Source organism: Dinoponera quadriceps, unplaced genomic scaffold (assembly GCF_001313825.1).
Source record: "Dinoponera quadriceps isolate SergipeBrazil2010 unplaced genomic scaffold, ASM131382v1 scaffold1527, whole genome shotgun sequence".
Lineage (NCBI taxonomy): Eukaryota > Metazoa > Arthropoda > Insecta > Hymenoptera > Formicidae > Dinoponera > Dinoponera quadriceps.
Genome location: NW_014555734.1, coordinates 541,323 through 649,297, shown reverse-complemented (window position 1 = coordinate 649,297; position 107,975 = coordinate 541,323). Strand labels below are relative to the sequence as shown.

The 107,975-nt window shown below is 35.3% G+C and overlaps 17 protein-coding genes across 30 annotated transcripts in view; 4 read left to right on the top strand and 13 right to left on the bottom strand.

The window, feature by feature from the left end:
* Positions 1 to 7,760: 7,760 nt before the first annotated feature.
* LOC106745270 lies at positions 7,761 to 11,150 on the bottom strand. Its single transcript, XM_014620721.1, has 5 exons — positions 10,900 to 11,150; positions 10,160 to 10,498; positions 9,888 to 10,089; positions 7,974 to 8,129; positions 7,761 to 7,808 (listed from the first exon to the last, which is right to left on the bottom strand). Exons 1-5 carry the CDS (start codon positions 11,148 to 11,150, stop codon positions 7,761 to 7,763), a joined length of 996 nt encoding a protein of 331 aa, XP_014476207.1.
* Positions 11,151 to 12,722: 1,572 nt separating this feature from the next.
* Positions 12,723 to 17,228, bottom strand: LOC106745268. Its single transcript, XM_014620720.1, has 5 exons — positions 17,002 to 17,228; positions 15,346 to 15,684; positions 15,076 to 15,277; positions 14,104 to 14,259; positions 12,723 to 13,914 (listed from the first exon to the last, which is right to left on the bottom strand). The coding sequence occupies exons 1-5, from the start codon at positions 17,226 to 17,228 to the stop codon at positions 13,867 to 13,869; spliced, it is 972 nt and encodes a 323-aa protein (XP_014476206.1). The 3' UTR covers positions 12,723 to 13,866.
* A 2,027-nt stretch (positions 17,229 to 19,255) lies between these two features.
* On the bottom strand, positions 19,256 to 22,006 carry LOC106745267. Its single transcript, XM_014620719.1, has 5 exons — positions 21,762 to 22,006; positions 20,350 to 20,691; positions 19,687 to 19,888; positions 19,424 to 19,579; positions 19,256 to 19,312 (listed from the first exon to the last, which is right to left on the bottom strand). The coding sequence occupies exons 1-5, from the start codon at positions 22,004 to 22,006 to the stop codon at positions 19,256 to 19,258; spliced, it is 1,002 nt and encodes a 333-aa protein (XP_014476205.1).
* A 1,076-nt stretch (positions 22,007 to 23,082) lies between these two features.
* LOC106745266 (odorant receptor 4-like) lies at positions 23,083 to 26,559 on the bottom strand. Its single transcript, XM_014620718.1, has 5 exons — positions 26,414 to 26,559; positions 24,342 to 24,677; positions 23,731 to 23,932; positions 23,495 to 23,650; positions 23,083 to 23,130 (listed from the first exon to the last, which is right to left on the bottom strand). The coding sequence occupies exons 1-5, from the start codon at positions 26,557 to 26,559 to the stop codon at positions 23,083 to 23,085; spliced, it is 888 nt and encodes a 295-aa protein (XP_014476204.1).
* Positions 26,560 to 27,664: 1,105 nt separating this feature from the next.
* Positions 27,665 to 31,805, bottom strand: LOC106745272 (odorant receptor 94a-like). Its single transcript, XM_014620723.1, has 5 exons — positions 31,531 to 31,805; positions 29,296 to 29,631; positions 28,065 to 28,260; positions 27,830 to 27,985; positions 27,665 to 27,712 (listed from the first exon to the last, which is right to left on the bottom strand). The coding sequence occupies exons 1-5, from the start codon at positions 31,803 to 31,805 to the stop codon at positions 27,665 to 27,667; spliced, it is 1,011 nt and encodes a 336-aa protein (XP_014476209.1).
* A 2,318-nt stretch (positions 31,806 to 34,123) lies between these two features.
* Positions 34,124 to 37,126, top strand: LOC106745299 (TBC1 domain family member 31). 2 transcript variants are annotated; one of them, XM_014620787.1, is made up of 5 exons: positions 34,124 to 35,888; positions 35,981 to 36,106; positions 36,251 to 36,462; positions 36,529 to 36,737; positions 36,806 to 37,126. In XM_014620787.1, the coding sequence occupies exons 1-5, from the start codon at positions 34,500 to 34,502 to the stop codon at positions 37,054 to 37,056; spliced, it is 2,187 nt and encodes a 728-aa protein (XP_014476273.1). In that variant the 5' UTR covers positions 34,124 to 34,499; the 3' UTR covers positions 37,057 to 37,126. The 2 variants fall into 2 exon arrangements, with proteins under 2 accessions (XP_014476273.1, XP_014476272.1); XM_014620786.1 differs by having other exon boundaries at positions 35,981 to 36,462.
* Positions 37,109 to 38,804, bottom strand: LOC106745300 (adenine phosphoribosyltransferase). The gene is made up of 5 exons (XM_014620788.1): positions 38,570 to 38,804; positions 38,220 to 38,328; positions 37,876 to 38,107; positions 37,692 to 37,770; positions 37,109 to 37,578 (listed from the first exon to the last, which is right to left on the bottom strand). Exons 2-5 carry the CDS (start codon positions 38,300 to 38,302, stop codon positions 37,439 to 37,441), a joined length of 534 nt encoding a protein of 177 aa, XP_014476274.1. The 5' UTR covers positions 38,303 to 38,328; positions 38,570 to 38,804; the 3' UTR covers positions 37,109 to 37,438.
* Positions 38,805 to 39,471: 667 nt separating this feature from the next.
* On the bottom strand, positions 39,472 to 52,189 carry LOC106745298 (leucine-rich repeat-containing protein 15-like). Of its 2 annotated transcripts, XM_014620783.1 has the most exons (6): positions 51,788 to 52,189; positions 51,403 to 51,668; positions 43,521 to 43,944; positions 42,494 to 42,808; positions 42,060 to 42,392; positions 39,472 to 41,288 (listed from the first exon to the last, which is right to left on the bottom strand). In XM_014620783.1, the coding sequence occupies exons 2-6, from the start codon at positions 51,420 to 51,422 to the stop codon at positions 39,918 to 39,920; spliced, it is 2,463 nt and encodes an 820-aa protein (XP_014476269.1). In that variant the 5' UTR covers positions 51,423 to 51,668; positions 51,788 to 52,189; the 3' UTR covers positions 39,472 to 39,917. The 2 variants fall into 2 exon arrangements, with proteins under 2 accessions (XP_014476269.1, XP_014476268.1); XM_014620782.1 differs by having other exon boundaries at positions 51,403 to 52,189.
* A 1,637-nt stretch (positions 52,190 to 53,826) lies between these two features.
* Positions 53,827 to 59,695, bottom strand: LOC106745306. The gene is made up of 8 exons (XM_014620801.1): positions 59,594 to 59,695; positions 59,434 to 59,476; positions 59,173 to 59,300; positions 54,885 to 59,084; positions 54,593 to 54,756; positions 54,312 to 54,516; positions 54,104 to 54,226; positions 53,827 to 54,038 (listed from the first exon to the last, which is right to left on the bottom strand). Coding segments are annotated over exons 1-8 (4,989 nt in total). The 5' UTR covers positions 59,596 to 59,695; the 3' UTR covers positions 53,827 to 53,914.
* A 1,332-nt stretch (positions 59,696 to 61,027) lies between these two features.
* LOC106745305 lies at positions 61,028 to 64,477 on the top strand. 3 transcript variants are annotated; one of them, XM_014620798.1, is made up of 8 exons: positions 61,028 to 61,689; positions 61,766 to 61,886; positions 62,081 to 62,180; positions 62,308 to 62,329; positions 63,227 to 63,268; positions 63,616 to 63,683; positions 63,756 to 63,959; positions 64,109 to 64,438. In XM_014620798.1, the coding sequence occupies exons 1-8, from the start codon at positions 61,347 to 61,349 to the stop codon at positions 64,181 to 64,183; spliced, it is 975 nt and encodes a 324-aa protein (XP_014476284.1). In that variant the 5' UTR covers positions 61,028 to 61,346; the 3' UTR covers positions 64,184 to 64,438. The 3 variants fall into 3 exon arrangements, with proteins under 3 accessions (XP_014476284.1, XP_014476286.1, XP_014476285.1); XM_014620800.1 differs by lacking the exons at positions 62,081 to 62,180; positions 62,308 to 62,329 and having other exon boundaries at positions 61,030 to 61,689; positions 61,766 to 61,891; positions 63,242 to 63,268; positions 64,109 to 64,477; XM_014620799.1 differs by lacking the exons at positions 62,081 to 62,180; positions 62,308 to 62,329 and having other exon boundaries at positions 61,030 to 61,689; positions 61,766 to 61,891.
* A 66-nt stretch (positions 64,478 to 64,543) lies between these two features.
* LOC106745304 (protein CNPPD1) lies at positions 64,544 to 68,477 on the bottom strand. The gene is made up of 5 exons (XM_014620797.1): positions 68,197 to 68,477; positions 67,892 to 67,985; positions 65,999 to 66,201; positions 65,751 to 65,879; positions 64,544 to 65,491 (listed from the first exon to the last, which is right to left on the bottom strand). The coding sequence occupies exons 1-5, from the start codon at positions 68,239 to 68,241 to the stop codon at positions 64,679 to 64,681; spliced, it is 1,284 nt and encodes a 427-aa protein (XP_014476283.1). The 5' UTR covers positions 68,242 to 68,477; the 3' UTR covers positions 64,544 to 64,678.
* A 436-nt stretch (positions 68,478 to 68,913) lies between these two features.
* LOC106745289 (cytosolic non-specific dipeptidase) lies at positions 68,914 to 71,907 on the top strand. The gene is made up of 6 exons (XM_014620765.1): positions 68,914 to 68,994; positions 69,510 to 69,704; positions 69,924 to 70,374; positions 70,444 to 70,872; positions 71,017 to 71,490; positions 71,734 to 71,907. The coding sequence occupies exons 2-6, from the start codon at positions 69,664 to 69,666 to the stop codon at positions 71,776 to 71,778; spliced, it is 1,440 nt and encodes a 479-aa protein (XP_014476251.1). The 5' UTR covers positions 68,914 to 68,994; positions 69,510 to 69,663; the 3' UTR covers positions 71,779 to 71,907.
* Positions 71,908 to 72,086: 179 nt separating this feature from the next.
* LOC106745290 (alpha-L-fucosidase) lies at positions 72,087 to 74,263 on the bottom strand. Its single transcript, XM_014620766.1, has 6 exons — positions 73,758 to 74,263; positions 73,425 to 73,676; positions 72,994 to 73,356; positions 72,662 to 72,880; positions 72,339 to 72,562; positions 72,087 to 72,270 (listed from the first exon to the last, which is right to left on the bottom strand). Exons 1-6 carry the CDS (start codon positions 74,032 to 74,034, stop codon positions 72,178 to 72,180), a joined length of 1,428 nt encoding a protein of 475 aa, XP_014476252.1. The 5' UTR covers positions 74,035 to 74,263; the 3' UTR covers positions 72,087 to 72,177.
* Positions 74,264 to 75,739: 1,476 nt separating this feature from the next.
* LOC106745293 (ubiquitin carboxyl-terminal hydrolase isozyme L3) lies at positions 75,740 to 79,419 on the top strand. The gene is made up of 7 exons (XM_014620778.1): positions 75,740 to 75,918; positions 75,992 to 76,003; positions 76,193 to 76,321; positions 76,431 to 76,570; positions 76,684 to 76,825; positions 76,906 to 76,981; positions 77,057 to 79,419. The coding sequence occupies exons 1-7, from the start codon at positions 75,886 to 75,888 to the stop codon at positions 77,200 to 77,202; spliced, it is 678 nt and encodes a 225-aa protein (XP_014476264.1). The 5' UTR covers positions 75,740 to 75,885; the 3' UTR covers positions 77,203 to 79,419.
* Positions 79,420 to 80,927: 1,508 nt separating this feature from the next.
* LOC106745292 (plancitoxin-1) lies at positions 80,928 to 92,730 on the bottom strand. Of its 10 annotated transcripts, none has more exons than XM_014620768.1 (12): positions 92,647 to 92,730; positions 92,042 to 92,237; positions 91,731 to 91,972; positions 91,233 to 91,623; positions 91,004 to 91,149; positions 89,580 to 89,636; positions 88,763 to 88,940; positions 87,970 to 88,149; positions 86,531 to 86,858; positions 84,502 to 84,604; positions 83,433 to 83,571; positions 80,928 to 81,215 (listed from the first exon to the last, which is right to left on the bottom strand). In XM_014620768.1, exons 5-12 carry the CDS (start codon positions 91,018 to 91,020, stop codon positions 81,111 to 81,113), a joined length of 1,107 nt encoding a protein of 368 aa, XP_014476254.1. In that variant the 5' UTR covers positions 91,021 to 91,149; positions 91,233 to 91,623; positions 91,731 to 91,972; positions 92,042 to 92,237; positions 92,647 to 92,730; the 3' UTR covers positions 80,928 to 81,110. The 10 variants fall into 10 exon arrangements, with proteins under 10 accessions (XP_014476254.1, XP_014476258.1, XP_014476260.1 ...); XM_014620772.1 differs by having other exon boundaries at positions 91,004 to 91,134; XM_014620774.1 differs by having other exon boundaries at positions 91,004 to 91,131.
* A 2,700-nt stretch (positions 92,731 to 95,430) lies between these two features.
* LOC106745271 (putative 3-methyladenine DNA glycosylase) lies at positions 95,431 to 99,383 on the bottom strand. The gene is made up of 5 exons (XM_014620722.1): positions 99,114 to 99,383; positions 98,661 to 98,814; positions 98,369 to 98,569; positions 97,996 to 98,205; positions 95,431 to 96,467 (listed from the first exon to the last, which is right to left on the bottom strand). The coding sequence occupies exons 1-5, from the start codon at positions 99,252 to 99,254 to the stop codon at positions 96,100 to 96,102; spliced, it is 1,074 nt and encodes a 357-aa protein (XP_014476208.1). The 5' UTR covers positions 99,255 to 99,383; the 3' UTR covers positions 95,431 to 96,099.
* A 2,394-nt stretch (positions 99,384 to 101,777) lies between these two features.
* Positions 101,778 to 107,975, bottom strand: part of LOC106745309 (facilitated trehalose transporter Tret1-like) — an 11,627-nt gene continuing 5,429 nt past the window's right edge. Inside the window, exons 3-6 of the mRNA XM_014620803.1 lie at positions 105,974 to 106,153; positions 104,847 to 105,043; positions 103,635 to 103,941; positions 101,778 to 102,662 (exon numbers count right to left, since the gene is read on the bottom strand). Coding sequence (XP_014476289.1) covers positions 102,040 to 102,662; positions 103,635 to 103,941; positions 104,847 to 105,043; positions 105,974 to 106,153 — 1,307 coding nt within the window. The 3' untranslated portion in view covers positions 101,778 to 102,039. The remainder of the gene's footprint in view (positions 102,663 to 103,634; positions 103,942 to 104,846; positions 105,044 to 105,973; positions 106,154 to 107,975) is intronic.

The following is a 107,975-nucleotide window of genomic DNA, read 5'->3' as shown; positions in this document are numbered from 1 at the left end:
TTCAAAAAATTCATTTTTTGTCATAAATTAACATATTTATTCAAAATAAACTCTTCAAGTAAACAACAATGAACATAACTGTAAATATTTAATGTAAATATTGACTTGTTTGTCAGAAAGTAGATACAAACTATCTAAAGCACAATTTCTATTAAATGTATGCGAATCGACTTTTAAATTTAATTTGAATTATTGACTTATCGAATAATTACTTCGACATGAAGATCTCAGAAAAGAAGCTGTATTAAAACTATTTTAGTGGGAGGTCAAATGAACAATTTGACCTGATTTCATTTATCTTCGCATGATTCGAAATGTGGAAAACAACGCAATAAAATGTTAAATAACGAACATAACATTCAAATGTACATATATTCGTGTGATAATATGCCCAAGTTTGAGAAGAGTGAGGAAGTATGTGTAATTTAATGCCAAAAGTAGCTTGAAAATGTTTCGAAATGCTCTGAAGTAGAAATGCGGTATAACAAATACCGGCTATTATGTATTGACATGTTAGTATCACTGCGATAGACAACTAAACAAATGATTCTATAAATAATAGCTAGCATACATCACCAATAGTGGGGAGATATTAAACGGAGCTGTAATATCACCTTCTTTATATTTTACGCACTTTATGTTGTAATGTTACTAACTTTGACATTTTGTTAAACTTTTCTCGAATCATTGTCTCTTTCTGTTCCATTGGTTTAAATGGTTTCTCTGATAGATTACAAACCATATACGCAAAGCTTTTGTGATTTATACTTATCGACATTATCTTCAAATTTGCAATCGTTCCAACAAAAATCAAATATATCGCCTCGGTTACTTCGTTTGTGTCGTTGGCTTGAAATATCAGGTACATAAACAAAGTCGTATTGTATACGAATAACATCCCATTCAAAAAAATTGTGTAAGCATTGTATATAATGCTTTTCATCAGCGATGTCCATGACAGAGGTCGCCAACCTCCGGCGACTGTGAGAACTGATAGTGTAAATTCTATTATGTGCGTCTCGGAACTTTTGCTTACCTCCCTTTTATATAAGTTGTCGTTATTCATATTACTTTTAATTACATATATTTATATGCTGTAGTAGTCAGAGTAAGAGAGAGAGAGAGCGAGAGAGAGATAGTTGTACGAAATGTTTCAAGAGTGTATTCGTAAAAATTAGCCGCCTATATTCTTGCATAATTATTGATCACACTATATTAACTCACGTAGAATTTTTCACCCATTCGTATGAATTATTTAATTCGACTGATTTAATAAGACCTTTATCGCGTATGTGAAACAAATCAGAAAGGGAAGAACTCTTGGATAATTTGGACAAAACAGAAATCTTATGGTGCGAGAAATCCTTGACGACGTTTTATACACTTCTTCACCTGAATTCAGACCAACGACGAATGAACTTTTTAAAATGTTCGCCCCCGATGATGTCGGACGCGAACTTCTTTATTAATAATGAAGAAGACGGAAAGCCGCTATACCCGTAATTTCTTACATTAACGTTTATATATCAAATGAAAAAAGTCAGGATATATAATATAATGGAGAAAGCTCCGAATGTGTCTATACATTTTTATGAGCTTCGGAAGACAATTCATAGCCTCTGTCAGAACTTTTTCTTCGTACATAGCATTATTTGATTATTATTGTAATACGAAACTCCCAACTGTGTTTTTCGTCTGTGAAATAATGCTTTTCTAAATATCTGCTATTATACTCCCAGGAATCTTTATTGCATAATTATTTTATGTAGAGTAATTCTCGCAGGGAAGAGCGCAGTAGAGGATACAATAGCAAGTGCGGAAGGAGGACACACCATATTCTTATTAATATAATATTTCATCGATGTTTTTTTCTATTTCACATTAAATAAAAGCTATTCTATTAAATTCTGTTTGTGGTATAACATCAAACATTACCTCGTCTCATAAAGCGGCGACAGACCAACTTCATAAAATTATCATTACGATGACCCAGCAATAACTCTCGTATACCTCAGTTCAAGATGTAATTACAGTCTTTGTCTACCGTCTACGCTAACTGGTTTCGAATCGTATAATCGTGAGTGCTATCATCACGTATCGATTTCCGTTGTGGTATCGTCGACGTATTCACTACCTTTTACGTATTGCAATGTAAGCAGCGAGTGGGGTCGTGTATTGAAGTACGCAGTGATAATGTCCTAAACAGTTGTATATAGCTATAGATATTGGAAATATATGTAGAGATATTTGTCAAGTGCAGAAATCAAATTTGAAGGATTATAGTCTTAGGGTCATTTACACTAAGCTATGATTAACTCAGTCTTCGATTAAGTCATCCGACAGAGTTGTCAACATAGCAAATGTAACAATAGTTCGTCATTAGAAAGATTGGAAAAGTTGTTTTGTGTTCTTTCTTTATAACCTATACTTGGAATATAAGACTCTATTTGACTTATTCTCAGCACTATGCGTGTAGAAAAAATTTTAGGTTGGGAACGATTAATTGTGTCGACATTGGCTAACAATAAAGTTCTGCTGTTGTCAATACTGCTGGACTCGTCCAAATTAGAGATACTAATTTCTAAATGGAAACCACATTTTGAGTTACTCGCTGATAACAGGTATTTTTCGCGGTATATTAGCACGAAGTACAGGATACACGAAGTAATGATAAATATAGCGATTCGGTTGGAAGTACCGTCCTCACTGAACTCATTTCTCACAGTACTTTTATTTGAAAGAGACAAGGTATTGGACAGTAAGGTTATGACACTTTTTGTTTAATTTTATAATATCTCGTATACAATGGAATAATATATTTTCCGAGAATAACTAAGAAACAAATTCCTTTTTTATACATGGGATGTATTCCGAAACTTATTTAAGAAAAAATGTGTTGCAATCTTTCCATCCAGTTCTATAAACATGCGGACGCACAAAGAGAGTTTTTCTCTTATGCTGCATTCTCAGATATCACGTACGTGCATATACATACTTACGTTTCATAAAAAGATATTCTATACTGGATGTGCGTGCGTGCGTGCATGTGTGTGTGTAGTACCAGGTATGTGCGCAAACGGCGCACATGACCAAAAATCGGTACTCGGTCGCCCTCTTTCCGTGAGAAAGCGCGAGCCCCCGGCTCCCCCTTGGTCAGGCCACGCCTGAGTGACGGGCAAAATTTTGCGTCGTCATAATATATATATATATATATATGTGTGTGTGTGTGTATAGAGAGAGAGAGAGAGAGAGAGAGAGAGAAAATTGTTAAGTGCTGAAATCAATCTTGAGGGATACGAGTCTCAGTAACATAACGCGATCCGTTTTTTTAATTGCAAGTACACGTCAATCGCGTCCGAGACAAATTATATTTCTTTTATATTAATTTTTTTGGTTATATATTATACTCTTTCATATGAATGAATTGTAAGGAGAACACGATGTTTTAAATGTCTAACAGCAATATTATAGTCACTAAATATGACTATAATTATGACTGTCAACAGACGATTACAAATTCAGTGAACAACGTAACTTCCTTATAATTTTTATAATCATAAGTTGCAATGTCATAAACACGCCTCATTTTATTTCACTTACGCTCGCGTTATTGTTCTTCTTTCATTTGCACCAATAAGTTATAAGCGGAATACGATGTTTTAAGCATCTGAAATAACAAAAGTTAAAATAGCTATTATGCAGAATATGCAGAATCAATCTATTAATTTTATCTCGTTTAATTTTAATCGGTTTTTGTCATTTAAGCGTAATCTAGCGAGATATAAATTTAATCTCGTCAATCATCATCAAACTCTATACGAGTATATGTACCAACTGCTACGAAAGAATCCAAGTTCATGGACAAGATATGCGCAGTCGAGATTTCAATGGGCACTTCCGCACTTCCGCCTATTATCAATAGGCTCTTCTTAACCTGATTATTCAACGTCGGCCAATTCATTTGGAATATGCTGTCACTTAGTTGTAGGCTCTGTCAAAGAAATAACTGTAGTGCATCCTATTTATTCTTTAACGTTGGCGATTTAATGCTTCTGGTCTTTAATTATGATCATATTGACTTATATCGCCAAGAGCGAAAAATTACGTGAGAATTATTTCTTCATACAACACAATATATATATATATATATATATATATATATAGTACAAGGATAAGTATTACATTGCTCATGTACAGAGTGTTGACTTACATACAGAGTAGTATGCTAGGTTGCCGCTACAATTGCACGCGTGAGAGAGTTAAAAGGCCCTTCGCGAACTCGGGTTGATCGCACGCATTCTCTCCGCGTGCTCTTACAACAGCAACCCGGCATACCGGCCTGTAAGAAGTTAGCCCCCACTTTTTGAATTTATTTATTTCGACAGTTGTGCTGATTTGTGCTAGGTTTATGCTACATTATGCTCGAATGATAAATTTGTAATATGAAAAATGTACGAGAAAAATGCAGAAAATGATTTTTTTTGCCAGCCCGCATTTTGTACATAGACTGCGAACGCGAAGGGTCGCGATTAAAAATAAAGTAACCTTTAAATTCTTGTGCCAGCGAAACTGAAGTTATGCTGATTTGTGCTATGCTAGTACAAATCAGATATGAAATTTGATCTTGTTTGGTTAACTAATGTGAATGTAAACGTTAAATTTATACTGTTTTGCCCAAAATCGTTTTCATCGTTTTATTTCTTTTATTATTTTTTATCGAAAATGGTCGAAGGTTCGAACCTTTTATTATTATTTTAACACAATGTTAGCACAATTAAAAAAATTGCAATAATCGGAAAGTGGAATGCTGGCAGAAAAATTGTTTTTCTCATTTTTGTTGCGCATTTTTCATATTACAAGTTTATTCGAGCACAATATAGCATAAACCTAGCTCAAATCAGCTATTAAAATAAATAAATTCGAAAAGTTAGGGGCTAACTTCTTACATGCGGTATATGGCTCTGTATGTATAATATACAACATCTTATACAAATGAAATTCATCAAACTGACAAGGAGAGGACACAGTGAGCTCCTCACCGATTTTGATTTCTTTGATACGTGATGAATCTACATCAAATATGAATAGATCCGTGTCCGAACATTTCGTCCAATGCAGCTTGAGAATAGCAGTTTTTAATATTTGAAATTTTAAGCGTTCTGTAGTATATTTTAAAAGGTTAAAAAGAAAATCAGCCAATAAGCAGAGTCGCGTGGCGTAATTGATAGACGCAAGACTAGTAATAGTAGGAAAGAATGCAAAATCGATTAAACTACTATTATCAAGACGTATCGGACAAAACGTTCGAACAGAGGTCCATTTATAAATTCACCATATATAAAGAAATCAAAATCGATGCGGAATTCACTATGTCCTCTCTTTGTAAAATGAAAAATCCTTTATTATTTTGCAAACAAGCAAGATAATTATTGAGATAATAATTAAAGAAAAATATTGATGAATCGCGGAACGCGCTGCAAAATGACGAGCTCTGTAAGATAGTCTGGAGAATCATGTCAAATATATTAGAATCAGATTAAAAGTCACACTTACCTTTACTTTGACTTTGTTTCCAAACTAGCAGTAGATGAATATTTGTGTCAGTATGCAGCATGTGTACATAACTAACGAAACGTGGTTCGTGTTCGACGATGGATTAGTCAATTGATATAAATTAGAACAAATCACCATTGTACTCGCTATAAATTGAAGTCCAATTATTTGATTGAATCTTGTGTTCACCAATCGTGCAAACCTGCAATTAAATTTCCCTTTTTATCTACGATACTTTTCCATTACAAATCCGTAAAATTTCTCGTATCGTATCGAAATCGTACGGCACCCATTCTCTGTATGTTAATCTTCTTTGCCTGAAGTCGGTGAGCAACAATGTTAGAGCGATGAATGAGCACGTTGTCTCAATGAGAATCGCGTAGCGTAACGTGTTATTTCTGAAAGACAGCTGAAAAAATTGTTATGTCCGTGTTATTTCTAAAGTCCACTCCAGATGATATGGCAAACATAAGCAACGTTGGTCTAACATTGCCAATGAATGTAATCAAATTAGATCGGCATAAAAACTTGTATAAAAGCATATTAAAATATTTATGCACACAACATGGCAACTATTATATCGATCAACGAATCACATTGGTGGTTATTTTCCATGTCTTGAAGAGCGGACTTAATGCAAGTTTGGACGGAAATATATGAGATCATTTTATGTTTATTTTTTTCTCATATTTTTCAACAATAGAAAGCGTTGTTTAACTTGATAGTTAACTCGAACATATTGTAAGTTATATCTCGTGGATTCACTTTATAGAATGATCTCTCTAAATTTCTTTTTGTAATTATATAAATTTATCTAGAAAGAGAGATAAAGAGTATATATGTGTCCTGTAAAATTTTTAAATCTTAATATTTTAATATTCCAAAAAAAAATTGACGAAACATCGAACAATACATGTGTATTCCCTCAATTGAGATATTTACTGTATTATTTTCTCGAATTTCTGTTAAATTTCCATTTCATCTCGATCCAACGGTTTAAACGGTTCCTTGGTAAGACTGTTAATTAACGCTGTGACATTTTCATAACTTATCCACATAATAAACATTTTGTAACATCCAGCAGTTATGGTTAACATCATGTTCAAATTATTGGTAAAGTCATCGGGATTGTCGATGATCAGAACTATATCCAGTTATTGAGAAAGTATATATCATACTGATTAGGTATAATCTGTAGATAGTGTAAGCTATGCGTCTGGGCAGGGTAGTCCACGACTGCGATGAGCCTTAGCCAGTAAGTGTAACGCCATTACTTACCTTCTGTTCTTGAAATATATATATATATTAAGTTGGCAAGGATGAAATTTGTAGTTAATAATATTGCCAACTGTAACAGCTTATTATTTGACATTAGCTTAATATATTACCGTTCTGTTTTTTTTTTTGTTGGAAAGTTACATATCTCGCCTGTTTAAAGAAATCATTGTAAGCTATTTGTAAGCTAAAAAATATTAAAACCTTTTTTTAAAAATTAATTTTTTGAAAATGGAACGGTCGGAAATTCGCACTATTATGAAGTATGAGTTTTTACGTGGAACTACGGCATCGCAGACCGCGCGAAACATTAATAGTGTATTTGGTTCTAGTGTCACTACGCAGCAGACAGTATCAAATTGGTTCGCCAAATTTCGTACAGGTAACTTTGACCTCACAAATGAGCCACGCGGTCGCCCAGAATCAAAGGTCAGTAATGACGAACTAAAGGTCACCGTTGAGTCTGACTCATCTCAGAGTGCCTATGAATTATCGTTGAAGTTTGGTGTTAGCAAACAAACAATTTTATCTCAAATCCTTCCTTGGCGCGATTTTTATATCTCCATACTTATTGCGAATATTGATATAGGACTTTTATGTTTACTTGAACTTTGGTAAGGTTGCTCTAGGACATCCTGTATAGGAAGGTGATTAATACTCAGAGATTCACTAATGTAATTTATTCTTTCATATTAGATATTTTTTTACGAGATATATTTAGAAAATAACAAATATATTTCTTGAAAATATCATATTATATATAAATATTATTTCTGATCCACTGATCGATTACGATAGTGAATCTGTACATCATTGTAATGGACTGTTTTCTACAAGTACGTTATTTTCCATTTGAATTCTCAACCGTTATCTTTACGCTTGTTGAATCTTATTTATAAGATTAATATGTTTTGCGAATATATAATTTCCCTTTACATAATTTGAAGTATATTATATATTGAATACGACACCTTAAGGAGCTGCGAAATATATGAGTATGTCTAAATTTTTTTTTAATGGGTTTGATAACATAGTGGCTATTAGCTATGTCGGCAAAATAAAAAAGTATATAGACATTATATATATTATATAAAAATCTATTAGTAAAGTCGGTCGCGGCCATGGAATTTAGATTTATTTCTAACCTTTCCGAAGGATTCGAGGTTCATCGTAAGAATATGTGCACTGGTAAACTCGATAGGTATTAGAGAACGATTCATAATCATTATAAGATTTTCTTTCCTTTTCTTGTCTAACGCCAGCCAATCCATGGCGAAGATTTGATTAGAAAGTTGAACGCTCTATAATAGAAGTTGCAAGACAGACATTAATTGGCGTGATTACAATATAACACTCTTATTTATAATTATTATAGTCAAAAATTATAATGAAAATATTAAACTGAATAATTATAGTTAAAAATTATTTCGTCGATGATGAAAAAAGAAGAATTCTGTCACGTCATTTTATTCTCTTCCGCTCTTCATTCTATTAGGTGTACAAATTAATTCGGTACCCTTTTTCATGAAATTCAAAGTTTATTCACAAAAAACAAGTACATATTTAATGTTAGAAGTAACCTCTATTATTTTCGATGACTTTACTCCATCTTTCGGGCAACTAACGAATGCCTTCGCGGAAGAAACTTGGTGATTTTGACTTGATAAAATCATTGATGCTTTTTCGGACCTCGTTAACTGTTTTAAAGTGCTCATCAGCCAATGATGTTGAAGCGACCGAAATAGGTGGTAGTCCGATGGGACGAGATTTAATGAATAAACCGCGTGAGGGAGAACGTTCCAGCCCAGCAATGTATACGTAACGTCCGTAGTCCTTTCTGCGATATGTGATCGAGCGTTGTGGTCGTGCTGCAAAATTACTTGCCTACTTCCGCTGCCAGTAGCCTCTTTTGCTCCAACGCATTGCTCAAACGGTTGAGTTGTTGATAGTACTTGTTGTTGTTGATAGTACTTCACAGTAACAGTCTGGCCAGGATCCAACAATTCCTAATGCATCACACCCTTCATATCCCACCAGGTATTCAGCAAAAATTTTTTTTTGCATGAATATTGGACTTTGGAGTCGATGTCAACGGTTGACTGGAATCTACTCACGATTTTTTGCGTTTAGGATTATCATATAATACCCATTTCTCATCATCCGTAATGATTTTGTATAAAAAATCTGTTCTTTTGAATCGGGTCAGCAGAAACATTGCCATGTTGAATCTTCACTCCTTGTTTTCCGGGTTCAGATTGTGCGGAACCTACCTTCCTTCTGAATTTTATCGAGTTGATGTAGACGATGAGATGTGTATTGTTTAGTAACTCGGAGTTGTAATGCAAATTTCTGTTGAGTATGAGCGGAGTTTTCAATCAACAGTTGTTTGAGTTCCTCGTCGTTGAATTTTTGTGGTTGACCCGGACATTGTCGATTCGAAAGGTCAAAATCTCCGTTTCGAAACCTCTGGTACCATTTTTTACACGTTTTATGTGTTACAGCGTTTTCACCCAGAGCGGCACAAATCATCTCCGTAGCTTCAGTAGCGTTTTTCTTTCATTGAAATGCGAAAAAAATACAGTACCTTATATCTACTATAGGCTACTTATCGACTGCCATCGTGTTCACTGCTGTTTCGTGAGGTTATATCGCCTGCTTCGGCAAAGCATATAGTATCTTGAGAACTTAGTGGTATACATTTAAAACCCGTAAAACGGCCGGAAATTATTTAGTATTGAAACGGAGTTATAAGGCGTGTAATATAAAGGACATTCAATTAATTTGTATACCTAATATTCTGCATCAATAGAATTTTGTCGTAACAATTCGTTAATACGTTGACTGTGACATTGATTTCAAATGAATATACAAAAAATACATGAATTACCAAAGTTATAGTAAATAAATATTACATAATTTGACGCATGTATCTTTTATTTTGATTCGGTGACTGCACATCCAATTTTTCAAATGCAATTAATTATACTTTATACATGACGTCACGAGACGCGTGCAATACTCAACAACGACCTCATGGTATTCAATGTGTTAATCGATACCTTTAATTTCACTTCGTTCCCGTACCAACAGTAAATGAGAATTTGTATTAGCATACAGATTGTGTACAACGCTAACGGAATATACTTCGGGCTTAATTCCGCTCTCGCCAATCGATACAGATTAGAGCACACCACTAATGTGCTTACTATGAATTGTACGGCGATGATGAACCTGAATTTTTCATTAATGTCGTGGGCGAGCCTACGAGAGAAACATATCGTTAAGACATCGCTGAATTAAAATACGTAAAATTTTTCGTACGAAAACTGACCTGTAGATGCGATTGTGTAGTTGCACGCATTCGCCGACATCGCTTTGCCGGCGCAAAGATTTCTTCAGCCGGCACTCCAAGATTTCAATCTGGCAACAGATGTACAGTAACAATCCGCAGACCATGTTGTCACAGGCAACGTTCACAATAGACGCGGCCGTCAAACTTATCAATTGATGGAAGTACGTGACGCAAAATAAATATATATTAGAGGAGTAGTTGTACGGCAACCACTCCCTGTAAGCTAAATTTCCATTTCGAAATTCTGTCAGCAAGGACGTTACACCCATACTCGCGCACGTCGACTCGATCATGAATGTGTACACCATAGCTTTCTTCCTGCAAAGCGTCTACGACAACTGTTTAAGCTAATAAAGTTAATTTACACTTATTTTAAAAAACAATGAAAAGAGAAGAGAAGGAAACAAAGAAAGAAAAATGTAAGAAAATTAATATAAAGGCTACTAAAAGAAAGAAAAAGAATTCTTGATCCATCCACTGTGATATTTTTATTTTGTTAGTTTTTATTTTTTTCTTGGATTGTGACTATTTGCTCTGAGATGAAACTATAATTAATTTATTTAGATGTTACATATTTGGCTCTTGCTAACTTTTATATTTAATTCTTAGTTTTCCTAGCAGAACCACTTAAAAAATATTATTAAAATAAGGTTGAATTTAACTTACCCTTTATAAAGATATAACAAATATTTATTCCATCAGTGTTTCTTGGTACTTACTGTATTAAATTATTGAATTTCTGCCGAATCTCGATTTCATCCGGTTCCAATGGCCTAAACGGCTTTTCGAGCAATGTATCTGTGAACATCTTAATATTCTGACGATTTAGCAACAGTCCGAGCATCTTACAAAAAGCCATAACCATAGCTAGCATGACGTAAAATGTGTCCGTGAAATCGTCAGGATTGTCGACGTTCAGGACAATGTCCATGAATTGTGGTACCATGAAGGTGAACAGTAGCAAGGTCATGATAATTGTATATATGTTGTACATTGTTCGTTTGTGAAACGTAGACCAGGAATTCGGTAGCCAGCAGCCGGCGATCGTAAGGGTTATTAACGGAAATTGCATGACTCGCATTTTGTCGTCTTCCTGCTCTAACGTCAAACGAAATGCTTATAATATTACATACGTCTTTTTTCTATTCATGTGTAAGATATATTTTTTAATGTCATTTGTGCACATTAAGTTTCGATAAAGGATTAATATTTGCTAAGCCAAAACTCATTAGTTTTTCTAATCATTATTATCTAATCGTGTTTGGATATACGTGGAAATTATGGCTGTTGATTATTCCGCCAACATATCATTTTGCCAGCTTGATATATATATTTTTTCATTATATTATATCCAGACACGAGGGGAACAATTTTCTTTTGTTTTAGAAAAAAAGGAAGAATGTTCGAAAGTAAGGAAAATTGTAATGATTCATAGCTTCTGGAATGGCGGCAAAGTTTTGTAATGAATTACTTTCAAAAGGAAATCTTTTCCATCCTCTCCCCGACACGATAAAGTTGGGTACAGTATAAATTAACTTACTCATGTTGAAAAAACGATCTCTCGTCAATTTCCTATGCTAATAATTAAACACAATTCTGTCAGCGATGCCGAGAAATATCTATAGCTACGCGGCGGGATTTTCTGCTCGTACCGTACCCGTAACTTCCCTCTTTGTGTTCGGCAGCCACATAATTATAGTAACACCGAACTTATAATCAATATCGTCTACGATGAATAATAACATTGTTATGATACGACATATAATATAAAATGATGTCTCATATAGTTACGCTCTTAAAATGGTAACTTTATATTATGCAACGAATATGACTTTACGTTCCGACGAAATGCACTGCAATAATTCAGAAGAGACCTGTGGACAAACAGCGTCTGTCTTTGACCGTCGATAGACCGTGAATTACAGTGTATCGCCATGAAATCTTAATGCGAGTGTATCAAGATGTATAGCAGTTTGTACTTGCAATGAAAGCAATAATGTTGGTTTAACTTCTTCCGCAAGTGCAACAACTATACAGTTATCGCGATATGAAATTCATAATATTGTGCTCTCCAAATAATAATTTTTTCATGCAACGACATATGTGGTTCTCTCCAAATGCAAACTTTATACGATAATACACTCGATCGAAGCGACGAAATAAAAGCAGAAAGCTATAGTCGAATACAGTAGAATCTCTCTCTAATGAAGCACAATTTAAAAACTCAATCTACAATTTGAAGACCCAGTCTCCAATTTAAACAAAAATTCAACGTTTCTTTCTGTAAAAATTATTTTTTTATTATCAGTAAAGTTGTGCTTGTTGTTAATAAATAAATGTTCTAATCTTTTCAGTATGTTGTTGCAATTTCAGTCTTAAAAGATATCTTATTCTACGTACAGGTGTATGTTAGAAAAAATAGTTAGAAACATAGATAGTTTACATATTTTTGAGGCTCCCTTATTTGATTATCATGTTTGTATAATAACAATGATATTTATCAAGATTGTAGCAAAACATATCAAAATTCGGAAAAGTCCTTATTCTACATAATTACCAAAATATCACATATATTATGTGCATTCTGTCAAATAAATACCGGGAAGTATTCATTTCAAAAGCCCGCGTAAAAAATATGAAAACAAATTTTTTGCTGTAAGTTGACACCAATGTACCTAATTGTCACTCAGAGTTTTGGCGCCATCTGTCAACCAGTTTGTTTACAGCTATTAGTTTTGTTAATCGACCTCAAGTGTACTCTGTGATTTTTTAAATGGATAAAAATATCGAACACAGAGTTTGCCTCAAATTTTGTGTCGCCAACGAAATTTCTTGTGCTGATTAATTGAAAATGTTGGAGAAGGCCTGATCTACGGTGAGTCAGCTTTATCGAAAGTACGAGCATACGTGTGGGACAAAGTATTCAAAGAAGACCGAAAGGTTGTTCGAAAATCAAAGTCAATGTTGACTGTTTTCTTTGACTATCGTGGTGTTGTCTATTCGAAATTCCTTGTGAAGGGGCAAACAGTCAATAAACAATATTATCTGAGCGTTATGAGGCGTTTGAGAGAGAATGTTCGCCGGAAAAGGCCAGATTTGTGAAAGAACAATTCTTTTGCACTATAAGTCACGGATTTTGCACCACGATAATACGTCGCCCTACACATCGACTCTTATACGTGAATTTTTGATTAAATACTCAACGAATGTCATCGATCGAGCACAGTATTTGCCAGATATGGCCCCGTGTGACTTTTTCCAAACTAAAATTACCATTTCATGGAAGACGTTTTGAGTCCATTGAAACCATAACACAAAATTTGCAGAAGGAGCTGCAGATCATATCGAAAATTGCTTATAAGAAATGTTTCGACGACTGGATTATTCGCTGGTATAAGTGTATCGCATCAAATGGGGCCTATTTTGAAGGCGACAAAATAAATTGGGATAATTAAATCAATATTTTGTTTTATTGAACAATTTTCGGTATTTACTTGACAGAATGTATATGTAAATATATTATCTATATAATCTATTGATCGTTCATCATAACAGTAAATTTGTACATCATCGTAATGGACTTTTTTCTACAGATATGTTACTTTTAATTTGAGCTCTAAACCATTATCTTTACGCTCATTGAATCTTATAAGATAAACATATTTTGCATAATATGCAATTTTATCTTACGTAAGTTGAAGTACGTTATATATCGAATACGATGCCTTAAGGAGCTGCAAAATATATATATGAGTATGACTAAATTTTTCTTGAACAGATTTGATAACATATGTAGTAGCGATCGGCTTCGTCGGAAAAAAATAATATAATAAAATATAGAAACATATAGAAATTATATATGTCTTGTATAAAAATCTATTGACAAAGTCGATCACTGCCGTAAAATTAGATTTATTTCTAACCTTTCCGAAAGACTCGAGGTTCATCGTAAGAATATGTGCACTGGAAAACTCGATAGGTATCAAAGAACGATTCATAATCATTACCAGATCTTCCTTCGTTTTCTTATCTAACGCCAGCCAATCCATGCCGAAAATCTGATCAGAAAGTTGAACGCTCTGCAATAGAAGTTGCAAGACGAACATTAATCGGCATGATTACAATATAACACACTTATTTATAACTAGAAATTATTATAGTCAAAAATTATAATACAAATGTAACACTGAAAAATTGTAGTCAAAAAATTATAGTAAAAAATGATTTTGAAGATAAAAAAGAAAATTCTGCCATGTCATTTTGTTTTTTTCGACCCCACATTCTGTTTTGTTTTACTAGAATTTCATCATCACGATTCGTTAATACACTAACTGTCGTGTTGATTTCCACAGGATGAAACCCGTTGAATAATTTTTTATATATGATTATGTATACAATATGTCCATATATAAAAATATATAATTATATATGTGATTATATATGATTACATATATGTGTGATTATATTATTATATATAAACATATATAAATCGTTATATATATTTATATATGATCATATACTAACCATCATCATATCCATAATTATATACTAACCGTATAACCCTATACTAACTGTATCGTCACTTCACATATAATTATATATTTTTATATATAGACAAATGTCACATACACATGATGCCTTATACATAATTATATATAATTATATATGAAAAATTTCTTAACAGGATTTACAAAAATTTAATTGATGACTGAATTACCAAAGATAAGGTGAATAAGTGTAATGTAATTTCATATATGTATTTTTTACTTGGATTCAATAGCCACATATATAATTTTTCTAAATACAGTTAATTATACTTTATACGTGACTGATTGAAATGCCATAATGTCATAATCACTGGTGACCGTCATGGCATTCAATGTGTTAAATGATACCTTTAATTTCACTTTGTTCCCGTACCAACAGTAAATGAGAATTTGTATTAACATACAATTTGTGTACAACGCTAATTGAATATACTTCGGATTTAATTCCGCCTTCGCAAGTCGATATAAATTAGAGCACACTACCAGTGTGCTCAATATGAATTGTATGGCGATGGTGATTCTAAATTTTTCATTCATCTCCTGTGCGAGCCTACGAGAGAAAAATATCTTTAAGGCATCGCCGAATTAAAATACGTAATTTTTTATACGAAAACTGACTTGTAGATGCGATTGTGCAGTTGCACGCATTCGCCGAAATCGCTTTGGTTGCGCAAAGATTTCTTCAGCCGGCATTCTAAGATTTCAATCTGACAACAGATGTGCATTAACAATCCGCAGACTATGTTGTCGTAAGCAACGTTCATGAAGGATGATATCGTCAGACTTATTAATTGATGGAAGTACGTGATGTAAAATAGATATGTATCAGAGGTGTAGTCGTATGGCAACCACACCCTGTAGGTTAAATTTCCCTTTCGAAATTTTGTTAACAAGGATGTTAGAGTCATGCTCCCGCACGTCACTTCAACCATCAATAGGTACATTATAGCGTGTTTCCTACAAAACGTTTACGACAGTTGTAACAGTTAATAAAGTTGATTTATTCGATGTTTAAAAAAACAATGAAACCAAAAGAAAGGAAGAAAACAAAAATGATAGGAAATAATTATAAAGGCTAGCGAGAGAGAATATAAGAATTCTCCGACCATTGTGTCCATTTACTTTTTATTTTATTAGCTTTTACTTTTTTTTTGGATCGTGACTATTTGCACATAGATAGAAGAATACGACCTGTCACCGAGCAATGCATAATCGTACTACTTCCCAGGACCAGCAGCTCCCGAGGATGTTTCACTTTTCTGTTATCTCGCGTTACTAAGACACGAAGGAAACATGACCATGTAGTAAGGCTATAACGCGCGTGCCTAGCGATCTCCGACACGCTGTTGTCGGCTGATCAGAGACAATCGCCTCTCGTGAGCGACAACACGGAACACGTGATTCGCACGCATCACAGCTGTGCCGTGTGACTCGCAACACCATTTCTTTGCTTGCGAGGCATAGAAAAAAAAGTTTCTTGTGGAGTATTATAATTGAGGATGAAAAATGGATTTATTTCGACAACCCTCAACGCAGAAAATCATGGGTTGATCCTGGCCAACCATTAACATCTACGCCAAAACGGAATATCCATGGTCACAAAGCCATGCTGTGTATCTGGTGGGATATAGATTATTTTTAAAACCCAAGGAAACGAGCACTGACGAATGTTGCCAACAATAACTGGAGCGTTTGAACGATAATTTAATGGAAAAAAAGCCGTCAGTAGCATCAAATCGGCGCAAGGTGATCCTGCTGCACGATAACGCTCGACCCCACGTTTGCAGTGAAAAAAAAACACTAATGGAATGGGAGGTTCTCCCTCACCCAGCGTATTCTCCGGACCTTGCTCCAAGTAATTATCACTTGTTTCGGTCGATGCAACACGTCTTAGAAAATACACACTTCTGTAATTACGAGGAAGTCCAAAAATGGGTACATAAATGGATAGCATCAAAAGACAGTGTATTCTTTCGACGTAGGATTCAGCTTTTGCCAAAGAGGTGGGAGAAAATAGTAACAACCGAGGGAAAAAATACTTTGATTAAAGTAACCCAACAAATTTTTATAAAATATATGCTTAAAGAATATATATATGCTTAAAGAACGAAAAAATACAGCAGGTTCCAATGCAACCACCTAATATTTAATTTTTTGGGGTTCTTCAATCAGAGCTATATAAAGAATATTATTATTACTTACATAAAGAATATTAATAAAAGGTTTTATTAATAAATATAAATATTTACTCCATCAGTGTTTCCTGGTACTTACTGTATTAAATTATTGAATTTCTGCCGAATCTCGATTTCATCCGGTTCCAGCGGCCTAAACGGCTTTTCCACCAATGCATCTGTGAACATCTTGATATTATGACGATTTAGCAACAGTTCGAACATCTTGCAGAAAGCCAAAATCACAGGTATCATAACGTATAAATTGTCCGTGAAGTCGTCAGAATTGTCGACGGTTAGAATAATGTCCATGAATTGCGGTACCATAGATGCGAACAGTATTAAGATCACAATAATTGTATATATATTATACACTATTCGTTTGTAAAAGGTAGACCAGGAATTCGGTGACCAGCAGCCGACGATTGTAAGGGTTATTAACTGAAATTGCATGACTCGCATTTTGTCGTCTTCTTTAAGGCTTTAACGTCAAACGGAATGCTTATAGTATCACACACGCATCCTTTTATACACGAGACATTTTGTTAAATGTTATATGTGCACATTAAGTCTCAATAAAGCCTTAATATTCAGCAGATCGAAATTCATTTGTCTTTCTAATCGTTCTTTAAGATCGTACTTGAATGTAAGTACCTATAAATTATTACTGTTGATTATTCCGTTAATCTATCATCTTCCCAAGCAGCACGTACGTAGGTAGCTATTTATATTTTTGGCCTTGGTGGTAGTAAGTGTTGCCAGGCGCCATCTGACGTTGTCATTGGAAACTTGACATTGTTGAACATAAGAACACATTGTCATTTGAGCGCGGTTTGTGTTGTTTACAGTGAATTGAAAAATTCATGTCGGGCAAAAAATGGAATTAACTCGTGAATATTTTCGTGCGATTATTTTTCATAACTTTCGACGTGGATTATCAAAACAAGAGTGCATCGATGAACTTAATTCTTTATATAGCGAGAAAGCACCATCCTACAGCATTGTAAAAAACTGGTATAACGAATTCAATTGTGGCCGACGTTCGCTCCAGGATGAATTCCGTGAAGGTCCTCCGAAATCGGTTGTTGTGTCAGAAAATATCGATACTGTGCGTGAACTAATAAAGCAAGATAGTCATGTGACATATTGTGAGATTGAGGCATCTTTGGACATTAGTATGACAAGTACGTATATACGTATATAACATATAATAACATATGCAGACAAAACTCGTAATAAAAAAAATATATAATATATAGAATTAAGAAATAAATATATCGAGTTCTGTCACATGCAAGATACGCGACGCTTTGTCCGTGGTTGTCTTTCCGTCAATAGCATCGTAAAAAACACGATTTCACAAGACTCTGGTAAACCATATAATTTCTATAACCATATAGTGTACGGCTTCCTGATGACAACATTGTTGGTCTAGCTTCCCCTTCGAGCGCAACAGCTACGCAATTATCGCAATACGAAACTCGCAATGTCGCGTCCCCCACATAATGATCCTTTCATGCAGCGGCATATGAGATCGTCTCTAAATGCAAATTTTATACGATAGTATATTCGAACGAAACGGTGAAACAAACGTTAACGGAAAACTAAAATCAAATATATATCGTAGACCGCAAATTACATTTTATACTTTATAAAATCTTGACAAGAGCTTATACATTCGCTTGATAAATATTTAGTTTGTCATTGTCACCAACTGTACGACTTTGTTACCGTTTGTCTCGAACCCGATTCAGAATAACTTCATTTCCAACATCGATTCGAACATACATACGTAAGTACATGTCCGCAGAAAATATGGCACTTGAGTAAACAAACACAAGAAACTTCTTAGTTATAGTAAATTGATTAATACTGTTTTGCTATCTCATAATATATGCTATAAACTTGTAAAAAACGTAATGGACTTTTGTTTAACTATTTCATATATAAGTACACAACGAATAAAATTTAATTTTCCTAACTGTACGTAAGTATATGTTCGCCACTATATATGTATATTTTATAACTATAACTAATATTAGAAAACATCACAGCAATTTGTCTCTAATTTTCTAATTATTTCCCTAATTATTTTTTACTTATGTTGTCTACACCTGTTTCAATAAATTGTAAGCCGAGTGTTAATTAATATTAATTAAACGGAACGTGTTAATTAACTTACCGGTCAAATTAATTACCTAAATCCTTCTAAGTAATTGCTGTTTATTCATGCGAACGTACACACAGATATACACTGTGAATTTAGTATTATATATATATATATTTCATAACTACCAACTAACATTAGAAACCATCACAGCAATTTCCTAATTATTTTCCTAATTAATTTTTACTCACGTCACTTGTACTTGTTTCAGTAAATTATAAGCCGAGTACGATATCTTCAGTATCTGTAGCATATATACACAGATGCATGTACAATCTATTTCATGAACTTCGTAAGTGTTCAAACTAAGCTAAACTGTTATATGAAAGATTAGCGAATTTATTTTCTTACTAACCCCAACGAAAGAGTCGAGATTCATGGAAAGGATGTAAGCGCTGGTGAATTCTATGGGCGTTAACGCGCGATTCATAATTAATAACAGACTTCTCTTGTGACTTCCGTCTAGTACTAGCCAATCTATTGCGAAAATGCTATGGAGTAACTGGGCGCTCTGTATTAAACAATCGTAAAAAGTCTCATTAATCTTTTAGCCTTCTTTGACTGATCGTGTGATTTGATTATTGAAAAAATAGACATGTGACGTTGACACGTGCTCACCTTTAGCTTCACTTCGTTTCCATACCAACAATAGATAAAAATCTGTGTTAACATACAGGACATATACAATAGTAACGGAAGGATCGTGCTGAACGACGTTGTTTTAGTCATTTGATACAAATTGGAGCACACCACCATCGTACTCACTGCGAATTGCATGGCGATAGTCATTCTGAATTCGCTGTTCAATCGTAATGCATATCTATAAGAAAATACAATAAACGTGAGATGATAATATCGCGTTTTATGACGTTGTTTTGACTAAATTAGTTAGAGGAATCGGGACAATATATTTTCCTGGAAAAAAAAACAAACAAAAAAATACAAAATTCGAATCACAGAGATAATGTATGTCTATTGAACAATCTGAAAAATTTAGGTACACGATGAAGACGCACGTAAGTTAACAGTTAATTCTATGCCGATAGCACCAGTTCGGGGACGCTCGAGTTTCTTCAGTCGAGCCAATGTGCCAATATATGGCTTTGTTTTATAATTTTATCACTATAATTGTTAAAAAAACAAATTTAATTAGTTACAACATTTTCTCATATTGGTTATTCTAATAAGTACGTAGAAAAATAGCGGCAATAAAGTGTTAATCAAGTCGCCCTGAACTAGAAAAATGGATTTTTTCCCCAATAATAATATGAAACAACTAACTTAAATATATTGTCGTGATGACGTACACAGTCACGAAGAATCAAGTTCGGATTGTCCGACACTTCGCTTAAACGGCGTTCCAAGATCTCCATTTGGCAGCAAATGTGCAGTAACAATCCGCAAATGAGACTGTCACACGCCACGTTGACAAGAGACCCCGCTGTAAGGCTAATGAGTTGGTGTGCGTACGTGATACAAAATATGAAGGTGGACGAATAATAGTCGTACGGTAACCACGCCCTATATGTCAATTTTCCTTTCCTGAACTCGGTGAATAAAGACGACAGAGTGATGCACGCGCATGTAGTTTCCACCAGAATCGTGTAGCAGAGGGTATTGTTTCTGTAAAGCGGCTATGAAGCTTCTTACGCTCGCTTGAATAATTTAGTTGAAAAAAATGCAAAGAGATGTTATATTAGCAAGCTATTCCCATAAAAAAAAATTAGTTAAACATATATAAGTATATCGATATAACGATTAGTGGTGTTGTGATATCATGAAAGTATTGATGCTAATATTGAAACAAGTATCCAATCAAGAATATCGATATTATTAGTGATACTATTATCAGAACAAAAATATCGATAAAGATACTTCTACCAGAAAATAATAATATTAATATATATTATAATATGATTATTATGCGTAAATGTATGTAACCCTTAAAAGTAACTTGCGAGACAAACACTTCCCTGATTTTTATATTTTCTCTAATTTTAAGTTTTTTTAAGTTTCAATACCAGTATCGATATTGATATTTTTGTTCTGATACTAGTATCACTAATAATATCGATATTCTTGATTATATATCCGTTTCAATCTTTTGTACTAGATTTCCTACGATTTATGATCTAAAATCCTTAAAAAGGTATTAAGGCTATGACTATCTTTGTTTAATAATACTAGAATCGAGAAATCGCATGCCAAAAATTATTGCGGTATACGCGGAAATAAAACAATATACACACAAAATGACACTCGTGATCGAACTCGCACACTTGTAAGAATGCCCGAACGTTTTCCTTTTACTTCAACAATCCATAAGTAACCGTAAAATTAACGTAACAGAAATTATAAGAAAAAATAGGTTAAAAAAACAGGTTAAAATTTAAGTTGCATATTACACTATTTTTCATGAAGCAAAAATACATATCTTGAAAATCGACTCAATAAAAAATTATAAAAAATGATATCAAAAAATATCGAAAATAGCATTGATATAGATACGAATATCAAAAGAAAATATCGATACGAAAATATCTGGTATTGAAAAAAAAATATCAATTACAGTATTATATCAGTATCACAACATCTTTAGCAACGATAACATGACAATAACGAATCATCAAATAATCATTGTGCTTGTTATCGAGCTCCGTTTCATATGACTTTTTACTCTCTGTGCTACTTACTGTATAAGTTTATCGAATTTGTATCGTATTTTCATTTCTTCGTCCTTCGATGGTTTGTAAGGTTTCTCAGTAAGCACATTGGTCAATGTGTCGATGTTATCGCGATTCATCAGAAGACTAAGCATTTTGGAGCACGAAACTACTGACGCCAATGTGGCGTAAAAATTCTCCGTAAAATCGTCGGGATTGTCGACATTCCAAATAATATCCAAAAATTGTGACACCAGAAAAGTGTACAGTAACATGATCAGGAAAATCGTGTACGCGTTGTAAGTTATGCGCATATATTGCGAAGACCACGACTCCGGTCGCCAGCATCCGACGATCGTGAGAAGTTTAAAAGTGAATTGCAGCACGCGCATTCTTCTATTTTACACGTTATTATCGATATTCTCTTCAATTCATTGGGACGTCGATTATAGAAAAAGTAGAAGCAGAGAGTATAACTGTAACTTTATGAACGAACTTCAAATTTTATATAAACATTTTTTTACACCCGTATAATTCGTTTCACCTAGATCTCCTCACGTTACATTTACGATCATGCGAAATAGATCAAACTGTTCGTGTAATAACACGTAAAATTTTTCAGGAACTCTTGCTTCACTAAAGATGTCTAGAGGTGTCTAGAGGTCTAAAGATGGTCTAGAGATTTATTAGCATCTTTATTATTAGATGAAAAATCGAGAAATGACGGACGAGCGAATAATTGACGATCGAGGAACGTTCGCCGCGAATTTTTCCTGACTTTCGATATTTCTTCATCTATGTCACTGTATTATTATCATAATGTTAGCCTAATTATTTCCATCATTATTTCTATAGGCGTACTTTTATTCAGCTAGAGAGACACTCGTTATATTTCACTATCGTGAAATCTTAATACTGCGAGTGCCTCACTTATTTCCTCTCACTTGAACCCTTTGCAATCATAATTTAAGTCGTTCTCTATATTTTATATCCTGACTACAACTTGTGACCGCAAAGGGTTCAAGATATTTCGTTTTTCATTGTGTTACATTTACCACGTTATCGTCGCATATACTTCTTCCATATCGATTTAAAATACTGTCATTTTCAACATCATGGAGAAAAGAGATATGACGCAAAGTGCAATCGACATAAGTGTTAATGAACGTAACGTAATAACGTCATCTTCATAGTTTTCCTTTATTTTCCTAATAACGCTATGCGACATGAATGTCATTTGTCGATACTAATTGCCAAAAATCAATACTTCGTATCTTCTTCTCTTCAACTTCCGTGTCTCCTCGAGCTTTTGTTCTCACGATGTAGATAATGTATTGATTATATTCGCCTTTCATATTTGTTGAAGCAAATTGTAAGTCGAATACGACATCTTGAGTATCTGCAAATAATACGCGCACTTGCATGTGTAATATTACTTTAGTTACGTTCACTGATATTTCCACGCATGACTTCGCCGATAACGATATTAATTATTTTATCGAACAAATAATATATAATTTAAATTGGATATCAAATAATGTACATACATACACATATACATACATCCACGAGGGGAGCCTATAACAGTATATATATATATATATATATATATATATATATATATATATATTGTATATAGTCTATTAAAATATTTTTGATCAACATATTAACCTATCCAATCTTTATATGAAATATATTCAAAAGTAAAATTTATCAGCAAAGTCGGATATGTGACCACATATCGAAATTTTTTTTATACTAACAGTCATAAAGGACTCAAGGTTCATGGAAATGATATAAGCACTGGTAATTTGAATAGGCATAATCGCACGTCTCATTATTATTATTAAAGACTTCTTCTTCTTCTTGTTCAGTGTTATCCATTCCATTTTAAAAATGTTATCGCTCAGCTCACAGCTCTAATTGACATATTTAAAAAATAAATATCGACATAAAAGTTAATTGTAGTCAATAAAAATGGAAAAAGCGACATTTGTACCTTTAACTTCACCTCGTTTCCATACCAACAGTAAAAGAAAATTTGCGTTAGCATGCACATCATGCACAGTGTCATTTCAACATGCTTAGCATGCGATGTCGTTTTAGTTAATCTATATAGACTAAAGCACACCACCAACGTACTTATTACAAATTGAACAATAACAAGAAGTCTAAACTTTGTATTTATAATAAAGGCGAATCTGAAATTTTGAATAATTTTGCTTTTGCACGAAAACATCGTTCGGTAAAACATAAAATACAACTCGACTCAAATACGGCATGAGTACATTTATAAGCTAGCAGGACCAAATCAGCAGAATTAAACCGAATCTTTTCAAATATTTAGTACCATTTTGTATTAATTTGTACTACCAATATAAATTTTGTATCTCGTGCCACTTTAAAAAAAAAATGTGGCGCTGTCAGCTTAATATTAAATATTCGAAAGATCCGATTGTTTGATTCTACTGATATGGTCCTGTTAGCTTATAAGAGGTCATAAGTGCACTTATAGTAAAAACAAATAGCGTATTATAAAACATCAACACGTTTGCGCATTCATAATTGCGCAACATAAATGATTATTAGGTTCATAAAATACAAACCGACCTGAAGATATAACAGTGTTGGCGGATGCACTCGCTGAGAATATCAGAGTAAGATATATTTTCTCGAAGACGATACGTTAAGATCTCGATTTGACAGCAAATATGGACCAAAAATCCACAGAAAAGACTGTCACAAGCAATATTCAGAAAAGACCCAATAATAAGACACATAAGCTGATGAGCGAATGTCAGAGAGTACAATATTGTCGACGAATAATCAAATGGCAACCATGCTGGGTATGTTAATTTTCGTTTGTCAAGATTTATGCACAGAGACATTGACACGACAAACGAACATGTCGCTATTCCCAGATACACGTAGCGCCAAGTATTAATTCTGCGGAATGAATACGTGTATGTATAGTGTATCTTTTACAGAAAAGTATTAGGGGCTTGAATTAATCTCGCTGTTGACTAATAGAGGTCAGTGATTGTGCTATTTCAACATGCCCGAAAGTAACTGTTGATGTATATGAAAGTATTGTCAATAGGCTTTAATAATCAGTGTGTGACATTAGATCGTAGTGCAAAGAACATAATTTTTTATTGCATTGAAGATGTCGGGTTTCGTATCAAAAAAAGAGCATTTGTGGAAAACATTACTTTTCTGCTTTTATCTCAAGAAATCTGCTGCTGAAAGTCATCGTTTGCTAGTGGAGGCTAAAGCACACCATCAACGTACTTATTACAAATTGAACAACAACAAGAAGTCTAAATTTTGTATTTATAATAAAGGCGAATCTGAAATTTTGAATAATTTCAGTGTAGTTTGCTTATGAGAAGCATACTTTATCTGAAACAACTTGTAGGGAATGGTTTAGACGATTCAAAGATAATGATTTTAACGTGAATGATAAAAAGCGTTCTGGTCAGCCGAAAAAGTTTGAAGATGGAGAATTGGAGGAAGATAATTATTGGAAGAAGATTCATGTCACACGTTTAAAGAGTTGTCGAAAACTAAATGTCGACAAGTCAACCGTTAGCAAACGTTTACAAGCAATGAGAATGATCCATAAGTTACGAAACTCAGTCCCACGTGAATTGAGAGAAAGAGACATTGTGAAACGTTTAACCATTTGTGGATTGCTGCTTCAAAAACAAAAACAGAAATCGTTTTTGTATCGAATTGTATCTGGCAATGGAAAATGAATTCATTACGACAATCCTAAGCAAAAGAAATCATGGGTGCGTCCCGGCGAACCATCAACATCAACACCAAAACAGGATAATCATAGAAAGAAAGTCATGCTGTGCATTTGGTGAGATCAAGTCGGTGTAGTGTATTATGAGCTGCTGCAACCGAGTCAAACTATCAATGCTGAATGCTACCGACGACAATTACTCAATTTGAATCGAGCACTTAAAGATAAACGCCCGCAATACGCTAAAAGACATGACAAAATTATTCTTCTCCATGACAATGCTAGACCACATGTTGCAACGGTGAAGGAAATCTTGGAGACACTTGGATGAGATGTCTTACCCCACTCGTCCTATTCATCGGACGTTGTTCCTTCAGATTACTATTTGTTTCGGTCTATGCAGGTCTTTCTGAGCAGCACTTTAGTTCTTTCAAAGATATAAAAAAATTCCTCGATGACTGGATCGCCTCGAAAGAACCTAAATTTTTCTACCGTGGAATCCACGTGTTACCCGAAAAGTAGGAAAAGGTTGTAGCTTCCGAAGGACAATACTTTGAATAAGATATAATGTACCGTTATTTTTAAATAAACATGAGTTTTTGTAGTAAAAAACAGTGAGAATTAATTCAAGCATCTAATATTATAGGCTATAATAAATTGGCCAATGGTAAATTATTGTTGCTCAGTAGTTTTATTATTCGTACGAGTAATAAAACTACTGAACAATAATAATTTATTACAGCCAGTAATACTTTTTTGTAAAGGATATTTTCTTATTTGTAATAATTAGGAAAATCGGAGAATAAATTAGTCTCGAATAAATTCAAATATTTTGATATTGCGACAGAATTAACGTGATTAATATTATGATAATTGTTAACAAAATGAGAATATTTTTGTTTTATGATAATTATTATTTGCCAATACTTACTCTATGTCCTTGTCAAATGTATACTGAATCTTCATCTCGTTCGGTCTTAACGGTCTGCATGGCTTTTTCATCAATATATCGAGCAGCGTGTTGATGTTTTTGCGATTTATCAGCAAGCTGAACAATTTACAGCTGGAGATGAACATCGCGAGTAGTATGAAAAAATCATTAGAAAAATCTTCGGCATCGTTCACTGTCAGAACTATGTACATGAATTGCGACAATATGAAGCTGTTCAATATGACTATTATTACGATTGAATACACATTGTATGCTATGCGTTTATACAGCGAGCTGCAGGAATCTGGCCGCCAGCAACCGCATATCGTCAGCAGCTTGAATGTAAAATTAAGAACGAACATCTGAAGAAATCGTGATATTTGATGTCGTGTGTGAAACACGTGATATAAGTATCCGTTATATATTTCGAGAGAGTAATCTATTTTCGCGTTAATTATTAATTATTCTATCTCGAAATTTTTGGAATTTTTGAAATTTTACTATAAATATTACTTATATGACTGCAGCAATGTGAAAATCTCCTGTGCATTATAAGTTTATTGTAATTGTACAGCATATCATATAGATATACCATATATATTTTTGCAACACATTATGCACTTTGGACGATAATAACCAATAAATGGCATATAATAAATCCCGATACAGTATATAATAAATTCTGTACGGGGAGAGACGTTGACTGATGCAAGCATCGACAGTCTATAGCGTTGTGGATCGAATTTACTGAATGCGCAAATATTCCGCCCCTCCGTAGTCGATAATTATATTACGTCGCAGCAGTACCCCTCGCAAAATAATTTTTTTATGAATCGTATTTGTAATATAGTAGCAGCAAAACTTCTTACGACAGCGCGAAATAATAACATTTTCAAATGCAAGAATGTTTTCTGTTCTGGGAAGACAGTACATAGAAAACATAAAATGAATTCATTGAATATTAAACAATAAATCATAGGTCATTATAAAATAATGTGTACATATAAATTATACTACTATGTGTATATATAAATTATACTACCACATAAAACTTGAATTATCCTTTATATTAAAAAACACTTTTGTGGACGATAGTAAACCTGTCGCGAAAATAAATCAACGGTATTAAGTGAAGCAGTTTATATTGTACTCTGATTAATTTGTACATTCTTTTAAATTTCATATAATATAAATATGAAAAACATTATCAACAATGGTGTTACTCTTTTAATTGTCTTTAATTCTCTAATCTTACATTTGCTGAAGTATATTGTAAGTTGAGTACGATGTTTTGAGTAACTGCAATAAAAGCAAAATCGTTCGTAATCAAATTTTTCACTAGGCTTAAAACCAAGGTTAGATTCAATATTTATATTTTATATCGAAATAAAATATTGTATAATTCTGTGTACTAACACCCACAAATGATTCGAGATTCATAGGAATAATATAGGCGCTAATGAACTCGATAGGCACCGTGCTTCGTCTCGTGATTATTAGCAAGTTCTTTTTTGCACTTTGTTTCAGCGCGAGCCATTCCATATGAAATATATCGTTAATTAATTGCAGCCCCTACAGTTGGAAACAAGAAACATCGACTGAAATATAAGTTGGAAGAATTTGTGGAACGCAAAGAATTAAAGATGCGCACCTTTAGTTTGACTTCATTCCCGTACCAGCAATATAAAAAGATTTGCGTCAACATACACGACATGTACATGCCTAATTCGACAAACTTTGCTCTCGTCTTGCTCAATTGATACAAAGTGAAGCACACCACCAGCGTACTCACCATGAACTGAAAGGTAATAGTGAATCTGAACTTTTTGTTCATCCGAAGGGCAAACCTAAAATTAATTAGACACCTCGTAATTTATGTGATAACTTATTGACAAAAATTGACGGTTGATATAGTGACGGAAAATTACGAGACAGAAATTTAAGTTACTGTTAGCAGCTCTAGTTAAGGATTTTTTTAATGTACCTCGCTATACCTCAGCGAGAAATGAACCATCGAATCAACGTCAAATCGATGTCAAAACAATCAAAATTACATTGAATTGACGTCGATTGTAGTGGTCTATCGACAGCCATTTATAATTTATTTAACCTAAATATAGACTTATATAACGACACTAGTTACTGTAATTATAAAATATTGTTTGCAACAAAATTATGTTAATACAAACGAGATAAAACAAACCAATATTAATTTTATTTTAATAAAAAAAACTGTCACTTTATCGTTTGTATCATCTTTTCATTTCATAATGCATCCCTCCATGGTTTCGATTCTGTAGTGGTCATTCATCCTTTTCCTAATCGTGGTCAGTGTTGCTTTACTTCTGTGATCGAATAGGAATTTTTTATATCAATGTGTACTTGAGCGGTATCTTAAGAGATTATATAATTGAAAGATAATGATTCTTATATTTTTCAAAAAAACATTGTAATGGCATACTATTGGAAAATGTTGGAAATAACTCAAAGACAATCATATGGAACGGAAATTAATATGACAATTTGAAACGATGACGTCGATGATTATATTGTATGACTCTTGCTTATCTTATTTATATTCTTGCACCTACTGTTATTAATGATTAAAACTTTTTTCAGCTTCGTTATTATTCGGGAACTTATAAAAAATCTGTTTAATTGTTCAATTGGTATAAAATTAATATTTGTTATAATATATCGAAAATGACAGAAATATTGACCGACATTAATCGACACATTGACGTCGATTCGACTTTTCATTTCTGATTGGGTTATAACAAGCACATTATATTATTCGAATCCATTTTTGCAACTCGATGTCAACAACTGTAGGAAACACAATTTTCGTCATAACATTAATTATATATAAAAAAACAACGAACTTGAATATGAGGTTGTGCTGAATAACGCAGTCTCGAAGCACTTCTGGATCGCGTGCGATCTTTTTTAAACGATAACTCAGTATCTCTATTTGGCAACAGATATGCAACAATAGCCCACATATGAGTCCGTCGCAGGCGACATGCAAAACAGATCCGATTGTCAGGCTTATCAGCTGATGGAAATATGTAATGTGAAAAAGCGTCGTCGACGAGTAGTCATACGGTAACCACGCTCTGAACGTCAACTTTTCCTTTCTATAGTCCGTGCATAACGATGCTATCGCCGTGGACGCACACGTCAGCTCGACCAGAATCGCATAATGTAAAGTGTTCGTCCTACAAAAAGACTGCGGACCATTTTATTTTTCACTGAAAGACCTACATATACTATATGTAGTGTCATTATTACGTTAAAATATTTTTTTATTGCTTTAATAAAAAGTTTCTTTAAAGACATTTCGATCATATTCGTACATAAAAAAAAACTACATCTAAAGTCTATCGAAAATTATACAGGGTGCATCAGCTAAATCCAGACAAAATAAACAATGTATTTAACAAAAGTTTATTGGTCAAACGTACAAAATTACATAAAATCTTTCTTCGTGTCATTTGTGGAACCGTTATAGACAAAAATTACTCAATGTAACCACCGTCTACAGCGATTACTGCCTCGATCTTGGGCCTGAAACGATTGCACGCTCTCTACAACGCCGGCTTGTCCATATTGAAGAATACTGCTTCAATAGCGGCCTGGAGAGATGCTACATTAGGATGTCTCGACTTGTGACTCTTTCAAGCACACTCCACACGTAATAGCCCAATGGATTTAAATTTGGATTATTCAGAGACCAAAACTCTGCTCCAAAACATGTCGACGTTGTCCGACAGCCAATTTTGGACCAAATGACTCGAGTGAGCTGATGCGCCGTCCTGTAAGAAGATATACGGCTTCCTGGAAGCAACAATGTCCATCCATGGCTAGACTACGAAGAACGCGTAAATATACTTCCTTTGTAACGGTTTCTCCATTATTTAAAAAATACGACTGTATGACGTCATCCTCAGTGAAGATAACGCTTGGGACGTGAGCAATGGCTGGTAATTTCGTCCTATCTTCAACGAGGATATCTTCGGGGTCATAGGCGAGCCAACGGTCGTTCCTGCGTTTCACTTTTGCGTCGTTGGTAAACATTTTCTTGTCAGAAAAAACTTCTGACGCGTTCCGCAGATTCGTTTTTTAACGAACACACAAGCAAGTTGTAGCGAGTAACTTTCTTCATTCTAGCAGCCTTAGACAGCATCTGTTGTACCTTTATGACTTATGACTTGTAACGTAGATCTTCTTCGGCTATTCAGTACATGGTAGCCTCACTCACATCCAAAATTGCCGTCAATTTCCTGAGAGACTGCCCTGGGTCTTCTGCAATCAGTTTTTGGACCCTTTGAGCAACTTTCGGGGTCCTTGCCGACCTTTCGCTTGAATGGCTCTTTCTCGACAGGTTCGCGGAACTTTCTTCGGACTTCTTCGAAGCCTTATATTTAGTGGAAACTTCGTAAACTGTCGATTTCGGATATTTAAAGAACTAAATTATTTTGATCGGCGTACGTCCAGCGCGAAGACTTTCAATAATCGCCACTCTTTGGTTATATTCCATGCTCAATCTTGACTGCTCAGCCATTTTTAGGTTATGTTCGTTCAGAACATTGTTTTAGCTTACTCAGGCACAAATATCAACTTGCGCTGAAATAAAATATAGCGGGAAATTCAAATTGAAATTTGTCCAGATTTAGCTGACACACCCTGTAGAACTTTTCGACAAACAGAACTCTAATAATTTATTTTTCTTAATTTTCTTTGAAGAATTTTTTTCAAATTTGTGCATCTTATACAGAACGATGTGGATTAATATTAAAATAATATTTCATTAAGGATAAAATATAAATTATTTTTGGCATTGTGTTGGCGTGCGATAAAGTTACGTACAGCTTTACTATTTAATATTTACTCTGACGCGCTAACTGTTGCGATGCAACATACCATAAAAAAATGAATAATACATCAAAGTATCACAATGTAATATTTCCGAAACAATTTAGTTTGAAGACGAAATTATTGATGTAATGTTTGCGAATTAATATTCAAATTTACAATCAAGTTCTATGCTAATTTTCGAATGATACATAAATTTAGACTTTCAAGCAACTAGCAAGCCGTTATCTCACAATACTTACTCGATGACTTTGTCGAATTTCTGTCGTATTTCCACCTCTACAGGTTCGAGAGGTGCACATGGTTCTTTCGTGAGAATATTTGTCAACATCACAATATTTTTACGATTCATCAGCAAACTATACATTTTAAAGCAGGAGACGATCATAGCGAGCAGCATGTAGAAATTATCCATGAATTCTTCTGGATTGTCCACAGTCAGAATTATATCCAGGAATTGCGATAATGTAAATGTATTTACCAGCAAAAATATAAAAATTGTGTAGAAGTGATACATTAAGCGTTTGTGAGGAGATGTCCAAGAATCCGGTACCCAACAACCGCAACTCGTTAAAATTTTAAACGTAAATTCTAGTATTCGCATTTCAGCTTTCTCAGTTATTATGTTTTTTCATACGACGAAAATCAATCACTAGTGAAATTATCGGAGATATCAAAGTATTCTTATTTTTCTCATTACTGAAGTATTAAACAAACAATTTTATGGCACACGTTACATAATGATTTATTATAGATCAATATTCCGGAGAAGCTAGAAACGGAAAACAATTTTAACTTGTCAATCAGAAATTTTTCTTTAGTTTAATTTGTCAAGCAACAATTTCATGGAAAATATCTGAAGTTGCTGTAGAGAATACTAAGATTGTTTCCTTGGCGGTACAATACAACAGTAAAATGTTGAGGGAAATTGACGTGTCGTTATACACCTATAGCCTCGCGATCTCCCGATAATGATACACTTGTACATGACTTCCCCTTCTATATGTGAGATTTCATTATTTAAGTCGTGAATATATATACTTTGTGCGATGTTGTCGTACATCAAGCACGCGATGTGGTCATTAAATACCGACTTAATATTGCAATATGATCGCATAATGATCTGATAATAAAATAGATATTAGGAGGAGAGAGACTGAATCTGGGGAAAATAACATGTGCATGGGCGTAACCAGGATTTCAGTCAGGAGAAGCAAGAATGTATCATCGCACAAAATTTATTAGCATATTTATGTCAAAGTCAGTTTTCGCGAATCTCCGGTAAACTTTCTTAATACTTCTTCCAGTTTCTTTCTCTTCGCGAGCACCATATCTGTCTACACTTAGCATATATAGTCCACTGAAACGATCTTCTGACATTCCTGGTTGACCGCAACCAGGTTTTCACCTTTCACAATGTATTTAATATCAAAAGATCTTTCAATGGTATTCGTTGTGCACGGTTGCGCCCAGGAACATGTGGCGGTGAAATTGAGTTTTCATTACATTCACTTTCATCAAGCATTGCTAATATTTTATCATTAGTTTTTAATTACAGAACATGTGCTGCACTTTTTTTGTAGAATGTAATAATCATTATGTATCAGTTACATTTCTTTACTTTTATGATTTTCACAATTTGTTTCTCTCCTTTGCGAAAATTTCAGAGTGGGCAAGTGCTTTCCCTGCCTTCTCCCATCCTTCTTGACTGTGTTCATAAACACGTGTTATATATAACAGTTACATGTAACAGTTATATCGTTACGTGTGAAATTATAATATTATTAATCCAGTCAGCCAAATCTGTTAAAGTAAATCTTGTCAAATACTTGCTACAAATTTTGTTAACAAAATGGTGTCAGATTTGATATATAATCTATTAGATCAAACGTTGTTTGTGCAAATTGCCAGCAGAAAAAGAATAAAACTTGTTAACATAATGTGTAGGTAAATTGATGTCAAAAACTGAGCAAGATCTATGTGGTGGTTAAACACTAAATTGGTGCTAAAATTCGAGTAAGATCTGCAAAACAACAAAGTATGAAGCAAGAATACTTTACGAAACTATTCCGTAGTAGTTACGAGCAAGGCATCATTACTAGCCGTGATAACGAACTGCTTGCTGTAATGGTGTCTTTTGCTTGTGCAAAGTCCATTTCTTTTAGAAATAGGCGATCGTATCGATATTTCAAATATTGATATTTTAGTGCTAAAATACCGATATTTTGTATTTTGCCGCTCGAAATTATCACACGAAATTACGAAATACTAAGCCACTTTTAGATACACTTTTCGAAGAGAAAGTTCAGAATAGGGCCTTATTATAAGGATTCTAACAGGCACTCCACGTGAGCGCTCACGTTTGATGGTGAGTTACCTGTCCCCATTGAACTCATAATATACTGAAGTGAGCCATCAAGGAGTAAAGAGGTCCCATTCATAAAAAAGAATACACATATTCTGGATGTATCCTTCTCTTTGTCATAGTGTATGTCCAAAAAAAGATGGATATTCCTCCAAGCTATTTATCTATCCTATTTTCTGGGCCGCAAATTTCTGTAGTTTAATATAAGGGAAGGCTTACTTCAGTATAATGTAGAGCCCATCCCTGTCTGTATCCAACTCGCGATAAGCAAAGTATTTCTGTTAATGATTTAAAAAATAAGTTTTGGACAAAGTTTTGCGAGATGAAAAGTTGTCTCATCATTGTATATTATCAGTGTCTAGTCATTGTATATTATCAATGATCATGTATTTATACAGATATAAAGTTGTTCTGAATCACCCTGTATATTGTTGAATTCGCTGCTGGCTGTGGTGCGCATGTGCGAGAAAGTGTTCCTGTCAGTAACACTGAAGGATATTTCTCCGATACAATAATTGAAAAACATTCGCATATGAACAATCACTCGGATGTCTAATTCGCACACGGACAATTATTCTGCCGTCCACTAACTACTTATAACAACTCGGATATCCGAGAGCTATATATAATGAAAACAATATCAACACATCCAAGTTGGTTATGTCACGTCTGACACGTCCTCCTTATTTTGTTCTGCTAGGAAAAAAATAATAATAAAGATAGAAGTCAAAGAGATGAATTCAAAGAAATTCTCGAGGAAATAATTACATATCGGAGATTATATCGAATAACTAATCATATACTGCAATTGCTTCATGACATTTGACAGTTTACTGTGTCTTTACTATGTATAATAGAGGGTGGAATAAGTTAATTAAAAGTAATGACAACCACAAATATGAACTTAAGGCTAACGCCGAGAAAAAGCAATGTACAACCAGACTCAGCTTTGTGCAATTGGCTTTTGATCATAACGAAGAATGCCTCGTCGTAGTGGATATCAAAGGTGACTTGTATTGCATCGATTTGTCTGAAGATGTCCTGTTGTATAAAAGACTGGGAAAGATTGGACAAGCCAGTTTTCTCGCGTTCAACCCCAGATACAGAGGGGAAATTTTGGTAGGATGCAACACTGGTGACATAAAGATTTGGAAGCTGCACGCAAACTTAGACGAATTACTTTCTATTTTATCTGGACACAAGTTACCACCGACACATGTTTCCTTTTACAAAAGCCATTGTCTAACGTACTCTAGAAACGAGGTCATAATATGGTATCTGCAATTCTATAGTAAGACTCATCAGCTGAAAGTTAACGCAAAAAATGCTGTGATAAGAAAGGCTATTTTCTCAAACGCTGGTCATATCGTCGTGCTTTACAACAATGACACTATGCAAGCTTGGATGTTCAAGCAATTGGACAAGGATACCAAGATCGACACGAAGTTATTTGGCACACATCATATTAAGGATTTTATCTTTACGACAGATGGCAGAGCTATGATAATGATTGGCAAGAGAGGCATGAGCATTCTTAATACATGTGACTGGAGTTTGTTGAGAAAATTATCTCTGCCTGATAACTTTGCCGAGGTAAGACAGTTGTCGGTCATTCCACGTCCGTTGGATGGCGGAGCGAATAAAATCGTTGCACTACTGTCTTCGAGATACACTCTTCATTTTTGCGACATAAATCGGTCAAGCTTCCTCGAGGTATCTGATGCCATCAGTAGAGTTAAAAAATTCATAGTCTCATCGGCTGGCAGATATATAGCATACATAAATCAAGAAGGATATCTAAGCATAATGCACATGGACAAAGTGATCCCAGGAAAATGTTCTCAATTGAAGAAACTGTTTGAGTTAGATAGACCGCAGGCGCACAAAATAAGCGATCATTTAGAATGTGTTAGACAAAGTATGAAGCAAGAATTAAATATAAAACGATTGGTATCTATCTTAAGGGAATTCGGAGAATATCCAAAGCAGTATCGTACAATATTCTGGTCCACCATCCTGAAACTCCCGGCTAATAGAAGCGCCTATCTTGCTTTGGCAAGTAAGATAACACACGGAGGACTCATATGGAATACTTTAAGAAACTATCCCGTATCAGATAAGAACAAAGCGTCATTATTGACCATGACAACGAACTGCTTGCTGCAATGGTGTCCTCTACTCGTGCAAAGTCCATTTCTTCCCAATTTGGTCTTCCCATTTCTTATGGTATTTCAGGTAATTTCTTATTTCACTTTGGAAAGATATATCGCTTATCGAAATGCCTGCTAAAACATATTTATTTAAGTATCTATTCATGTTTGTTTCAGAAAGACCCCTTACTTGCTTTTGAGTTAATCCTAAGCATACTGCTGAACTATTGCCATAACTGGTTCGAATACCATCCTCTTCCACCACTAAATATCCTGGGAATTATTGAAAATATTCTACTGGAGGTAGATCCTCAGTTATTAAACATTTTCTGCGAACATGGTATAACAACCAGCGAATACGCATGGCCATTACTTCAGACTGTAATGAGCGAAGTATTATCGGGTGATGAATGGTTGATACTGTGGGATCATTTAATGACATTTCAGAAGCCCCATCTTCTGCTGATGTGTGTCGTAGCTTATAGCATTTATTCAAGAAAAAATATAATTTCCTTGATACAGTCGTCTGGAGATTGTCGTGAAAACATAAAAGAATTTTATAGCACTCAAGGTCACGTTAGAGCCAAGGATTTATTAAAAATTGCCAAAAAATTAGATCAAGAAGTACCAGAACGAGTGCATTCTAATAGTTATCTAAGGTATCGTTATAATAACATGCAGGACGTTAATCACGTTCATATTAAAACTAAATGAATCCTTCGTAGAAGTGAAATGTTGCAATTGAATGAAACCGGGCCCTATCCCTTATTTATGCTGAAGGAATATCCCAAGTTTCTCATTGAAAATTCCTATACATCGGATTTAAAGAAATGTAAAAGACAAGGACGTTCGCAAAGCTGTAATCACGAGATTGCGAAATCCAGTTGGAAGATTAATACTTTTGCAAAACAAATTCATGAAAACGGATTGAATGGTAAAGTATAAAATGTTTGATTTAGGTTAATTTATTCTAGAGAAAAATCTTTTATTCTTTCTTTTCAGAAGTACAGAAATGCAGAAGTCCAGAGAATAAAAAATCATATTACCAGTATTCACATCAAGATCTAGATTCGCAACCGCTAGGAACACAAATATGTATTAAATGCGAAATGAAGGATGAAACCTCGAACTTTAACGACGATACACCAAAAAATTATGAAAAATTGCGACGAGATGTGACGAAACTCGAATATGAAGTACAAAGCTTTTTAGATGTGCTAAAATCTGATAGATCAAAAGTAAATATCAGCTAGAACATATTTATGTGGGATAAAAATTGATGTTGTAAGACTCAGATAAAGTAAATAAAGTATATAAATAATATTTTAATGTGATCATTGCGCACAAGGATATTATTTTATAATAATCTAACACATTATAAGATAGGCATCATATTTTCCAGAATTATAGAATGTCTACAACTTCAAAATGTTATGTCATCTATTTTTATATTGTAATGTATAAAATATGGAAATCTTTTGTACGTATCTATGTGCAAAGTAGAAAAATATTATTTTTGTATCTGCTGTGGAAGGAATGTATAGTCGTAATACTTATTGCATTATTGTATGAGCGCAAAATTTCTCATTGTACTTTGTCAATTATTTCTAAAAAATTAACATATATGGTTAACTGTTAATCGTATTGTACAAAAGAATGAATAGGTATCCCGACCTTATCACGGCCTTTCAATGTAGTCAATTCTATTATCACCAAGCATTCGACTACATCAGCACCTACTGACTTCAATAGTTGTACAGCTGCAGCCATAGAACCTTTAAATAATTTTCTCTATTAATTTTATATGATAATTATCATCTTAAACATGTCATGCACATATGATCTCTACTTATGTTTGCAGTTTAATATTTTTTAAATTATATTTTACCTCCAGTTGCTAGTAAATCATCGACGATGAGTACTCTAGTGCCATTTTTAATTAATTCTGTTTGCAGTTCAAATGTAGCCTATGTAAATGATAAAATATTAATCATTTTCTTATGTATTTTATATATGAGAATTTCTATATTTTAGTAGATTATTATTTTTTCTTTAATTTGATCGATATATACCTTGCCGTACTCCAATGTATAATTTTGTTGTGTGACTTGGCCTGGAAGCTTGCCCTGTTTCCTAATAGGCAAGAAAGGTTTGCCTAACTCCATACAAATCATAGGACCAAAAAGAAAGCCTCGTGAATCCAGACCAATAACTAAGTCAACTTGTAGGAATAAAATATGCTCCACAATTAAATCCTTCATTGCTCTTAGTGCTACGATATTTTGAAACACGCCAAATATATCTCTGTAACAAATAATTAACATAATATAAACAGTATATGATAATATAAACATTTAAATGTGTCCTGATAAGAGTAAAGATAGACCAAAATCTACAAAATTTTCTTATTACTTACCGGAAAATGACCCCAGGTTCGGGAAAATCAGGATAAGACCTTATAGCATTCTTCAATATTTGCAATTTATCTTTTTTGTCCATGGTAAATAATTGTAGATTTGCAATAACTTACCAATGACAAAGTTATGTTGTACGTTAAAAATATGGAATTTAACAAAATGATTAATTGTAAGCGAAAATTATAAATTCCATAAAATTTGTAATTCAACAAATTTATAAGATTGTGAAATATCTCAACAAAATAAATTTGGATAACACTTAGATACAATGATAAGGCACTCGAATTCTTCTGACTCAACAAAAAGTTATTTTAGACAATTTTACCAATGCAAAGATAATTTACCCTACCATAGAGCAAGTGCACGTACAATGCCGTAGCGTCTTAAGCCTGTATCGGACTACGGATTGGAGATTGAGATTAAATTAAATTTGTTAACAAAGTTAACTAAACTCAACTTTAATTAAATTTAGTGAACTTTGAACCGATTGGTCAAATTTTAATTCAATCTTCAATCCATAGTTTGATACGGACTTTACGCCACCATACGTGCAACCTTGCGTTACGTAACACGTAAAGCCTGTTCTACAATACATACGTCGGAGTCGGATGTCGGGACACAGCCGATGGTCCAATTACTTATAAAACTAGTTACAAGTCCAACGTGATAAAAGTTCGACAAATGTTCTTTATATTACATATATGAATAGTACACAGTGAACACCGCGGGCGTTAAGTGAAACGGCGCGAAGGGCGATTTAAGCATTGCGATCGTTATGTAGAACGCACCTACGCGACCTGACTCGGAACATCGTTTTGCATTCTGATTGGTGTACTTTAAAAATGCACCAATCAGAACGCAGTACGATAACTCCGAATCGGGCCAAGTCAACAAATCGAAAACGCTATTTATCAGAAAAGGGTATTCTGTTATTACAGGCATTCGATTGTATTTGCATATAATTTGTAAACTACAATAATTTTTCGTTGTGAATATATATGATTATATATAGTCGTATATGGGCAAATTTCATATATGATCTTTTTCTTCCCGGGAGAATATTTTTAAAATATACATAAAAATACGAAACCATCTTGATTGATAATATCCGTTATTTTTATATACAGTTTAAAATCGTATGTAGAAAGGTTAGAATATGGAAAGATAAAAAGACGGTATCTTCAGGTTAAACAAATATTTATTTATATATAATAATATATAAAGAAAAAAACGAAATAATTGCTACATAACAAGAATGTGTAATAGTAAATTACATATATTTATTATTTTACAACAAAACAGGTGCAATGCATTTGGATGTTAAAAACGATTAAAGAAAACATATTTACAACATGTAACACGAGCGAAATTATAATATCAGATCAGTCAAGAAGTTCGGTTCAAATTTCAAGTCAAAGAATTGACTTCATCTAATGGAGACAAATGATCCCTCAACCAAATAATTGCCGTCGTTGTGCGCCCACGATTCTTCCGCTAATGTTTTGACATTATTCGTACACCTCCATTGTAGAAGGTGAGAAGACCAGTTTATTATTATTAATATTAATATTACTTTTTATTATCATATTCGTTCATATCTGACAAGGTCGTCCCATGGCCTCTTTATTATTATCATTGTTACTGACGTTGTTATTTGTATTATTTGTGTTATTATTAATACGATGTCGCAGATTGCGTCAGACTTTCGTCGTGGCCAAGAGCTTGATGTAGTGAGCCTTGTGGGTGATCTCGAATTCCTGCGTCGGCAGGAAGCATTGCGCCTGTATGGCGGCATGCCTCCTGCCGAGGCTGTAGCTGCGGAGGAGCAGAAGAAGGGTGATGACGCAGATGACGAGGGCGACGGCTAACGTGATGAAGACGACGTTCAACTGGTGGCCCTGCACTACTTCGACACAACGAGACCGCTCGTGATCGTCGAGCAAGTCGCTGGCGGCGACCACAGCCTCGGCGAGCTTGTCCAGACTGGCACACACCATGTAAGAACCCGGCAACGACACCTCCACGGTGACGAACGTGGAGCTGCAGTTGAGCGTCTGCCGGTGCACCGCTGAGATCGCGTTGAAGATGACTATGGACAGCTGGCAAGTCTCCGTCGTCTTCGCAGAGAGCGCAACGTCCACGTGCAGGTTGCCCTGGTCGGACACGTTCACGTGAACTCCGGTGATTCGCGGGTAAGAGGCGCCGAGAAACGGTGGCTGCGTAGAGATCGCGAGGTCCTGTTGCCGTTGGGTCTTTTCCAGGACAATCACGTCACTGCAGCCAAGCCCGAGAGAGACGTCGTCGTAGGCGATAGGCACTAGCAGCACCACGCAGTAACGATACTTGTGGCCTAGTTGCAGGTGCAATGACACCGGTATGGAGACTGGCAGGACGCAAGGGTCACGCATCATGCGCGAGTCGCAGTGTAGAGGGCTTGATTCTAGTTGGTACTCGCTGCCGTTCACGGTCTCGTAGACAATCAGTGAGTCACAGGTGTAGCGTTCGGCGCATTGTTCCACGTGCCAGAGCAAGTTGACGCCGGTCGACTCGTCGTAGTGGAACTCCTTCAGGCTCAACTGCTCACCCACCACGGGCACACTGCGCGTCATCATGGGCGGTGTGGGTTCGCCGCAGAGCAGGCTGCCCGGCGACACCTGCGTGAGGACGCCGTTCTCCAGCGCGGGCGGAGTCGCGCACACCGCCGAGGACTTGTCTTCCTCCATTAAGCTGGAGTTGCTGAGCCAGTTGGCGAATTCCAACAGAGTGCAGTCACAGTTCAGGGGATTGTCGGCGAGGGAGAGCCGCTTCAGGTGCAACTTCGTGGTCGGCACGTCGCTCGCCACAATCGTGATGTCATTGTCGTCCAATCGGAGATCCTGCAGGCTCTTCAACGGCACCACCAGGTCCGCCGTGAACGCCCGCAGGAAGTTGTGCGTCAGGTCTAGCATCGTCAGCTTCTCCAGATGTGCCAAAGAGGCGCTGGAGACGGCGACGATGCAATTGTTTGCTAGATCCAGTCGCGTCAAGGTCGACAGGTGTTTGAACGAGTGGTCCTCCAGCACATCAATCTGTAAATCGATGATTATTTATTCGTTTGGATTAAAATCGCCCGTGAGTGTCGAATTAAGTGATTATAATTTATAATAATAATATTTATTTATGGGTAAATATCCTTTGGGATTGCAAAAATAAACCTAACACTTATAAAAAGAATATTCAATCAGCGTTGTATTTAGAGATAAATTATAAACTAGAAGTAAAATATAAATTAGTAAACGCAAACAATATATAAAAAAAGAAGTATATTTATATATAATTTGAATTAATTAATTAATAGGTCGAGCTAAAAATGGCAATGAGTAAATTTTTAAAGCTTGAAGACATTCCATTGAAAAAATGCATCTTAGATGAGTACTCGTTGGGAACACAGTTTATTAATACCGCTAAATGTAGCATAGAAAGTCCTATGGTATTCCACATCAAACACTGGAAGACGTCTAAAATATTTTGATGGAATATTAAGTTTTGATCTTTCCGAGACACCCGGGCAATCCACAAAATAATTGAGTTTAAAAACGAAAAAAGATCTGAATTAATTCTTGTAATTGCTGGAGAATGTAAATTTAATTTATATAAAAGTTGATAATTATGATAAATAATAAAGATTGACTTACTTATTTTGGAAGCAGTCAATCTCGAAAACTTATGTTTAATATAACTTATGTTTAAATTCAATCAGGTTGCGACGAATGTTATAATTTATCGTATGATAACATCAATAGAGACCTTCTCTTGTTATTACTTTAAACAGACGGTCAAGCCCAAGTTTCTCAACTCACCTGATTATGACTCAGGCTGAGATAAGTGAGATTCCTGAGACCTATGAGAGCTCCCTGCTGTACGTTGACGAGGCTATTCTCGGATACGTTGAGAAAGTGTAATCTGGGCATCTGCGGCAACAAATTGGGTCCCATCGAGCCCAATAACAGGTTGTTGGATAGATCCAACTCTTCCAGTCGCTTGAGACCTCTCAGAGCTGACAGAGCAGAAACGCTCAGACGATTCCCGCGCATTCTCAGCGAGCGTAACATCGGCAACGCCAGAAACACTTGCGGCGACAATTGCGACAGCAGGTTGTCGCACAAATCCAAATAAGTCAAGTTTGACAAACCCTGAAATCGAACATTTCGTTATCCGCTAATTGATTTTTTCAAATCGCAAAGTCGCAGAAATCAAACATTTCATTCCGCAAGTTCGTCGCAACTAATCGTACCTTGAAGGAGTCCGCTTTCAACGTTTTCAGTTTGTTATGGGACAAGTCCAGCCGATCCAAACCAACCAAATATGACAACGCAATTGTGGGAACGGAATCCAGGAGATTGTTCGGAAGTCCAAGAGCCTGCAACGGCCGCGCCAATGCGGTGAATGCGTTCTCATGGACGCGTTTCAGCTCACCGGTGGAGACGACTAATCCATGAAGAGCAACTTCCTCGAGAAAGCGCGCTGGCAACACGGAGATCCCCGTCACAGTTAGATCCAGCAAGGATATCATGTTCGGCCGACTATGTTTGAGATGTTCACTGATGGCCTGAGGAAAACCATTAGAGTCCCTTTAATCTTTGCTTCTTATTGTCCAAAAATTTATGAATTTATTTTTACATTTTAATTAATTCATTTTAATTAATTCATTTTCTCCCTCACAGCGAAAAATTTTAATTAATTCATTTTCTCCCTCACAGCGGTTTATTTGCGAAGGGAAATCTCTTATCTACCGTATCTCTCGATTATAAATATTTTCTTGGATAAATATTCGCGAAGATAAAATTCTTATCATACGAGCGGCATTCGCTGAAATAAATCTCGACCTACAATACATAAATTAACAATATAAATTAGTATGACGAAAATTTAAAATTTAAATTTAAAATTTAAAATGCGGAAAATGAAATAACAGGACACGGTGCAGAACAAGTGGCGTATGTGAACCAGCGAGATCGAGCCGTCAAGAAGAAAGAGGCGGGAACGAAAGGAAAAGAGCAGCGAGCACAATGAACTCTTGAATGATATACGTATACGATTTGTATTTCATTAGCAGTCCATACACCTACGCTCTTCTTGACCGTTGGTTAAAAAGTAACGGCCTCGATTGCGCTGTGAAGCGTAACAACGGACGTTAGAGAGGACTGTTCCATTTAAATGGAAACATCTGAATGTATCCCAAAAATACTTGGTATATCTCGAAAAACATTTTAAACTTGTGTGCGTGCAAATGTATGACGTTAATGTAGTGACGCAATTACCTGTAGCGCCGTTCTATCGCCCGTACACCTGAGTGTGTATGGAAAGTCGCAGGAACATTCCACACCCACTTTTGTGATATTCGGACACTCCCAAACCGTGTCAGGGGACGATGATGCGTGGGATATATCTTTCGGGATGTCATCATCCTGTACTGTCACAATTGCCGGTGAAGTCGACGGAGACGACGACGAGGATGACACGTTTTCCTTGACGGCGAACGTCGTCGTCATCGTCGTCGTTGTTGATAACACCGTTGTCGTTTCCGTCGTCGTTGTTGTTGCCGTCGACATTGTTTCAGCTGCCGTTGTTATTAACTTCGTCATTGATGTTGCTGACATCGTGGCGTCGTCCTCCGTCACATTGAGACACGACGCCGTCATTATCAATGTCAAAACGAGCAAATCTCGAAACGGTCTGAGCATTCTGGAAAATAATATACAATAAAAAACTGTAATTATTTCGTAATTATATTACATTATAGACGTAATTACAATTTTTTTCATCTGGGAAAAGAAAGAATCTACGCTTTGTGTCATGAATTTTACTGTTAAAGAAAGATCAAGATTCATTTCGTTCGCTTTATTATGCTGGGCAATTATGCGAAAAAGTGTAGCAAGTTCACTAATGAGAGAAATCTCATTAGTGCAATGTTTCGCAAAGATACCCGATTTATTTTTTTGACAAGTAGTCAATGAGCCTGCAATGTTCTCAAAGAAGTTTAGAACGTCCAAGTCAAGTGTCTGATACGCACTGATTTTCTACGGCATTTTGTACATTGCATTTGATTGTTTTCTACAGGTCTGTTCTTTTTCGCTGAATTGGCTGCATTAGCTTGCATTAGTTCTCTTTTTCTCTTTCTTCTTCTTCTTCTATCAAATTTTAACCATATCTATCTTTTTTTATAAGTATGTAATAGTTCAGCAAAAAGTAACAAACCTTACATTACACATGATTTTGTGAAGATATGCGAAAAATATGACAAATAGCTACAAAATATAAAAGCGATGTGCATACTGTTCAATCATAAATTTAAAATCGTCTGCCTATGAAAATTGTCTGCATAGCATCTTACTAGTAAGTAAAACTGAATAAGACCGGTTACAAAGTAGCTTGTTCTTTATCGCCGCACTAAACTGCACTAAAACTTTCTTTCTCGTTCTTATAAAATTTTCAAACGTATTTCTATTTCATCTTCTTTTTATTTCTTTACATTAGTTTAGCTATAAAGAACAAACTTTATCTCGATTTGGGATGTTGATTGAAGAAATCGATTTTACATAAAGAACGCAACTTCATTCTGAATCGTCGCCGATAACCATAATTTTTAGACGATAGACTCAAAATTATTGCGTAAAATCTCGCAATAACACGCATCGATTTAAAATACATATTTCAATTCGAAGCAGATGTCTCATACTTTTTATACCGAGCTATGGCTCATCACGAGGAGCGATTTGGAGAAGTTGTTGGAGTTCGAACAGAAATTGCAGAAAGGTGCACCGTTAAAAAAAAGGGAGGTTTTAGTTACGGTGTTACCTATGTATGTGAAGTACGTATTTGAGCCATTTTTCTATAAAAACGTTATCACTTGATAAAAATACTAAACATCATAGTAGAGAGAAAAGAAGAATAAAAGAAAATGTGACAAAGTACTTATGCTCGTTTTGAGCGACAGACCGATTGTTTCTAATTTCATTCTTTCATTTAATTTAACTAACTTAATTTTGAGGTACCGCAACATCGTGAGAAGACTTATCATGTGTTACGATCAAATGGTGCAGACACAGAAACGGGATTTAATAAAGAGAATGTTGGACTGTGCAATCGGACGGATGTTGCAGTGTAAACAGGAGATCGTTCGACAGGATTATTCGGATTATCAGTAGGCTTCTCATACGACACAATCACTTTGAATTCACCAAAAATGAACGAATGTCGTCCATTGCAGGTGGCCGGACGATATTTTGTATCGAATGAAATTCACATGGGATGATATAGAGCTATTTGCAACAGCATGTGGTCGGGAACGTTTGGAGGAACGCAAAAAGTTTGTTCAGGAGTTAACCGAGAGGGTACAGAGAGGTTTGCATAATTTCTTTTTCTTTATCAATCACAAAATCGACATTAAGCAAAATCCTGAAATAGATTAGAAATATCTTAGAATAGGTTCCATTGGTAAAACTAATCGAATGTTTAAGATAAATTGTATATTTACAAGTTTTTCGATACAAATATATCTCTAATCTCTTGTCCTTCAATAGCTCAGATAAAAGAGCTTAGTCTGCCACCGACGCAAGTCGAAAGTATGACAGAAGTGGAGGACGAGGCGGCGACGGCCCGCGTAGCACGAAGGAAACGCGTCGTGCAACCCCTAAAGGTAGAGGTGCCCCGTGAATCGCCTGAAGAGATAGCCGCTCGAGAGATGAAGGCCGCAGCCAAAAAGGCCATGCATATGGCGATATTGTTGATACAGAATCATGAAAGAGCAAGGAAAGCACGCGTCCGTGGTGAAGACGGTAATTAAAGGGAATAAACCTAGACAATATTCAACATTTATAAGATATTTTAAAAATATAGATATTAAATATTTTGTATTATAAATATTCAAATGTTCGCGAAAGTCAGACATAAGAAAGATCATGATAAATATTCAAAGATACTTTTCAAATACATGATTTCAAAAACATCATTTCACTTAAGTAAAACCATACTTTAATGATTTATGAAAATATTTATCATAATCTCTCTCATACCTGGTTTTTCCGGATATTTGGATATTCACAAAATATATATAATATCTATATTTTTTAAATATTTTATAAATTCGTATTGCTAAAAAAAGACGAGCTTATTTGTCACATTAGTAGAGTAGATCTTTTTCGTATTCGCGACTCACTAGCGTCGAACTGTTCCATTCCAAGCGAAACGTATATTCGAGTACAATAAGAAACTGGCGTACGGAGATATCATCCCAAGGAAGATAGATCAGGCGGAGTACGAAAAGTCGGCGAAGACGATACAGCGCGCGTGGCGGCGGTACACCGCGCGGAGAGACACGAGGAAGAAAATTGCGCGACTCGAAGAAATTCTGGGTATGACAATTCCGAGCTGGCGGTGCCGCAAAGTGTTCGCAACGGACGAGGAAAACTTCAAGCGACGACGCGCTTTGATACCCGTGTTCGCTGAGCGGACCGAGAAATCGATCAGCGACGAGCGTGCAAGGGTAACGGCTTTAGCATAATAAAAACTGCAGTTCTTTCTGAGAGTCTCTAATATTGTGTTGAGGTGTATTTCATTGACCAAATTGACGAACATTTAATAAATGAGTTCATAACCTCTTCCTCCTCGCCTGGCCCGTTTCGTGGCACACAGTTAGTTACTTGATTACATTTACAAATACTAAAATAGTTTTTCGGCATTGTATGTATTATATGATAACTTTAATGTAATTACTTTTCATGTCCGAGTTAACACACAAGCACGTGCATCATGGTAACTCAGTAGGCAAGAAACATTAAATCAACCTTTTGAAACATTAATTTTACGTAGATTTTATAAACATTTTGACATTATATTCTATTAGTGTTTTTAAATTGTTACTTAATACACATAATATTCCTAAATATTAAAATCATAATCTGGAAATATTATTTTTAATATTTGAATCAAATATTGTTAACGATGATGTTATATACAACATTAAGAGCTATATATTTGAAAATGTTAGAATTTATAAAATATCATTGTAATAACGTATTAATGATTTCTTGCTTATTGGGAATATAAGATAAAGAGCAGCCCGAGTTAACTCGAGCTTGCACAATATTGCTAATACCGTTTATCTGAATTAATTCAGATTTGCGCGTTAAGGGGTTGGGGTTCCTGCTCCCTCGTTGTAGTCGCTTTGTTTAACGACATCAATAGCGAGAAAACCCTAAATTTTCACAGAATATGTTGAGCTAAAAGGATGTGTCCATAAAAAGACACTTATAATCAATTGGACATATTTATAAAATATTTTGTAAGTTTTCCTTTTTTTAACAATCAATAAATAACCGTAAAATTAACATGACATATAATTTTCCTTTTTGTCAATTTTTTTTTACGATTTCATCATCGCGTTAATTTTGCGCTATTTATTGATTGTTAAAGTAAAAGGAAAGTTTACGGAAAATTGTACAAATATGCTCAATCGATCATAAGTATCATTTTAAGGATACATCTTTTTATCTCAACGTATTTCGTAAAAATGTTGGATATACGTTTTCTCGTTTTTGTCGTAATTAATCAAAATGGCTGCTGCGAAGAAATAAAGCCCTAAAATTACGAAAATTACTAATTTAAGACTATATTGAGCGTCGGGTGAGTATTAAGATATCCAAATAGATATCTGAAATTACATAAATAAAGATTTGACTTTGATTTAAATATTAATATCCACAATGATTATTCGAATCTCATTTTATAGCAGTAAAAGATTAGCCCAATATGACCTTAATTTAATAATTTTCGAATTAACGAGGACTTAATTTCGTATAGCTGCTGAAAATCAGAGGACCCGAACTGATAGAAGACATCACTGATGAGATTCATGAATGGTTCGTTATCTGGTACGATGCTGCAGGACACTACGACGTGTTTCCAGCGGCTGAGTTAGGCGGCAGCGTCCTAATCACGACCGGGCAGACTTTGACACCGCAAGAGTACTTGATGAAAAAGTTGGAGAAGGAAGCTAAGGAGAAAGCAGAGAGAAGGGGAGCTGTTAAGATTGAAGCTGGGCCGGCAAAAGCCCAGGTTCTTGAGAGGGGCTGGAGAATGCCGCGAACGCAAGCTCTATCTTGCTTGCTGGAAGCGAACACCGATTTTGTGAAAAACTGGAATCTTCGCGACGAAAGCGGCAATCCGGAGCAGAAGGAGTACCTCGATCTGATCGTCGAGAAACACTGTTACGAGCTGCAGCTCGAGATGAGGAAGATAGCGGACGAGATTCTAAGAGCTGATCTGGAGCTGTTGAACAACGCATTGCTGAAGGATCACGCGTACGATAAGCAAAAATTCGTAATCCCGACGATGAACGGAGGTAATCGGATAAGGCTTAACAATTACGACGAATCATTTAATTGCTCGGTGAATTATTTCTCGAAACTTTTGCGACAAGTCACAGTTAATTTCAATAACTTTTAACGTGCAACTATAAATTTAAAAAAATCTAACCTGCGCAGTAAAAAATGTTATGTTGAAAATGAGAAAAAAACTGAAGTTTTTGTGTCACTTAATATAGGGAATGTGTTAAAAAGCAAATATAAAAACAAATATAATGTTAATTTAACATATTACTTTTTAACATATTTATCTCGTTAAAGTAACAGAAAATTTCAGTGGGCTGTTTTTAACATAAAATTTTTTGCTATGTAGGATCGAAACGTCTAGACGAATAAAAATTATATGGTTATATCGGAACATCTTGATAACACGCTTCAAGGATTAATTAAAATCTTTCCTTATTATTACACTACAACTTCAGTGCATAAGCTTTTATTGGCCATTTTTATTTCTAGTAGATTGAATATCTATAAAGCCTTTCCATTTAATTTACTTTTTTTTATTTTTACTCGCTCGTCTAATTATTTGCTTATGAACAACCTACTTAAATGAATGATCGCGGTAGAGAAAGAGAAGAAAGTCGCCAAGCCAAGGAAGAAAGCGGAAAAGAAAGGCGTCATGGACGACGTGCCCGTCGAGGATCTCTTCTACGAACTGCTGCAGGCGGACGTCATCAGGGAATATCCGACTGTTTTCCTGCGGGACTGGCTCGGCGATTTCTCGTATGGAAATTACGAAGCGCGTCGCGAAGCTCGGGATTACAAGCACCGACTCGGCGAAGTCAAGCAGCTCGTCTTGGAGAACTGCGTGCTACCCTTGATTTCTAAAGAGACGCATCAGATCGCACCGCGCGTGCGCTCCGTATGCATTTGCGGATTACCGAGCGCCGGAAAGACTTTCCTCGCCAACGCTGTTTGCTCAGAGGTTAATCGTCCATGCTCTTTTTGCAATAATAAAGAGTATTGAAAAAACACACACATATATATAATCAAAATAATAGAATAGATTTTTAATTAGTTTCTGAAGGGTTCCTAATCGATTTTTTTAGTTGGGCGCATTACTTTTCGACGTATCGCCGTCTGTTTTGGTCAATAAATTTGTGGGCAAGAAAGAGCAAGAGAGGTTCATCAACATGATCTCCAGAGTCGCTCGTGCTTATGCTCCTTCAGTGATTTTCCTCAACGCCGGCGAGGGACCCTGGCTGAAGAAAGTCCCGCCGGAGGAGCGTCATTTTCAACCAAAACGATTCACGAAGCAGTTCGAGAAACTAATAAAAGGCATCACTCCGGGCGACCAGGTGAACCTACAAAGAGCGCAAAAAGCTTTTTCCTCCGCTCCTATTATAATTACTTATTTTTCAACGTGCTATATTTATACTTTTCTTTCGTTAACATGCTCAGCCCAAAATTTATATTTCGTTCCCAACACATATCGCAATGTTTAAAGATGCTTCGTTAGACACACGTAGAGAACATGCATAAAACACCGGAGATTCATTCTGCATCGTGAGAACTCGGTGTAAATCTCCTAAATTGGAGGAGCGGGTCGAGGCGTGCGATCGAGTACCCATTTCGTGGGATTCTTGTTATTCCCGCTTCAGATCTCTTTCTTCAATATGAATGAACCACCGTCTCGGCGAATTCGCAGGCACACGGTGGGTTCCCCCCCCCCCCTCTCTCTCTCTCTTTCTCTCTCTCTCTCTCTTTCTCTCTTTCTCCTTTCCGTTCTTTTTTCTTTTTTTACGTCTCGTGGACCTCTCCCGATCGAAGTTGCTCATCAATGAAACACCTACCAGCGGGTATGGTTGGCGGGAACGTAGGTGGCGGCGAGTTAACGTAGGATTTAGAATGTCAGAGATTCCGGACAGATACTGTTACTCACTGGCGTAGGTATCGTAGAAGGCGATTCGACATCCACCTCGAAATTCTACTTCTGTCGTTTTCCCACAGATCGTATTAACGTATTCGTGACGAAAAATCGTATCCGGAGGAGACGCCTACTCGGGACTACTTTCGTACGTTATTCTTTCATCAATATAACGAACTCCTTCAACAGGTACTGTTCCTCTCGTTGTCCGAGCAACCAGAAAACGCGGCACAGCCATTCTTCAGGATCCACGATAGATTCATTATGATACCCACCACTGATTACAATACATTGTATACATATTACAAAGATCTACTGATGAAGTATCACGGTGTCGATCGCAATATTGATGTCTCTTGCTTGGCTAAAATGTCCGTCGGAGTGCCCCTGAGCTTCGTCAAGGAAGCCGTGGAGAAGGTGCTGCTGCTGCAGCGACGAATCACCCTCAAACACAATCCGCTCAACCCGGCAGAGATCATGAATGAAGTAATGAAGTATGAGTATCCTACAGAGAAGACGTTGGAGGGCTTTCGTAAGATTGAGAGGCAACTTCTGCGAAGAAAAATGAAGGGTGCTGGAGCTAAGCAGGCAGAATGAGCCTACTGAGAACGAGAGAACGAGGCGTTCAAAGGCACCCCTTGACGTGAATACACACGTCGCGAGGTTTTCGCGGTAATTTCCCGTCGCGCGAATCTTCGTCGAGTGTTTTACGTTGCGATATAAGCCGGCAACTCGATTTGCACACAGAAAGGTACAGGTAACAGAAATACGAATTTACAAGTAATTCTATCAACTTAACGAGTTACTTTGCTATGAAAAGAGAGTGGACGTTAGGGAGATTTTATTGACATACACACACACACACACGCGCGCGAGAAGATAATACAACTGCATCACCACAGGTATACGTACCTATAACGTGCACTGTGCATCGGTCTCGAGCGTGTTCCCAACCTCTGCACAACCCTCCCACACCTGACCTCAGCCTCAAAGCGATGGAGGAACGCAGTAGCACCCACGCCAGTGAAACGTTCGCGAGTGCATCGTGCGACCCGTCCTACATTAACGGAGAACGGTCCTCAAGTCTGGACGTCTTCTGATGATCACATCCCTTCCGTGAGATCCCTCAAGAGCACTCCTTATGATGATATTTTCACGCTGGGAGGACGTGCGAATCGCTGGGAGAAAAAGAGAAGAGAGAGACACTTCCGCGGAATCTCCGATCGCACTTGTCACTTGCGTCTTATCCCTCGCAATATCGCCGCATAATTATCACAGACAGGGATCTTCGCCTTACTTATGGAGAGAGTAGATCTCGCGACGACCCAGTCGTCGGGATCTACGCACGTGTCGTCGTATATGGCAACTCATTCGTCGGCTCCGACGTGCGGTCACGCGGAAGATGAAGAAGAAGAGGAACGGACATCGCGCGTCTCTTCCAAGGTCTCGGCGAAGCGCGCCACAGCGCGAGGAGGAGTCGCGCGCGGTGACACGAACGCCTGGGCGGTAGGTAGCGAACACAATCTCCGGACGTGATGCGGTTCCCCTGGTGCCCGCGACACCACGACAACGGGTAGCAGGCGACGGGTCGGGTGCTGCGTACTGCGAGGCACTGTACGAGCGCCGAGAGCATGCTCGACGACCACTTGGAGAGACGAGAAAACCGACGTCGCCTCCACCGTGTCCACGCGGTGGGGACTCCCCCGGTTTGTGTCCGTCCGTCCGCCTCTCTATGTGTCTCTCGGTTTCCACATAGCATAGCCATGTATGGAACACGGGACGACGTTCTCTCTCCCGGCCCTTACGCCCACTTGCCTGCGCCGCGCTCTGTGCCGGCTCTCCGCCGCATCTGGAGCAGGTATCATCGCGGGTGACGACGAGGGCGACATCGCCACTCGCCCCTTCATCATCGAGAACAACCACGGTGGAGAGAGTGACTCGCACCTCGACGTCTCTTTCATGCAGAACAATTTCGAACGCTCCGTCGTCGCTCGAACTCTGAGACACCGAAGCGCTTGTCGCGTATTCTAAGGCTAAGCCTGGTTACTCTGATACTTCGATAGAATACAAATCGTTATTCCGTAAGAAACATTGTCATTTTCAGTTTTTACGCGAACGTCAGAAATACAAGTTTCACGCTTTGCGCGCGTCTCATGTTCGGTCTTCGAGAAGCGACGTGTTTTCTCCGGTCTACGACTTCATTTATTTCGTGAGAACATGTCCGCGATACAAAAAAGTATTGCTGAGTGATTCCCGTGCACGCTGTTTTCGTATGCACGAGTATGTACGGGAGAAGACCGAGAAGAAGTGGGCGAAGAGAACGACAGAATGAAAGAGGGAGAGAGCGAGCGAATGAGCGAGAGAGGGAGGGAGGGAGAGAGAGAGGGAAAGAGGTCCGGAGGCAGAGGGAGAGAAAGAAAGAACGAATATAGGTGGGTGGGGTGGTAGAAGGGGGGCTCCGAAGGTCTTCGGGATCCTCGTGAAATGCTTTTTGATACTGGAAATCGGACCGTCGCGCGCGTTACGAAATCACCGTAAAACCGGGCCTTTACACCCACGCGAGATTAGTGTAGCCGCGGTGAAAGAAAGTCCGACTTCTTTAACAAGCTCTCCGAGTGTTTATAACGCGCCACGCTAAAAAGCAGACTCGGAAGCATCGCGCCTAGATGAACAGCACGAGATTGTCGAACGTCGCGCGAAACTCTTCGACGAAATCTCGAAATTGGTTTCTAGACCCTCTTGAAGGACTCGGGTAGTCCAACTTGAGCGCTAACGTTCTAACGAGAACGTCCCGTTTATCATCCCGGTGGAAAGACAAGAAGGCGCGGTGGTATCGCACAACTGACAGTCTGATCGAGAGTTTCATTGTATACAAATGTAGGCGGAAAAAGAGCGATTTGAGCGACGCGCTTGCATAAGGAACGCGTTTTGCGTCGGAGAGTCGGAGCGCGTCCCGCCAATGCGAACTTTCATTCGTCAGTATCGGCCAATCGGTAGAAATCGATTCTCACACGTGGCACGAAATCGGCTCGACTAACGAGAATAGTCAATGTTCGTCGAGTTAATTAGAGTCTGAATGTTTATGTTAATGAGGCATAAAAGATGCGAAGTCGATTCTAAAGCGAAAATGATAACGCAAATGGAACTTGAAACACGCTGTATATATCGGCGTAGACAAGTTTACAATTAACTTATAAGAAATTATAGTAATCTTACCTCGATTATTACAGACATTTTTTACTGTATGATTTGTGGATAATATAAAAGTATAAAAACGCAACCTTAATTATACACTGGGCACTAAACTTCTAATGTAGATATATAATTGCACAGTGATTTACAAAATATATTGAATATTTTATTTCTTCTAATTAAAATGTGATTTAAATGACATTTTTATGGAGTGTTGACTCGGTCAATTCAGTCAACCGGGAGTCGTTGAAATCTCCTCCATTATATCTATATAATTCTTCACGTCGTTCATATATCGACTCAGAAACTTGTGATTCTTTTTCACATTTTTAATCAATTTTTTAATGTCCGTTTCTCTGTAAAAAGAAGAAGCAATCTGTTAAATCTTTATTCGTGCGACGCGATCTCTTTTTCAACTTACTTTATCGTGCCCAGCAAACAGTGAATGTTAACATCATTTGGAGTAAGCTTATCGAAACGTTTAACATTGATCGTGATCTTCAATATAATATTCATACATTTGCTTCGAGACACGAACGAAATTCTAAAACAAGCGAATGATACAACGATAATTCGAATAGCGGCGTTATTGAATCTATCATAGAAAACATTTAGATGGAAGTTATTACTTATCGCGAGCGATCTCCATCAAGTTTAAGTCGTCCAAACGCTTTAAATCAAACATGAAATTCATCGCTAGTTTCACCTCTTGCGAAATCAAGTCTAGCATCGAAAGAACGTCCTCGTGAGTACTGTACGAGTGCGTAAATGTTTCCACGTTGATTTTCTCCAGAATTAATCCGTGAACTATCTTTATTAGTACATCTGCGTCATCTGTCGCGAAAAGGATACCGTTGGGATATTTTACTGTTCCAAGATTTTCCCGATCAATTAATATTCGATTGCTCACCTGCAAGGCGGGAGATAATCTTGATTTCATTAATTAAATTCTCTTCGGGACGACTCAGATTGTCTGATAAAAATGTTATTATCAACAATGAATTCGACATGAAACCGAACGCAATCATTTTCCTATCGACATTTTTGTAATACACGTTCCAAATGCAGTTTTCCCTGTGAAAAGAAGCGTATGCGTTGAAATGCGAAAGATGTTTTTGTCATTACCTTTTTAACAGCTTCGGAGAAAGAAGGATGTAGCATCTTATGTGAAACATCTTGTATAGATATGTATATGTACTTACCCCTCGGCAAGTGCTTCTATTTTTTGCGACAGCGACAAGAACGGATCCTGTTCGACTAAAGGCTCTTCTTTAGTCTCGTTAGAGCACTGCTTCGCGTCGAGTCTCTTTTCTACGTAGTCTTCCTTTTGTTCTACACCTTGCTGATTTATTTTACCATTTGAATGTTCTTGGCAATATACACCTTGATCTTCCTCGATCGACATTTGAAGATTCACTTCATCTTCAAATATAGCTTCTGTCTCTTTCAGGTGATCAATGTGACGTTCTACTTCCTCCCTTACCTCTATGCATTGTTCCTGCTCGATATTCGGTAATTCTACCTCATCATTGTTTACCTCATCCAGAGTATATTCCTCTTCATCCATTTCTCTTTCTTCTTGATCTTTTCTCGTTACCTTTGTTTCAGTGAAATGATCAATACTAAATAGTGTTGCCGTCTTTCTACGGTTAACGTTACTTGCGCTTTCACCTCCATCGAGATGCTCTCTATCTGTTGCGTGGCGATTTGATTCATCGATTAGATTATCGTCGATAATTGTTCTTGCTTGGCCATCAGTTTCCCGATTATGTTCAATTGCATTCGTCACGGCGCTTCTGTGGCAGTCTTTTGTCTCATCCTGTTCGACATCAGTCGTCTCTAATCTCTGAGAATTAATATTCTTATTATTGATCGGGACAGTATCGATTGACACATGAGGTTTATCTTCCCACAAAATTCCCTCGAAGAGGGAGTTCTCATCCTCACTCATATAGACAAACGACGGAGGATTAATCGACTGCAATTCCACGAGACTGTTTTCTAGATTCTTTTTTAAGAAGCTACAATCGTCAATATTGTTCAAACTATCATTAACATTTGATCCGCATGGTAGTTTCGAGATTTGTGTAGGATCAATCGTGTCCTCCGTTGAACGTTCGTTTTTAACATGTTTATCATCATTGTCGGAAGATGAATGTATGTTGTGACAAACAGGGGGCTGAGACTCTTCGAGAGAATCGCTGCGGAACTTCTTCGCATTTGTACTTTCGTCTTCATGACTTCGTCTTTTTCTATTGACGTTTGTCAAGGTTACGCTTGACGAGTGGTCAAAATTGTTTGTTAAAACACGAGTATTATTAGATGATGCATTATGTAGATTTGTTGTCTCCACGATTTCTCTCGGAATTGTAACATTTTCTCTTATTTCACTCTTCTTCAACTCTGTTACATTATTTGTTACTGGACGTGGAAACTCATTTCTTTTGGAAACATCCAAACTTTCCGTTCCATTTAGTGTAATGTTTTCAATATGACGTATAGCCGATGGAACTGCAGCAGTAACTTCCATTGATGTATCATGAATCGTTTTATTATTAGGTTCAGTTTGGAGTGACGATTTTGCGGAATTTTCTTCGGGCAAGTGTGTTCTTGGTGTTGTAGTATTGCGAGAAATCAAAGATTCTGCAGTGCGCTTGATATTACATGTTTCCTCGTGCAAGAAAGGACTTGGAACAGCTTTAGTAATATCCATAGACTCGTGTAATAAAGCATTTGTCAAGGTTGAACTTAACGAATAATTAAAATTGTTTGTTAAAACACGAGTATTAGATGATGCACTGTGTAGATTTGTTGTCCCCACAGTTTCTCTTGGAATTGTAACATTTTCTCTTATTTCGCTCTTTCTAAACTCTGTTACATCATTTGCTGTTGGACGTTGAAATTCATTGCTTCTAGAAACACTCAAATTTTCCGTTCTGTGTAGTTTAATGTTTCCTATATGATGCGTAATCGACGGAACTGCGGCAGTAATTCCCATTGATGCATTATGAATTGTTTCATCGTTATTTATAGCTGATTCAGTTTGGAGTGGTAATCGTGCGGAATTTTCTTCGAACAAATGTGTTCTTGGCGTTGTAGTATTGCGAGAAATCAAGGATTCCGCAGTGCGCTTGATATTACATGTTTCCTCGTGCAAGAAAGGACTTGGAACAGCTTTAGTAATACCCATAGACTCGTGTAATAAAGCATTTGTCAAGGTTGAACTTAACGAATAATTAAAATTGTTTGTTAAAACACGAGTATTAGATGATGCACTGTGTAGATTTGTTGTCCCCACAGTTTCTCTTGGAATTGTAACATTTTCTCTTATTTCGCTCTTTCTAAACTCTGTTACATCATTTGCTGTTGGACGTTGAAATTCATTGCTTCTAGAAACACTCAAATTTTCCGTTCTGTGTAGTTTAATGTTTCCTATATGATGCATAATCGACGGACCTGCGGCAGTAATTTCCATTGATGCATTGTGAATTGTTTCATCATTATTTACAGCTGATTCAGTTTGGAGTGGCAATCGTGCGGAATTTTCTTCGGGCAAATGTGTTCTTGGCGTTGTAGTATTGCGAGAAATCAATGCTTCCGCAAATTTTGCAGTGTTCTCAATATTACACATCTTCTCGTGCAACCAAGGATCCGGAACAGCTTCGGTAATATCCATAGATTTGCATAATAATTTGGTTCTTTCACTGAAAGTAATAGAATTCTCATTCTCTGTCTCACATATGTTCTTTCCACGAATAATTGGATTGAAAATTTCTCTTCCGTTTCTTGACGATATTGTCTTAGTCATTTCTATGGATGTATTCTGCGAAAACGTATTTTTATTATCTCCGAACATAAGCTCGTCTGTTCTCAAATTCTCTTTGTCGTAAACGTTCATAGGTAATATCACATTGATAGGTCTCGTCATTTGCATTGGGGCGTCATTGAAGAACTCAGTTTTATCAGAATTCTCGCTAATTTTACGATTTTTTCGCAAATGTTTTCCTGAAACTGTATCTTCATCATGGAAATACGGAATGTTTTTTTCGTACATGCTTATAGGTCTCGTCATTTCCATTGGTACATCGTTGAAGAATTCAGTTTTATCCGTACCTTCAGTTTCACAATTTTCCTTCAAACTATTTTCTTCAACTGCACTTTTGTTACAAGGCTGTGTAGCATTTTGTTTGTATATTTTAGATGGTAGGGCAATAGTCATTTCCATTGAAGTGTTAAAATTTGTATTGTTTTTGTTATCATTCGGATTAAATGTGTCAGAATCTGCTACGATCCGTGATTGTATTACGCTCGTTAATTTTATGGAATTATCTGGCATAAGATGTGAACTGGAATAATCATTTTGTATCCGTTTAGAAACAATATTCTTAGTTGCCTGTAAATTTATCGGAGATGTCGAGCTGTTACTTGTGGTGTCACGCCTTTTATTTGTGCAATTCTGCATTATTACTGAAATTTTCCTGGAAACTTCTAAATCAGACTTGATAGGCTCTACAGATCTTGAAATAGCCTGAGTAATCTCTATCGGTTCATTATTGCAATTAGGGACCAATGATTCTACAGCATGTTCGATATTATACATTTTCTCGTGATATGAGGGGACTGATACAGTTTCAGTAATATCCATAGACTTGTGTAATGATCTGGTTCTTTCAGTAAAAGTAATTGAATTGTTCATATCCTTTCTTTCATACATATTCTCTTGTTTTGAAATTGGATCGTATATTTCTGTTTTGTTTCTCCATGACGCTACCTTAGTCATTTCCATGGTAGTATAATTTGTGTCAAAATCCTGATGTGATGCAACATTATCTTTCTGTGTATCTTTTTGCTTATTATCTTCTATATCACAATTCACTGAAGATGTTGGTATCATCATAGTCAATTCCATAGATTGATCTTGGATACATGTTCTCTCCATTTCAGAGCCAACTTTATTAGTACATATCTCTGGACAATATTCATTACTGATAACATGTGAATCATTCTCTTTATCATTGTCTACATATACAGTAACAATATTGCTTGATGTGCTTTTAGATACATTTGACAGAATAGTTTGCCCAAGTAGAAGTTTTTGACTAAATATTTCTACATGTTCTATTGGATTAGTGGGATTTAAATCATTATCCTTATCATTTTCATAGAATTCTATGGCAGAAGCATGTGGCTGACTATCTGTTAGATTAAAATCATTTCTATGACTTGAATTGGCTTCAGTGCCAACAGCTGTATAGTCACCTTTAGAAGTAACTTTTGATGCATTTTCCTTGGATTCAACTTTTGTATTTTGATCTGTCCTAAAAGATGCTTTGAGACTAGAATCATGTTCTTCGTATGTGTTATCCCATACAGTTCCTTGCTCCGTGGAATGGCAAAATTCTCTGCACAAAGCATATTTAAAGAGATATTCTTAGTATAAAAACAAATTATAATCTAACTCGTATTCTACTTATATTAAAAGGTACTTACTTAACATGTTTCTTTTCTGCAAAACTAACACGTCTCTTGACCTTTGATGTGGCTGGAGTATCTTCATTAGATGAGGAATTGATATTTATTTTCTGCAATGGCTGTCTGGATTTTTGTGGTTTAAGAATCTATAAAAACATCGAACATCGTTAATGTTAAAAATTAACATCACGAAAATAGAAAGTTTTTCACTCTCAAAAATATATTAGAAAAATAAGTTATAAAATAATATAAAAATACAACGTAAACTAAAATACTTACTGATGAACGTCTGGATTCTTCTTTTTTAGGTTTGGAGGGAACCCTATGACATGAAAAAAGACATTATCCTTTCCACACAAAAATAAGAATCTTTTATACCTTTTATACCGTTTTAACTTCACTTATGTCCATGAAATAACAAAAAACAAGCAATACTTACATCTTACTACACTGTAAAAAGAAAAATCAGTTATAATCATTTAAAATTCTGTGCCACAATAAATTTTTTTTTAACTGACTTCAATAATGGCTCCGACGCGCTGCGTCGCACGCCATAAATTTGTTCTTTTTAGCTGAACTATTTGTATCAGTGCAACAAGTATGTACTAATGGAGACTCATACTGCGACTTTCTATAGGTGCGTTCGGGAAGACACTATTAATGCTATTTAGCGCTAAAGGCTGTTCGCCGAACTAGAGTATAGTTTTGATAAGCACAATCGTGGCGTCACTAGTGGTAACGTGCTACGTCATCATTTTGATCGCTCTAAATTTAAAGATCTAACAAAAAAAAGACCAATAATTATTGACTGCTCATTAATCGCTGTATTTTCTGAATGCAATAATTTAGTCTGTTTTTTTATAGCTGCACCGGTTCAGCAGTATAGCTAAAAAGAACAGACCAAATGCTAACATTACGCTAATGCCGTAAATGGAGCTATCGCTTTCGTTTATTAATCCCACGAACAGCATTAGTAGTTTACGTTTCTAGTTAATAATGTTTCCCCGAACGTACCTCATATAGAACATCGGACGTCCAATAAGATTTGTTTTCTAGAGATAAATGTGTCACTAGTTAGGAAATCTAGAGCCTGGTTTCATCAACGTGAATTTTTCCATTGGAACTGGTCAATCGCATCTATCCAACAACTATGCGATTGGACAGTTTCAATGTAAGAGTTGAATTTAATCGATTTGATTAACTCGCGCTGGTGAAACTGATGGGTGTAGGAAGCGAAGTCTCCTATTAAAAATAAAATTCTTATACGCCGAATATGCTATGAGCTGTGAATTCTCCATCAACAATCCTTTCCTCTTAGCGGAAATGACGTTACTCATGGCTCTGCGTATAGAACGCAAGATGCTGGTTGCGCGCAAGTATTTGCCGTGTTCTATATGCAATATTGAACTGTATAATATACTAGGGATGCGTTCGGAGAGACGCTATTTAACGCTACCGCGTTATTCTACAGGACGCGGCAACGCGGCGGAAGTTCACGCGGTAGCCAATCAACATGCTGTTTCCTGGTAAGAACTAGAAGTTTACGGTTTCCGCTGCATGCGTTATCGCATCCCATGGGCAGAAGCCCACTCTTACTCTTTACGTGTACAACAAGGATAGAGTGATGTAGTAGCGCTAAATAGTGTCTCCTCGAACTCATCCTGGAAGGAACACTAGCGTGGAGGGGAGCTATGATCCACATGTAACTCTAATGGATCATGATTTCTTTGTGACATATGTAAATTGCAGTAGCATTTTTTCTTTGAATAAAATGCACGTGTATAACGCAAAGATATTTGAAGAAGAAAGATGCTTCAATACAGCCAAAAAGAACAAACTCTCCGTGCTAATAGCACGCAGAATGAGAAAACGGCTGAAACAAAACGCTTCTCACTTTCGAAGTACCGATTTCCGGCTTCGCTCCGCCACTATAGTCGAAGTGCAGCATGAATGTTTGATCTATGTTTGACATATATATGTCACTGATGTCATTTATATCACTCCTCGTGAAACATTGAAGAGGCGTAATCTTATCGATGATTCGATCTGCAGATATTTCCTCGCGTTCACCGGATTCGGCCGGGTGATATCTTTAGCGGCGAGATCATTTCGAGCGTGCAAGACTACGCGAACAATCGACGAGTTATTCTCCACTCATCGTCGACGATCCTGTGGTTTCCCCGGTTGCCAAAATGTGCGTGTCCGTAACAGCGTTCAGTCGACGAGGATTCATTTCGCGGGATATCGTGCGACTTAACAGCAAGCAACCGCATTATCCTGATCGTAACGAAACGTTATTAATGAGCGGCACGTTATTACGCCGATTTCCCGTGTCGTCGTGTATCACTGACATTTCACGGATCTTGAGTACTTTCTCTTCCGCGAGGGCTCCGATCTCATTTAACAATATCTCCGAAGTTTTGACGAAGCAACGAGCGAAAGAGTTTACGTCAAAACTCTCCTCCGAGGAGCGCAAGCTCTTCCTGGCTGCGTTGAATGAATGCAAATCCGAGGAGGACAAAGCTGGCTATGAAGGTAGGTAGATTATGATATTGAACTCACGCGCAAAGTTTACAAATAATGCATTATAATGATGTTACATTTCTGTGAGGTCAACTGGCGGCTTTCCGATGGAGGAGCAAACTTGGTAGACCTAGTAAAATCCCATCACTGGGTGAGGTGGATCCTACAGGAACCTATTGCCCTGTACCAGACGATTGGCTGAGTCGCAAGTACGGTAGGGATGCAAGATTTACCATCTTAGTTATGTATGTCTTAACTTTTGTTAGCCGGGCGAGAGACTACTGAAAGAAAGAAAGATGTGCAGTGTTCTATTTTGAAAAAGAAAAAAATCTTTGATAGGATGTAGCGTTTTGTTACATTCGCGAAAGCATTACAAGCATTAACTTAGACTTATTACCTGTAGATCTCGCAAAATAAAATTAACACCTCGACTGTTATTTAATGGTATCTTTGGATATAATGGAATCTTTTTCCTGCAATGCGATCTCCATGGATGTTATTCTGTAAGTTAAACTTACCTCATTCTCTTATTCTCTTTTTATCTCTCCCTTTCTCTCTATTGCTCTCTGTTTTAACTACACTAACCCTCTTCTGCCTTCTATTCTGATTCAACTTTCGGATGTTTTACAGTCATCCACACTGCTGCAGTTAGGTAATATTTTCGACATTTTTTTAGAATTGTCTTTCTACCTAAAGCTCTTTTACTCTGTGGGAACTTGTTTTAATTTTTCTCTGAAGCAAATAGACGAATAGATTATCAAAGTTTGTCTCTTATCTCGTTTTCCTTCTTCTTCTTCTTCTTCTTCTTGTTATATCCTGATATCTTGATCTTTGAAATATCAATTTTAAAACTATATTAAAATATAGTTTCATGATATAGGTTCTATTCAAAATTGATAGCAACAAAGAGCTGGGAATATATGCTTATGTCTTTAATGGTGTTTTTAACATTTCCATCAAACTGTAAGATCTTAAAACTAGAGCTATTTGAAATTTCTTCTATAAAGTATGAAGCTGACTGAAGCTTGTATCGAATATCGTGGCCGAATGTCGTCTAACATCCTGCAATCCTTTTCTTGTACATACTAACAGATATTAATCTTGGCATTACCATCTGGGATCACAACTTCCCCAGCTAAAGGGAACAAAATTTTCGCACCTTGGAGTCAAATTTTCTGCATTTTAAATCACTAGTTATCACTAGTAGTATTAATTATTCAAGAGATTTAAAATCTCTCATCTGAAAAGTCCAACTTAAAATAGAATAAAGGTTTTTTTTGTGCATTTCATACATATGAGCAAACTATGTATATCTTGAAGGGTACAATATTAAATTAGAAATCAAACTTGTAAAAGAATATGTTACTCTATTGTGATCGTTATCTTTTTAGGTATACAATGTTTGCATGTAATGGGTTAAATTATATGGGTAAAGAATAGGTCTTGTAGAGTATTTTAGTGCTTGTTAATTTTATCGGGTGATTATGCATAGCAATATTTGGCTGGACAGTTAACCTGTAGATATATGTTGAATTTTTTCCCGTTGCAGTTGAAAATGTTGCAGAACCGTCCACGAAAGAACTGGTGCTAGGTACGCATTAATTTTTTTACTAAAGAATACAACCAATGCATGTTGCCTAACTGTTGCGACAACACAATAGTTGTGCGTATTATAGTCTTTGAAATAGGTCTTTGTACACATGTAACATTGAAACTAATTATACATTTGCTCAACATCACAGTGATTGAGGCAAGTTTTGAGCGCAAATAATCCGTCTTAATTGCAAATAAGCTCTTCGTAATCTTTCATTCTTCATTCGCGATGCATTTTATTTTAACGAAATTCACGTTACAATCGTCGCATGATTCATGTTTTACAGATTACCAGTGGAAAAAAATAAGTACAAACGAATAATCTCGCATATGATATTTTTGCAGTCGCGATCGCAAACGCAATTCCGTTCGTTGGATTTGGTTTCCTCGACAATTTCATCATGATCATTGCGGTATGTATTTTTACGGACTCTCTTTGTGATGTGTGCCGACTTACAATACGGCTTGGTCTCTCTTTTTTTCAGGGCGATCAAATCGAGGTGATGTTGAACGCGAAGTTTCCAATCTCGACCATGGCAGCGGCCGCTTTGGGCAACACGGTGTCTGACGTCATTGGAATCGGGTCGGTGCACTATGTTGAAATGTTCGCCCAGAAAGTCGGCTTCGAAGCGCCGAAGTTAACACTGACACAATTGAATCTACCTAGGACGCGGGTTGCCGCGAACGTGGTACGATTGTCTCGTCGCATTTTATGTCGAATTATTACTTAAACGATACTTTAACAATTCATATATTGAATTTAACATATTTACGGATATTTTTTCACCGAATAACATCAACAGCAAGTTTGTGTTAATTCTTTCCGTTGAATATACAGGGCCGAGTCATCGGAGTTACAATCGGATGTCTCATTGGTATGACGCCTATACCGGTAGCCGCGCTTTTCCGATAGTTGAATTATCGAAACAAAAAAGAAGGATAATGGACGTTATGTTTGAGAATTAGGAGATTATAATTCACACGCGAAAGGATCGCAACCGTCCTGCACCTGCAATAAGCACTTCATCACAAACTCCTCTGTGGACTTTTTATCTTCAACTGTCGTAATAACATGACTTATTTTAGTGAATGTATTTAATGTATAAATGTATAGAGCAGAATTTATGTAATGATCATAATGATTATTAATAGCGAGGTTTATCGACGATCAGGGAAACCTTAGTTTGACATAAACCAATAACAACAACATTCTTGTTATAAATATATATATATATATATATATACATATATATATATTACAAATATTCGATACAAGATGAATAATGGAGAAACGCGTCTGTTGGTATCGAACGTTACATAAAAAGTCGATATAAAAATATATATATTATGCATTTTTCACGCGCGTATACATATGCAAATCTAAGTTTTTTTCCGCGAAAGGCTTTATCTAACGGTCGAACCGTCGACTTTGAACTAGAAAATCAATACTATGAATCGACTGGAGAATTTTATGATGTGAATAGTTTAATTCGATCCAGTGTGTCTTCAGCCGATTCAAAATCCAGTATAGCCTTTTCTGCCAGTGCAACACGAAGTCCTCCGTATTCCTTATCCTTTCGTTTTGCGTTGAATTGAACGGAAACTTTGCGCCACTGAAAATCGACCCGGTGTCGTTAAATTTGGTGACCTGACTAGTGAAATTCTTCGAGGAGTACTCTGCGAGCCAAGTCATCGTCGAGTTCAACCACCATTGCCAGTTGACATCGCTGTTGTTGCTGGTGTTGTCAGCGTGCCCAATGACATATTCGTCCGCATTTTGGATTTCCACGCCGATACGGTCTTCATTTTTGTAGTCGCCGAACAACGAACAAGCGGGCATTACATGCTCGTCATTGAACACACAAGATCGCGCATCAATAAGCGGACTCGGCGGAATGTTGCTGCACAACGTAATGTTAGTTTCGTTCAGGTTCACGATCTGCCACGTTCGGACAAACCAAATGCAGCATAAAGTGATCGCCTGAAGGACGAAAGTGCTTCCAAACATAATCAGAAAGCAGATTACATAGGCCGTCAGAGAGATACAGCAGACTAGCATAACGGACCTCGCAACTGTGATCAGTTGGCTGTAACTCATGAGACAGTTCAGTTCGGTATATGAGCACCAGTTTCGTTTCTGTACCTCCCGATAAGCCACCTCCTTCTCTAATTGTCGCAGCCTTTCCCAAAACGTTTCTTGTCGCACAGATACCATCCAATTCTGCAAATAATTTGTGGGTTAATGGAACGTTCTTCGCAAATAAAGATAGGCCAATTTGCAATAGCTAAGCAAGCACGATCAGTATTTATCATAAATAATAAATCTAGATAATATAACGCCGATGCTTTCATATATACATGTATATATTCCAGTCATTTTACTAATTGGCTAATAAGTGCGCCAATAAGCTTCGTAAATTTTTCTTAGTATTGTATGTATATTTAAAAAAATGCAAATAAAAATATCAAATGCCACTTACGACTGCCTTAAGAAACTCCATCTCTAATTTAATTGTTCTAGATAAAGTTAGTCTTCCTGAAATTGCCCATGCTGCGTCTACAACTTCGTCTTCCGAACCATCGTCGTGTAGGTACTTACTGGCCACCATCTAACAATTGTTAATAAAATATTTGAATAAGCAATATGCAATTATATCATTAGTATTAATGATTTATAATTTCAATTTGTACCTTCAAAAAAAGGCAACTATAAAAGTACAACAATTACCAAAGATATCAAGAACAGTTCGGATGGTGCTACTTGCTGAAGGTATTGGGGATTACAGTTTTTCAGTCTTTCGATATACAGCAGAGCCAGCACAAGTGCACAAGGGGAAGCACATATGGCATTAGATATCCTACTTGCTACCTCCACATCAAGTTTTTCTAATTGTTGACCACTTTCTTTTGTGATGAATTCAGCTGTTGATTCTGAAAATGTAAGAAAATGTCTAATCACCAATCCTATTATTTCGCAATGCTTAACCCCTTGACATACAAATTAAATGGAACTTAATGCGACCAAAAAATACTATTTAATTTCGCTCAACTGAACAGTTACGTGAAAGCTGAGAAAGAGTACATTTTATTTTGAAATTTGGATTTTTATTAATCAGATTGATGTTAACAAAGAACATCTAAATAACATTAAAAAATAATAATTTAATAGTTCTGTACAATGGAATATTTCAAAACATTTTGGAACATAAGAAACTAAACATTTTTTGCACTGCCACGTTGTTTGGGACATAAAAGAACTAAACATTTTTTGCCACGTTGTTTGGGACATAAAGGAACTAAACATTTTTTGCACTGCCACGTTGTTTGGGACATAAAAGAACAAAACATTTTTTGCACTGCCACGTTGTTTCGCTTCTTATGTTGTTTTTTACGCGCGGCATCTCTTTGTAGGTAATTTCTTTTTATCAGTCGAGGGAATAGGTTCCGGGAAATGTGCCCAACGTTTGGCCTGTAGCCAAGTCGGGCATTCATTTTACGACGGTCTGCCACGCTTTGAATAGTTAGGAAGAGACAAATTATATAGCATGTCTTCTGCTTATAATGCTTTTTTGTTCTTGGGCCATCTCGAACGTTATAAACAAACGAGAATCGACGCACGAGTGAAGCAACTATGTAATCTAATTGTAAACTGCACGGCGTCCGCCGAAAAAAGCGCTTGACGAGTCAAACTCGTCAAAGTCTACAGTGGCCCATGAAATGAATGACGCGTCAGACTCGTCATTGTATGTCAAGGGGTTAATAAATATACTTAAGTATATCTTTTATGTATTATTACAGAAACACCATATACATAATAATATTTAGATACATGTAGATACATAGTAAATGTATCCACTTATGAATATTTTCGTATATTATACTAGGACATTAACATCTACAGAGTCGCTAGAACAAAACATTGTTATACTAGGACATTAACATCTACAGAGTTGCTAGAACAAAATATTGCTATACATTTTATTGGTGTTGTATCAGGAAAAATAACAGAAGAGCTTCCGACAAAATATAATGGCAGATTATACAGTGGTAGCAACCAAACTGAATTTACTAATTTTTAATTATTTAAAGTGAAATATGATAAATTAGTAGGTTACTGATTCAATTTATCATCAAGTTCATGTCAGCATATTTTGTCAACATAAAACGAACTCACACACAGAATGAGGCCCATGGCACAAATACAAAAGCAAACTGATCAATCATAGTCAATTATTTTATTTATTATTTTCCTTATGATCTAAGAATAATCGATTATAATTGATCAATTTCCTTACTATTTATGTTTTTATGTACACAAATTTATGTCCTTGCAAGACAATGTCTTGTTTTAGCACGCAAATTGAACGATCTTTGTATTTTATAGAGGTAAGCCAAACTGTTCTAAAAGAACTTAAATTAAAAAAAAATAAAAAAAACTAAAAAAACCACAATAAAGAATAGAAAAGAAAAAAAATAAAAAAAAAAAATAAAGGAAGAAACAAAGAGAATAACAAGAATTCTTAGCAGATTTCCCGCCAAGTGGCCAACATGTAAATATTTTAATCAATTTATAAGCTTGAATTTCTTAGAAGCTCAAACCAGTTGATCTATGTATACTAACCTATAACTGGTAAAGACAAGTAGTTATTCACTGGATTTGTGGGATAGTATAATGACTTTTTGATGCGATTCAAGAACTGCGTGCTTCTCAGATCCTGTAATAAAATAAGCTCTAAGTATATCAAGAACTTTCACTCACTAAGGAACGATTTTAAGAGTATGACAGTTAACCTATTCTTCAACACCGATCACTCGAATGTTTTAGTTTCTTCCATCTTAATCTAATATCTTCGATAAAAAATAGTTCTCAAAATGTGATAGGATACATTAAAATATTTGTAAAGCAATGAGTGCTTGATAAAATACCTGTATTTTTGTTGACGTATTCGCAGTATGTTGATTCTTCATCATTGTCGAGTATTCGTAAGTACTAGAAACTTCTATATAAGACTACTGTATGAATACTGTATAGTTTCGAATAAATTACATTGGTGGACGCAATGCAAAAATTTGTAGAAAAACGTCACAACGAATTGTACTATTCTTCGCACGTGTTACGTGCTGGTTAATTTAGGTTAAATGAGATCACAACTCCACACGAACGCTACACACGTTACCTACGAACTATTCTGCAAGGTCTGTTTCACAGTGTCCTGCGACGTCCCCAAAGTCTGCGTACAAAGCCTCGTTCGGAAATACTACACTGATGACATCTGCCTACAGCACGCGGAAATGCTTGCCGCGCGACGGAAGTTCGCCAATCAACATGCAGTTTTGTGGGTAGAAGCCATGGCCATATTCAGCAGAACATTTAATTTGCAACTGTTGGAAGTTTTCTGAGCTGGGATTGGATTATTCTTTTGGATCTACAGGAATAATCCAATGTCAGCGCAAGATACTTTCAATAGTTGCAAACTAAACGTTCTGCTGAACGCGTCCCATATGTCATGATTCTATTGGATAGAACAGCCAGGTAACCAATATATGAGCTTGACCCACTAAATCTAGTTCGGGACGAATCAGTAGCCGCGTAGATTCCTGTAGATCTAAAAGAATTATCCAATCTTAGCTCAGAAAACTTCCAACAGTTGCAAATTAAACGTTCTGCGGAACGTGGCCAGCAGGACTTAGTGTACTACTCGACGAAGCGAAAGTCACGGCTAGGTTCGTTTTATTCCTATATTACGATTATAAATGTTTTGATATAATGTTTTTGTTCGATTATTGAGAAAATATCATATAATTAATATAATCATTAACTATAAAAGGATTAGGTGTTAACACATATAAACAAAAATATCTCCAAAAAAGGCTATACTCAGTAATAATCAACATCGTTAACGGTATATAATATATAATACATAAATCTGAATTAATTATAAATAATATTCATCAAGTTAAGTTTTTTTCATTTTACTCTTACACTCATTACTTATCGATTTGTGCTGATAGTTTAATATGTAATAAAATGACTAAAGAATCTGGAATGACTTAGTCACTTGATATATCAAATATAGTAGAATGTATATAATTTTCTTATAAGAAATAAAAATAATTGAAAATAACTAATAGTTATTGGAAAAGTAGTGATAATGCAACATTTTAAATGAGTTTTTAAATATGTGTTTAAGTTATTTCAGTTCTGTTTTATGAATACAAAGTGTGACTTAAAATTTCAGATAGCGTATGTTGGTTGAGTACGCCTGTGAGAGATAAGATAATTCATGCAATACTGACATTGAGACTTATCTTCGGACAAGAACATCGGTATTATTTCTAGCTATATATTTTGCAAAGTTTCAGCATAGAGTGATTATTGTTTAACAATAAATCATGACACTGCAATTACCATCAACATTGGCTAACTTATTCAAGTATGTTTTAATCTTTATTTTTCAATATAACTTTGTATTATTTAAACATACATATACTCATCGAAAAATATAGATATAAATTTAATAATTAATCCACACTTATTTATAAATGTTTAAATTATGTATAAATTCATTGTACAAATGTTCAGATAACTTTTTTCATTGTCCTTTATTCTTAGCTTTCAATTTTTTTTTATTTTGTACTGGATATTTTTATAGGTATATAGATGATCATGCGCAAGATTATATTAAGAACTTAGGAGAAGCGGTAGCTATTAAATCAGTATCAGCATGGCCGGATCATAGGAATGAGGTAGTGAAAATGATGAAATGGGCAGAAATAAAGTTGAAGAATCTTGAAGCAACCACAGAATTAGTTGACATAGGTAAACAACCTCTTCCTAATGGCACTGAAATCCTACTTCCACCTGTACTACTGGGAACTCTTGGATCTGATCCAAAAAAGAAGACTGTGCTCTTATATGGACATTTGGATGTACAACCTGCATTAAAGGAAGATGGCTGGGACACTGATCCTTTCATTCTCGTTGAGAAGGATGGTAAACTTTTTGGACGAGGTAGTACCGACGATAAAGGGCCAGTTCTTTGTTGGATACATGCATTGGAAGCTTACAAAGCAGTTGGAGAAGATATTCCTGTCAATCTTAAGGTATCTTTTAATGAGATCACGAAGTTTGTATTGTTAAGTATTTCTTAATTAATCTGATATATTTTGTAGTTTGTCTTTGAAGGAATGGAAGAGAGTGGAAGCGAAGGTTTGGACGACCTACTGTGGGCAAAGAAGGATACCTTCTTACGAGATGTAGACTATGTCTGCATATCAGACAATTATTGGCTGGGTACCAAGAAGCCTTGCATTACTTACGGCCTACGAGGTATCTGCTACTTCCAAATGGAAGTCACTTGCGCTGCCAAGGACTTGCACAGTGGTACCTTTGGTGGAACTGTACACGAAGCCATGGCAGATCTGATTTACTTAATGAACAGCCTGGTTGACGTTAATGGGCGTATTTTAGTAGACGATATCTATAACAATGTGGTTAAATTAACTGAAGCGGAATTATCCTCTTATAAGAATATAGATTTCGATGTAGATGAATTCAGGGACACTGTTGGAACTAAGAAGTTAGCGCATAAAGAGGACAAGGTATATGCGAATAAGATCTTTTTTAAGATTCGATTTAAAAGTGGGAAGTTACTGGGGAATTACAGTATTGTCTTATGATTCTAGAAACGTATGCTAGTTTATCCGTTAAACTATTAACAGCTTTATTTGTTTTGATTTTTGTAGATTCAGTTACTGCTTCATCGCTGGAGGCAGCCCTCTTTGTCTCTTCATGGGATCGAGGGTGCTTTCAGTGAACCGGGAGCGAAGACAGTTATCCCAAGGAAGGTTATTGGTAAATTTTCGATCAGAATAGTTCCCGACATGACTCCGGATGAAACAGTCGAGAAGGTAGTTGCGTATGTGAATAAGGTATGGCAAGATAGAGGTAGCCCGAATACCATGAATGTGAGCATGTACCACGGCGGCAAGGCCTGGTCCGAGAATCCTGATCATCCACATTATTTGGCTGGCCGGAAAGCTACTCAACATGTTTATCATGTAGAACCTGATCTTTCTCGCGAAGGTGGCTCGATTCCTGTCACTTTGACATTCCAAGAAGTTACTGGCAAGAATGTATTGCTTTTACCAGTTGGCAGAGGTGATGACGGGGCGCATTCACAAAACGAAAAGTTAAATGTAGATAACTACATTCAAGGGGTAAGTGCAGTTTAAATTATACGAAGTGTAAATTTCAGAGCGTTACAAACTAATATCTTTATATTTAATAGTACGAGATGAGACGAGAGGAGATGAGATTTTTATGATTTTCGAGATATTAGCCTGTATATATAATGTTAAATATAATGTTCTCGAATTTACAGTCTATATAGCAGACATTAAAAAATCTGTTGACTTTATACGTTTTCGTTGTAATGTAATTTATCTTGGTATAATTTACAGACAAAGTTACTTGGAGCTTATCTTTACGAGGTAGCTCAATTATAATACGTCATCAGTATTTATCCATCAGGGATTCAGTGGTATGTTGGGCTTTCTATTGTTACAAGTTTATTCTGTTTTATGGTGACAAGATCAACTATTCATATGTAAGCACTGCATTTTAATTTTTAAAACAAGTCTTATTGAAGTTTAACAATCTTTACTTTTATATAGACTATAAAATATAATATTCCGATTGAAAAAGGTTTCTTCTTAAATAAAATTCTTATAGCCGAGTACAATTTGTTCTCAATTTTATTTCTTTATAATCTTACAAAAATATTGACATGTATTTACATATGTATCTACATACAAATAATAAAAATATATTTTTGGTAAAGTAGACAAGTATTTTTTCTAAAGACAAAACCGGTCCTTGTGTGAAATGTCATCTCCCACATATTCTTATTTTTTTATTAATTTCAATACCCAAGCTGGCTGATTTTGATGTGCCTTAATAGGTAAATATATCGCCAATTTATTATCAATTTGTTCCCACTAAAAATTTAGATATGAAATTATCTTATCATCTTAACACAATTCGATAAGAGCAACAAAATATTTACATTGATTGTCGATGGATAGCCAAGTAAATATATTGGAGAGTTTCCTGTTATTTTAAGTGAACCTAGATACAGTATATCATCATCTGGCCATTGTAGAATCGAAGCATAAAGTTGTTGCTCATCTTTACTTTGTGTGTACCAAACATTGCCTGTTAAAGTATCATTTTGCACAGACCAAGGTTTAGTATTATAAATAGCCTCTCCATTAACCGTTAGCCAAGCACCTGTAAACATGCTTATCTATACATTTTTTTATCAACATTATCGAAAAATCATTATCTATATTAATCTAATAAAAATATAGATATGAGACAAGTACATACCCATCCCACGTAATCTTTCTTCATATATTGGCGAAATAATACCATCTTTTGTCGGTCCAATGTTCATCAATAAGTTTCCACCGCAACTTACAGTAGTTACCAATTCTGCCACTAATCCCTCCAATGTATAGTATTCCGCCAAAACGGCATTTCTACGATATCCCCAAGACTTTTTGTCAATAGTCATACAATTCTCCCACTTGTGATTTTGAAGCACACCTAGTACACAGAATTATTAATTTAAAAGGCAGAATTGATACTTTGAGAATTTGTTTGATCAATTTGCACTTAACAATATCTATTGCATATAGTGATAATTTTTCATCACTTACCAGGATTAAAACGATCTGTACATGTGTAGAAGCCACCATGATGACATGGAATGTTGCTACCCCATCTATCATTCACCACCACTGTATCTTTCACCGGGCTTTCATTGTACAACCATGCTAAGAATTCCTTCGATTTCCAGTAAGAATCTGATGCTTCCCAATCGCCATCCGACCATACTACCTCTGGTTTATATGTTTCTATTAACTCTCGTAATTCTGGTATTATTTTCTGAGTTACAAATGTATCTGTTGCAAATTTGTTCTGCTTATCCGTCAGGTAAAGAGGATTATACCATTCGTACATGGAATGGTACAGGCCAAATTTGATGTCAGTTGTGCTTTTGATAGCTTGTGCCAGTTCACCTAAGTTCAATGAAATGAGTGTGTAAGAATTTATATTCTTGATATTGTTCTGAATGCACATGTATTACCAATAAGATCCTTTCGAGGTCCTACGTCCATAGCATTCCAGCTGAATGAGTACCTTGATGGCCACAATGTATATCCTTCATGATGTTTGCTAGTTAATACAATATACTTTGCACCTGATGCTTGGAATATTTCACTCCACTGGGTAGCGTTGAAAAATTCAGCAGTGAAGTCACGTGCAAAGTCTTGATAGGTAAAGTTTGGAGGGTATCTTTCTTTCATAAAGTCACGATATTTTGTATCTATAATTTCCTCTGTAATATCATGTGCAAAGTTACATTAGTATTCTATTGATATATTTCTTTAAATACAAAAATACTATAGCAATGATTAACCTTTCCAATTGTTCCAAAACCATTCAGAACCAAAGCTGGGTACACTGAATATACCCCAGTGAATGAAAATTCCCAATTTTGCTTCATCGTACCAAGATGGAAGTGGTCGATTGTCTAGACTGTCCCAAGTCGGCAGGTATTTTACAAAGTTCGTCGAAAGTGGCGGAAAATTAATCTGATTATTTTCGTAATCGTTTTTAGTTATCACGACGTATTCGTCATCCGCCAATGCGCCTAAGATCAATAAAGCACACAAAATGTGTACAAACAGCATCATTCTGGTCAGCGTCTTTCAGCGTCAGCAGGAATCGTACTGAAAGCTGTGCCTGTCCAACACATCTTTTATTCTCATCTGATGCGTCAAATCCCGCCAGCGAAGCTCTTATTTTATATAATATTGGGATCACTACATCTTGAGATTAGATTAAATCAGTGTCGCGTATTTTTTTAACGGTGGCCGGAATCCATGATCGAAATGAAGCAATGTTTAATTTCTGGACACTGGCCTTTAGAGATGGTACGTTCAATATATATATCAATTACACTGTAAGGATGCGTTCAGGGAGACGCTATTAGCGCTATTTAGCATTAAATGCTGTTCGCGAAGCTAGAAAGATAGTACTAACAAACACAATCATGACGCCATTAGTGGTAATGTTTTATGTCATAACTTTGCACTACAAACGCCATTCCTTCCGAAGTAATGTAATGGTAGCGTTAGTGTTTGCAAGCTCTGTAAACATCCAGAACTGCATAACATTATATGTTATAGCTCCTGCACATGAATATCGCCAGCGATATGAGTATATCGTATTCATTATTCCCGTACGTATACTATTATTCCCGTACGTAATGAATAGTTGCGTGGAAATAAAGCTTCTACATGTTGAAACTGAAGACTGCAACCGGAGGGACAGCCGCGAAAGGGAACGCGGCTGACCGCGAGGAAGGAAGACAAACTAGGACCCGGAACTGAGGAGAAATCAAGAATTTTATGTTCACGCGTACAACAGTTTATTTTAATTTTAGTTTAAAACAATTTTATTTTTTATTTTCAACAGCTATTCGTTATATTATGGTCACAATGGTCTTTATTTTTTATGTTACGAGTGTATCTTTATATAATTTTACGTTTTATTAAAAAGTATAACCAGAAGAAGCGCTTGCAAAACTGCAAAAGAAAAAGAAGAGTTATTTTTTCGATAACACCGCCAAGAGAATTAACATGATTAGTTTATAAAAAATCCAAAGTCATTTTCAAATAAAAACCGGAATTAGAGGACTTCCGGCCGGTAATATCACGGATCCCAGCCGACATAGAAATAAGGTTAGGCCATCCCAACGACTGGCTCCAGTCGGTTAGAAAGTAAGGTTAGGAGAATTAGGTTAATTCAACCGACTGATAGCGACGACAGCGCTGTCGAGGAGGGAATCCCCCCGCGCACACATTACTATACGGCACCTCTGGGGAGACTTGGCCGGTCCAGCTTCCTAGGCCAAGAGTTTGGGCAGAACTCGAAAAACGCCCTGGCGACCGTATATGGACAGCAGGATCCGTGGAGAAGTCAACCTCTAGATGTTTTGTGCGGTTCGGACGGTTTAACATCGACTTTATCTACTTGTTTAGTGACACTCGGTCACAAGACAAGCTTCTAAAAAAATGTTTAATTTAACTCGAAGAAGAATAAAAAAGAAAGAATAGAAAAAGATGTAAAATGACGAGATGTAAAAATGCAGTTATTGGTTTGTTCTTTTTAATAGCACTGTTGAACTGATGTAATAAGTTTGAGTGAGACAAAAATATACTTGTCTTATTCTAACTTATTGATCCAGTTCAGCAGGGCACCTAAAAAGAACAGACCAAATGCTAACGCTAATTGGGTAATTGAGACGATTTGATTGGCTGACGCAAGTTACGTTACATGGGGAGGCAGCCTTAGTCATGCGTCTTCGTTGCTCGGCTTTTGTTTGCCATAAAAACAAGATCTTACGAATTTAAAATAAGGCGAAGATAGGAGACGGTTCTTTACCAGACGAACGTTTACCGGCGTTTTCAAGTGGGATCTTGGCAGCTGCGTATATCAGAAGTAACAGGATTTGGAGCTGTCAAAGAACTGTGTGATTCAATATGGCTTGGGTACCTTTAGAATCAAATCCAGAGGTGAGCGATTTCCCAGCTAAGTCGCAATACGTGTATTATTCGATCATCGATTGAATCATGGTCTCTGTTTTAGGTTATGACGAAGGTGAGCGGGCAACTTTTAATCAATCAATCTTGTCTCAATGACGCCAACAGCGCTATGTATACTATGGTTTATTAATTATTAATTAACGATATGTTTTTTACGAAAAGGAGAAGAAATATCCGCGCAAATTTTTTCGTCGTACCTTCTGGATACGAAAAGGTTCAATGTCTTTGATATATATTTTTGTAGTTCCTCCACAAGTTGGGCGTTCCAAAGAAATGGTCGATCATAGATGTATACGGTTTAGATCCGGAATTATTGGCGATCATCCCTAAACCAGTCTTGTCTGTTATTTTGCTTTATCCTGTCACTATAAAGGTATATGTATATACATTTATGTATATTTTATACTATCAAATACTAAAGGTATCCTATCAGATACTAAACTCATTAAATACTATAATCAACATTCATCTTTTATTCTCAGAATGAAAAGACTGAAGAAGAGGAGGAATCAGCTAAAGATAAAAGTGACACCCCGGATATTGTTTATCATATGAAGCAATATGTCTCGAATGCTTGTGGAACAATTGCATTAGTTCATAGTGTAGCTAATAATTTGGATGTGTAAGTATTTATGTTTGTGTGTAATAATAAATTCTGATGAGCAATATATCTACGGTCTTTTCTATATTGATAGACAATGTGTATAATTATTCTTATTTTTTTATCAATATCAGTTTACAGTTAGAGGACGGTTTTCTCAAGACATTTTTGGATGAGACCAAAGGACTACCATCTTCTGAACGTGGAGAACGTTTAATAAATGCACAAGGCATCATTGATACTCACATGGAGTCTGCCCAAGAAGGACAAACTGAGGTAGTTTCATACCTCATAATCAAGATTTATTTAAATCATGATTTGAAAATTATGTACATATATTTCTTTTTCCTATGTAGGCACCTGGTGAAGATATGGAAGTATACCACCATTTCATTGCATTTGTACATAAGGATGGCTCCCTGTATGAACTAGGTATATGCGTTAAATACATATTGTTTTATGCAAAGGCATGATTAAGTATTACTATGGGAAACTTGTGATTTTTAGACGGTCGAAAACCTATCCCTATCAATCACGGTTCGACCTCATTGGAAACGCTGCTGGAGGATGCCGCTCGTGTCTGCAAGGATTACATGGCGCGTGATCCCGAGGAAGTGCGTTTTACGGTGGTCGCGCTCGCTGCCACAGAATAGACGACGCTCTTGTCCCGAGTGCATTTGCCTCTAAAGCTAACTTAAGTTCGATTAATTTATTTCGTATATGGACCTCATACATTTTGCGCTTCGGCAACGCATTTATTTCGTTCAATTGTAGCTTTTCTATGCAATATGTGGCATATTGAGAGAGATTGATGTTTAGAAATGATAAAAAATGAAAGAATATTCAAAAGAAGCTTACACGCGCAGTTATTCATTGCAGAAGTTTGTTTTTATTTAACGAATCCTACGACTTACCAGATCCTCAATCTGTCGCATAGATTTTACAGCTTTAGAGCTTAATAGAGCCGAAAATATAAACGGCAATTTGGCGACGAACTCAATGCAGATTGCCATTAATTGCAGTTGCATTAACCTCGAATATCGTTGGCAGAATTTTCAGACGTGATATACGACAACGAATTGGCGACAAAACCGAATAGATCAGCCTTGTTGACATCGTCGAATATGGCATGCGTACGCCCGTATCCAAATTCGTCGTTCTTTTGCCGACAATACTCGAAGTAGACGATTTACGAAACCTGCTCTAGAGGAGCTCGTCTGTGCGGGGATATTTTCGAACACTGAAAGAGGCAGGAAAAATAGAAAACTGAGTGACGCGAGATGCTGTCGAGAGACAACAAACTACAGAATATGCATTGATTAAAGTCCTCGTGCTTTACATAACCAGACGAGCGCGTGCCAGAGCGAGTTTTAGTCTGCGCGCGAGTCTGAATCGACGATAAATCGATATCAGGTTTGATACGCATTGTTACTCCCCTCACAAAAATATTCCAACGTTTTTCTTCCAACTTCTCATGTCATGTAGCCCATTTTGACCCATTTTAACCCGTTCTTCGTATCATTTTTATGTTCACTTAATGCACTCTTAGAGACGCGCAGTCTGTTAAGCAAAGGAATATGATGAGTACACGCTAGTATGCATGAGTTTTTGAGCAGATCGACCGTTTTAAATACTCATTCTCCAACCGATGAATGACGGCGTGTTAATACGTTCTTCTTATATTTAGCTTCGTTTCAATATGTTAAAGTGTCGTCCATTTACTCGTGCTATTTCAAGATGTACAATGTGAATGTTTGTGTTAAACAAGTAATTTGTACTCGTAGCTAGTGATGTGATATTACTGACATAATACTGGTATCGACATTTTTTTTTCAATATCGGCTAGTTTTGCATCGATATTCTCTCGATATTTCGATATTGTTTTTTTTTTATTTTTTACTCAGTTGATTTTCTAGATATTATGTATTTTTGCTTCATGAAAATTAGTGTAACATGCAATTTACGTTTTAAACCTATCTTCTTTCATGATTTCTATTACGTTAAGTTTGCAGTTATTTATTGATTGCTGAAATGAAATAAAATAATCCGGACATTTTTATAAGTATGCGGAGTCAATCACGAATGTCATTCTATGCGTATATTGTTTTATTTCCATATATACTGACATAAACTGACGCTTCTGATGTCATCAAATAAGGACAGTCATAGCGAGAACAGAGGGTCTTAAGGCTCTGGAATAGTCGCTGTGACTGTCCTCGTTTAATAACGTCAGAAGTGAGAGAACATATTCCATGATTTTTTGTGTTATATTTTCAAATAAAAAGTTGTATCTACAAAATGATATTTTTGATCGATTCAGCAAACTTGTAAAATTGGACAAACACTTTTCTTTTATTCGAACAATCAATGAATAATCGTAAAAATAATATTAACAAAATCATAAGAAAAAAGGTTCAAAAAGAAGGTTCTATGTCAAGTTGATTTTACGACTATTTATTGATTGTTCGAGTAAAAGAAAAGTGTTCGTCCAATTTTACAAATACTCATAATAATACGTTAATATCATTTTGATATATTCGTAATCCGCTATAATTATTCATTATTCATTGGAAAATGCCCCTTTCCGATGTCAAAACAGGGTCATACTCTCTCAACCGAACGCACGCTTTCATTACTTTAACAGTTTACGCGGGCTAAAAACAATGAAATATATCTTTAAGGATCGGTAATATTCGTTTTTGACGATGAGTACTTCATTTATAGGGTGTATAGGACAAAACGAATTTTGTATCTTGAAGAAACATTCGCTTGTCAATATTCAGTCTCTAATCAAAAGACTGCGAAGGTGAAACGATAATAAATGTATCAGTACGATTTAATTGTTTTTAAATAAATTTATTATATGTTTTCTTTCTCTTCGGGATGTGATTCAACCAGCTTTTTTGTTGCCGTACGAGAGCATAATTGTGTAAGTGTTCGTTATGTGTACATATGTAGGCACACGATGTATATAACGAACACGTGGCGGCATGTATTGTCAGAAACCGCAAAACGCGCTGGTTACTGACCAGCCAGCACGATCGTTCAGCTATTTTGGATCCTTTTCCGAGATTACGCATCTTGGCATGACTCTCCAAATATTACGGCTTTAAAATATAAAATAAAATAAAATTCCAGAGCAGAAGTTCATGAAGTTGGTTGTTTACTGTGCATGGAGCGTTACGTAATGCCGTCTCGTTTCAAAGCATTACACGGAACGTTATCCCTAATAAATCGGTACCGAGTTTTCTAGCTTCTGGATCACTCCCATTGTTTTTAAACGTTTGCTAACGGTTGATTTATCAACATTTAGTGTTTCCGACAACTCTTTAAGCGTCTGATATGAATCTTCTTCCAACAATGCCTCCAGTTCTCCATCTTCAAACTTTTTCGGCTGACCAGGGCGCTCTTTGTCATTCATGTCAAAATCGTTGTCTTTGAATCGTCTCAACCAATCTCTGCAAAATGTTTTAGATAGAGCATACTCCCCATAAGCCTCCACTAGCAAACGATGATTTTCAGCAGCAGATTTCTTGAGATGGAAACAAAAAAGTAATGCTTCCCATAAATCTTTTTTGTTTGCTAAACAAAACGAATTCCTTATCCAAATTGGACGAACAAAACCCGACATCTTGAATGCAACAAAAAATTGTATTCTTTGCATTACAATCTTATGTCACACATTGATTATTAAAGCCTATTGACAGTACTTTCATATATATCGTATATTTTCATATATATCAACTGTCACTTTCGGTCATGTTGAAATAGCACAACTACTGTCCTCTATTAGTCAACAGCGAGAATTAATTCAAACACCTAATAGAATTCCAGGGGCATCTAACATGATGTGAATTGGTTATTACAAGAGTACGCAATGACATATAAGAGCTCGCTGTCATGTCTGGAGATATTATAAGATCATTGAAAGCAATAATTCAGATATGATATATGCTTGCTTTCAATAATATAGAATGCCAAAAATTGATTATTGCAATAATATGTAATGACATATAAAAGCTTACTGTCATATATGGAAATATTATAAGACTATTTAAAATAGAAGTAGTAATTCAGATATGAAATCTGCTTGCTTTCAATAATATTCATTACCATATCATTTTGTTTAACGTGAACTATTTATTATAACAATGTATTATGTCACAAAAGACCTCGCTGTGATATATAATATATTTGTAAAATCACAGCGATGTATAATATATGTGCTATGATATATAACGTATTTGTGAAATCACAGCAAAAATATTTATTTACCTAGTTTAAAATTAATCCGTGATGAAGATAAAAACAAAGTCTGCATGTGGTACTTATTTTAATGCAAGTACCATCGTAAATCAATTTTATTTAACACTACGTAAGAAGACAAAATATTGCACAATAATATATTCATTAATTATACAACATACATATATGGACAGAGTAACGGAATAATAATCATTGCAATAAAATAATAGTTGTCACTGTATAGAGATATAAGTAAATTTCCAATAGATATTGAAACGTTGGATGAGCTTGCTAAATTAAATTATAACGTGTTGTATCACTTGGGACACGGCTCCGTGTCATTTACGACACTCCGGTAATTCTCCCAGACGTTCCACACATTGAAACAGACAGTTCCCCCACCTCGTATGTACTGGGTGTCCTACAAAACAAAACAAAAGCGTAAACACAATTGACCGCAATTACGTTGATCGAATGTTTGATACGAATGATGATTGTACGCAACAGTTATATCATTTCCAAGATACCGTACTATTTCGCGCGGCGGTCGAAGATTACCGAAACTATCGAAATATATCGCTCTGTTGTCTCTTTTCGCATAGGCAACCCAGTGTGTACCCGGATTAATCGCATGATCAAGATTCACAATTACACTTTCACATCGACGCGCTCGCGACGGTAATGCGTCACGCATAAATACACCGCGGAAAAACGGAATGCGCATACGACGTGCTGCACGATCTAATTGTTCACTTGTCGCATCGGACAATGATACATTAAGCGTGATTAACGTTTTATTCCATGAAATTTTTTTTTTCCAACGCATCCGCTACCGCGTTTATATGGCGCCAAATAACGACCTTCCATCGCACGATTATGACGTTGTAATTCTTCCAACTGACGAAGAGCGGCTTTTCGCTCGTTTACGACTTTTGCTACACCAGCGGCACCACCGATCATTGAACCGAGCGCACCGAGTATCGGTAATAAAGGTAACAAGCCGCCGCGTTTCGCTATCGGAAGTATTCTCTTTTTCGTATTTTTCCTCTTCCTTTTCATCTCATGATTGCCCATACAACAGCTGCGACAATCTTTTCGTCGTTTTAAACGGAGGAATAAGTATTCGATACGAGCAGCGCGCGCGCGCGCGTGCGGCAATCGTTGAGTCTGCCACTTTTGCGAATGAACAATATCGTGATCACGATACACACACACCGCATCCAATGGAGATTCTTATCTTGCTCACCATGCGCGCGTCAGATAATTGGCATGCCTTTTCGTTTTTTCCGTACCGTTCCACAAACGTTAGTTACATTTCTATGTAAAAGGATAATAAGTGCTGGATTTACATACCAATTTACTACGTATAATGTATGGCCTTTGCCTAAATAAGGTTTCAATAATTCCATGACTATATTTCCTGATTTTCCGATAAATTCATTTTCGCAGCTTACAGCAGTCAATGATCCATTATAAATAATGAAATCTTGCACAAATCCAGATGGGGTATCACACAAAATAAACGATTTGATCCCAAATCTGTTTCTTTTGGAAGGAATGTACTGTTTGAACGATAGTCTTCTTTTATAAAGGAGTGAACTTTCGTCAATACATAGATTTTCAAAAGGATGAAATGCCTTCTGAAAACTTTGTCGGAACTTATCGCAAATTTCTCTTATTTTAAATAAATTGTCAAAATCTGCGGTTATATTGTTCGTATTAAAATGTAAGATTTTTAACAAATATAAAAATTGATCCCTACTCATGACTTCTTCAAAAATGCTGCTCTTCAAAAATTTATCGTTAGACCAGTATTCAGAATATGATAGTTTTTTTATTTTGCGACATTAATAATGATCCTTCTGGTCTCTGACCTGCATCGCCGGCATACAGGTACGTTTGGAACTCGCGATTGCGAGTGCGGTTGTTGCGTTCTCTTCCAAGACATAACATATTCATGCCCCACGCTTAATCGATATTCTTCACTTTTCTTAAGATGTTGCTAACTTTATAGTTATTATAGAAAAAAAGGATAATTTGTCCGTGCATCTTCAAACTTAAAATCAAATAAAATAATTGGCGATCAATTATTCATATGACTTCCGCGCGAAAATTCATACATGGCACTAGAGACCATGCATTGCTTGCTAAACCTTATGGAATTGGTTTTTTTTTTTTAATAAGAGTGCGAACTGTATATAATTTCTGCGTTTTAAAAAAAGAAATATCTTATATATAATTAAAAAATTTTACGTATTTTATCATTATTATAAGCTACCCTTTCCTTGATCCTTCTTTAAAGTAAAACTTCTTGAACTTCTTGAAAAAGTTATAGCAATAAATAAATACGAAAAAATAGTCGAGTGACAATGTGAGAAATATTTAAAAAAAGATATAGTATAATGGCGGGGAAATGCTTTCGTGCTACCTATTGGGACAGACGGTTGTGACGTCACTGGCGTATAGTGAGAGATGGAGATAGAGCGCTAATAGTACATACCTATTTTTTTATCACGATTGACGATATATATATTTCTAAAGATTACAAGTACAATTATTAAAGATTATGCTACAATTATAAGTATAATAACAATTTAAAGAGATATAACTGACACAAAATTCTAAAAGACAAACTCACCGCGCGGTTGATATCGCCGATGCAAGTCCAAGTCTGATTAGTTTTATTCTCGACAGCTACTGCCCATTTAGAGTGATCATGGCTACTTTTGAAACCGATGTGAAATTCACTCAAACTGATGGATAAAATGTTGTACACTCTGCAGAAAAGTGAAGAAAGTTAAGAGAGTTAAAGATTAAGCAAGTGAAAGTTAAAGTTAAGAGAAATTAAATTTAAAATCATATTATAATAATGTAAAAAAATATCATCTATCTTTTAATAACAGATTTATGATATGGAAAAATGTTGATCATCTGGATAATCATAAACTTTTGAAATACCTAAATATTAGATGTACAAATTAATTCGGTGCTATTTTTTATGAAATTAAAAGTTTACTTACAAAAAGTCAAGTACAAGTTTAATACCGGTGACTCGTGACCGGTCACGAGTTAACTCGTGTCTTCCTGCTCAAACGTTGCTGACCGGCCACGAGTAAACTCGTGATCGATGCAAGATACAATTGCGCGATCGAAACAAGATACATTCCTGTTGTGTAGCATTTCACGTAGGTGATTGCTACACCGTTTATCATACCAAAAAGAAATATTAAAAGTTAAATATTAAATAAAATTTATTGAAGTTTATTTATATTATTTCATTTCCACATCCAATTACGAAATAATAGCCGATGACATGAGATAAATTCTAAGTAAATTTGCCGGTCAACAATGTGTCAAAAAAGTACTAGGAATTTTGGTTTAAAATTGCTTTTTAAATAAAAATGTTATGATAATTATTAAAAACAATTTTTTTAATAATACCTGAAATGCATCCTATTTTACAATTTTTAAAAAACTCGTAAAAATTTATTTTCAAGTAAAAAACGTAATGATAATTATTAAAAAACATAACTTTTTTTTCAATAATACCTAAAATGCACTTTCAAATCACCATAGGACGGGGAAAAAATTTAAATTTGAACCAGAGTTACAAAACATTAAATGTAAAGGCACCGAATTAATTTGCACACCTAATATGTTGTTATAAGAGTATTTAATATAAATGAAGGAAGAAAACGTGACATTACTTTGTACCTGCGCAGTCCGATGGCAGTCTACCTCGACCGTTTAACCATGTTTCGGTGAATAAATCAGAGTTTAAAGTTGGCGCAACAAAATCATCGTACAACTCTGCAAAACAACATAAAACGTTATTTTTGAAGTAGTCAAATTTACCAAAGCATTTTGCGCAACGTCTACTATAAATTTTATCGGTTGCTTTGTATATATACAGTGCATTACAAAAGTGCCGGAACTGAATGTTTCCGGATGCACTAATGGCGTCATTTATGTTTCACTTCAGTAGAACTAGTTAATATAAAGCTTTATGAGTCTTCTACATTTTTTGCGCCGCCATCCAGTAAGCAGTTTATGTAGAATGCACGTTTCAAGTTTTAAGTTTCAAGTTTTAAGATGGTATGCGCCGAAAAGTTATCTTCTAACCGTTCTTATAATATATTTTTCACTATTATATCGCATGTATAATACTGCAATCTTTTCTTGACTTTGACGTTTTCACATTAATGCATGAGCATGTCTCATATCTTCAAGATGTGATTCTATCCATATTTCTGGCAAAGTGTGGATTTCCTCTTTGCTACGTTTTACATTGGAAAATGCTGCTTGTTTCATTTATCTACTGTGGTTTTCACTGAGAGTTTGTTTACATTATAATTGTAAGAGGATACCGATTCCACGTCACATTCGACAAGAAATGACTGTTGAAATTGGTCGTAATTATTTTCACATAAAATACACATACACTGAGAAAAATTGCTTTGTTTTAAATATAAAGAGACAATTTGTTTTGTAACAATAGTTTACATTGCAAGAAGTTGTAAATTCCAATTGTTTCGAGCAACTGCTTGATAATTTGTTTTATTACATAGAATAGGGTCTATTTGATATATTATTTTATATCTATCTTATATATTATTAATTAGACTAGGCATGCTCGCGTCACTGATTGACAGGTAAAGTAGCGCATTCATTTATTCGGAAACCTTATCGAGGAGGAATATACAGTATATGAGTAGTACATTGTTGAATAAACATCGTACTGTTCATCAATTCTGCAAACAACATATATTTCGAACGAATACACTGTTACGTCCTGGAAGAGGACGAACGCAACAAAATGCGCTTACTCGCGCATTCACGAGTCCTAAACGTATTGGTAGGTCTGCAGATCAGGTCAAGGTAGGTGGTCCTTTATTTAGGTCAAAGAACTTAATCTCTTTACCTGAGATAGGACTATATGGTAGAGATCACTCTCCTCAGTAACCTTTCGAAGGTTTTACCCGTCGCTCACTGTCCATTAAAAAGATATTAACAAAAGAACGGAAATACATTACATGCATCCACCCACATCGACCCGTGCGTAAAAGTCTTTCCGCTGGACCACTAATTAGAAATTCTGTTTATAAACGGGCAGGCTCCGATAGTTTGCATAAGTGATTGGCTAATTTAATATAAAATTTTCTAATTGATGGTCCAGCGGAAAAACTTACGCACCGATGTCGATGTGGGTGGATGCGTGTAACGTATTTACATTTTTTGTTAATATCTTTTTAATGGACAGTGGGTGACGGGTAAAACCTTCGGAAGGTTACTCGGGAGGGTGATCTTTACTATATATGTCAAGGTCATATACTATATGAAGCATTTATATACATAGGATAAGTCTAATTCGTACTTTTTCTAAACTTCTTTCGTTAATAACTTTTTAATGCACAATGAGCGACGCATAAAACTTTTTGATTACTCAGGACCATTTTCTTGACATATGTGAAGGTCAAGGTCATTGGAGCTGCATTTCTTCTATAATGTATAATTACTACATATAAAAGACTTTTTATAACCCTTACCAAATATATATGAAACTACCCTTGAAAAACGTCTAGATCCTTTAAAAAATTCTTAAAAATATCCTTTTTTAGTCCTTACCGTAGCATTTCCCTTTAATGCGAATGAAATAAAATTTGGGTGATAAGTGATATATAGAAATATTTTTCTTTATAGAAATAATTAAAATTACAAAAATTATGTCAAAATTACCTTTTTGCCATTTATCGCTTTTAGCGAACGACCAGAATTGTACGGAACCAGATGATCTTAATAGTACTTGATTAGCGAAGGGTGGATGTTTGATCCTTTTCTGTCTGGCAGCGTCTGCGAGTGTCGGAAATAATCTGTCGTATTCGTCGGGAATATTTTTTTTGAACACTGTTACTTGATTGTATATTAGCTGTTCACCAATCAGATCAAATTGATCGGAGTCCATGGAGATGCACAGAAAACTCTGTCCGTAATTCTTACCGGATGATGGATAATCATACTCGGATCTATTTCCCGGAGTAGAAGCCGAATCCTCGTCCACTTTTTCCTAAGAATGTTTTAAGGGATCAGTAACAGTTCAAAAAAATCGAATTTTTTTCATTTGCACTTTTCATAATATTAAATAATTTTAAAAATATGAAATATTTTAATAAAATTCCTGAAAAGTACTGTGATATGAAACTTTGAAATACACAGTATACGGCATGGAAATATGATTGTCGTTGCACGCGTCCCATAAACGGATTCAATGTAAATATTCTTACGATCGGCTTAAGTTTTGAAAAGTAAGAATAGTAAACTCAGAAGCAAATGGAGTGCACACTTAGAACAGTAATGAAAGTTACAATTCCATTGTTTGGATGTTTTGCTTCTAAACATAACATATATATTGAAGTTTAAAAATAATCAAAATAGCTGCGTAAATGACAGCTGCCATTTGTAACGATGAATACCATTCCGTCTTACAATGTTCCACATAATGGGAATAACAATCGGCTGTAATGTTAGACATTCACTAACAACAAAGATAAGCAATAGTCGTGAACCTGCGCATATCCCGAGTTATTAAAAAAACAAGAAAACTGGAATTAACTACTCAAAATGAATTATATGAAGAAGCTGAGGATTTAATGTATAGAGAAAAAATTGCAATTCAACATAAATTGCAAAATTTTAATGTTATATCTCAATCTATTCAATACATTTAATTGCAGCTATATAACTTCAAATGTGACAATAACTTTACATTGATATTATAATTTCGTACTGAACAATGTAATTGCAATATAGCACATGTATATGTAGTAATAAAGAAATATGTATGTAATAGTTACGTTAAGGGAATATAACTGTTACGTACATATTTCTATATTACTACGTGTACATGTGCTATAATGCAGTTACATTGTAGAGTACGAAATTATAAATCAACGAAAAATACATTTGAAGTTTTATAGCTGCCATTAAATGTAACGCAATTAACACATATAAAGTAATATCTGTAAAATAGATCTAGAATTTTCCTTATTTTTAAAAATTCATTATATTCATCGAAAATAATATTATATTAATATATAATATTAAATATAATGTGTTGCAAGAAAAATCTAGTATTGATGTTAACAGCTATGAAATATTTAAAACTTTTGCATACATACTTTTATTGTATTTTCTCCACAGTTGGGTGTAGGCGGATAATTTGGGACACTATGTATTAGCCAAAAACCCAACCGCTTGTTCGCTACTATGACGCCCTTCGCGTGGCCGTATTTTGTATTGATTGGTCTATCAGGCGGATGGTCATTATATAATGTCCAGAAAATATTCGCTGCTTTAGACTGCAAATATATAATCGTGTAAATAACTCACTTAAATCTTGAAAAACATCGATTGAACACTTTATAATACCGTATTCCTCAAAAAGGAGACTTTCCAAAGTAGATAAATTAGAAAACTTTTCATATATTTTCTAATAAACAATTTATAAGAGTTTAATTAATTCAAACTAACAAACTATCGATAGATTTACGTAGATAATACAATATAAATGTATATAAGAGATTTAAAAATTAAATTTTCCTTTATTCCTTTGCAAAGATAAAACAATCGTCAGAAAATTTAATTTTGACGGAGCTAACTTACTCGATAAGTGAAGAGAAAATAAATAAAACATATTTGTTAATAATATACAGGGTGTCTCATTTTAAAAGACTCATTGAAATATCTTTTTAGAAAAGTGTTTTAGAGAAAAACGTTTTAAACAAAAGTTGATCTTCAAATGATCTTGAAAAAGGACATCCATGACAAAGGCAAGGTCATCATTATCGGATGTCTTCTTCTGAATCCTACAAGTTTTGTTTAAAATGTTTTATTCTAAAACGCCTTTTTAAAAAGATATTTCAATTGGTCTTTTAAAATGGGACACTCTGTTATATATTTTGTTATCCTTACTTCGTTATACAAAGGTGCTAATGTATTTCCTGGAATAGAATTCTTTGCACTAATTTTTTTTAAAGATAACTGCCAACCTTTATCAACGGTGTTGCTAGTCATATATAGATAAGATAATCCATATCTAATTACAGGATTGCTGCTTTCAGGCATTTTCGGTAATTTATAGAGTACATACCTGAAATTACATAATAATGAGGATAATCATAATAATTATGATATTTTAAATGTCAATAATAATAATCTCAGATAATACTCCAAAGTAAAAATGACGAAAAGATGTTTTTTTAGTAGTCGTCTTTATAACTACCGTAGACTGGGGTTACTTTATAACAAGTGGGGTAACTTTAGGACAATCACTTTTTTGAATGGATTTAAAGTCAATGCCACTGTCATTTCAATGATATATAAACAATTGTCATAAATTCTAATGCTCTTACTGTGCTACCACGTAGTGTCAAGGCCCAGAAGCTTTGTTCGTTTTCCCGCATTTTAAGCAGACATTTTTAGTTAGGATGTGCTTTGTTTGATCACCACATTCTCCAGAAACTATCATTCGTTGAGAAAACTCTACAGTTTCTATTGAAAACAAAGGTAAATATTTTGAAATAAATTATCATTATCTATTATAATCCAGTGTTTGATAATATTTAAAAATAATTATTTGGTTATAAAAAATACTTTATTGAAAAATGTTATATATAAGGGGCAACTTTGGGACTGTCCCAGAGTTACCCTAAATGTTATTGTTCAGCTAAAAAGTCTATTTTTTTTTCTTTTAGGTTTATGATACAATAGGACGGATTTACAAACGTACCCTTGGGACGAGGGCGTATAAAAATTATACAGAGGAAACGAGCATCCTTTCACTCCTCTGAAATCAATCGATAGATTACAACACGACTTAAAACATTTATCTGAGGGAACGTTTGTTTCAATAAATTATGAAGGTGTTCTTTATCCAGGACTGATAATAAAACAGAAAAAGGTTGGATACTCAATAAAGTCTATGGAGAAAAGTGGTTGTAATTGGAAATGGCCAAATAAGGACGACATCCTGGACTATACAGTAGAAGATGTAGTGCAAGTAATTGAGTCACCCAAAAAGATAGGTTGCCGGGATATTTATTGTGTAAAAGAACTAGTAAATTAATGTATCCTGAACATTATGTACAATTTGGTTTAATTTTCTTCACCGCTAATATTTTTATTTTTTTTTGTAAAAATTTTTACATTACATATTATTTTTTTTTTGAAAACTGCGTTAAGTTATTGATTATTTTTGATAAATAAAGACTTGTGATAGTCTAACATAGTGACAATCCCACTTTTATACTGTAAAACAACGAGAAAACAATTTGTCCTAAAGTTACCCCTTCAGTAGGGTTAGATCTGAATACGCCGGATGTGGCAAAATTTCCGAGCCCAACGAATCAAGCGTGTCCTTGGTTGCTTTCGCCGTACATGGTTTCACGTTATGTGCAGTAGAATGACTAAACTCGTTGCCCGCAAAAGTTACTTTTTATACACGCTAGAAGACATAAGCACCTTTCTTTAATGCATCACAAATCATTTTCTTTGCCTCGGATGTGTTTCTTTTTAACTGAAATGCGAAGAATAAACTGTGTCTGATGTGTTCCCAAGCAGCATGTAAACGTTAAAAATGGAATTGTAACAGAGCAGCATAATTGTGATACTGCGACATTTTTGCTACGTAAGATATATATTAAAAGTTCCAAAACGTATGTTCTTCGAACGTTCCCACTTTGTTTGAATATAACCAAACCAAGTGAACGTAAAGCGAACGTTCCTCGAACGTTTAGGTGCTGCTTGGGTTGTCAGACGCTATCGTGTTTATTGCGCTCACGGTGAATCGTTTGAGGATATGCTAGCTATATATTTCGATTTTATGGTTTATTGTTGATACTATACAGCCCTAAAGTTGGCGGCAAAAACTTTTCGCTTAAATAAGTGTTACAATTGATTTAATATTATGGCCGAGAATTAATTTGTACACCTAATAATAAACCTTAGCAACGAGGAAATAACAGCTGAAAAGGGAGAATCCGATATGAATTATCGTCAAGAGCAGACGTATTAATTTTGGCGATTATTCAAAGAGCAAACGATTATATATCCAGTAAGTGAACAACGCTCGATCACATGTACAAACAATGCTGCTCAAATTACAATAGCTGGGACTTGTAGTAAACTCTTTGTCACTCATTATATTCACCAGACCTTGCACTAACTACCATTCGTTTCTTCTAGGCATTGAATCACTTCTTCTTTCAAGGAAAACCGTTCAATTCTCAACAAGCTGTGGAAAACGCCTTTCACTGCATGTGATTTCATTGTCATTCTTCATGCTACTGCATAAACAAGCACTGTCAAGATAGCAAAACTGTGTCAATAGTTTAGGTGCATCATCATCAATGGCGCTACAGCCCAAACTTAGGCCTAGCCTTACCTCTCTCTCTTTCTCACGTATGTATGTGGTGCGCACGCAGTTATACAAATACGGCACACCTACAGTTTAAACGCTGGGGTTCTGAACGGCAAATTTTTGGAGAAAGGTTTTCCTGGCATAAATACTCTTTGGTGGTTTGCCAGGCACCGAAGAGGAGCTACGAGCGTATGAAAAATTTTCTCTGGTTCTGTCGGAAATCGAACCGGGACCTCTATAGCATGGTAGACCGGTGCGTTATCTACCATGCCACGCTTGCCTCTCATAGTTTATGTACATACTTTAATTAATTATACTGCTTTCTGTTTGAGATATATGATATAATGAACCGAATTTTTAATTCGAAATCGCACGTTTCATGTTTAATAATCTAATAAATGCATGTCATACATTTCTGCAAAAAAAGTTTTCCAATCTTAAATAAATGGCACAGAAATAATACCGATAGAAATTTGTTAATAAGAAGGGGGCAATTTCGATACCTGACATTGTACAACCTACCATAGAACAACAATAGAATGTTTTAGATATTATGTTTTTGGGAACATTTCAATTTGTACTGATGTAGTCTGCATTCATTCGTATCCATAAACCAGTACTTATTATTATAACATAAAAATTCTTTTTTAATCTTTATATGGCCTTAACTCGTCAACTGAGCATTTTAGGCACTACACTAACATTTTATATGTATTGATATATTTTATACGGCTATATATAGCCAGTCCACTTTTCTGAAACTTCTTATATATTTATTTTTATAATTGAGTGAATTATGAAATTCTACAATAAAAGATATCAGTAACACTCACCAATCTACGGGTTGATTCTTCTCATCCTTACATTGAAGGGCTACAGCATTTGCTGCATTGTATCCAAACAATAAAATGTACAGCAACAAAAACATTGTTGTTAAGTGCTGATCAGTTTGAAACTGGGAAAAATTTGTGGTGATCAAGAGCATCGAATATTGATTCACCGGACTTGATATCGACCTGCCGGATGCAACTGACAAATATTTATTATAATGGATATTAATTAAATTGCAAAAATAAACATTTCTTATATTCAAACCATTCGATCGATTATGCCACGAATTATAATACAAAAGCTATTGGAGATATGTCGATAAAACGGTTCTGCTGTTTTTTCCAGTTCATATGTCGATAAAACAGTTCTGTTGTTTTTTCCAGTTCATTTAATTCAGTGTATTTGTTTTTTATAGTAACTATCACAGTAACAACACAGCTGAGTAGAGCACGGCGTTGCACATGAATTTCACAATGATGCACGAAATAAATGCGTACAACCAAGGAATTACATTAACATAACTCTTATATATCTATTTGCAGTTTATTCCATAATCGGTAATATTAATATAATAAGTCCAGATAAGCAGTTGTTACCATATACATACCATTATTGCCATATACAAGACAAAGACGAGCAACCAGCCGCGATGCAGAGCGAATGTACTAAGATTATGAAGATCATTGATTGACGTCGCATGACTCATTCTCTTTGTATACTAGGTGTCACATATGCCTTAACATGTTCCGTATTGGATCGATTTTCAGTGATTTTCTGTTCGTGTCGCATGAGTCGCGTGTATTCCATATTGTCGAGTGTAATAATTTTAATTATAATATATTTCAGGATATGTATAAGCCATCCGTTTTACATTCTTCAAACATTCATTGGATATCCATGAAATATCCGTTTATGAAATTGGTAGACATGCTAAACTCCCTGACATGTCTACAGGATATCCAATGGACGTCCAATGGACGTGTAAAAGGAGCACACGGATTTGTAATTTACAGAATAATTTTATAATTTGTAAGTTAAAAGGATGAAACATATAAATTTTTAAATATATTGGGTTGACAAATAAGTTCGTTCGGTTTTTTTAACTGGTATAAAATACAATTTATTTAATATACAAAATATATACTAATCAATAATATATTGACCATTCTTTTCTATGACTTCTTGCCATCTTTTTACCAATTTCATAATCCCACATTCATAAAACGTCTGAGGTTTACCGGCAAAAAACTGATCCAGTTGCGTTTTAACAGCTTCATTATTAGCAAAGTTTTTCCCGTTCAGAAAATTTTGTAGCGACCGGAACAAATAATAATCAGAGGGTGCCAGGTCCGGTGAATAAGGAGGGTGAGGCAAAACATCCCAGCCAAGCTTTAATAATTTGTTCCGAATAGTTAATGAATGGGGTCTGGCATTGTCGTGGTGGAAGACGACTCTTTTTCGATTTGCCAATTCTGGACGTTTCAAACGTATTGCTTGATTCAATTTCGTTAATTGGGAGCAATATACAGTTGAATCGATCGTCCTACCTGATGGTAAGAGCTCATAATAAATGATACCTTTATAATCCCACCACACTGAGAGCATAATTTTCTTCGGGTGCAATCCTGCCTTCGAGGTTGTTTGTGGTGGTTCACTGCTGCTTCCCCATGATCTTTTACGTACTACGTTATCGTAGACGATCCACTTTTCATCTCCCGTAACCAACCGCTTCAAAAATGGATCGTTTTCTTGGCGTTTCAGCAGCGCGTCGCAGATGGAAATGCGAGCGGTTAAGTTGGCCTCGGTCAATTCGTGCGGCACCCAAACATTGAGGCGAGAAACGTATCCCAACTGACGCAAATGGTTTTCTACACTTGTGTGGGATATATTAAGTGTCGTAGCAATCTCTCGTACTGTTTGCGATGGATTTTTGTCGACGGTATTCTTTATTACAGCTGAATCAATCTCTGCTGGACGACCAGAACGGGACGCGTCACTAACATCAAAATCTCCAGAACGGAATTTGGCAAACCATTTTTGACACACACGTTCTGTTAAAGCATCGTCCCCATACACATTACAAATCTTCTTATGAGCTTCCGCAGCTCGTTTGCCTTTTTTGAAATAAAAAAGTAAAATATGGCGAAAATGGACGTTCTTTTCTTCCATATTTGCAACCGTGCAGTACGCACAATACTCTGGTATTAACCGGCGTATGTTTACAAATAGGTTAGGTGGAACGTCGCTTTTCAGCTGCGCAAGCGCGTTGTGCGATAGCGCTGTGGAAAAGAGATAGCAGAACGAGTAAACCTACTCCGATTAAAAAATCGAACGAACTTATTTGTCAACCCAATATTTATTGAATTTTTTTTGACATATTAATTAAAAGAAACAGCAATTCGCTTGTATTGAATATATAGTTGTACAATGGTGTGTATATATATATTTTTATTAATTATATATATATATATATATATTAGTTTTATTAATTATATATATATATAATAATAATATAAAAAAAAAATATATATATATATATATATATATCACATTTGCGAAAGTTGGTCACCTAATGGCAGCACCAATCAGAGAAGAGAACATTCATCTTCTCTAGATTTTCTTTGGTACGAGTCATATAGAGCATTTCTAGGATGTTTAGAAATATATTAAGGATCCTAGAAACTCTCTATCTGGCAGCCAACTGGCATATCTAGCAATATTCGTCATACGATACGTGAAATAACACCTCGAGGCTGGTATTACAAGTGTCGAACGACGAGTTTGTCGAACGTACCGATTGGCTGATGGATAGAGAATTTCTAGGGTGTCTAGAGGAAATATTAGAAACTTTAAAAATTTTTTATCTTGCGGCCAATCAACACATCTGACAGTATTTGACGCATGTAATACCAGCCTGAATATGGCTGAAAAATGATTGTTATTTCACGAACTATTTTGCGATTCTACATGATATACCGGAAATATCTCAGTTCATCGAATATTTTACAGGTTTTAGGATTATAAAACTATTATGTTTTTCAGGGATGACTAAAAAATAAAGCTATATGTCGCAAAAAACATATCATTTCTCACCTGTGACGTCATAAAATTGATATGGCTGCTTGAGAGAGCTGAACCTTATATATGATGAATAAGGTTCTAATTCTCACAACTATAGCTCCATTATCAAGTTCTCACTGCAGAGTCCTCGGCTGCGAGGCTAGAAACCGTAACTGTCTCAATAAACTGACTTAATCACTAATTATAATTAATTCGGCTAGTTAACTAGCTACTAATTAACTAGTTAACTAGTTACTAATTATAGCTAAGATCGAATAATTAATTTTATTAATATGTTAGAGAAATAAATATATACTATTCGAGTAGAACGTTGAGAATTTTATTACATAATCTTTATATCAGAGTTTTCCACACTGACTTTTTCATCTTCCTTAGGATTCACGTGCTTATAATCTAATCAATACCAATATAATTACTTATTATTTTTGGAACTTTCCCAGTCTTTATACGATTAACTTATAGCGAATTCGGCCACTAATGCGCATTGAGTCTTGTTTATATATATCCGTTCTTTTATTTAAGATCGTCTTAAATGTATATTCAAAAACTTTTAGCCAATAAAACAATCTGTACGGATGCTGTACAGATTATTTTACTAGTTAAGAAGTATTTGAAGATGTATTTAAGACGATTTTAAAATATATAAAAAGACTATGAACAAGTCTTAGCGTGCATTCGGTGCGCATTAGTGCAAGCGGCTGAATTCGCTATTAATCATTACTTCATAATTTAAATAAAATATTTTACACCTTAATACTAACATTAATATTGATTTGTTTTTCTGACAGCAATTCTGCAATTTCGCATTCTATTTTCTAGTGACACTATCTAGTATTTGATTCCAGTGAACACTGATTTCCAATTTTATAAAGACTCGACTTTGTTATTAAAAGCGATATGTCGACATCAGTTATTTTATATATAAGAACACAATGAAATGCAAACCGGCTTTGATGAAATTATCAAAATTAGTTTCAGATTAAGAAAGATCCATCTCCGCCTTCTTATCTCTCTTACTGACGCACTTATTGCCATAAATGTAGTAACGTAAGGGTTTGTTGGCCCATTCCGGGCCGCTGCTGGCAATTCCAATTCTAGCGGACTTGATAATTCTAAAATCTGATAATGCACCGTCATCCTCGATCCACAGAGACTTCCAGGTACAAACAGAATATTTGTTGTGCTGCCTGTCAAGTTGATAGGCCATGCAGAGTTTCGATGGACCATTGCATAGTTCGTGCGGCTTCAAACTAGCTTTCCTCGTCTCCGACAGTTTCCGCTGATCAGCCATATGTTCGATACCTTCCAGAGGATCGACGGCTCGCACCAATACCGCACATCCGAGACCTAAAATTTTATCAATGATGACATGAAAGAACCATGTTCTGTAACTCCCGATACGAAAAGGATTTATGCTTCCCGATTTATTTAAGAATCTATTGTACTACTGTAAATTTAACGTTATTAAACGTGTTTTTCGTGAATTAATTTTTCTATATATACAGATTGTCCTATTTGAAGTGATTTCAAATATTTCTTGAAAAATACATTTTAAAGAAAAATATTTCGTATAAAAGATAGAGAGTTCAAAGAGGGCCAATAGATGATCTTATAAAGTTTTGGTCCATGTTGGATCCAATAGAGCCCATCAATCAATCTCAGCAATCAATTTTTTTAAATAGACCCCCCATTTTTTACTGCAAAATTGGGTTCTATATCTCAAAACAAAACAATTTTGTTCAACAATTATATTTTTCATTTTTACCCCATTTTTTACAAGTATTTTACAAAGTAAACAGATCAAGGGATGAAACTCGTAAAGGTGTTAATTTTTTTGTGAAGAGTTCTATCCTTCATTTTTAAAGTGAAGAAGGTCGCTATCTTTATTTCCGTGGAAAATATGAATTTTAGAAGGGCCCGAACATATTTGTTCTACCAGGTATGAAAAGGGTAACACAAAATAGAACGAATAGTGCAATTATAAATATCACATCTATAATTGCTTAAGACTTCAGAGTAGTCAACTAAGAACTCCGCGTTGACACAGTAGCGACACAGTTCATAACATAAAAGGAACCAATAGAGTGCGTCTGGCAAGCGCTACAAATACTTCGCAGTATTTCTCTTTCTTCATCTATTTTTCGGATCCGAATAAAGGAAGAAAAAGAAGGAGAAACACTTCGAAGCATTTGCTGGACCGCACTTATATGCGTGAAGAGTGACGTATTGACAACGAAATTTTGTATTGTGTGCTATTTCTTTATTATTTGTTTAATTGTGCAGGTGTGACTAGTGATATACTTATTAAACCCGTAAAAATGAAGGAAAATCAAGATTAGTTTGGAATTTTATATATGTAGGAATATTTTATATGTAGGAACATATTTTCCACTCCTTTCAACAGCTGTAAAATCATGTTTTCCTACATGAATAAGGCTTTACTTCACGTACCTTTTACGGCTATTTATTGACTGTTAGAAGAAAAAAGGAGAGTTTTCGTCCATTTTCACAAGTATCTTCAAGCGATCTCAAGTGTTGTTTTATCCAAATATCTTTTTATTTACAAATGGCATGCAATATTTCTTAACGTGTCATTTCTCATTTGTGACGTCACGAATTTACTCGACAACTACTACGGAGTCTTAAAATTAATTACTACTTGTTCATATGTACACACGTGTGATACTTTTAGATTTATTTCCAAATTACTAGAATATGTATAGGATACTTTTTATTTTTATTTTTTCTATTATTATTGAATTAAAAGTATAATATCCTTACTACATTCTTAATTATTTTTGTAATTTTTAATAACTTTATAAAAGAAATATGTTTTATATATAGTAGAAAAAAAATGTCGTCTGGTTGTACTCACCATCACTAGAAATATTGAAGCAATGGTACATGCCATATGTCATGTAAACATAAATGGTCCCTGGTGGCATATACATTGGTATATTACGTGGTGTAACTTTGTTTTGATAAGTTTGCGACGCCTTGTCAATTGTGCCCAGATATCCCTCAGTCTCCACTATCCTACCTTTGAGAATGGTCCCATTTTCAAGATATCGTACGAGTATTTTACCTGCAGAGAAAATAAAAGATTTATAACATTTAATACATCTGAGATATCTTAGTGAATAACTAATTAATTAAATGGATAAATAACTTGATGGATAATTAGTTTTAGATAAAGCAGGTTGTATTTATATAAGTGAATTAAAGAAGATATAATTTAGACCACACACCTAGTAACTGTTGTGCAAGCTCCTTACAGGAGATATTAAAGAACTCATATTGTAATCGGCCAGAAGATAATTTCTTTTCCCAAGGTGTTATAGGTGGATCTTCCAATTGTTTTAATTCTTCTTTCATTAATTGCAAGTCCACAATGACTCTTGGTTTTCTTTTACTCACTTTTGTGTTTAGATTTTCTTCTTCATTTTCTTCTGTATAAAACAACTTGTTAATAAATATATATATAAATAGAAATAGGAATCTTGTAATTAATTAGTAATTAGTAAAATGCCTATAACTAACTTTTCATGAGAGCTTTTGTCTTTGGTTCTTTCTGGGTACTTCTGAATATTTTAGAGGATTTAGTAATGTGAAAGTTAATTGCATTATGTATATTTTTGCTATTTTGACTTTGTAAGGATTTCAGATTTAGTTTTAGTTTTTCACTTGGTTCTACCTAATGAAAAAACAATGTATTAATATAAAAATTGTATTGTTTAGAGTTATGATATAATACACAAATATATTGTAATACTGCATGTTACTCTTACATATTAAGTAAAAATCTAACTTTCTTATGACAAATTTTGTGAAAAATAATAAATTATTATTGTTCCCAAAGCACCAATTGTTGTATATAGTTTATATATAGTTATATATCTCTTTTATCTGTTGCAAATAAATATTTATAAAGATTATTATAAAATTAATAAGAGAATTAATATTTAATATGAAATTATTAAATATAACGCAAACCTTAGGAGTCATTTGGATTTTCATCAATTTCACTCTTCCATCACTAAAATTCTCTTCAATTGTATGTTGTTGAATTCTTGTAGTTGCTGTTGTCCGTTTCATCAATTTATTTTCTGTTACAAATAACTTCGCTTTTTTCATTTATGGCTTCGAGCCGCTGAATTCCAAGCCTTCTTTCTCAGTAATGGCCAGTATTACCAATTGATGATGAGACTTTCCCACGAGATCTTCTGTATCTGTCTACGTGCGAATGCCAAATCCTATTAATGTCCGTACCAGACGACGGATTAGAATTGAGATTAGATTGAAATGTAACCAATCGGAAAGTTTACTAAACTCAAGTTTAGTGAATCTTGCTCTCATTGGCCAAATTTTAATTCAATCGCAATTCTAATTTGTAGTCTGATACGGGCTTAAGTCCTGTTCTGCAATACTCCGTACGCCGGAGTCGAATATTAGAACGCAGCCGATGGTCCAATGAGAACTCGCTTTTAAAAAATAAATCGGACTTTTGGCTGCGTTCTGACATTTGATTCCGACGCAAGACGGAACTATTGAAGAACAGGCGTAATGGTGTAATGTGTACTCTTGCCCACAGGACGCGGCAACGCTTGCTGTGTGGCGGAAGTTCGCGCGGTAGCCAATCAACTTTTAGTTCTTACCGAAAAACGGAATGTTGATTGGCTACCGCGCGAACTTCCACCGCGCAGCAATTGTTGTCGCGTCCTGTGGACAGAAGCCATTAGGCTTGTGTTTCTTCTCACTTATATGCTTGTAGTGCGCATGATTACACACAGGCATATGAAATCTACTACACTTGTTTAACGCCGACTTCGAAACGGCATATTTTCGCGCTTTTTTATTTTATATATATTAATATTTTTCATTGGATATATATATTAAGAATGTTGTGTATAACTGCACATATTGTATCAATTTGTTTGTATATTAATTAGTAGCACATGTCCGATTAAAAAATATTGAATTCACGTCGATTTCAGTTACAAATTTTCATCGGATCAATGTCAATTTGATAAAAGTATGTAATTAAAATCGATATTTAACCAAATCAATATAGTTTTTCCAGCCAATTATTCTTCACTATAGCATCAGTTAGGTACATAAATCAGTAACGTATTAGTAATACAGTATTAGTAATACAATACAATACAATAAGCAAGGAAAATTAAATTAACGTTAAATGTTGACATTTTTCAAAACTTAAATATCACATATTTTAATCGAAAACTTGTTCTTTCTCTCTCTCTCTCTCTCTCTCTATCTCTATCTCAGTACATGGCTTTGGATTTCCTCCTTGAGTATTATAAGTTCTGTTCGTTTTCGCTGCATCGCTGAACTAGTGCAATGAGTTGAAGTGAGAAAACATATACTTGTCTCGCTTCAACTTATTGCACTAGTTCAGCGGTGCAGCGAAAACGAACAGACCTAGTTACTGTACGGGTACCATTCCGTCTTTTACTGTCGAGGTGTTGTCAGATTATAGATCGGAACACATCACAATATGTTTCGTGCAGCTAACCCTTTCAAATTCATTACATCCTCTATATGTTGATATTGTTTATATTTCATAAAGAATGAGTGAAATACTTAATGAAAATATAATTGCATTTATTGTATTTACGCTAATAGAAATAGAGATGAGAATGGGTGCGTTCGAGGAGATGCTATTATCGCTACCGCGTCATTCTGTCTTTATTACTTTTTACATGTACAACAAGGATAGAATGATGCGGTAGCGCTAAATAGCGTCTCCTCAAACGCACCCATGAATCAAATGATAGCGATAGAGATACAGAAATTTACAAAAAAACTCATGCGATCTCAGATGCCTCGGACAAAATGCAAAAATTATGGAGAAAACATTGTATCATTATACACAGATATGAACTTTAAAATGCCTATGCTATTTTATATACTTCATTACTTTCACTATCAATTAAGGTTATTTCAGTGTAAGTAGCTATTTTGTACTGCGACTGCTTCATCTCGTCGGCCGCAGTAGTCTCATTAGAAAGTGACATCAAATTCAATGACGTCATTCATTGGTAGCAGTACTTTCGTGGTTCATTGCAGCCCATATCGGAATACCATTCGCAGTACTGACAATACTCGCAGTAAATAAAGAAACACATTTTAAAACTGTAGTCATTTGTGTCCGCAATCAGCTCGTGTTTTGGCGACAGAGCCTGTTGATAGACAATTTGAGCAAATTGGTAGCAGAAATCACACAGAACCTGCCGCCAAATTGTGCGCAACAAGATCTGTTCTGTTTCTGTCACCAATCTACTGTTAGATCGCTATATGGTTTGTTCGGTTTCTGCTTGCATTGTTTGTCGTCATGTCTGTCATTTTTGCGGCGACAGTTTATCAATAGAATCAGGTAATATGCGTTGGATTTATTACCTTCCTGCTGTCAAAAATTTGTAGAATTTGCTCGAAAGACTGATATCATTTAATATTAATATCGCTGACAATTTGTTATATATGTGTTTATTTAAATAATACATCAGACATGAATAATTTAACATTAATTTAAATGAATTGTACCGTAAGTATGATGTATCATTGCGCAGTTTTATAATATATTTTAAAAATCCATTATTCAATTTGTTTTAAAATATCCTTTATCACATAAATCCCGAATTGTGAATTACAACTAAGATTTCGAGAAACAATATATTAGCTTAATAGTTTAATCTCAAGTTTCCGAAATCCTCCAATATACAAATTCCTAATCCATTCACAGGCCTATTTATTTCTTATGTAGATTCACCACGTACAAAGAGATTAAAGTCAGTGAGGCGTTGACTATGTCCTTTCCTTGTTAGACTCGTTTATAACCGACATTTCGTAAACTTCTTATCAAAGTCGATTTTGATAATCTCCAGGCCTTCACGATATCCTATTACTTGGTGGTCTGTTGAATCTCTAATAAGCTTTTGCCCTTCGTTTCGGGAATGAAATACCATACATAAGGCACTGCTAGTAACACGAAAAGTCCATAGCTCCAGAAAACAATCGTTTCTCCAGCTACGTCTATGAAAGGTTGATAGGTCTTGGCAAATGTGAAGGCAAATGTCGCGTTTCCTAATGCGATACAAAGCGATGCTAGATTTTTAAGATTTGCTGGAAACATCTCGCTTAGAAGAGTGGCGGGGACTGGGATGAGACCGTAGGATGCAAAGATATTGAAGAACAGTAAAGACGTGATCGGCAACCACGTCAACATTTCAGAATTCAAACCCAGGGAGAGAAGGTAAAAGTGTAATCCGAGAACGACGAGCGAAACGGCGACGCCAATACTTGAGACTATTAGAAGATTCTTACGCCCGAATCTATCCACTACCAAAGTAACGGTAGAGCCGACGACAATTGTGGAGAAACCCAGCACCATTACTACGATCGACGGGGTGACGTTCACTCCGCTATTAATCAAGATAATCTCTGCGTAGGAATTAATCGTGCTATATGCACTCGCATACACGAAGACGTTCAGACCGAACATAATCAAGGCGCTCTTCAGGTTCGCTGGAACAGAAAAAAAAGATCGATTGTTTTAACCAATATACAGTTGATATCAATTAATTCTTAAGTGAGTTTTGTTTTATCTTGAAATTCTTCTTTTCTTTAAAATCTGAAGCCCTTTAACTTAAGGTTTTCAGAGATTTACTTCCCCGGAATAAATTTTTCATACAATCAATCCCACAAGAAAATATACGAGAGTATATCGAGAATATACTACTTAAAAAAAAAAAGATTGTGTAGTACAACAAAATATACTTGAAAAGATGTTGCACAATTATTTAGTAACGTCCATAGATAGAAATGTGCGATGATCATGTTTCATCACAATGTGATGTCAAATTGTAACTTCAACTTAATATCTTTTTAAAGATCATTGTGTGATTAACATCACATAAGCATAAGATGTGCACAAATGATATGTACACGTTCTTGACTTAATTATGATTAATGCTATTACATTTTTTTGTGACATCATGACATGAACGACATCTGAGCAGCATATGCACGTGCATCATGTTATTATATATAATGTNTATATATATAATTATATAATTATATATATATATATAATTATATAATTATATATATAAAATTATATAATTACATATATAAAATTATATATTTCTATATATATATATATATATGTATATATGTATATGGATATATTCTATACACAACGTCTTATATATAATTATATATAATTATATCTGATTATATATGAAAAATTTTGTTCCATATCTTTATATGAAACATTTAATATTATTAAATTTTGTAATTTTAAGTTTTTTCTCAAGAGACAAAGTGAAAGATACATAAATGCTAGATGTTTACATTTTTATTTCGTTTTCTTCGAATAAAAAATCCGTCTATTAAAATATGCAATAAAAACTCCTTATCTCAATTGAAAAAAAAAAAAGAAAAAGAATTTTAGATGTTACATCAAAGATGCGTTCAAGCTCTTTACTTCTGGAATACCTGGTAGTAGGAAATCCTTAAGTTTTGTCAGGATACTGGCGGTGGCGCCATTGACGAAATCCTGGAGTTCCTGTAATTCGGCCTTGACGTCAGATTCTCGTCGGAACCATTTGAGAGATGCCTCGGCCTCGTCAATATCACCGTGAAGAGCGTAATGATAGGGCGATTCAGGTATCAGGCTGAAGAGGGTCATGAAGAGAATATTCGGTACGAGGCTCACGTAAGCGAACATCTCCATGGATAGATAAGGACCCATCGCATTGCCCAGAAATAGACCTACTGACGCTGCGTTCACATTCATGGCTATCTGAAAACGTAACGTCGTGGTATTATCGTCTCGAAGCTCCCGCCATCGTTGTTGTGAGGATTGGTGAACACGCGAATCGTTAACAAGAATATATAATTAAAAGAAAATAATGACAGTCATAAAAATGAAATATCAATCGGGCAAAAACTTCTTATGATTACTATATTATTAACATTGATAAATTAATGACTTCAAAATTATTATTAATAATTTGAGCTGTTAAAAATTAACAATTTAATATTAATATTATTCTCTAATTCATTATCAGCGTTTCCATCGCTTTTCTTGTAACTTATTTTAATTGTTAGGAGAAAAATAAAGTTTTAATACTGAGAGTATCGGCCGAACGACAGCCGTAACCTTGCGAGTGATTCCGTTTTTATTGCTATATATTTTAATATCCTTAATCATATAAATCTCTTATATATTGCTCTAATAAGGTATTACAATTAAATGTTAACTCGTGACGTCTGTTTTAAATTTGATTGATCTATTTGAACATGTTATTTTTCTATAGTTAAGAAATTCTAACATTTTTGAAAAATACAATGATCCGTCGACTTACGCAGAAAGGAAAAAAGTAATATGGAAAATATAAAAAGAATCCGGAAATGACGCGTTAACTTAGGAAAAAAAAGGACAGTACAGTTTCGAGAATGCAATGACATGACAGGCATTTATATAGATTTAAATAAAAATAATTTATAAAACGTTTAATGTGATCGAAAAGAATTGAAAATTTAGAAAAACAATGAGATATAAAAGTATTGTCTAATGATTTGTGTAGAGATTTTAAGGAGAATATAAAAAAAAGCGAAGAGAGTGGGAAAAAGTATGCAACGAAGCTTAATATAGAAAAATTAGAAAATTGATTTTCTCTCTTAATTTTTTCTCTTGCAAATTACCAGTGAGCCTCGAATGGTAGGATTAGCAATTTCGCCTAGATACAAGGACATCGCGGGCCACATCATGCCCGATCCAACTCCAGAGCAGATTCTGGACCAATATAACCATGTAACCGAAGTGGCGCAGATAGTGAAAATCCAGCTTGAGGCTAACGGCAATCCCGACAACAGCAGTACTCTCTTTCGTCCAACGAATTCTGAAGGATTGTGTCGTGACACGTGTTAGAGACATGTCATCCTGAGAACAAGATCACCACAACTCAGAACTGCGGCTCGATCTTCAAGGATGTAAGAAGTCGTTTATTATTTTCGTTAACTTCGCACCGAAGTGTTTCGTAGATTATTCTCTTCTTCACGGTGGAGCGCGTCACAAGGACACCTTTAGGTAAATATTGGGACATAAATAATTGGAATTAGCAGTGGAGGTCTCAGAATGCAAAAACTACAATTAGTAAATATCCGAAAAACGTAAAAATTCCTATGTTACAAGACTATGTTACAAGACTTCAAAAATATCAAGATCGTGATGATCTAAGATTTCAAAAATATACCTTTTTAAAAGGCTCTAAAAATTGTTTAACTTCATTTTTTCACGATATTCCGCCTCTACTGTCAAGAAGCAAAAATTTATTTCCGATTTTCACTGAGTCGTGGCTGGCTTGTTCTTAGGTCGCGAGATATCGCTTGCTTCAATCGAAAGAGGATCTAGGTTGTTTCGAATCTAAATCGGCCTTGGAGATTAAATAATCGATAGATTGGAAAAATCTACTAACCTACTGAGTCTGATATGAATAAAATTTTATTATATCCTCGCGTATAATTTAACAATCTTTCTTCAAACGCGTACCAAGTATAGAATTTAGTTTTAATAAGAGAATAATTTATTTAACAATAAGAGATATAAAGTTATTAATATGTAATATATAATACATAAATAATAAAATAATAATCTGTGTACAAATTATATTGACATTAAATAGAAATATTGTTAAGTTATGTCGAGATGTAACAGAAAGGACCCAAAGGACCAGCCTAATCGAGATAAAGCGATCCACTTTGTTAAGTCTTCTAAAACTTTTGATCAATGAATATCTTGCCTTTGATGAAGAGTGGTGAAGAACGCTTACCTTGGCAAAAAGCACCAAGGAGTGCCCCGATCAAACGTCCGAGGTTTAGAAAGGACGCCACCCAGGATGCTTCGGTATCGGTTAGCCTCAATGGAATGTCCACTTCAGCCGATGTTAATTGTGCTAAATACGGCGATGCCCAGCCAGTCGCTAATCCACTAACAATAGCTTCTAGACCAACTGCTAGGCAAAACGTGACGCGTCATCGAAAACTCACAAATTACTATCTATATGTAATAATAGAAATATTATTGAACCAGTTATTTTTTTGTAACACATCGTTCTAATATCAGTAACGATTTGAAAAAAAACTACTCGTTAAATTAAATTTTACACAATAACACAAATACACACATACACATGTGCCCGTGTTAGCTGATTTTAAATAACAAAAAATAACAAATATTAATAACAAATATTAATTTAAATAACAAATATTAAATAACGAAATTTAAATAACAACATAATTTGATAAGACTTTACTATACTACACACTTCTGATTTTGATGAAATTTTACAAATACGTAGTACTTACTAAATGTAATTGAAGCTACTGGTACGAAATTGCGGAAATGCCTAATTTTCCAAAAGTTTTAATTAATAAATTTTAATTATTCGACTTAATTAATGTTCTTCAAGATTTTGGTATAAGACAATAGTTATAATTCAAATATATTTTGCTAAAATCTTGAAATTTATTAGTTCATTAGGAAACTGGCTAAATATGATGAATAGGAGACCCACTCCCAATAACTTTGACACCCACTCTCAATAACTTTGACATATATTATACTTTGGCACATATTATAGAACAGGCCTCGGCAAGAAATGTAACTTTCGGCCAGATTTTGGAATGTAAGCCCATTTCTCCTCCTTGCTGCCTGTGATTTAGCAACCGAGCACGTAACTGAGGCTCACGATGCTCTGTGTCAGAAGTAGCAAAATATAAATAGAATGAATTAGGATCCCCTGCTATATCAATGCTAGTATATAAAATAATACGATTACGCGAAAAAGTTATATATATAACATTATATATATACATTATATATATAACATTATATATATAACATTATGTTATATGTATCTCCTCAATTCTATTACATGTAAATTTGACACGAGATACTTATTTGTGATATGGGAGAGGGTCCGACCTGATTGTATTCATGGTTTAGCCGCTTCTGACACAGAGCGTCGTGAACCTTAATTATGCGGTCAGCTGCTATGTCGCGGCCGACAAGGAGAGGAAAGTGGGTATGCATTCCGAGATCCGGCTGAAAGTTGCATTTCTTGTCGAGGCTTGCATTAGATCATCCAAATATTATTAAAACTCTCGTTTCGCATACACATAAATTACTTTTTTTTATTATAATCTAACATCCATCTATTTATTCAAGTAAAGATACTCAGGAATGTGAGACATCTATAAATCGTGATATAGATAACCATAGGGGAGAAGCTTCGCCCCTTCTTACTTGTTAATCTAATCAAATCCAACCTCTCTTCGTGAATAAAAATTATACTCAATGTTACTCTATCTTATATATTCATCGGATAGAAAATGATCTCTCTACGTAATTTTGAATTTGCGTAAAGTTCGTCGTTTCATTGAGTACCTTCTAATGTTGTGACTATCACGACAAGTATTTTTAATGAGTAAACTGGAATTTCAAACTTTCCAACTTCTTTTGTTAATAACTTTGTTATTATTATTTATATGTTGATTACATACAAAAATGTAAGAAAATGAGATTTCATTTCTTATTTTTTTATGGCGTTGTTATTTTCCGAAAAAATTAAACGAGAAAAATATGTTTTATGAAAAAGTGCTTTTTGTTAAAATAAAGGTTGATATGGTTATTTTTTTTTAATAGACGGGAGTTTTCTATATGCTTATAACCTTGTTGACATTTTGCTTCTTTTTATTTTATTTAAATTGAAGAGTTAGGGAGCTTGCCTTAAATATAACCTATCAAACTGTTTAAGTATGCTAATGAATTGT

What these genes read in the sequence shown, in the direction of transcription:
- LOC106745270 (XM_014620721.1), bottom strand. Translation starts at nt 11,150, where the DNA reads ATGACCTTGCTACTGTTCACCTTCATGGTACCACAATTCATGGACATT. An exon ending in GGAACGAAGTGAAATTAAAG is followed by an intron (nt 8,130 to 9,887) that starts GTATCGATTAAC and finishes CTTCTATTATAG; the next exon opens with AGCGTTCAACTTTCTAATCA. An exon ending in ACCTCGAATCCTTCGGAAAG is followed by an intron (nt 7,809 to 7,973) that starts GTTAGAAATAAA and finishes TATATTTCGCAG; the next exon opens with CTCCTTAAGGTGTCGTATTC.
- LOC106745268 (XM_014620720.1), bottom strand. Translation starts at nt 17,228, where the DNA reads ATGGTACCGCAATTCATGGACATTATTCTAACCGTCGACAATTCTGAC. An exon ending in CTGCACAATCGCATCTACAA is followed by an intron (nt 15,278 to 15,345) that starts GTCAGTTTTCGT and finishes TTTCTCTCGTAG; the next exon opens with GCTCGCACAGGAGATGAATG. An exon ending in ACCTCGAGTCTTTCGGAAAG is followed by an intron (nt 13,915 to 14,103) that starts GTTAGAAATAAA and finishes TATATTTTGCAG; the next exon opens with CTCCTTAAGGCATCGTATTC.
- LOC106745267 (XM_014620719.1), bottom strand. Translation starts at nt 22,006, where the DNA reads ATGTTACTGTACACTTTTCTGGTGTCACAATTTTTGGATATTATTTGG. An exon ending in CATCACGACAATATATTTAA is followed by an intron (nt 19,889 to 20,349) that starts GTTAGTTGTTTC and finishes ATTTTCTTATAG; the next exon opens with ATATGCATTACGATTGAACA. An exon ending in GAAACGAAGTGAAGCTAAAG is followed by an intron (nt 19,580 to 19,686) that starts GTGAGCACGTGT and finishes TGTTTAATACAG; the next exon opens with AGCGCCCAGTTACTCCATAG.
- LOC106745266 (XM_014620718.1), bottom strand. Translation starts at nt 26,559, where the DNA reads ATGTTCATCTCCAGCTGTAAATTGTTCAGCTTGCTGATAAATCGCAAA. An exon ending in ACATTTGACAAGGACATAGA is followed by an intron (nt 24,678 to 26,413) that starts GTAAGTATTGGC and finishes TTCATTCCGCAG; the next exon opens with AATTAATACTTGGCGCTACG. An exon ending in GAAACGAGGTGAAGTTAAAG is followed by an intron (nt 23,651 to 23,730) that starts GTACAAATGTCG and finishes TATGTCAATTAG; the next exon opens with AGCTGTGAGCTGAGCGATAA.
- LOC106745272 (XM_014620723.1), bottom strand. Translation starts at nt 31,805, where the DNA reads ATGTATCACTTCTACACAATTTTTATATTTTTGCTGGTAAATACATTT. An exon ending in AAATTCGACAAAGTCATCGA is followed by an intron (nt 29,632 to 31,530) that starts GTAAGTATTGTG and finishes GTCTTTTTGTAG; the next exon opens with GACGAACACTTTACATTATG. An exon ending in CAGCACAACCTCATATTCAA is followed by an intron (nt 28,261 to 29,295) that starts GTTCGTTGTTTT and finishes AATTAATTTTAG; the next exon opens with GTTTGCCCTTCGGATGAACA.
- LOC106745299 (XM_014620786.1), top strand. Translation starts at nt 34,500, where the DNA reads ATGTATAATAGAGGGTGGAATAAGTTAATTAAAAGTAATGACAACCAC. An exon ending in CATTTCTTATGGTATTTCAG is followed by an intron (nt 35,889 to 35,980) that starts GTAATTTCTTAT and finishes TGTTTGTTTCAG; the next exon opens with AAAGACCCCTTACTTGCTTT. An exon ending in CATTCTAATAGTTATCTAAG is followed by an intron (nt 36,463 to 36,528) that starts GTATCGTTATAA and finishes AATCCTTCGTAG; the next exon opens with AAGTGAAATGTTGCAATTGA.
- LOC106745300 (XM_014620788.1), bottom strand. Translation starts at nt 38,302, where the DNA reads ATGGACAAAAAAGATAAATTGCAAATATTGAAGAATGCTATAAGGTCT. An exon ending in GAACCTGGGGTCATTTTCCG is followed by an intron (nt 38,108 to 38,219) that starts GTAAGTAATAAG and finishes TATTTGTTACAG; the next exon opens with AGATATATTTGGCGTGTTTC. An exon ending in TGATTTACTAGCAACTGGAG is followed by an intron (nt 37,579 to 37,691) that starts GTAAAATATAAT and finishes AATTATTTAAAG; the next exon opens with GTTCTATGGCTGCAGCTGTA.
- LOC106745298 (XM_014620782.1), bottom strand. Translation starts at nt 51,422, where the DNA reads ATGCACAGTGCACGTTATAG. An exon ending in ATGCACAGTGCACGTTATAG is followed by an intron (nt 43,945 to 51,402) that starts GTACGTATACCT and finishes ATTATTTTCCAG; the next exon opens with AATGCTCAGACCGTTTCGAG. An exon ending in TCAGCCTGAGTCATAATCAG is followed by an intron (nt 41,289 to 42,059) that starts GTGAGTTGAGAA and finishes ATCGATTTACAG; the next exon opens with ATTGATGTGCTGGAGGACCA.
- LOC106745306 (XM_014620801.1), bottom strand. An exon ending in GCAGAAAAGAAACATGTTAA is followed by an intron (nt 59,085 to 59,172) that starts GTAAGTACCTTT and finishes TGCTTTGTGCAG; the next exon opens with AGAATTTTGCCATTCCACGG. An exon ending in GATTATCTCCCGCCTTGCAG is followed by an intron (nt 54,517 to 54,592) that starts GTGAGCAATCGA and finishes TTTTCGCGACAG; the next exon opens with ATGACGCAGATGTACTAATA.
- LOC106745305 (XM_014620798.1), top strand. Translation starts at nt 61,347, where the DNA reads ATGTGCGTGTCCGTAACAGCGTTCAGTCGACGAGGATTCATTTCGCGG. An exon ending in ATTTCATCATGATCATTGCG is followed by an intron (nt 63,684 to 63,755) that starts GTATGTATTTTT and finishes TCTTTTTTTCAG; the next exon opens with GGCGATCAAATCGAGGTGAT. An exon ending in CGCGGGTTGCCGCGAACGTG is followed by an intron (nt 63,960 to 64,108) that starts GTACGATTGTCT and finishes TTGAATATACAG; the next exon opens with GGCCGAGTCATCGGAGTTAC.
- LOC106745304 (XM_014620797.1), bottom strand. Translation starts at nt 68,241, where the DNA reads ATGATGAAGAATCAACATACTGCGAATACGTCAACAAAAATACAG. An exon ending in CTTGTCTTTACCAGTTATAG is followed by an intron (nt 66,202 to 67,891) that starts GTTAGTATACAT and finishes TTACATTTTCAG; the next exon opens with AATCAACAGCTGAATTCATC. An exon ending in TGGAGTTTCTTAAGGCAGTC is followed by an intron (nt 65,492 to 65,750) that starts GTAAGTGGCATT and finishes AATTATTTGCAG; the next exon opens with AATTGGATGGTATCTGTGCG.
- LOC106745289 (XM_014620765.1), top strand. Translation starts at nt 69,664, where the DNA reads ATGACACTGCAATTACCATCAACATTGGCTAACTTATTCAA. An exon ending in TAGCGCATAAAGAGGACAAG is followed by an intron (nt 70,873 to 71,016) that starts GTATATGCGAAT and finishes TGATTTTTGTAG; the next exon opens with ATTCAGTTACTGCTTCATCG. An exon ending in TAGATAACTACATTCAAGGG is followed by an intron (nt 71,491 to 71,733) that starts GTAAGTGCAGTT and finishes TATAATTTACAG; the next exon opens with ACAAAGTTACTTGGAGCTTA.
- LOC106745290 (XM_014620766.1), bottom strand. Translation starts at nt 74,034, where the DNA reads ATGATGCTGTTTGTACACATTTTGTGTGCTTTATTGATCTTAGGCGCA. An exon ending in ACCTCGAAAGGATCTTATTG is followed by an intron (nt 73,357 to 73,424) that starts GTAATACATGTG and finishes CATTGAACTTAG; the next exon opens with GTGAACTGGCACAAGCTATC. An exon ending in GCTATCCATCGACAATCAAT is followed by an intron (nt 72,271 to 72,338) that starts GTAAATATTTTG and finishes CTAAATTTTTAG; the next exon opens with TGGGAACAAATTGATAATAA.
- LOC106745293 (XM_014620778.1), top strand. Translation starts at nt 75,886, where the DNA reads ATGGCTTGGGTACCTTTAGAATCAAATCCAGAG. An exon ending in TTTATCCTGTCACTATAAAG is followed by an intron (nt 76,322 to 76,430) that starts GTATATGTATAT and finishes TTTTATTCTCAG; the next exon opens with AATGAAAAGACTGAAGAAGA. An exon ending in GTAGCTAATAATTTGGATGT is followed by an intron (nt 76,571 to 76,683) that starts GTAAGTATTTAT and finishes TATCAATATCAG; the next exon opens with TTTACAGTTAGAGGACGGTT.
- LOC106745292 (XM_014620767.1), bottom strand. Translation starts at nt 92,193, where the DNA reads ATGCTCTTGATCACCACAAATTTTTCCCAGTTTCAAACTGATCAGCAC. An exon ending in TAGCACCTTTGTATAACGAA is followed by an intron (nt 88,150 to 88,762) that starts GTAAGGATAACA and finishes ATATATTTGCAG; the next exon opens with TCTAAAGCAGCGAATATTTT. An exon ending in TCGGCGATATCAACCGCGCG is followed by an intron (nt 81,216 to 83,432) that starts GTGAGTTTGTCT and finishes TTTGTTTTGTAG; the next exon opens with GACACCCAGTACATACGAGG.
- LOC106745271 (XM_014620722.1), bottom strand. Translation starts at nt 99,254, where the DNA reads ATGAAAAAAGCGAAGTTATTTGTAACAGAAAATAAATTGATGAAACGG. An exon ending in AAATCCAAATGACTCCTAAG is followed by an intron (nt 98,815 to 99,113) that starts GTTTGCGTTATA and finishes TTTTTTCATTAG; the next exon opens with GTAGAACCAAGTGAAAAACT. An exon ending in GACAAAAGCTCTCATGAAAA is followed by an intron (nt 98,570 to 98,660) that starts GTTAGTTATAGG and finishes TGTTTTATACAG; the next exon opens with AAGAAAATGAAGAAGAAAAT.